This window comes from Chiloscyllium punctatum, chromosome 37 (assembly GCF_047496795.1).
Source record: "Chiloscyllium punctatum isolate Juve2018m chromosome 37, sChiPun1.3, whole genome shotgun sequence".
Taxonomy (NCBI): Eukaryota; Metazoa; Chordata; class Chondrichthyes; order Orectolobiformes; family Hemiscylliidae; genus Chiloscyllium; species Chiloscyllium punctatum.
The window spans coordinates 9,541,456-9,685,634 of record NC_092775.1 but is presented as its reverse complement, the minus strand read 5'-3'; the positions used below and the strand labels follow the sequence as shown (position 1 = coordinate 9,685,634).

Genomic DNA, 144,179 nt, shown 5'->3' with positions numbered 1-144,179 from the left:
GGAATGAACTACCAGAGGAATTAATAGATGCAGGTACAGATACAATATTTAAAAGACATTTAGATAAGTTCATGAATAGGAATATTTGGAAGGCTATGGTCCAAATGCAGGCAAGTGACACTAGTTAAGTTTGGGAACATGGTCAGAGTGGACTAGTTAGACTGAAGTCAAGAGTGTGATGCTGGTCAGGCAGCATCCGAGGAGCAGGAGAATCGATATTTCAGGAAAAGTTCTTTATCAGGAACTGATTTTCCAGCACTACACTCTCGACTCTGAGCTCCAGCCTCTGCAGTGCTCATTTTCCCCTAGTTAGACTGAAGTGTCTGTCTCCATACTGTAGGACTCTGTTTAAATTCAATCCATTTGCCTGTACAGGTTCCAATTCCCCCTGAACAAATCCCAGTGTCCCAGCAATGTAAAGTCCTCCCTCTTGCATCAACTTTCTGGCCATGCATTCATGTGGTTTATCCTCCTACTTCTGTGTTCACTTGCCTTTCGTGATTGGAGTAATCCAGATATTACTACATTTGTGGTCTTGCTTGCTAACTTCCACCTCCTCCCCTCCTTGCTTAACTCCCACAACTCTCCAATTGCCATACACTCTGTTCAAGCCACACATTCAGTTCTGCATTTCAAGGACAAGATTTCAAGTGAGACTTAAAAATGCTTGAAGGAAACTTCCACAAAAAGGCCTGACTCCCTGAGCTTGAGTGCAGGGATTTCAAACTGCTGTGGAAACAATCTACAGACCTGTGAGAAAGTGCTGCATTATTAGACTAATAGTTCTTAACTGTCTTTGCAAAACTACAATACAGTATTCGAAGGCAATGTAAGTGAAGTTGAAATCATTGCCACAATTACAATTCAAGTTAAAATTCAGCTCCTGTACAGTGATTTAGAAAAAAAGCACAATTTTTCATCAAGGGAAGTACTGCAGTACCTTTTGAAGACTTTTGGACGTGGTACAAGATTCTGAATATGTTGAATTCCCAAGCGCAATAATTACAAAGCTTCTTCTCATACCCCATTTTAAAAATAACTGATACGGCCAGAAGTTGTGCAGCTAACACTGTGGGCCTGTTGACAAAAATAATTCAGAGCATTGTGAGATACTGAATGCTGAGGTACAAGAAACTCTTATTACAGGACAACAAACCAAGTTATTTCAAGTTGCTCTTGTTACCTATAATGTCAAACACTAACTACAATTTGGCTCTTGTGCCTGACATAAATGTGGTCTTCACTCCTTTCTTTGAGAGTGCTTTCTGTAAACTATATTGGCCTTTGCTTTCATCTTAACTCAGCCAAACTGTGATGTTCTGGCACAGTCACTAATCCCACTTAAGAAGCTAACTGCAGTACCTGATTAGTGACTGCCTCTCTAATGCCAAAAAAAAGTGTTTGAACCTGAGCTTGTTCAATTTCTCAGTGGCATGCAGTGATTCCACATTTTCAAGTGCGCAAATGCAAATGTGCCTCTAAATTTAAAAACACACAATGCTTAGTGTCAGGTACTTAATCATACAACACCCCATATCATTTTTGTGGGTTAAAGAATTGATACAAGTGTTTGTTATTTTTCCCGACACATCTATGTATGGCTATTGTATAAAATAGGATATTGTATTGCTGTAGACATTCAGTATGTTTTGAAATATATGGATGTATTAGAGTGCCTTTAGCTGTTATGTCAATATCACCTTTGCACAAAATTCTTTGGCAATGCCAGCCAGGAAGTTTCATTTTGAAAAGTCATTTTTCTAATCAAACCTGAACAATTTTTTTTCAATTAACTTCATAAATTCAAAATGTATTAAACATCAGTTAGACTATTTACGATCCTTTCCTAAAGAAAACAAGACCAGCTCCTTAAACCCTTGCCCCCTGCATTAGCTTGAGATACTCTGAAACATTTTAGTTGCTACACTCTTCAAAGCCAATAATATTCCATCCTGGGTCTAGATAATTAGAACAGAAACGCCACTAATAGTACAATATCATTTTATTTGAACTTAATGAAGATAATTACCTTTCCTTCAACTGTTTTGTTTTATTTGCAAAAACATAGTCTCAAGAACTGATAGCTTGACGCCTGAGATTCTGCCAAATGACAATGATACTCCTCAATGAAAATTTATTACAAGCTCACTCACTGGGGTCAATGAACCTCTTGATCAGTTTTTGGCAATCTGATGAGCTATGTAATTCTACAGATTTTAAGTGAATAAACATCTGTGCTCATGGAGTGATTAATAACTTAAATAAGACGTGCTCTGGGATCCCTTGAAAGAGTACCATGTGATTCTCTGAGGGGTAATTTCACAATGAAGTGCACACATACAATGAGGAAGAGATATATCCAAGCAAAGATAAAATTAAAATGCTTCTGTGTTTTTCAACTGGCTACATAGGACAGATGAACAGGAGTAGGTCATTCAGCCCCTCAAGCCAGTTCTGCAGTTCAATGAGATCATGGCTGATCTGTGGCCTAACTCCACATACCTACTTTTTGTCCATATCCCTTAATATCTTTTCTTCACAAAAATTGATCTATCTCAAATTTAAAATGAGTATTTCACATTTTACAGCTAACTTTATTTGTACTTGAAGAAAATACTTACATTTATATAGTGACTTTCAGAACCTCAGGACACCACAAAACACTTTACAGCCAAAAGCTATGAAGTGTTGTAATGTGTTATGCATTCAGTATACTACATATCTTAGATATTTGATTTATCTCAGAGCAATGACAACATTAGTCTAGTTCTAAATCTATAAAAGATTCCAAAACTTCAAACTTATTTTGTACAGACACATGCCAGCTCTCAAGCTTTCTCTGAAAATTAATAAAAGAAAGGTGATGCTGGAGATACTCAGCAGGCTTGGCAGGATATTTGGAGGGAAAAATAGAATTAACATTTTGAGTCTAATATGACTCTTTTTCAGAACTGAAGAATAATGTTTCTCTCTCCACAAATATTGCCAGATTTACAAAATTTCACCAGTACTCTGATTTTACTTCTCTTGAAGTTGTTGGGTTTAATTAGCTCTCCAGCACCATTCACAAGCTTAAGCAATCAAACACAGTTACATAGACATGAGAACCAACTGACGTAATCAAATACAGATCAATCAAGCCATTTCACAATTCTTCTCTTCTTCCTTTTTTCTAATATTCATACACAGGATGTGGACATTGTTGGCTAGATCAGCATTTATTGCCCATCTCTAATTACCCAGAGAGCAGTTAAAAGTCAACCACATTGCTGTGGGTCTGGAGTCACATGTAGCCAGACCAGTAAGGATAGCAGTTTCCTTCCCTAAAGAAGACGAGTGAACCATAAGGACTTTTCCAATAACGACAAAGGTTTCATAATTATCATTAGACTCTTAATTCCAGATTTTTATTGAATTCAAATTCCAGCATCTGCTGGAAATCTGCATCAAATTTGATGGGATTTGAACCCAGTTCCCAGAACATTGCCTGGGTCTCTGGGTTAATAGCCTAGCAATAATATCACTAGGCCATTGCTTCTCCTTTGAACTAAACAAATACCTTGAACTAAACCATTTCTTAGTGTTTTACCTGTCTGTTTTCTCTAAATACAGGAATAGTCTTTGAGGTGCCAAGGTCTTTTTGGTTTTACGATGAGATCTATGAATCAGATGTTGTGGCTCTGTAAGATCAACTTGATGAGTCAAATGACCAATATCACTCTTGGGAATAGGAAATGTATCCTCATGAACACTATCCCCATATATGTATCTAGGTTCCTCTTTAGACTAAAGCATTCTTCTCCTGTCTGTATTTTCATGCATCTTAATTCACATTCTTGCTGAAAGCTTTGTAACGGTAGGAAGGTAGGTATGTTCACCGGCAGGTCTTCAAATGCACACATGTAATGTTTCATTGCTGGAAAACTTATGCCCTCCAGTGTGTGTCATTTTTATAACACTTATGAACAGGAATCTCCACATAAACCACATTGAACAGTTTGTTCTCTGTTCTGTTTCACTGGATGTCTCGATAGAAAGAATGGATTCTAAAGCAAGGCCTGTCACTCTCACATTGGAATGGCCTCTGATGTGTTTCTCTTTCTGTGGTTCTTGTACACATTTTGCTCATGAAGGATTGCAGCCACCAAACCTTACTTAATTCATGCAAACCATGTCCATCTCCTCCAAGAGTATCATTTTGTGGTGGCTTGTACATCTCAATCTCAGGAAAGACTCTTCCTCATGTTGAACTGAAGAAATCTTCATCTTCAAAAATCTACAAATCCTTGCAAATTGATTTCACTTAAAGCACGAGTGGCGCTTATTCTCTCAATTGGGAATGGTATTGTGACTTGATGAACATTTCTATAAATTGAGCACTATTTTGAAGACAACTGGCCATAATGAGACATGTGGTGATGTGCTTGCTTCGATCTCCTTGTTCATAACGCCTGTATTTGAGCTGCTTGAACAAGCTAAGTCTGTAAGCCTGAGTTTAAGGGTGAATTGCTGTATAACCTCTTTGAAATTGACATGGCAGATTCAAGGATTGACAAGGTCAACGATTTTTCCAAGATTAGATCATCATCTTCTATTAGGAGATATTCCTTAATCTGTGGAATTTAAGTCTTTTCAGTTAAATGGTTAGTTAATTGATTAATATATCAACTTCACATGCAAAAATCAACTGCCACAAATTATTTAATGGACTCACCATTTCTTTGTGATGTCTGACAGAATATCATTCAGTCACTATACTTTTCTTCAGTCTGAACTACTTTCTCAGAACACCTAGTGCCATACCAAATGTAGCTTCAATGAGCTGCTGGAATATTTGTTTACCTTCTGCTTCCCCCAAGAAATGTATAAATATTGCTTTCTTACATAATTCTTCTACAGCAAGCAAGTAGGTCTTAAATCGTGAAATTTATCACTCCCATGACATGGGCAAATATTCCAGTGGTGAAAGAAATGGTTCTAGTGTGGGTAAAGTTATATTTTTCTCAGCTATCCTTCTGATCATTCATATGTAGTCATTGACTTGTTCTTAGAATAATATAGATTATCCTCATTCTAAATCTACAATAGGGTTATATACAATTTTATAAACCATCTCAGAACTGACAAGATTTTGTATACTCACAGATATAAATATATGAATTACAAGCAGTTGGACTGCAGAAATTCACCAATGTTCCTTAGCCATCATCTTCCAAACCATTAATCCTACATACCAAACAATCTCTTAGCAACTTAGTAAGGGTGTAAACCAAAGTTATATTCTTCTGCCAGTCATCTTAACCTCATCCAAAATCCTGATACAGATTCCCCTGGTTCTTGAATTGCCAAGTTAAAATGATAGTGTCTCAGAATTAGAGGAGGTTTGGCATCATAATATTCCTTAACAATGTCCTTCAATTATTGAAAGGTTTTAATGGCTGGTGCTTCAGAGAAAGTTAGGCTCCCAATAACTGAAAACGTTGCTGCTCCACAGGCTGTCAGAAGAATTAGTTGTTGCTTTTCATCTGCCACAATGTTGTTTGCTGGAAAAAATAATGCATTCTTTCTACATACTGGGCCCAATCCTCAATAACAGGGTGGAATGAGTCAAACAAAGGCATGATGTAAGAAATACTTATCCTAACTCAAGGATAACTGTTGTGAACAAGTTTCTTCAGGAACATGCCTTACTCTCATCACCACTGAAACAACTCCACAGAGGTATCCTGTCACCAAATCATTCTTTATTTACACATGAAGAGTTGTTGACTCTAATACAGCATCTTCAGTGTCAGCTGTCAGAATGCCAGTATCTCTGACACTCGTTTTGTTATCTGTCAGCCAGGGCTCCCCAATTGGACCAGATTAATAGCCCCAATCAGGGAACTCATATTCTATGATGCCCACCTGGCTAACCACATCACAATCACTACATACCTCCCCCGCTGAGTGTGAAGACATAGACCATTCATTTTTCTTGGAGAGCTCCCTGGGGCATTTTAGTACCAGGTCAGGTTCCTCCAATATGGCGTCCAATATGGACAGTGTGTAATACTTTGGAGACCACCACTTGCGCCAGGAGTGCCGCAGTAGGATCTCATTCTCTTTTTCCCGTGGCAAAGGCATTGAGGTAGCTACATCTGTTAAATCTATCTCTGATTCAATGCTTGACCGAGACAATGAATCCATAGGTTCCAACAGCCTTTCCAACTGTTCCAAGGAGCCGGACATGTTTGTTCCTGCACCGTTTGCAAATTTATGGCTTTCATATGGTCCACATGCTTGTTCAGGACTGTTGCACCTACCTGAACTTTATATGTCACCCGAACATGCCTCATGGCCATGTGGGGCCATTTTCATGGTTTTGACCAAACTTCATCCCTTATATTATACTGACTCTCTTATTTAGTGGAGTCTTATGTATGGCATTGGCTTTCTGAGGTTGTTCACCCTCTCCCCCAGATCCGGGAATATCAGATTTAACCTAATATGGGGTCTTCTCCCCATTAGCATCGCTGCCTGTGCTGTCTCTCTGGTTGCATTAGGGGTGGTCCTACAATCAAAGAAGAACCTTGACAGTTTGGTATTTAGCAAGGCTATATGCAGTTTCTGCAATCCAGACTACAAAGTTTGGACTGCTCTTTCTGCAAGATCATTGGATGATGGGTAGTATGGAGATGTCTTTATATGTTGAACCCCATTTAACTTTAGGATATATCCAAATTCCCTGCTTGTAGATGATGGTGCATTGTCTGTGACCAACACTTCCTGTACTCTATGCGTTGAAAAACATGTGTGTAGTTTTTCTATCTCTGTCTTAGGTGAATGGACTCTATGCACATCCAGCCACTTTGAATGGGTGTCTACAATGATTTAGAAATTGACCTTGAACCTGCACAGTTGACATGAAAACAAAGTCTAAGGTTTACCTGGCTATTTCCATGCGTGGGGGAGCTGCTGGCAGTAATTTGTTTCCTTGTTGGCAAATCTGGGCACTGCCTCACCAATGCAGCAATGTCTGCATCCAATCCCCAACACCAGCCATAGCTTCTCTCCAACATCTTCATTTTGGAAATCCCTGGATGGCCTCAGTAGATTTCAGCCAGTATCTGGCAGCCACCTTTGCTTGGGACGATCACTTTTGTTCCCCATAATAATATGCCATTCTCTACTGTGAATTGGTCTTTCTAGATCCAAAAAGATTTCAATTCTGGTTGTGATAGCCCTTTGCTATCCCCATCATCAACAGTTTTTAATTCAGTTTTGATAGGACTGAACCTTTCTGCATCCAAATTCAGATATTGTCAATTGTGACTGGGGGTGCATCTGGAAAATTTAATATCATCACAGACTCTTTCATTAAAGGTACCACCATTGGTGTATCTGTTAATGGAAGGTGGCTCAATGCATTTGTATTCACTACTCAGTCCCCCCGATGGTGTTCTAACTTGCACTTATGCACTTAGAGCCCACCGATGAATGTGGCTCTAAGCTATGGGTGTCACAACCTTGTCCTTTTAAAATAGACCTAACAGGGCTTTGTGACCCATGATGATCACAAATTTTGTCCATAAAGGTATTGCTGGAACCTGCTGAATCCAAAAAAGATCACCAATCCTTCTTTCTCTATCTGGGCGTATTTATGCTCTGCATTAGTCACAGTCCTGGATGCGTACAATATTGGGTGTGCCTCTCAATTGGGCCACATACGAGCTAATACCACCACAATGCCGTACGGGAAGCATCACATGTCAATACCAGATCTTTCTTGGGATCATAATGTGCCAAAACCTCAGAGGAGGATAGCTGGTCTTCATTTCCCTGAAAGCTATGGCTTTGCTACGTGACCATTTCCAAGGCTGACCCTTTATTAGGAATTGATGCAAAGGTGCCATGAAGGAGATTAGATTATGTATGAACTTTCTCCCATAATTTGCCATCCCAAGAAATGACCAAAGCACCTGGACAGACATGGAAGCCAGGGCACTTTTGATCGCCCTCACTTTATCATCCAATGTGTGTAACCCAGTCTTGTAGCCCAAATAGGTCACCTGGGGGGGCCTGCAACTTACATTTTCCTCTTCATAGATGTATGCCTGCCTTGGAAAAACACCTTAGGGCTATGTCCAAGTTCTCTAAGTTTTCTTATTTGTTCTCCCTGTTATTAGAATGTCATCTAAATAAATAGTGACATGAAGTAGACCATGCAAAATGTTCTCCATCATCTGCTGAAAATTTAAACAGGCTGACAATACCTCACGTGGTAGTCTCCTATATTGGTACAGGTCCTTATAGGTATTAATTGTAGCATATTTCTGGGAATCCTCACCTAACCACAATTGCAAGTATGCATGGCTCATATTCAGCTTTGTGAAAGTCAGCACCCCAGCCAGCTTTGTATATAAATCCTCTATACAAGGGATTGGATATTTATCCAACTGTGAAAAGCGGTTTATCATTTGTTTAAAATCCTCACAAAGCTGAACTGACCTATCGGGCTTCAAAATCGGTGTGACTGATATCTGCCTATTCCGCAAATTGGACTGGTTTCATAATTCCTCCATTTTCCAGCCTCCTGATTTCTGCCTCTACTTTTGCCGGTAAGGCAAATGGCACTGGACAGGCCTTGCTGAATCATAGAATAGTTTCCTAGTCAACACACAAAGTGGTCTTGGCTCATCTAATAGTCTCTAAACCTTCCCAGAAGACTTCTGGGTATTTATTTAAGACTTCGCTCAAGTAGCCATTTTTATATTGAAACATGTTGAGGCAACAAGGTGAATCTCTCACAGCCAATTTCACCCCATCAAGCTTGGGCCCAAGCCTTTTATTACAATCACTGGTGACTGAACCAGCTGCTTTTCACTGGAACTGAAGTAGTACCTTAATCTATAAAAGTTTCCCAGTATAGATTCTCAGCCTAGCTGAGGTCTTGCGCAAATATAACGGCTAAAGTCCAGAGTGAGTTTTGTTTAAACTGGTTCTGCGACACAGCTACACCAGTATCAACCTCCATTAGAACTGCATGCCCAATTAACCAGATATTTATCTTGATTGGTTCTAATTTGGATGTTGCTAAGCAATGTAACTTAACTGTTCCAAACCAGATATAGGTAGACTTTCCAGGGTGTGAACTTCCCTGGATCTGGCCAATGAGTTATTTTACTCAGTTTAAGTCTAATAAGACTCTGCAGCCATCTCGAGTCTCCATACCAATCACAATCACTTGCTGGCCTGAATCCTGAAGAAAGTTTTAACCATTTGGCTGAGGGTTGGCTTTTTTTTGTGGGCTGACATAGAGTCCCTCTGTTCAGGGTATATCCTGAGTGAGGCTATGTAATTGCTTGCACTCAAGTGGTGTTCTCCAAGCTCAGTCAGACTGGCAAGGGTACCTGGTTTCATTGGAATACTCTGCAACTCATATGCTTTACTTGCCACATTTTCCAATGATAAAGCCAATTGTCAAACCTGTTTGAAGTCCATTGAGCTTCAGCTAGTAGGCACTTTTGCATAGTTGTATCATTAATCCCATAATTCAAATTGTCTCTTAGCAGCTCATTTAGGGTTAAACCAGTCATACGTTTCTGCCAGTAACCTTGACCTCATCAAAAATCCTGATACAGATTTCCGTGTTCCTCGAATTGCCAAGTGAAAATGTTAACGTGTCAGAATTAGAGGAGACTTGGGGTCATAATATTCCTTTATGATGTGCATCAATTATTGAAAGGTATTAGTATCTGGTGCTTCAGGGAAAGTTAGGCTCCTAATAACTGAGAAAACTGCTGTTCCACAGGCTGTCAGGAGAACTACTCATTATTTTTCATCTGCCACAATATCATTTGCGCGAAAAAACATGTTCTTTCCACATTCTGGGCCCAGTCCTCAACTGGGCCCAGAATAAGTCGGGCTTCCCAAACAAAGACATGATGTAAGAAATACTTATCCCAACTCAAAGATGACCGTTACAAATGGGTTTCTTCAGAAACATGCTTTACTCTATCACCACTGAAATAACTCCACAGACTCCAGTATCCTGTCACTAAGTCACCCTTTATTTACACATGAAGAGTTCTTGACTCTAGTACTACTTCTTCAAGGTCAGCTGTTAGAGTGCCAGGATGTCTGACACTCTTCTTCTTATCTGTCAGCCAGGACTCTTGGATTAACAGCCTCAATCAGGGAACTCATATCCTGTGAGTCTAGCTGGCTGACCTCATTATAATCACTACATCCAATATCCTTAAATTCATGTATACTCTCCTCCCTTCTCATACTTTTATCCAAGATGAAGTTGCTTTAAACATCTTCCCCTATTCTAATCTCACCTTATATGTCTTTGCCTCAGCGGCTTAGATTTTGTTTGAAATGAAATCATTAAAAAATCTCCAAATTAGAATCTACATTTTTTTCTGGCATGCAACTAAACACAATGACATGTTATGGCAGCTTTCATTAGCTGTCATGTCTGCAGGTGCTTCACAAGATAGTAATTACACTGTCTCCACACTGTGGCTGATTCAGGAGATGCCAATTCTCTGGAATTCTGCAAAAGGAAACTGAACATGTAACTTATCATGTTGTGGAGCAGTACATGTCTATGTAAATAACGCATTTGCAATAGGATCTTGGTGGGCTGGTTCCAATTACTTTTGGGGTCTTCGCGGTGGAATTATCTGGAGTATTACTTTTCATCTGTTGCTTTATTTCCCACATAAAGACATGACTGTGGGAGGGAGGAAAGATTCTGAGGGGGTCCATTCAGTCTTGGTGCTCCAGATAGTGTAAGGGAAGATCTCATGACTCATTATAGTATGAACCTTCTGAAAATATTTTTCAAAACTATGCAATTGGCTTTTAAATACCTGCTGCAAATCATGTGATCTTTGACATCTGACCTAAATCCAAGTTAGCTGTGGTGAATTTCAAAGGGGTTAAATCATAGCATAGGATATTGCAATCAACATAAACATCTGCTCTATTTTGGAAAAAGAAATTGCACTTGTAAAAATTATATAGCGGGACAACCATGCTTTCTGTTTGACTTTGAAAAATCACCAAATGCTGTTTTGTGCTGGTTCAACCAGAAAGCTATTGAATCAACAGTTCAGTTATTTGGAATGATACCAGAATCACCTTGATAGCATATCAGCACTAGGTGACCAGGCGACTAGAATAGTTGCAGTCCACACTGTAGGAGAAGGGAGAGGACAGAAAACTCCAGGATCAGGCCCACTGCGAATGATATACTGCGGCTGAAAGCCTGCAGCTGGCTAATAAAGTACTAATGTAAGTTTATTAACTCTGAGAAGTTGTAAAATCGAAAAAAAAAATTCCTGCTTTCCCAAATATAAAGCATTCCAAATGGAATAATCCTCATTACAGACAAATGCTTTTTCCTATTTAGTGCGGGATCAGTGCCAAGAAGGGGGGCATAGGATCCAAACTTATGATTAATGGGTGAGAGTGAGACATTGCTGCAGTATAACTCATGATGGATAAAGATGGATAGAGCAATGTAAATTCTCATAGCTAGAGATAACAATATTACTTATGACCAGCCAATAGACCTAATTGCCTTTTGCAATCCTTGTTTCACAGTTGTGGTCAAGCCATGATAAATGACAGATGTAAGAGCATGCTCTGATTTTTCTTTTAGAAATCAAATGAAAGACACTCTTCAAATAAATCATTTAGTGTGTGATACAAAATGAAAGCCTTTTTCTTCTCCCTCTCTCTCAATGACCTCTGAATGGGAAATAACTTTGAAAAATACATTTGGAAAGCCAGCTGTTTGCCAAACCTCACTTTTCATTTGCATGGAGAGCTTGGAAGGTCTCCAAATTCATTCCTGCAGTAGATTTAATTATTCATTAGAAATAGCATGCTAGAGGACTTGTGTATAACTTGAATAATACTTTTACTTATGAAGGGAATAGGATATTACTCGGGAACTATAGACCAGTCAACTTAATATTTGTGGTATGATAAATAATAGAGTCCCTACTTTAGGCAGATATATCCAGAAACCAAACTAAATTAATGAATACTCAGCCTATATTTCAAATGAGAATGTTATGATTGACAAACCTTATTGAATTTTTTGAAGAGGTAACAAATAGTGTAGCCTGGATAATGCAGCAGATGTATTTTATACAGATTTCCAAAATGCCAATAATAAAGTGTCATAGAATCAATTACTAAGTTGTCAGGGGACAAGTATAGATTTTATAGCGATTTGGTTTTAAGACAGAAAGCTTGGAATAGAATAAGGCTTAGCTATTCAGAGTAACAGAGGGTGGGAAATAGGATCACAAAAGGATTAGTGGTTGGACATCACCTTAAGTATAGGATTAGTGATGCTTTGCTTCAATAATATAAGAGCTTGATTAGATTGCACTTGGAGTATCCGTAGCTCTAGTATCCTTATCTCAGGAGAGATATTATTGCCATAACGGGACAGCAATGAATGTTCACTAGACTTACTCTTGGAATGATGGGACCGTCCTATGAAGAGAGATTAGGAAAACAGGCCATGTATTGTCTAGAGTTGCGAAGGAAGTGAAGTGATCTTATTGAAACATACAAAAAGATTAAAGGAAGAGTCAGGGTAGATGCAGATCAAATGTGTCCTTGGGTTGGTCGAGTCTAAAATCAAAGAGCACAATTTTAAACTAATGGGGATGTCATTTAGATCCAAGATGGGGAGAAATGATTTTACTCAGATGGTTGTGAACGTTTGAAATTATCTAGATTAGATTACTTACAGTGTGGAAGCAGGCCCTTCAGCCCAACATGTCCACACCGACCCGCCAAAGCGCAACCCACCCAGACCCATTCCCCTACATTTACCCCTTCACCTAACACTATGGGCAATTTAGCATGGCCAATTCACCTAACCTGCACATTTTTTGGACTGTGGGATGAAACCAGAACACCCAGAGGAAACCCACGTAGACACGAGGAGAATGTGCAAACTCCACACAGACCGTCGCCTGAGGCGGGAATTGAACCCGGGTCTCTGGGGCAGCAGTGCTAACCACTGTGCCACCTATCTATCACAGAGGGCTGTGGAGATTCAGTCTTGGAGTATGTTTAAGGTAGAGATTGATAGCCTTCTGAATACTAATGGCATACATGATTATTGGGTTAGGGTGGATAAAAGACATTGAAGTGTTCAATCAGCTATGATCATACTGAAAAGTGGGCTGGCTTCATGGGCTGAATAGTCAACTTCAGTTTGTATGGGCCACTGCTTTGCACCATTTACATTAACTATGGAGACTTTGCAGATGGTATCAAGTTAAGGGGAGGGGTGTAAGGTGTGGCTATTTAATCAATACTGAGGAAAACAACAGCAGATTATAAGAAAACATTTTTTAAAAACTTTCAGTCTGGGAATATACTTAGCATTAAATTTTGCTAAGATAAACTGGAATGTCTAATAGAGAATAAAGAATCTAATGGAGAGAAGAACAAAGGATCTCAGAGTACGAATATATGGATTACTGAAAGTAGTAATGCAAGTCAATGTGGCCACAAGAAAGAAAACCAAACTACTTATATCGAGATAGAGGAATTACACCAAGCTTGTATTGTATCTTGGTGTCACCATACTTGAGAGGATACTATGTAAGCAAGGTTGCTATATTTTGAAAATTGAATCATTACCCATGATGCAAGAAGCTCCCACTTATTCTGAGGTGGTCCATGAGGTCAGCAGACCAGAATAGGACAGGCTGCAGGTAGTGTCTACACATGTGCAGTGATATCAACTTTGGCACATGCATTGATGCTGAGGGGGCCACGGATGGTGGGGGATAGGATGAGTCGAGGGATGAGGGACAGGTGAAGGTTGGAACTGAAGAAACTGAGATTCCTCTGGACTGGGAATGGGAGCAGGAGCAGTAGGCAGTCCTGCACTGGATATTAGTGAAGTGCAGGAGAGGAGGCAAGCATTGGGAGCCAGGTTATGTTTTGTCCAGTAGTAAGGGGATGCCTTGGATTGGATTGCATTTTTTTATTTATGAAAAAATTATAAGATCTGAAGAGCTTTTCAGAACACTTTTGAGTCTGCCTGTTGCTTTCCTTCACTTACTAGTGATATTGGCTTTTTCTTTATGCATGCACACTCTGTGCCACCTACAGGTGGGACTTATACAAATGACAGTCTTTTCAAAAAGATACAAGAGGCGATGGAAAGAATGGTAAAGACTTTACCAGAAAATCAAGGGTACACATCAGGAAAAGCCAAACAGGTTGTGCCTCTTTTCACTTGAAAGGTGAAGGCTTGAGGAGTGGCCCGACATTGATTATTAAAATTATGGAAAGTTTTGACAGAGAAGATACAGAGTTATTGTTCCCAGTTGTGCAGAACAGCAAGTCTGGGCATCATCAAAATGACATAGTCACCAAGAAATCAAATAGGGAATAGCGAAGAAATGTCCTTACCCAGAGCTTGACAACAATATAGAATTCACAACGACAATGAATGATTGAGGCACATCGTATTGCAGCTAAGAGAAGGCTGTGTATGCTCATAACAGAAGAGGGATTATAGGGTTATTCTGATGGAGGTAGATAATAGAAGGTGAGTGGAGGCTTGAGTTGAACATTAATGTTGGCCTGGATTTTTAAAAAAATAATCTGCTGTTTTCTATTTAATTTAGTTTGATTCATTCTGACTTCTGCTATGTTAAGGTTTGGTAAAAACAAATTACTGAAGGTTTCTAAGAGATTAAACTGTGCTTCATACATTTCATAAATGCATATTATTGCTTTTTAGTTATTTGAACAGTGCCTCCTTTCTATATGTAGTAAGGCATTGGCCCCAGGGGCTGCATAGTTACAAGCCTCCAAATTACACTGGTGATTATTGTATGAATGCCTCATATGTTTGAATTAAATTGCTTTGTTTGCTATTTTAAAGAAAGCAAATGTTACAACTGCTAATTTAAACAGACAAATGACTCTTGTCAAAATAGTCGACTCTGATATTTGACTTGAATGCATTAAACATTTACTGGAAATAATTGCATAGCACAATTCATGTTTCAGACAATTGTTACATTAGTTTGGAGCCTGAGGAAATGAAGCTGTTTCATATGACTTCCTGTCAATGTATTCAATATAAACAAGTTTTACAGTACATTGAAGACTGTGCCTGAGGATGAATTGGTTACTGATTTACTCATGTCTTCAATGAAACATGGAGAAGTATATGGGAAGTTTGACTCTGATCCTTTCTACTTGATAAATTAATTGCCACATTTGATTTGTGCCTTTGATGACCTCAAAATCTTTCTAAATTGTTTCTTACACAATTCAGTGGATTAGAACTGTCATAGATTTAACATGGCTATAAAGCAGGAGCCAGCTTATTCACAACAAAATCTTCATGAACACCAATGGCCATATAATCTTCTCCTCTCTCAGAATGTTTACTGGAGGGACATAGATTGATGTACAGGGAAAACGTCTTTGCTCTTTGTAAACAGTGCTGTGTGAACTATTACATACACCCAAGAAGGTAATCAGGACATGGTTCAATATAGCATCAATTGAACCAATCTAAAACACACTCAAAACAGAATCAAAGTAGATTACCACACTGAACGCAAAAGGATATTAGTAATAGTGACCCAGAGAGTGACGTTATAGGTAGTGAGCTAATGAGTCCAGAGGTGTGTAATAACATCTCAGAACAAAAAAACTAGGTACTGATATTTTCTAATTGATCTGTTCAGAAGTGTTATTACACACTTCTGGAGCAGATGAGAGTTAAACCCAGGCTCAGATGTAGGGACATGACCACTGGGCCATAAGAGCCCCACCAATATCAATATAGTAAGTTATTAAGCAGGTGATCAGAGTTAATTGAGTAATTAACTGACTGGTTATATATATATAGAGCAAGTTCCCTCCCTCTTTCTCACATTTATAATCTGCATTGCCCATAATAGGCTTTGCATGTGAATTAATCAATTGGGAAACAGCTGATTTACTGGTGAAAGATAAAATAAGTAATATGGGTGATTTAGTGGTGGGAAAAGAAAACATTTGCTATGGTGTAAAAGCATCTATGAATATATAGATTATATATTGAAAGTGACTGATGAGGCAGGATTCTTGTGTTGCAATGATAATGTCCTGATCTCTGGGTCAGGAGACCCAAATTCAAATCCAATCAGTTCTGGAGGTGTATAATAACATCTTTGAACAGAAAACAAAAATAAGACTCGGTACTGAAGGCTGTTACAGCACAGTGGTAGTATCCCTATCTCTGATCCAGAAGATCCCTGGGTTAAAGTCCCACCAGCCCCAGATTGATTTAAAAAACAAGACCGAGTAGATGGTACCTGGGGGGGGGAGGTGCCTTTAACATTATTTTAATTTAATTTACTCCCTTCTCATTCATTTTTGTCATTGTTACACAGCCCTAATTTCTTCATTGTTGCCCGGATTTTGACCCAGTGACACTCAAAGAACAGCAGTATATTTCCAAGTCAGGATGATGAGTGACTTGGCGGGGAACTTGCAGGGCTTGTGCTCCCATGTATCTGCTGCCCTCGTCCTTCTAGATGGTAACAATGACAGGTTTGGAAGGAGTTGTCTAAGGAGCCTTGGTGAATTTCTGCAGTGCATCTTGTAGATCATATGCACTGCTGCTACTGAGCGTCAGTGATGGAGGGAATGAATGCTTGCGATATGATGCTCCCCACCAGGCTATTTTATTTTGATTGGTATTAACCTTCTTCGGCATTGAGGGTGTAATGGACCAGACCATCACCACATCTCTCAACCAAAGAATGGGAAAGAGATAGCCTAGATCCAAACCTTTATGTATATTTAAAGGCAAGTGTTAAGATGCTGTGTTCCAGATGTGATTCCATGGTCCACCACTAGTCTTTAATCAAAACAAACTTTTTTTCTTACAACACAGGTAAAATACAAATAAAAGAAATGCCTGTATTGAAATACTTGTCAAGATGATGTATTTTTTAAACACTAACCATCAACTGTTCTAATATATTATGATTTGGAGATGCCGGTGTTCGACTGAGATGTACAAAGTTAAAAATCATACAACACCAGGTTATAGTCCAACAGGTTTAAGTGGAAGCACTAGCTATCTGAGTGCTGCTCCTTCATCAGGTGTTTGTGGAACTTAAGATTATAAGACACAGAATTTGTCGCAAAAGTTTACAGTGTGATGTAACTTAAATTATATATTGAAAAAGACCTGGAGTGATTATGTCTCGCATTTGTTAGAATGACCACGTTCAGTTCTTTCATATGTAAATCGCAAAACCTTTTTTAATAAGTTACATTCTCAAGTGAACTTTAACAATTGGTGTCTGTCAGCCCAGATAATGTACTGAAGGTGTGAGTTCCCCTGCGTAATACTGTCTGCACCACAATGGTTAGACTGATGCTAATGTAAAAAAATCACACACATGCACCCACTCCCCACTCTCTCACAGACGCTTACAATCCCCCACCGCCGCCCCCCCCCCCCCCCCCACCCACACACACACACATAAGTTTATGAGGTAAATTTGTACTTGCAGTTACATTTTACTTCACTCAAAACTGCATGAATCCATGTAAGATTCTGTAAATTCATTTTTCTGGATGAGAATCAGTCTAAACATTGTGGCACAGACAGTATCACACAGGGGAACTCACACCTTCAATACATTATCCTCGGCTGACAGACACCAATTGTTAAAGTTCACGAGAATGTAACTTATGAAAAAAGGTTTTGCGATTTACATATGAAAGAACTGAAACCAACGTGGTCATTCTAACAAATGTGAGACTTAACAAACAATCCAGGCTTTTTTCAATATATAATTTCAGTTCCATCACACTGTAAACTTTTGATATAAATTCTGTGTCTTACAATCTTATGCTCCACAATCACCTGATGAAGGAGCAGCGCTCTGAAAGCTAGTGCTTCCAATTAAACCTGTTGGACTATAATCTGGTGTTATGTGACTTTTAACTTTGTTCTAATATAGGCAGGAGCCCACAACACACTTTTTGGCAAAGACCCAATTCAGCAAAACAGTTAAGGTTCTTACACGCTGTCTCTCTTCAGTCCAGAAGAAAGAAACAATCTGCCCTTTTTGAATTTTAAGAGTAAACCCCACTGTCTAAGACTTCACTCTAGCAGCTTGGAAAGAAAGCTTTGAGCTTGGCAGCCAGCAGAAACCTTCTCACGAACCAAAAGCAAGACTAAAGACCTTGCTGGTTTAGGTGAGACCTGGCCCTGTCCACTCATGATTCTTTTCATTCAAAAAAATTACCCAGGGATAACTCCAAACTATTTACTAACTATCTATCTGAAGCAGTAATTCTAACACCACTGTGACAACACCCCTCTACAGGAGAAAGAAGTTAGATTTAGGGTTGGGCTGCATTCATATAGACAAGTGGGAAGTATCTCACAGCACTCGTAACTTGTACCTTGTTGATAGTTACTGGGAGACAGGAGGGGAGTTACTTGCTGCAGGGTTTTTAGCCTTTGATCTGCTCTTGCAGCCACAGTATTTATATAGCAAGTCCAGTTCAGTTTCAGGGAAATGAGAGAGGAAATGGCTGGGGCCTTAACAGATATCTTTGCAGCATTATTGAATATGGGTGAGGTCTCAGAGGACTGGAGAATTGCTAATGTTGTCCCCTTGTTTCAGAAGGGGAGCAAGGATAATCCAGATAATTATAGACCAGTGAGCCTGATGTCAGTGGTAGGGAAGCTGCTGGAGAAGATACTAAGGGATAGGATCTATTTATATTTTAGAAGAAAATGGGCTTATCAGTGATAGACAGCATGGTTTTGTGCAGGGAAACCAACTTAACAGAATTCTTTGAGGAAGTGACAATGTTGATTGATCGGGGAAAGGCTGGACTTCAGTAAGGTGTTTGATAAGGTTCCTCATGGTAGGCTGATAGAGAAACTGAAGTCGCATGGGTCTAGGGTGTACTAGCTAGATGGATAGAGAACTGGCTGGGCAACAGGAGACAGAGAGGAGTAGTGGAATGGAGTTTTTCAAAATGGAGAATTGTAACCAGTGGTGCTTCACAGGGATCTGTGCTGGGACCACTGTTGTTTGTGTTAATCATAAATGATCTGGAGGAAGAAATTGGTGGTCTGATTAGCATGTTTGCAGACGACACTAAGATTGGTGGAACAAGCAGATAATGAAGGGGACTGTCAGAGAATGCAACAGAATGTAGATAAATTGGAGAGTTGGGTGGAGAAATAGCAGATGGAGTTCAATCGAGCAAATGCGAGGTGATGCATTTTGGAAGATACAATTCCAAAGCAAACTATACAGTAAATGGAAAAGTCCTGGGGAAAATTGATGTACAGAGAGATCTGGGTGTTCAGGTCAATTGTATATTGAAGGTGGCAACGAAGGTCGATAGAGTGGTCAAGAGGGCATATGACATGTTTTCCTTCACTGGACAGGGTATTGAGTACAAAAGTTGGCAGGTCATGTTAAATTGTATAGGACTTTAGCTCGGCCACATTTGGAAAACTGCATACATTTCTGGGCACCACATTACTAGAAGGATGGAGATGCTTTGGAGAGGGTGCAGAGGAGGTTCACCAGGATGTTGCCAAGTATGGAAGGTGTTAACTATGAAGAGAGGTTGAGCAGATCAGGGTTATTTTCATTAGAAAGACAGAGGTTGAGAGGGGACCTGATTGAGGCCTACAAATCATGAGAAGTATAGACAGGCTGGATAGCAAGAAGCTTTCCCAGAGTGGGCGACTCAATTACTTGGGGTCACAAATTCAAGGTAAGAGGGGAAAGGTTTAAGGGAAACATGCATGGAAAGTTCTTTACACAGAGGGTGCTGGGTGCCTGGAATGCATTGCCAGTGGAGGTGATAGAGGCGGCATGATAGCGTCATTTAAGATGTATCTAGACAGATACATGAATGGGCAGGAAGCAGAGGGATACAGATCTTTAGAAAATAGGTGACAGGTTTAGATAGAGGATCTGGATTGGAGCAGACTTGGAGGGTCAAAGGGCCTGTTACTGTGCTTTTTTTTTGTTCTGGACAATGTTAATACTATAGTAGAGAACTCAGTAATGATAATGCCAGTGAAAAGGACGATGGCTAGATTCTTTTATGTTGGAGATGACTGTTGCATGGCACAAATATTACTTGTCAATTGTCAGTTAACTCCTGAGTGTTGTCCAGGCCTTGCTGCATTTGGGCATGGACTGCTTCAGTATCTTAGGAGTCGCAGAAGATACAGAACATGGTACAAATATCGGTGAATAACACCCCTTCATCTGATCTTGCAGTGGAGTGTAGATAGTTTCTGAAACTGCTAAAATAGTCGGGCCTAGGATTTGTATTGCAATAACTCCTGTAGAGATGTCCTAGAGATAGATGACTGACCTACAACAATCCTCAACCATCTTCCTATGTGCCCAGTATGACTCCAGCCAGCAGGCAGTTATGCCCCGATTCACATTGATTCAAATTTTGCTCAGTCTCCTTGATGGCACATTTAATCAGATAAGACTTGATATCAAGGGCAGTCACTCCAACCTTGCCTCCAGAATTCACTTCTTTTGTCCATGTTGAACTAAGCTTGTAATGAGGTCAGAGGTTGATTGAACCTGGTGGACACCAAATTGAGCATCAGTGAGGTTATTCATGAGCAAGACTTGATAGGACTGCAAATTACACTTTCCTTCACTTTACTGATGACTCTACTTGTGAAGATTTGTCATGCTTTTTTGTGTACAGGGCATAACTGAGCAATTTTCCACATCTTTGGATAAATCTCAGTATCTTAGCTGTACTAGAATAGTTTAGTTAGGGAAGCAACAAGTTATGGAACACATGTGTCCAGTACTATTGACTGAATGTTGTCAAGGACTATAGCCTTTGTAGTATTTGGTGCCTCCAATGTTCCTTGATATCATGTATATTGAATAGAATTAGCTGAATACTAAAGCTGGGCATGTTCAGAGGCCATGATGGATCATGCACTTGGGGGCACCTCTGGCTGAAGATTATTACAAGTATTTCAGCATTTTCTTTTGCACTGATGTGATGGGTTCTTCCTTCATTGAAGATAATGATCTTTGTGGTGCCACCTCCTCCAGTGAGTTATTTCATTAACCACCATTATTTACAATTGGTTGTGGCAGGAGGGCAAAGCTTAGATCTTATCTGCTAGTTGTGAAGTCACAAAGATTTTGTATTGACTATCATAGAGTCAATGTGATAACAAAAGTAGACTCGTATCTTAATCTAAGATTGGAGGACTACATTGAAAGGATTATGATGTGGAGGTGCTGGTATTCGATGGGGTGGAAAAAGTCAAAGGTCACACGACACCAAATTATAGCCCAACAAGTTTATTTGAAATCACAAGCTTTTGGAGCGATGTACCAGGGAAGGCCATTTACACTAAGTGACCAAACCGTTTGATTGGTTAAAAAAAAACTAATTTGGCTAAGAGTGAATTTGCCAAAGCAAAAGTGAGTTTTTTTGGGCATACTCTGGGACAGAGTCAAGTAACACCTAGAGAAATGAAAGTGATGATTATTTTGGAACTTTGCCTGCATAGAACAACCCAGAACATTTTGCAATATATTGGCATCAGAGTTCGTTTGACAACTTGAAAACTGTGCTGACAACCTCACCAGTTTTAGCACCACTAAATTATGGGAACAATGCAAACTGAATGTTGATAACAGCAACATTGGCATGGATGTTGTTTTACTACAAGATGATGAAACTGGGATCGAACTGCCTGTCAGTTATTTCTCAAAGGATATATTTGACAGTTGAAAAAAAGACAGTGTCCTGTGTTGGTTCTACATCACTTTAAAATCTACATTTTTTACAATGCTGAATAAACGTTTTAATGCACACGACATCGCTTTGATTTTAGTTTGGAGAAACTGCAAGATAAGAACTTACAATTCTTTCAATGGAACTTAATCGTCCAGCCTTATAATTTAAAAATTATTCATGTGCTTGGAAGAGAAAATATTGTTGTGGGCACTTTTTCAGGAGCATAAATGAGAAGGACCAAATGCTGTGTTCCAAATGTCACATACCTCCTGGTGTAGTTTGGTGTCAAATGTTGCTTATGTAATTCTTTAAAATTCCTGTGGAAATTTTGCTAAGTTTAAGTTGCTATATGAATACAAGTTATTGTGGTTGCTCTCAGCACAAAGATTATAATGTTGAGAATCACTAATGTATGGATGTACCTTTCACACAAACATTGTGTGGATTACAGGGTTTTGAGAAAGAAGATCACCACCATCTTCTCAAAGGCAATTAGAAATGGACAACAAATGTTAACCTTGATGCTACAATCCCATGAAGAAAATCTATAAACCCTCATCATATATATGATCATAACCACCTGACAGTTCAAACAATAACATATGAAATATAAACAGGTGTAAAGGACCCTTTTTCCGTCATTCTATGCCCAAAAGAAACATTGCAATGCCTCGTGAATCTCAATGAAAAAGGAAATGAGACACTGGAAATATCTTTATGAAGAAAATCCATCAGTGGAGACTGATCACAAATCATCAGTGACCATTTAAAATGACTTTTTGAAAAATACAGCTGAGGATTATCTTGGTTTGGCGGGAATAACTCTTGTAAGAAATGTAAGAGTTGGCGAGATTGGAGTGAAGAACTCATGCAGATTCTGAAGTCTTTATCTGGATGAACAGCAGCTGTTGTAAAATAAAATACTGGGTGCTCAACAGTCAAAAACCTTTTCGGATACTCATAAGTATGAACTCTTTCTCATTTACATAATTATATTTGCACAGCAAAACATGTTAAACAACCACTGTAAGATATTTCCTGACAAACAGGGGAATCATAGAATCCCCATAGGGTGGAAACAGGCCCAACAAGTCCATACTGACCCTCCAAAGAGTAACCAACCTAGACAAATTCCCTTACCCTATTACTCTACATTTCCCTGACTAATGCATCATATCCCTGAAGACTGTAGGCAATATGGCCAATTCACCTAACCTGCACATCTTTGGACTGTGGGAGGAAACTGGAGCACCCGGAGAAAATCTACACACACACTGGGTAATGTGCAAACTCCACACAGACAGTTGCCTGAGGCTGGAATTGAACCTGGGTCCCTGGTGCTGTGAGGCAGTAGTGCTAACCACTGATCCACCATGCAATCCATAAGCCAGCCACTTAACCAGAAATGAGTCTTACCAAGTCAAGGCTCTTGTAGTTTATTGTATACCAGCAATCAGATACAAGTTACATTATTTTAGACAACAGTGATGAACCGCTTTCTTTAAACACTGAGAACTACATGATGTAGGTATGCCCACTGTGCTATTAGAAACCACATCCCCAGAATTTGGCCCAGTAACAGTAAAGGAAAAGCAATATAGATTCAAAACAATTTGAAACTTTCCATGCATCTGCTGCCTTGCCCTGTTAAGTGGTAGGGATCACAGATTTAGAAAGTCACTGAGCTATCTGGTTGTCATGGACGAGTTGGACCGAAGGGTCTGTTTTCATGCTGTACATCTCTATGACTGTCTTGGTGATTTACTGCAGTACATCTTGTAGATGGTACACAAAGCTGCCATTGTGTGCCAGCAGTGGTGGGAGTGAATTTTGGGGTAGAGAATGGGGTGCCCATCAAGCTGGCTACTTGGTTCTAGATAATGTCAAGTTTCTTGACTGGTGCTGGATTTGCAGTCATTCATGCAACTGGACAGTATTTCAGTATACTCCCAAATTGTGCTTTGAAGATGGAGGGCAGACTTATGAGTTTGCAAATGAGTTAGCTGCTACAGGGTTCTGAGTCTTTGAGCTGCTCTTGTTTACAGCGTTTACAGAGGAATCTCGATTATCCGAATTTCGGATTATCCGAAGAAAATCTCAAGGTCCCGATAGAAATATTACATCAAAGAGGTGTTTCAACACAGATCGCGTCTTTTGTTTGCAATGATTAAAAATTAATTTGGCTTACTAAAATACTGCTGAGAACAGTGCTGAACATCGATGGGACCCCAGACACAGTCTCCAAATGGCTAACCACCCGCTCTCTCTCTCACTCTCTCTCTTCCCACACTTTCCCTGGAGTTCTACATAGAGGCATACCCTAAATCCCCCTTCCACAGATAATCTCTTCAATATTGTCCTGTACAGGGCAAAGGTGGAACCTGTCAAAAAGCTGCAGTAAAAAGTGGTGTGTGTGTTTGTTTGTGTGCGCGCGCGTGCGTCCTATTTTGAGACTCACCCCCCCACCAAAGGAAGCAGCAGTCTTACTGTTGGTGTCCGGTCTGGCTGCCCCGGAGAAGTGGGGACAGGGCGGACGGGGGCCCTCACAGGTGCTGACGGGGGTTGGGGGCGGGGACTCGCGCCCGGTGTGCTGCTGCCTAGTTTCCTGAACTGGGAGCAGACTGAGCAAGTGCTCACTGTGTCAATTCCATTGAACTGATGGTGGAGGGAAGGGGGAGGCTTAGCAATGCTGCAGGTCCCTTACACACAAGTGTGCGTCAGCTCAGAAACAAATCCTGAGACAAGAGAGGGAGCAAGGTAGGCAGAGCGAGGAAAAAGGAAACTTCAGAAAAATTTGAGCCACAGAGGAGAGGCATTGAATCAATTAACCGGATAATCAATTATCTGAACGAAATAGTGCCCGCCCATCTCGTTCCGATAATCGAGGTTCCTCCGCATATAGCTAGACCGGTTTAGCTTCTAGTTATTAGTAGCTCCCAGGATTCTGATAGTGAACTTCAGTAATGGTAATGTCATAGTGGTCTACAGCACAGAAAAAAATCCTTCAGCCTATTGTGTACATACCAATCAAAAACAAACAATGGGAGAGATGGCTGGATTATCTCTCTCATTGGTGATGGTTACTGCCTGAGTGTTATTTGCCTGTGGTGAAGGTTGATCATAAAATTATTGTTTGGAGAATTAGGCTCCAAAGTGGAAAAAAAAATTGATTTAACTGTCAGTTCTGTTAACGACCAAAGGACAATTTTTAAAAAGGTCAGAAACTCATTTTGAACGATGAGTTGAAAATAGCATTTTTAAGGAGTCATATGATTTGACATAAATGATTTGTAAGCCACCCATTGAGATAATTGTTAAGATGTTTGCTGTCTTGAATTTTATAACACAAGTTTTTCAACAAGCAAGGTAGATAAAAGGGAACCTGTGGATATATAGTATTTAGATTTCAAAAGATATTCCATAAGATTTAATAGGTAGCTTTTCGGATGGCAAAATGTAGCTAGTGTAATGCAACAGAGATTAATATTGTTGTCTCAATGGTTAACAATCTATGCTAATGAATTAGAGGAAGGGACTTAGTTTTTTGCATCAAAATTTGCTGGTGATAGACATAGATGGAAAAACAAATTGTGGGGCGGACACAAGTGTCTGCAAAGAGATATAGATAAGTTAACTGAGTGAGCAAAAGTTTGGCAATAAAGTATAATGCGCGAAAATTATTCATTTGGTAGAAAGAATAGAAAGGTAGAATATTATTTAAATGGAGAGCGACTACAGAATTCTATGATACATAAGGGCCTTTATATCTTCATACAGGAATCACAAAACACACATTAGTGTGCAGCTATAGCAAGAAATCAGGAACACAAATGGCACATTGACCTTTTTCACAAGCGGTGGCAGTGATAGTTCAGCAGAAAAGTGCAAAAGTGTTGTTGCAACTCTGTAGGTCATTAGTGAAACCAAACCTAATGTATTATGTACAGCTTTTATCACTTAATTTAAGGATGAATAAATCAACTTTGGAATCAGTTCAGTGAAGATTCACAAGAAGATTCCTGGGATGAACGGGGTTTAGTTTATGAGGAAAGCTTGAGCAAGTTAAGCCGATACTCGTTGGATCTTATAAGGATGTAAAGCAACCTTATTGAAACATAAGATTGTCATAGCCCGACAGGATAGACACTGAGAGGATGTTTCCCTTCATTTGGAAATCTAGGTCTTCGAGGCCTAAACTTCAGAGTAGATGACCTTTAATTAAAGGTAAAGATTAGGGACAATTTCTTCTCTCGAATAGTCATTAAACTTTTGGAAGTTGACATGCCAGAATCTGATCAACAATGTGGTCTTACAGAAGAGGGGAACAAACTTGAGAGGCCAAACAACCAGTTCCTGTTCTTATTTTATATGCTCTTGTGCCATTGATGCTGCTTTTTCAGAATCATTTTCCAGCAGTTGCAGAATTTTCCCTTTGCATACTTCACCAACGACGATGCATAGAAAAGCATGAAGAAATGGAAAGAATTACAAAGGGAAGAATTAGGTTTGGAATGGAAAAGTGACTGAACAATTGGCATGGTAAAATGTTATGATATTCAATCTTTTTTGAATTGCTTTTGAGTCAACATTTTGTTAGGTTTCAACATATTTATCGTAGCTGGGTAGAGTACAGTCATGAAGTGAACTCAGAAAGGAATTTGGAAAACTAACTTTATTCTTTCTGGCCTTTGATTTGGAAAGGCTGGCTACAGGTTTGGCAGCTGCTTAACTGTCTCCAACCTCAAACCACTTCATCTTTCAAGAAGTGTAAATGTAAGTTCAGTAGATCAATATCTCTATCATGGCCTGGTAAGATTTGCATTTTCTTTTGCCGATATGAATGGTCTTTTGCACAAAAGGACCTCAAGCAATACTGAACTTCTTCAGCAAAGAAACTGGGTAATAAAACAGTGAGTTCTTTTATCCTCAAAGGCAGTTTTCTCATTGATAGAAAGTCAGATTGATATCTTTATCTATTATCCTGATTTCACGATGAGCCCAACTAGTAGAATTGGAATTAATTAGACAGTTACCATCTAATAATCTGCCATTCATGGCAGGTAAAATTCATCAGTTTTGTTTCAGGGCATATGCTCAACACCTAATGGACTGGGGTGGAGGTTGGGGGTGAGGGTCACAGTTAAAGGGAGCAGAGATTTACAATGTTATATGTGTACCTTGCCTTTAACAGAGTTAATCTCGAAGGACTCCATATACTATGTGTACACAATGTTGTGACTCTGCCTGCCAGTTCTATGAGTTTGCAAGCTGCATGAATAAAAATAATTGCTGGAGTGTCTGCTTCATAATTTATAATGTGTTTTATGTGTTAAATAAATGAATCTTTTGTAATCCCTAACAAACAATTATTGGTCTATTATCATCATGACAAGATGAACAGCAGTGGATAACATTATGTTAATGTGGAGAATCATGCTCGATCAGTTAGAAAACATATTAATCTACACATTTAAAAAAAAACAAGTTATAAATCATGCTTAAGTGCAAAAAACAACCATTGAACACTCTGTTCATTGTAGTGTCTGAAAGAATTGACAATATAGCTTGCTGTTTCCTTGCTCTCTCGTTTAGAGACGCCAGTTTAACTTACTTGAAAAAGGCAAGTGATTAGGTTGTACACCAGATGAATAGTACATAGGAAAGGTCAAACGAATATTGTTAGAATATCCAAAATATTTCCAAGTTTAAACTGGGATAGAGCAGATGTCTTAATAGAATTAAAATGTTTAAACATCATTCAAATCATTCAAAGCAATTAATACTAGATTCCAGTGCATATGGTGCAGAAAAGTGAGCCATTAAAATTTGCTTTGCAATCAGCAGCAAAGATCCACATAAAATTAAACTAAAATACACAAAATAAACAAGTTAAAAACGTCAGGATTATCAACCAAAGGGTTAAAAGATCCCCAAAAGTTTTGGTATCATTAAAAGACCAATTCAGATTCAGATTAGAATTCTGTATTCATCAACTAAAATTCATGTCATTTAGCCAGAAGCCTACAAAATCCATTGACCACATTTTGAGCTGTTACTTTAAAGACCAAAAATAAAAGTTGAAAAGCTGGTCAACTATTAAGAACACAACTATTAAGAACTTAGGGTGGCATAGTGGCTCAGTGGTTAGCCCTACTACCCCACAGTGCTAAGGGGCCCAGGTTTGATTCCAGCCTTGGGTGACTGTCTGTGTGGCATTGACACATTGTCCCCATGTCTGCATGTGTATTCTCCCACAGTCCAAAGATGTGTAGGTAAGGTGGATTAGCCATGGTAAATACAGGGATTAAGGGATCGGGGTGAGATGTTCTTTGGTGGGTCAGTGTGGACTATGATTTCCTAAGAACAGGTTATGAAGAAGAAAAATATATCAGAACAATGAAAGGCTAAAAAATTTGAAGAGTCCAAGCTGTAAAACAAGAAGTTTCAAAATGAGCTGGAAACTCCTAAGGAATAAAACAGTAAACGTTAGTAAGATTTCAACCATCCAAAATAGTTTGAGCAACAAGGTCAGTCAGTAGCTAATCTGAAACAAAACGTTTGTCAGAGTAAGCAAATTCTAAAATAGCAACAGCACTCCATGAATGGATAAACCTGATAACACCAACACTGATAACTAGAAATCAATGGCATCTTCAAACAAAGTTAAAAGTCACACAACACCAGGTTTTTGTCCAATAGGTATATTTGGAAATACTAGCTTTCAGAGCGCTGCTCCTTCATCAGGTGAATGATGAACGAGCAGCGCTCTGAAAGCTAGTGCTTCCAAATAAATCTGTTGGACTATAACGTGGTATCGTCTGATTTTTAACTTTGCGCATCCTAGTCCAACATCAGCACCTCCAAATCACGATCCTCAAACAATTTCACCATCGTGTGCTCTGGATGCATCTGCAAATTATTTACACATTATAAAGACCTGGATGGGACCATTCGCCACAGCTAATTTGCCGCTGACGATTAGCAACTGCCCTTTGACCGCCGAGGAGGCTTAGCCACCGTCCATTGGCCACTGAAGACGATTCCGCAAATAAGCAGATTCGCTGCCGACGATTAGCTACTGCCCTTTGACCACCAAGAATATCTAAACAATGTAAAATTGTCGTTATATTGGTTAAAGTAGGGTTTGCGTTGTTTCATTAACAACTTATTTTCGTCACAGGAGAGTTTTTTTCTAAGCTTGTATTTTTTTTCCATTTACCCTCAACTCTTCAAAATGGAAACAAAATTATTACTAAACATGGAAATAAGAAATTTTACCACAATGGTTTTATATATGTTTTTGATAAACTATCAAGAGTGATTCAAGTATTAAGTTTTGGCAATGTGAACAAAGGGGCTGATGTAATGGATGGATCCACACCAAAAGTGGCACTGTGATAAAAACAATAAATGAACATATACATTCCCCTTCCGCAGCAACTGTCCAAGTTGCGAAAGTGAAAACAAGTTTAAAACGTCACGCAGAAGAATCGCAGGAAGTACCTAGTGATCTTATTAATGAATGTGTAGCTGATGTCCCTCAGTCAGTCCTAGCATCTTTACCGACGACAAGCAGCATGATGAAAATAATTCGACGATAAAGGAATGATATTAGTTTAGCGCCACCAAACCCTACTGAACGTTAATGAAAGTGCAAAAGGGGCAAGATTTATACATGGAACAGCTGATAGTGGGTTACCCACCACAAATAAGGCTAAAAGAAAATCGAGACGCAGACGATAGAATTTAAAAAATTGTTCTTAATACGGTGAAAGAGATTGTTTGGAATATCTTAGAGGAATAGCGCATAACTATCAAATGAACTAAAAAATTTCATTATTTAATATTAATATGAGATTTTACTGCCATTATAAAGATTTTAAAAATATATTTTCTTTTTCTGGTTAAAGTTTGTATATATAAACCAATAAAATGATATTTATTTTACCTCTTTTTTAAATCAATATGTAGTATGTAGTTGTATAAATAAAGGGGACTGAGAAGTATGAAAGAACAGGTGGGAGGGAAAACAATCAGTACATATATATATTTCCGGTGGCGAATAGTCTCCAGAGATAAAATGACCCCGGTGGAGAAATGTTGGTGGAGAACTGGCGGTGGGTAATCATCGGTGGCGAATCTGCCGTGGCGAATCATCACCAACCCATAGAGACTCATTGGCTCATTTGGTGTTGTAAGTAGCTAAACTTTCTTTCAGAAAGTGGGGGGTGGGAGTTGGGGGGAATGCTGTAAGTATATCTTGCCTTTAAGAGAGTTCACCATGTGTTGTATGTATACAATATTGTGACACTACCTTCCAGATAGTCTGCTATCAGTTTGAAAGATGCATTCATTGAAATCAGATTACCATATATTGTACACCCTCCCAACGCTTGGCTGATGGATCAGTTCTCCTCAATGTTGAACACAACTTGGAGGAAGCACTGAGGGTGACAAGGGTACAGAATATACTGTGAATGGGAAACTTCAATGTCTATCACTAAACGTGGCTTGACAGTACCTTTAGGGACCAAGATGGTCAAATCTTAAAATGACATAGCTGCTAGGAACCATCAAGAGGGAGAAACATACTTGGCCTCACCCTCACCAATCTCTCTGCTGCAAATGTATCTATCTGTCCATGACATTATCAGTGAGAGAGACCAACATATAGGCTTTGTGGAGACAAGTGCTCTCTTCATGCTGACGATACATTACGTCATGTTTCCTGGCAGTGTAACCATGCTAACTGGAATAGACTTCAAATAGACCTAACAATTCAATACTGGGCATCCATGAGATGCTGTGGGCCTTCAGCAACAATTGAATTGTACTCCAACTCGATCCGCAACCTCACTGCTTGATTATCCCCGATTCTATCATTGCCAGCAAGATGGGGATGAACTTGGTTCATTGAAGACAGTGAGAGGACATGCCAGGCATAGCTCCAGCGATACCTAAAAATAAGGTATTAGCCTAGTGAAGCTAGAATTCAGAACTACTTGCATGCCAAACAGCAAATGAGAATGGTTTAAGTGATTCTGCAACAATAGATCAGATTTAATCTCTGCAATCTCATCACATTAAGTCATGAATGGTGGTGTACAATTAAAAATTAAATCACTGGAGGTGCAGGGTCCATAAATATGCCCATCCTCAATGGGAATCCATGTTTAACCAGAAGATAAGGCTAAAGCATTTGCATCAATCTTCAACCAGAAGTGCTGAGTGGATGATCCACATCAGCTTCCTCTAAATGGCCTCAGCATCATTGAAGCATGGAAGGTTGAGGAGTGACCTTATGGAGGTTTTTAAAATCATAAGGTGAATGCCAAGTGTCTTTTCCCTATGGTGGGGTTTTCAAGACAAGGGTGCATATTTTTAAAGTGAGAGGAGAAAGATTTAAAAGGGACATGAGGGGCAACCTTTTTTACATAGACAGTGGTTCATGGGTGGAATGAACTTCTGGGGAAGCAATGAATGTAGGTACAGTTACAACATTTAAAAGATATTTGGATAAGTACATGAATAAGAAAGGTTTGGAGGGATAATGGCCAAGTGCAAGCAGGTGGGACTAGTTTCGTTTGGGATTGTGGTCTGCATGGACAAGTTGGACTGAAGGCTCTGTTTCTGTGCTATATGACTCTATGGATCTATTTAATGATGAAACTGGCTCAAGGGGCTGAATGGCCTAATCCTGTACACTGACAATGAGCTTGGGTTCTGCCAGGGACACCCAGCTCCTGACCTCATAATAGCCTTGGTTCAAATACAGACAAAATAACTGAATTCTGGAGGTGAGGTGAGAGTCACTGTCCTTAAAGTCAAAGCCACATTTGACTTTATTTGGCATGGAGGAGACAACTAGAGTTAATTGGAATCAGGGGAAAACTCTCTACTGTTTGGACTCCAACCTGGTACAAAGAAAACTGGTCAGTCATTTGAGCTCTGCTTCAGGCCATCTGGACAGGAGTTCCTCAGGGTGATGACCATGGCCGAACTATCTTCAGCTGCTTCATCGATGATTTTCCCTCCATCATTAGGTCAGAAGTGGGATATTCACACATGATTGCATAATGCTCAGCACCAAGCGTGACTCCTCAGATGCTGAAGCAGTCCATGCCCAAATGCAACAATATCTGGACAATACCCAGGCTCGGGTTGACAAGCCGTATATATAATTTGTGCCAAGCAATGATCATCTCCAACAATGGAGAATCAAACCATTGCCCCTTTACATTCACTGGCATTAGCATTCTGAATGCCTCACTATGAATTATCTGGGTAACAGGTCCTCTAATTTATGGAACTTTGCAGGAACCTCAGAGTAGCTGCAGAGTTGTGCAGCTTAAACAAATGTTGATTCAGCAGTTACCACTGATTCAAGACTGAACTTGACCAGCCATATAAATAGTGACTACAAAAACAGGTCAAAGTATAAGAATCCTCCAGTGAGTAATTATGGCTGATCATCCATCTCCACGTTTACAAGGTTACCTGAACCTGTCCGATAGTTGAAACAGAGGGAGTGATCTGTTCTCTCTTTCCAGTCATCAAGTTGTTTATCAGAGTACTTTGTCCTAAGCTAATCAGCTATTATAGTGGGGCATAGCTCTTCGTACCCTGCTGAGTACTTGCTACTGGAATGATTGGTTCTGGATAGACAGAACCTGCCTTCTCAGGGTTAAACGATTGATTATTTATCTCTTGGCAACATCATCAACTATTTTGATCATAACTAGTTCTCTGATCTCCAGCCCTTAAATGATTAATGAGACAATAATCTCATTTTTGCCAGCTTCTTGGTTTATAAGCAACTAACACTCATGGCTCATTCATTTCAAAGTTAATAACTCTAACCTACAGCACAATCCTGTAGTTTTTCACTCAGTTCCTTTAACAATACCAACATTACACCATATGAATCACATCATAGCTTGGAATCAAGATGGCTAGACATTAGAAATTAAAGATCACCTAAAATTTATTTACTCGGGACAAGCATGATTTCAATCCTTAACTGCTGACAGGGTCATTTGACCTTCACATTGTGTTCCACCCTTTACCTCTTCTTCTCCAGACACCTTTTTCTTTGTCTCATGTATCTGTTATTCATACATGTCATTTCCCTCTTTACTAGGTGCCATACCATTCATGCAAGGAATGGGGTAAAAGGATCAATGGCTTACAAACAGAAAGGAGAGAAAGCCATGGGATTGCTAAAATCCCTTCCCTATTTCATTTTAATTCAGTGGGATGGTCAAGGGAGTGGATGGACAAGTTACTGGGGGAGGAAAGTGGCAAGGAAACTTTTCAACAATGTTGGCAGGGACAGGAGTCCAGCTTTCCCTGCCCCATTACTCTTTATTTCCCCTTTGCTGTACTGACTGATTATAGGAGCCACTGTAGAGGGAAATCTCGCCCATAACTGATGCGTGAACATTTTGAAATGAAGCAAGGGATGATTCATTTCAGTGAAGCTGATTGGTTTTTCATTTATTCGTTAAGCCTGAGAGAAAAGAAATTAAGTAAATGACCTGGAGTGATTGAGGAATTTTGTGTATAGTAAAACATGATTGTGTTTACACACACATATAGAAATAAACCATCTGCTAAACTGAATGTTATCACTTCAGTGTATGTTATCACTTCACTGAATGTTAACGCTGAGTACAAACTGGACTGACAAAATGGATGGAATGGTTGTGTAGAATTTCCTTCACTTAATCCACATATGAACTTTATTTCCTCTGATATCAAGCAATGCTCGTGTTTCCTGCAGCCTCATTATAATATATGTAAATGTAGCAGGGAAATGAATCAGATCGGGCGTGAGAAAACTACCAAACACATACCAATAATTTATTCTTTAGACATTAAAACTAAAAGCGATGGCCTAGTGGTGTTGTGTACGGCTCAGTGTTTAGCACTGCTGCCTCACAGCACCAGGGACCCAGGTTTGATTCCCTCCTTGTGCAACTGCCTGAGTGGAGTTTGCATGTTCTCCCCGTGTCTGTGTGGGTTTCCTCTGGGTTGTCTGGTTTCCTCCCACATGTCAGGTGAATTGGCCATACTAAGTTGCCTATAGTGTTAGATGCATTAGTCAGGGGTAAATATAGGGTAGGGAATGAGTCTGGGTGCTGGATTAGTGGTGTTGGAAGAGCACAGCAGTTCAGGCAGCATCCGAGGAGCAGCGAAATCGACGTTTTGGGCAAAAGCCCTTCATCAGGAATAAAGGGTGTGTTGCTCTTTGGAGGGTCGGTATGGACTTGTTGGGCTGAATGGCCTGTTTCCATACTGCAGGGAGTCTCATAAGTTTTGCCTAATTCATTTAAAAGAAAGCTAAACATGTAACTAGAGGAAATGAATAAGTAAATGCCAATAGAATGATATGTAGATTGTTGGGAAGAGTTCATGCACAATTTAAACATTAGCATGGAACAGTTGGGATGAATGGTTTGATTCCACATAGTCCATTTTATGCATTTTGTTCAACTATTACTCATGTACATCAGATGCTGCATGTTTAACAATCTGCAATCGTGAATCTTATCAATTTTTAACAGCTGCCAAAAATGCATTAAAAATAATGAATAATACAGAGCTAGCTTTACTAAGGGTAAATTAAAAATGAAATGTCAAACAAAATACTCAGAAAATAACTGTCTCCTGCCACAGGTCCTCCTGAAAATCTGCTGCCATGAAGGAAAAAATAGGAAAATTTGATCATTTGTAGAGTCTCAAAGCAAAGGGCATCTGAAGGACACTTAAGTGTCATGAAGCTCTTTCCATTGCAGTGAGAACCAGTACGATTGGAAATGCATTTGGATAGAATGATCAAAGCAGTTTGGGTATACTGTACTTTGACTCATCTACATCCCCAAAAATATCACACAAAATTGTAGGTACCCCACTAACTTACAAGTTGCAAAGTTTGTCAGGTATTTCCTGTTCACAAAAAAAATGGACATATCAATGCAAACTATTCATTTGCCCATTCTCAATCATTAGCAAGTGATATAAAGTGGCATTGACAGTGCTATCAAATGGCACTTACACAGCAAAAACTTACTTATTAATAAACAGTAGAAGGGCTTTATCAAATCAACTCAACAGCAGAGCTCATTATTGTTCCAAATACAGACAAAAGAGGTGAGCTGGGAGTGACTATCTTCAGCATCTGACATTGACACATCAGGTGCCTAACAAAATTGAGGTCAAAGGGAATCTGGAAGAAAACTTTACTGGGTGGGTCACACCAATGCAAAAGAACATTGCTGTAGGAGGTTGTAGAAGGTCAGTTATCTCAGCCCAACGGCATCACCTTGTGAGTCCCTTAGGACAGTGTCCAAACCTCTACCATCTTCAACTTTTTCACCAAGATCTTGCTTCGTTACAAGTCAGAATTGAGGTCATTCACAGATTATTGTGCAATGTTCAGAACCATATGGAAGCAATCTGTGGCCACTTGCAGCAAGACTTGGACAAAATTCAGGGTTGGGCCAAAAAGTGACAAATCATATTCATGCCACATGAGTTCCAGACAATGACTATCTCAACAAGACAAAATCTAACAGTCTTTCCCTAAAGTTCAATTATCTAACCATTTCTAAATCCCCCACAGTTGAAATCCTGGGATCATCATTGGCAGAAATTGGATCAGTCACTGACTACAACAGCAAGTCAGAAGCTGGGAATTTGACATAAAGTAATTCAACCTCCTGACTTCCCAAAGGGTGTCCACCATTTACATGATACAATTAAAAAGTGTGATGGAATCTTCTACACTTGCCTGGATGACTGCAACTCTAACAATACTCAAGAAGCTCAACACCATCTGAGCCCACTTATTTGGCATTCTATTCATTACCTTACACCTTAACTCTTGCTAGCAACAGTTTACTTGACAGCAGTGTCTACTTGCCAAGCCCTTGACTGCACTTTGCAAAGTTACAACTACTGCCACTGGAAGAAAAAAAAACAGGTAACCTATGGGAACACTATCATTTGTGATTTCTCCTCTAAGACACATACCATCCTGACTAGGAAGTACATCATTGTACTTCTTGGATCAAAATCCTGGAACTCCTTAACAGTCCTATGGGTCTACTTCTGCCACAGGAACTGCAGTGGTTTAAGACATTTGCTCACTACCACCTCCTCAAGCGCAATTAAAGATGAGCAAGAAATGCTGACCTTGCTAGCAACATTCACAACTCATGAACAAGTAAAAGTAACCTTACACAAACTGACAGGAGAAACAAGATCTTTGCCACTAGGTTCATTGAATACTTCCTTCTACTGTCTACTTAATAGAGCTGTAGAAATAAACTTGAGAATTAAACAAGAGCAGGGTCGGATGGTTTGGGATTTATTTGGAAGTCAGGTTTCAATAGTGGGAAGTTCAAAGCAAGACTGGCTTACACAAAGGCTTTATTTGACATTTAAATAAAATGTATTTGGGGTTCTGTCCCTGTTTCCACACTAGCTGAGATACTATAAAGGTTTCTTTTAAGAGTTTAAAGAGTAGGCTAAAATTTCACTGAAATACTGAAAGTGTTGAAAGGGACAAAGTTGTGACAGAAGATGTATTAATACTCATATAATATTATACACCATATCTCTGAATAACTTTGCATTCTCACTAGTTCTGCTCCATCAATTTTTCAATCATTACAAATTTTTGGCACCTTCTTACTAAAGCACTCTGACTTGTTGCCTTTTGTGCTTCCTTCAAGTAGGTCCTGGAAGCTTGCGCAGTTGAGTTCTCACTTTCAGTTGTGCCCCGGAGAAAGGAAGGAAATGGGACTTTACACATTCCTTTGTGGCCTAACCTTACAAAGTACCTCCAACTCCTCCTGTGCATCTTGTGCTTTAATCATTGGAACGTAATACATAGGAATCAAGATTTGAACTAGGCCATTCAGCCCTTTGAGTCTGCTCTGTCATTCGTTAAGATCATGGTTAGGCCAAGGGCCTGCTGAGAGAAAGATTTCCTGACGTTTGTCTTTTAAGAACAGTGCTTAAACTGTACCTCTTGTTCTAGTCTCTCCCACACAGTAAACACAGTATTTTCAATTCCATCTCAGTATCTTATAAGCTTCAATATGATTACCTCTAATTCTTTTAAACTTCAGTGGGTAAAGCTCCAGCTTGTTCAACCTGTCTTTTTATGTCATTCATCTCAAGAGTGAATCAGGTGTAGCTTCATGGATCTGTTTCTGACACAATTATAAAATTATTTCAAATACGGAGATCAAAACTACACACAATATTCCCAATATAGGCAGCATGATCAAGAGATTGCAGATGATAGAGGGGAGGATGGCTGTTCACTGCAGAAAGATATGAATGGTGCATTAGGGAAATAAAACAAGGTAAAGGAATGCACAATTAAAGGGAAAACACTGGGATTTGTAGAAGAGGTGATGGTTCTTGTAATAAATGTCCACAGAACTTTAAAACGGTGAGTTGACAGAGTAGCTAAGAAGGCATATGGAATGCTTTTCTTTATAATTGAGGTATAGAATATCAGAGCAAGGACTGTAAAAATCATTCCTTTCTAGCAGTTAATATAAATGGCTTGCTAGGCCATTTCACAGGGCAGTTAACCACCAACCACAGACTCAGAATAATAGGGAAGTTAAAGGGGACAGACAGAAATATGTTGATAAGGCCATAATCAGACCAGCCAAAATCTTATCGAAAGGGTGAAGGCCTGCTCCTGTTCTTATTATTTATGATCTAATGAGATCCCACAGGTTGAAGAGATGCACTGACAGAAGCATCAGAAAATTCTGCCCTTCTCGTCTGCCCTGGATGTCAGAATCACTGAAGAGCTGAAAGAAAGTAAACGACCCATCTAAGGGTTATTTTTAAAGCTTAAAAAAGTTAAATTCACTCCATTTCTGAAAACTACATTCTAATGTTCCTGTCCACCACGTAAAAGGTACAATTAAGGCATATTCAGCTGCAACCTTTCTTCTTAGCCACATACCACCCTAATTGGAAACAATATAATTCCTTCACTATCAATCGGTCAAAATCCTAAACTCCCTTCATAACAATTAGTTTGGATGACCTACACCCAAAGACTTGCAGGGGTTCAAAAAGGCAACCCATCACCACCGTCCCAAGAGCAATTAGGGACAGGCATTAAATGTTGATCTAGTCAATGATACCCTCATCCTATGAATTAATTTTTTAAAAATTAGAACTGTGCAATGAAACAACTATTTTGTTTGTTTCCTATTCATTATGCAGTAACAAGGTTAGTCTATGAGGAGGTTTTACTGGAATTCTCCCAGGGTTGCATAAATCTAAATTTAGGTGTTAAACACTGACTTCATTTACTGCAGCATTTATGGAAGTAATGAGGTTTACCAGCTGGTTAATACTCTTAGGAGTCAGTGAAAATGAATCTTACAGTTCAAATTATACTTTACTAAAGAAAACATTCTAAATTTTGAAAGCAAAATTAGTAACTTTTTATTCTAAATATAAAGTACTTATCTTATAGCTTAAGGGAAAACAAAAATTCCAAAGGATTTACTCTTTGTTTGAAGTAGTGATAAAAATTACAAGTCAGGATGTCTGGCTTGGTTGGGAACTTGCTGGTAGCGATGTGCCATGCATTTTGTTACAACACAGGGTAAACATCTCTGATAATTTAAACCAAACACACAGAAAAGTTCACCTCATGCTGTAATCTGTTAAAAGTTGAGAGGCAAAGAACTATCTAGAGGTCACTACCTAAAGTAAAAATTAACAATTTTATTCTTTAAGTCCAACAGAGAATATTAAAACCAACAACTATTTACAACTTTCTCTTAAACGTATCTTTTACCTCCCACCCTACCATATTGGTCTGATAAAAAAAATCCCAATTAAGATTTTTTTTTAAAATCACGTTTCAAAAAAAAAGTCAGTTTTGTTGATTCTCCTTTCTAGTTTCTCCTCAGTAGATTTTCTCTAGGTTGGTTTCAATGTTCTGCTGCGCAAACTTCACATGGACAGGTACCTTCAGAGAGCTGTTCAACTAGCAGTCTATATTTGTGGATCTTCTAAGTTCTTCTTCTAACTGTTCAAAATGTCTGGTTTTATACCCCAAAACATTGGATCGTGTCATTGGTTTTAATATTATCAAAATACTAAATTCCAATTTGATTGGACTTTGGCATCTTGGGGCATAGTTTAAACTGATTGGCTGAATTTGAATGTTTTTGTTTCATGGCAACTCAGCTTGCAGCTATTTGTTCAAGACTCTCTGTGCTTTGTCAGTCGTTGCTAGCTTTTCAACTCTCTTAAAGGTACAGTACACCTCTACACCTTCATAACAATTTGCTTCCCTTGCCTTTTTAGATGGTGGAGACCACATGCTTGGAAGGTACTATCGAAGGAGCCTTGGTGAGTTGCTGTTATTTATTTATATGTGCTATACAATGCTGTCTCTGTACATTGGTGGGGGTTAGAATGAATGTTTTAATTGGTGGATGGAGTGTCAATCAAACAGACTCATTTGTTCTGGATGGTATCAATCACAGAGTCATACAGCACAGAAACAGATCCTTTGGTCCAACTCATCCATGTTGACCAAATTTCCCAAACTAAACTAGTCCCTCTTGCTTGTATTTGGCCTAGATCCCTCTAAACCTTCCCTATTCATGTACCTTGCCAAAGGTCTTTTAAATGTTGTAACTGTACCAGCATCTACCACATCCCGTAGCAGTTCATTCCACATACAAACTACCCTCTGTTTGAAAAGGTTGCCCCTCAGGTCCTTTTTAAATCTTCCTCCTCTCACCCTTAAAGATATGCCTAGGTTTGAACACCCCCACCTTAGGGACAAAAACCTTTGCTATTCACCTTATCTATGTCCCTCATGATTTTATAAAATTCTAAAAGGTCACCCCTCAAACCCTTATGCTCCAGTGAAAAATGTACCAGCCCATCCTGCCTCTCCCTATACCTTAAACCCTCCAGTCCCGGCAACATCCTGGACAATCTTTTCTGAACCCTCTCCAATTTAATAATAATATTCTTATAGTAGGACGACTATAACTGTTTTTCAAATGTTATTAGAACTACACTCACCTCACAAATGGAAGGCATATTCCATCACATTCCAACTTCTGCCTTGTAAATTATGGGCATGATTTTTGGAATCAGGAGTAAGTTACCTCACTCTCAGTTAAAGATGAAAATTGATTTACTTTAGAGCTTGTTCAGAGCAGCAAATGTTTGTTATACGAATTGGGAATATTGTCCTTTCTCATGGACTTTAGAATTACAAGATACTCAGATATATACTGCCATTTTATGCTTGAGAATGCTAAAGCCTTCTGGAATCAATATCAAGTTCAACAATTTTAGAGGTTGAGGCATCTTTGCCCATGTCCTAAACCCAACCCTCCACATCAGGCCTAATCACATTATCTACTATTACACTCAACCCAATGTTAGCCTCTAATTGTCCCCATTAGTAGCTATTCATTCTCTAAGGCTGATTGTTATCCACTCTTTTGTTTATCCAACTGTCCTCTCTCTTTGGGTTCTATCTCATCTATCATTTACTCCTTACCGCACCCCACCACCGCCTCCTATCTTCTGCAATAAAGCAAACATTTTCCTAGATGCCATCAGTTCTTCAGAAGGGTCACTGGACCCAAAATGTCACTCTGATCTCTCTCTACAGATGCTGCCATACCTGCTAAGCTCTTCCAGCAATTTCTGATTTTCACCATCTGCTCTTCTTTTGATTTTTGTATATTGCCAAGGAATTGAAATGAATACAACCCCATCTACAATCAATCAAGCTTCTTTATTAATGTAAAATAATAAAACTTTAACAGGACACGATAGGATGGATGCAGGAACGATGTTCCTGATTGGTGGTGGCAAAGGGGGTGAGGCATTGAATCAAAGTCTAAGGGTACAGGATAAACCATTTAGGACTGAGATGAGGAAAGCTTTTTCTCACCCAGAGAGTGGTGAATCTGTTGAGGCCAAAACATTGAATAATTTCAAGATGGAGTTGGATATAGCACTTGGGGTGAAAGGGATCTAAGAAAGTGGCGGGAAAACAAGGATAAAACTGTTGAGATGGATGATCAGCCATAATAATAACAGAGCAGGCTCGAGGGTCAAATGGCCTATTTCTGCTCCTATTTTCTGTTTCTCAGTCATGTAAACTTATTTTGAATTCTTAGGGGAGATTACCTAAATTTTAGAGCACAACAATTGTTGATGATAAAAAGGTAAAGGTGGCTATAAATCTTACAATGCCGAAAATGCTTTGGTGTTTCATAGAATCTACAGAACAACAGACCATCCAGATCAACTGGATGATGCTGGCATGTATGTTATCCGTGAACTTCTTCCTACATATCAATCTGCATAATCTTCTATTCCTTTCTACCATATGTGCTTAGTTATAGCTTCCCCTTAAATGCAAGCTCAACTATCCCTTGTAGGTATAAATTCTACATTCTTAATGTTCTGTGCATAAAGAAGTTTTTTCTGAGCCTCTTATTGAATTGTAGAGTATTTTATGTACGTGACCCCTAACTTTGGTGTCCATCACAAATGAAAACACCTGCTTTATTTGAGCCCTATCCAATCACTCCATCATTTAAAATTCTTTAATCAGGCCATCTCCAGTTTGTCTTTTTTTCTGGAATAAACAGTCCCAGGCTGTACACCTTCTCTTGTTAAGTGTATTGTCTCAGTTCTGGTAGCATTCTTGAGAATTTTTTTGTACCTTCTCCACTGCCTTTATAAAGTTTTTAACACTTTAGGAAATGGAACAATGTACAATTCTCTATCTGTGGTTAAATAGTAACATTGTATGTTTATAAAAGCTTCCTCAAGTTTTGTTTGGTTTCTGGCACCTCTAACTCAGAAGCTGTTGGTTCATCCAAGTTTAAAACTTAACACATTAGAGTTGAATCCCCAGTGCAATATGAGGTGAGTGCAGTTCTTATATAAGCATAATAAAACATGAAACTGAGGCCTCATTTCTAAGGCTTCCAGTAGTTGAGGCAAATGTTAAATTGTATGGTACGTTTTAAAAGACAGGACGGAGTTTACTGTCTATTGTTCCCCCAATTAGCACTTATAGAGTCATAGAGATGTACAGCATGGAAACAGACCATTCAGTCCAACCTGTCCATGCCGACCAGATATCCCAACCCAATCTAGTCCCACCTGCCAGCACCCGGCCCATATTCCTCCAAACTCTTCCTATTCATATACCCATCCAAATGCCTTTTAAATGCTGTAATTGTACCAGCCTCCACCACATCCTCTGACAGCTCATTCCATACACAACCACCCTCTCCATGAAAATGTTGCCCCTTAGGTCTTTTTTATATCTTTCCCCTCTCACCCTGAACCTATGCTCTCTAGTTCTGGACTCCCCAACCCCAGGGAAAAGACTTTGTCTATTTATCCTATCCATGCCCCTCATAATTTTGTAAATCTCTATAAGGTCAACCCTCAGCCTCCAAAGCTCCAGGGAAAACAGCCCCAGCCTGTTCAGCCTCTCCCTGTAGCTCAGATCCTTCAACCCTGGCAACATCCTTGTAAATCTTTTCTGAACCCTTTCAAGTTTCACAACATCTTTCTGATAGGAAGGAGACCACAATTGCACGCAATATTCCAACAGTGGCCTAACCAATGTCCTGTACAGCTGCAACATGACCTCCCAACTCCTGTACTCAACACTCTGACAAATAAAGGAAAGCATACCAAATGCCTTCTTCACTATCCTATTTAGCTGCGACTCCACTTTCAAGGAGCTGTGAACCTGACCTCCAAGGTCTCTTTGTTCAGCAACATTCCTTAGGACCTTACCAGTAAGTGTAGAAGTCCTGCTAAGATTGGCTTTCCCAAAATGCAGCACCTCGCATTTATCTGAATTAAACTCCATCTGCCACTTCTCAGCCCATTGGCCCATCTGGTCCAGATCCTGTTGTATTCTGAGGTAACCCTCTTCGCTGTCCACTACACCTCCAATTTTGGTGTCATCTGCAAACTTACTAACTGTACCTCTTATACTCACATCCAAATCATTTATGTAAATGACAAAAAGTAGAGGGCCCAGCACTGATTCTTGTGGCACTCCACTGGTCACAGGCCTCCAGTCTGAAAAACAACCCTCCACCACCACCCTCTGTCTACTACCTTTGAGCCAGTTCTGTATCCAAATGGCTAGTTTACCCTGTATTCCTGAGATCTAACCTTGCTAATCAGTCTCCCATGGGGAACCTTGTCGAACGCCTTACTGAAGTCCATATAGATCACATCTACTGCTTTGCCCTCATCAATCTTCTTTGTTACTTCTTCAAAAAACTCAATCAAGTTTGTGAGACATGATTTTCTGAGTAGTGGTTTTCTGCAATTAAGTGATAAACGCTGATAAACACTGATTATCTGCATGGGATAATTTTCTAAAAATCTTAGTAAATTAATTGGTCAAATGTAACATTATCTCTTAAAGGTGGATGGTAAACATAAAAATAGAGGCTCAGTGTTTGAGCGGCTTCAAGTCGACATCAAAGATCTCAGCACTTATGCAAAAAAGTGAATTATTCATTCATACTAAATCCATTTTCTTTCTCTGCTGAATTCACCTATTTGGGAAATGCAATGAATGTCTCTGAGATATTAGATGACACTTTAGATTGGCAGTGGATGACATATCTTACCCCATACCTAACAGTATCTTATAACACTTGTGGAGTTCTTAGCTGGTATCATTATGGAATTTATAAATCTAGACCAGTTGCACCACATAATTCAGTGATATTACCAGAGTATCTAATCCATCCTTGCAATGGACGAATAAATAATTCCTCTAAATTTATCTTCTTTGTTCTTTAGAATGTACATTATTGTGGTACTGACCAAGCTGAATGGATATCTGTTACATGAGTCTGGTAGAACTCAAATATCAAAACTGGATATACCTTAAGACTATTCCATTTTTATTAATTGAAGAGAACTGATCTTCAGCATCTGTAGGTTATGCATAGTGGAGGTATGGTAGTTGGTGGGAGGATGATGAAAGTTGCAGGAGAGTAAGATTTCCTGATTATTATCCAGTGACAACATGTCCCCTTGTTTTAATAAATGCTGAAGATGCTGAGATGTGGACAAGATCAGCATTTATTGCCCATTCATGGCTGCCTTGAGAAAGTGAAAGTTGTGAGCCTCTTTCCTGGGAACTGAATGCTACTTGGCAAGCTAAGTAACTTGGTTGATAGACTTTGGTTGAAAGTCAACCATTTTTACTTGTGATTGGAGTGACATTTACACCCAAAATAATTGATTTATGATGAACTTTGATAAAATAGCCATAAATTAAAGCATGCTGGGAAATGAATTGACTGTGTCAATTCCTATGCTGCAGAATCCAGATAGGCTACAGCTGCCCACAAACGGTTTGCGAACAAACTTGATGGCTGCAGACCCTGCAATTCACACCTGAATTTGGACTTGAATGGGACAATAGAATGTCACCCTCAGGACAATCGGGAAAATTGAGTCATTTGCCAGACACGGAGGTGCCTAGGACCCTTATTTGGAGGAGGCTATGTGCAACCAGCGTGTACCATAATGGACACCTAAGGGCCAACCTACTATCAACGAGCCAACCCCTGGTTGGGTCTGATCAATCAGGGTAATCGACCCTGATCAATCTACTGGCAGATCTTCAAGACCCTCCCAAAATGACGGGAAGACTTTGAAGGATAAGAATTGCTGCAAAACCCCGATCAGCACGGTAACTTGACAATAACCAACAAAAGAGAAGACACCCCTGAGGCCCTTGGGAGAAGACCAGACAACATCTTGAGCCCGGCCAAGTTCTAGCGTGGTGGTATACTATCATACAAAGTTAAGTTAGAGCATAAGATAGTTTGTAGTGTTTATCGTTAGTTTATAGTATTCTTTATTGTTCTAATATTAATTTTGTTAAGTAAATGAGCATTATTATATATCATTATTAACAGTCAACTCATAATTCTTTTGCTGAATATAAGAATTTAAACACAGTGTGATAGGCGCAACACCACAAAATATCATACTTGATAGGTTCCCTTTTCCCCACCTCCCCCCCGCCAAAAAGAAATAACAAATTGAATTTTCAAGACAATGCTTGGCTAATTTTACTGAGTTTTATACCTAACATGTTACTCCAGTCATTTGGTTTGTCCCCAGCACCATTTTATTTTTAATTTTTTGTAATTATCTGCCTCAATTAATTGGATTATAGTCATCCATTCACTTGCTGTTCAGCTGTTGATACTTTACTCATACCGTCTGATATTCTTGATCACCTGCAGAGACCTATTATTCCAACTCTCGACATTCCACTCACACCATTTTATGATCTTTTGATCTGTCTGATTATAAAGTCTGCGCTTGCATTCTCTCTTCACTTCACCTGAAGGAGGAGCAGCGCTCAGAAAACTTGTGATTTGAAATAAACCAGTTAGTCTATAACCTGGTGTCAAATGACTTTTGACATTGTCCACCCAGTCCATCACCAGCGCCTCCACATTTAAGCAACAAAAGGGGGACAAAGCAACATGGATTATACGAGAATATAAAAAGATCCTCTCTCCTCCCCCATCGCCATCTCAACAACCATACCTGTGAAAACAAAACTTGAAGCCTTCATTAACTGAGAAATCAAGAGTAATGCAAGTTTTACTACTCCTGAGGAAATAGGGCAACACCTAAACAGTTGGGACTCTTGCAGTTCAATGACTCTAAAAGACTGTGAAGTGCAACTCTCCTGTTGGGACTACATGCCAACATCCCCCTTCCCATTTCTTGTAAGATCATTACTTGTGTTTTCTGTGTGTTTGTTGTCATCTATTATTATTCGGGTAAGAAAACACCACTGTTTCTCACTCAAGAAAACATTGGAATCAGCTCTCCATAAGACATAGGAACAGAAGTATGCCATTAGACCGTTAAGTCTGCTTCACCACGAAGGCAATCCTCCAGTTAACTAAGTTTAATTAAGGTGTGATAGCTGCATGCTTGAGAAAGTTTAAAAAAATATTATGACTGACTAAAATTGGGTGAAACAGAAGGGAGCTGCAGTGACTGTAACAAGGGTCAGTCATGAGGTCTCACTGACTGGGGCTGTTAATATGGTCCAATCAGGGAGCTCTGGCTGATAGGTATAAACAGGAACGTATCCCTGCCCTCCCTTTCACTGTTTGATCACACAGCATTGCCCTTTAATGTGAAGGGCACTGCTTGTCACAGGCCACTCGGGTGTTTCCTTTCTTCCTGGTGGTGGAAACTGAATAAAGATTCATGCACCTTGTGTCTTTCACTGTGTCTCACACCTGCAGACACACAACATGGGTGCTGGGGAAAAAAATAAGCACTACCGCAGTTAGGCGGTAGTGTGGAGGTTAAAAAGTAAAAAGAAACAAACAGGAACATATCCCTGCCCTCCCTTTCACTGTTTGATCACACAGCACTGCCCTTTAATGTGAAGGGCACTGCATGTCACAGGCAACTCGGGTGTTTCTTTCCTTCCTGGTGCTGGAAACTGAATAAAGATTCGTGCACCTTGTGTCTTTCACTGTGTCTCACACCTGCACACAACATGGGTGCTGAGGGAATAAAAAAGGAAAAAAGAAGAAAGAGAAAAAAAATAAAAAAGAACAGGAGTGTCAGACATTCTGTTCACTCTGAGAGAAAAAACAAAAAAAAAAGAAATGTATCCCTGCCCTCCCTTTCACTGTTTGATCACGCAGCACTGCCCTTTGATGTGAAGGGCACTGCTTGTTACAGGCCACTCGGGTGTTTCTTTTCTTCCTGGTGGTGGAAACTGAATAAAGATTTGTGCACCTTGTATCTTTCACTGTGTCTCACACCTGCACACACACACACACCATGGGTGCTGGGGGGAAAGAATAAGCACTACCGCAGTTAGGCGGTAGTGTGGGGAAAAAAGAAAAAAAAAGGAAGGTCAGCCATCTTGTTCTGTCTGAAAGCTGACTCTGAGGGAGCTGAATCAGGGTCATGAACTCGCCACATATAAATAAAGGGCTACTTTGATGAGATACTGGCCTCTGTGGAGTTACTTAAGGAGCTATGATCCTTCTTCACCTGGTTTCATAAATTATGAAATTATTTACATAAAATAATCATTGTGGAACTAAATAGTGTTGCATTTTTCCATGTAAGAAACAAAAGTTTTATTTTCCTTTATAAAATGTTGGGTAATACTGCCCTCTCTTGGTTCTACTCACAATTCTCTGATTATAACCAGAACTCTTTAGCAATGGAGAGATTGTGAGATCTTCAAAGTATTTTCTAGAATCCAACTGGTATAAATGTTTGGTGGATAGGACCACTGTATCCACAACCACTAGACCAACAAGAGTTTACCTGCTGAATGGAGGAACATTTGTGGTACACATGTAAGCTTACAGAACTGTCCCCTAAGTAGAAGAATCCAAGATGGAATCTGACAGTGAACTATCTATCTTGTGTATGCATTCAGATCAAACTGAGATCCAAAAACTGTTATATAGTCTCAGTCCAATATAACAGCACTCTATCTCTGTTGGAATTATTGATTTGTTGTTTCATCAAAGTACTCCTCTTCTCCAAATCACATACTATCCCTCGGGGCACTGGGAGTGAGTCTGAGGGGTAGGGATTGCAGGGTGATATTGTATTAAACTGCTGAGTTGAAAATCCCCTATCATAAAGGTGGGCCTTTCACACCTGCTTCCGCACCCAGCAGCTGCTGAAGGTGTCTCTGCACCGGTTCCGGAACAGTAGGTCTGTCTTCTGTTAACACACACCCCCAAGAACCAAAATTAGAATAGACAGGGCACTTTCACCTGAGTCAGTTTTGGACAATTTGGTATTTTCTTGATTCTGATCTGCTGAGTCAGGAGAAAATAAGTACAGGCTCTATTCTCCATGACTGGTGATAGCTTTTAAAATTCCATATACACATATTAAAATTCTCCAGGTGCTATGATAGATTTTGAACCAACACTTCAGGATCATAGTTCAAAGCTCTGGATTACAGGTCTAGAAATGTAAGTTATATGCTACCATTCACAAACACTGGCTAATGATGTAAGGTGGCATGCTAACCTTTCAACTCAAAGTATTAGAGTTTGAAATCTATTAGTGACCAGGGTATTTATAGAAAAACTGGACACTGCTCTTTGCAAAACTAATGACCTCCTTGCCAGAGTACTAATTCCTGCAGCAGTCATCTGATACAGTCAGTTTAAATTAAATGAGTTGCATTCATCTCATGTCTTTCGCCTTCTCAGAGCATCCCAAAGTGCTTTACAGCTAATGCATTGCTACTGGAGTTCAGTCACTATTGTTATGTAGCCAAACATAGCACCTAAGTTGCATACAAGGTTCTGCAATAACTAAGTAAACTGACTTTTTGCTCTATGTTGGTGGTGCTAGTTGCGAGACTGATGTCAAGGCAAAGTTCTGATGCTCTTGTTCAAGCAGGAATCCTTTACAATTAACTGAACAGGAAGGCAGGGCTTTACTTGAAGATGACTAATTGAACAGTGCAGCAGTCCCTCCCTTAGACACTCAATTGCAATCGTTCCTTTGAGCAAAACGAGCTCATGCTCCACTGCAGAACCAAGATGTTCCCTTGTTCATTTAGCAGAAGAAACAGATGACTGGAAAAGTAGATTTCAAGAAATTGTAACAACGAAGTACAAACAGGAAACACTGAAAATATTCCGGTCTGGCATATCTGCAGAGATGCAAGTGCCATTTGTCTTGTAGGGATGCATGCCTTAAATCCAGTTACATCTGTAACATGTCCCAGTTTTAACAGAAAACCTTAGGTCCACTTCCCTCAACTGATACCTGACAATTTTTTTTTTAAATTTCAGATTTTCAGCACCTGCACTGTCTACTTCAGCACAAGAGTACAAATTGTGGGAGAGAAATGGACTTTAAAAAAAATCATTTATTTGCTAGATGTAGACATAACTGGCTGGCCAGCATTTATTGCTCGTCCCCAGTTGCCCTTGAGAAGGTGGTGGTGAGCTGCCTTCTTGAACCACTGCAATCCACCTGCTATGGTGGATCAGCAATGCCATTAGAAAGGAAATTCCAAGATTTTGACATAGCAGCAGTGAAGGAATGACAATTTATTTCCAAGTCAGGATGGTAAGTAGCTTAAAAGGTTTGCATAAACATTTATAGCTTGGAAGCAGGTTGCTGTGGTTGTGGGTATGTTCACCAAGCTGGAAAGTTGATTTGCAGACGTTTTGTCCCGTCTAGGTGACATCTTCTGTGTTTCAGAGCCCCCTGTGAAGCGCTGCTGTACTGTGTCTTCTAGAATTTATTTGGTTCCGTTCCTGCTGCTTCTGGTTGCTTGTTGTAATGACAACAAACTTGAGTTTATTGATGGTCTGTAGATGAGTACAATGCTTCTAGAAATTCTCTGGCTGCTCTCTGTTTAGCTTGTCCTATAATTGCTGTATTGTCCCAGTCAAATTTGTAGTCCTTGTCATCTGTGTGTGTGGCTACTAGTGATAGCTGGTTGTGGCATTTAGTGGGTGAATGGTGCTTGTAGATGTGGATTGCTAGTTGTCCGCCTTGAACATCTCAGAACCAGTGGCCGGACTTCTCTGACCATTCGGATTCACGACAGCTCATAAACCAACAGCCACACTCAGACAACAATTCACCAAAACAAAAGAACCTGTACCCATTATGTGCAGGACAAATGTAATTTATAAGATTCCATGCAAAGTCTGCACAAAACACTATATAGGACAAATAGGCAAACAACTAGCAATCCACATCCATGAACACCAACTAGCCACTAAACACCACAACCAGCTATTCCTAGCAGCCACACACACAGATGACAGGGGCCACAAAGTTGATTGGGACAACACACCAACCGTAGGACAAGCTAAACAGAAGACAGCCAGAGAATTTCAAGAAGACTCTATTAACAAACACAGACCTAGATCCAATATACCAGCCAGTACAATCAAAAACCGGAGAAGACACAGTACAGCAGTTCTTCATAGGAGGTTCCAAAGCACTGAAGATGTCACCTAGACAGGGAGAAACACGTCTGCAAATCAACTTCCCAGCTCGGCAAACATACCCATAACTACAATGAGTGACGTGGAGGGGAACTTGAAGGTGGTAGGACTCCTATATATCTGCTGCGCTTTTTCTTCTAGATGGAAGTGGTTGTGTGTTTGGAAGGTGCTGTCTGAGGATTTCTGAAGTGCATCTTGTAGATAGTAGCAGCAGTGTGTACTGAGTATCAATGATGGAGGAAGTGAATGCTTGCTGATGTGGTGCCAATCAAATGGGCTGCTTTGTCATACATGGTGTCATGTTGGGCTACATTCATCCAGGCAAGTGGGGTGCATTCCATGTGCCTTGTAGATGGTGAACAGACTTTGGGGAGTCAGTGGGTGAGTTACTCGCTGCAGTGTTTCAAATCTCTTACCTGCTCATGGAACCATTGTATTTCTGTGATAAATTCTGTTGAGAGTTTGGCCAATGATAACCCCCAGGATGATGATAGTGAGGGAATGTGATGGTAGCCCCATTGAATATCAAGGGACAGTGGTTAGAATACCACTTATTGGTGATGCTCATAACCTGGCATTTGTGTGGTGTGAATATTACTTGCCACTTGTTAGCCTGAGCCTGGATATTATTCAGATCTTGTTGCATTAGAATATGGGCTGCATCAGTATCTGATTTGCCGCAAATGGTGCTGAACATTGTGAAACCATCGGTGAACATCACTTACTTCTGACCTTATATGGAGGGAAGGTTGTTGAAGAAGCAGATAAAGATGGTTGGGCACAAGACACTACCCTGAGGAACTCGTGCAGTGGTGTTCTAGAACTGAGATAACTGCCTTCCAACAACCACAACCATCTTCCTACATGCCAGGTATGGCTCCAACCAGCAGGGAGTTTGCCTCCAATACTCATCGATTCAAGTTTTGCTAGGGCTCCTTGATGCCATACTCAGTTAAATGCAGCATTGATATCAACAGCTGTCACTCTCACCTGACCTCTGGAAATCAGCTCTTTTGTCTATGCTTGAACCAAGGTTGTAATGAGATCAGGAGCTGAGTTGCCATGGCAAAACCCAAACTGGGCATCATTAAGCAGATTATTACTGAGTAGGTGCTGCTTGATAGCACTGCAGATGACACTTCTACCACTTTACTTATGATTGAAAATAGATTGATGGAATGGTAGTTGGCCAAGTTGGATTTGTCCTGCTTTTTATGTACAGGACATACCTAGGCAATTTTCTGCATTATTCAGATGTTGTAACCGTACTGGAAGAGCTTGGCTAAAGGAGCAGCAAGTTCTAGAGTACAAGTCTTCAGGACTATTGCAGGAATGTTGTCAGAGCCTGTAGCCTTTGCAGTATCCAGTGTCTCCAACCATTTCTTGATATCATGTGGAGTGAATCAAGTTGGCTGAAGTCATGTATCTATATGCTGGGGACAATTGGAGGAGGCTGAGATGGATTATCCATTCAGCACTTCTGGCTGAAGATTGCTGTGAAAGCTTCAGCCTTAATTTTTGCACTGATGTGCTGGGCTTTTCCATCATTGAGGATGGGGATATTTGTGCAGCCTTCTCCTCCACTGAATTGTTTAATTGCCCACCCCTATTCAGAACTGGATGTGACAGGGCTGCTGAGCTTAGATCTGATTCATTGATTGTGGGATCGCTTAGCTCTGTCTATCACTTGTTGCTTATGCTGTTTGGCCTGTGAGTGGCCCTGTTTGGTGGCTTCACCAGATTGATACCGCATCTTCAAGTCTGTCTGGTGCTGCTCCTGGTATGTCTTCCTATACTTTCCATTGGTCCCCTGGCTTGATGTTAATGGTTAAGTGGGGTATATGCCAAGCTATGAGGTTACAGATTATGCTGGAGTACATTTCTGCTGCTGTTGATGGTCTACAGCACCTCATGGATGCCTAGCCTTGAGTTGCTGGATGTGTTTGAAGTCTGTCCCATTTAGCACATTGATAGTTCCATGCAATGCGATGGAGGTTATTCTCAATGTGAAGGCAGGACTTCATCTCTACAAGGACTGTGCAGTGGTCACTCTTACTGATACTATCACGGACAGATGCATCTGCAGCTGGCAGATTGGTAATGATGAGGTCAAGTATGTTTTTCCCTCTTGTTGGTTCCATCACCACCTGCTGCAAACCAAGTCTAGCTGTTATGTCCTTTAGGACCCAACCAGCTCAATCAGTAGTACAGCTACCAAGCCACTCTTGGTGGTGGACATTGAAATCTCCCATTCAGAATATTTTTTGTGCCCTTGCTATCCTCAGTAATTCCTCCAAGTTTTGTTCAACATGGAGAGGAGTACTAATTCATCAGCTGAGGGAGGACGGTACATGGTAATTAGCAGGAGGTTTCATTGTCAACGTGTAACTTGAAGTCCTGAGACTTCATAGGGTCCGGAGTCAATGTTGACTACTCCCAGGACAAACCCCTCCTGACTGTATACCATTATGCCACCATCTCTGTACTGTCGGTGGGACAAGATATATGGTGGTGTCTGTGGCATTGTCTGTAAAGTATGATTCTATATGACTGTTGCTTGAGTGGTTTGTGAAGCAGCTCTGCCAATTTTGGCACTAACACAAGATGTTAGGTAGGACTTTGCAGGGTCAACAGTGCTGTTTCTGTAGTTGTATTTCCAGGTCATCCATCGGGTTTCATTTCTTTCAGACTTTGTAGTGGTTGGTGCAAATGAATGGCTTGCTAAGTCATTTCAGAGGGTACTTGGGAGTGAAGCACATTGCTGTGGGTCTAGAATCACTGTAGGCCAGACTGAGTTAGGATAGCTGATTTCCTTCCTCGAAGGACATTAATGAACTAGATACGTTTTTCTGACAATTGACAATGGTTGCATGGTCAACCGTAGATTCTTAATTTCAGATTGTTATTTTTTGCCATGGCAGGATTTGAACCTAATCCCCAGAATATTAGCTGAGTTTCTGGATTAATAATCTAGCAATAATGCCACTAGGCCATCGCTTTCCTGTCAGTACCACCACTTTCAGAATCTCTACCTGTCCCAAAGGGCTTTATAATCAATGATATACTTTTGAAGTGCAATCACTTCTGTTTTGTGGGAAGTGCTGCAGGCATTTGAGCAGAGCAAGATCCGACAAAGAGCAATATGATATTGAACAGATAATCTATTTTTGTGATGTCAGTTGAGGGCTAGATGTTGACCAGAGCACTAGAGAAAATCTTGAAAGGTGATTGAGAAAATGAATTAGTGATTCTAAACACCATAGAACAAGTCAATCCTAAATATGTTAGTTTCCAGCTTATTTTCAGTAAATGTGCCTCATTAACATTATTATGATTACTAATAGTTTCCCTGAAAAGGTGGAGGTGGACGTTCTTCTTGATCTATCAGTAATAATTTTAATACAGCTGAGTGTCTTGTTCAGCCACTTCAAAGAGTGGTGAAGGGTCAAACATGTTGGTGGGGAATTGAAGTCAAATTTAGGCCCAAATGGGGATGGATGGGCAGTTTTCTTTTCCTAAAGGAACCTTTAGAGAACCACATTTTTATGCCATTCCACTGGTTATTACACCCCTCAAAGTGTGCTTGCCAGACAAGAGGCAATGATTGTGTCTGAAAGATTAACAATGATTAACAATAAGAATAGTATTTAGTAGAGGTAAAACTTTAAATTTGTTTCAGAGCTTGAAACAACAATTTGATATAAACCATTAGGATTCCACGGTGGGCGGCACGGTGGCACAGTGGTTAGCACTGCTGCCTCACAGCGCCAGAGACCCGGGTTCAATTCCTGCCTCAGGTGACTCTCTGTGTGGAGTTTGCACATTCTCCCCATGTCTGCGTGGGTTTCCTCCGGGTGCTCCGGTTTCCTCCCACACTCCAAAGATGTGCAGGTCAGGTGAATTGGCCATGCTAAATTGCCCGTAGTGTTAGGTAAGGGGTAGATGTAAATGTAGGGGTATGGGTGGGTTGCGCTTCGGCGGGGCGGTGTGGACTTGTTGGGCCGAAGGGCCTGTTTCCACACTGTAAGTAATCTAATCTAATCTAATCTAAAAAAAAGAATGAAGAGCTAGTTGAATTGAATGGTTTGCTCTTTCCATGCTAAAGTTGGTGACGACAGGAAGTGACACGTTTTGCAATTGGCATAAAATTGCTATGAGAAAGTGACGACTGCAGATGCCGGAGATCAGAGCTGAAAAATGTGTTGCTGGAAAAGCGCAGCAGGTCAGGCAGCATCCAAGGAACAGGAGAATCAATGTTTTGGGCATAAGTCCTTCTTCAGGGATGAGGAAGGTGTGCCAAGCAGGCTAAGATAAAAGGTAGGGAGGAGGGACTTGGGGGAGGGCATTGGGAATGCGATAGGTGGAAGGAGATTAAGGTGAGGGTGATAGGCCGGAGAGGGGGTGGGGGCAGAGAGGTTGGGAAGAAGATTGCAGGTCAAGAAGGCGGTGCTGAGTCCGAGGGTTGGGACTGAATAAGGTGGGGGGAGGGGAAATGAGGAAGCTGGAGAAATCTGCATTCATCCCTCGTGGTTGGAGGGTTCCTAGGCGGAAGATGAGGCGAAAGTTGCTCTGCCAAAGATTCTAATAGACCTTGTGGTATTGGAGCACCCTCTCCTGGTAGAATGTAATATCTACCTCCTTTTGGATATCACCATGATGACAGAAACGAGCAGCAATAAACTTGTACTTATATGACACATTTAGTAAAAAGCATCCACTGCTTCCAGAAGCTTTGTGATACTAAACCACATAAGGAAAGATTAGGATATGTAACCAAAAGCTTGATTAACAAATTAACTTTAAAAGACTGTCTTAAAGGAGGAAAGCAAGGGAGAAAGCAATGTGCACAGACAAACTGCGCAAGTCAGTCCTCTTAAATACATGAAACACAGACGAATTAAACAAGCCCAAGCACGATTCCTAGAATGATAAAAAAAGATTAGATTTTTGAGAAGATTTGTAGCTCAGGTTGAGGTTCAGTTTGCTCGCTGAGCTGGTAGGTTTGTTATCAGACGTTTCGTCACCATGCTAGGTAACATCATCAGTGAGCCTCCAATGAAGCACTGGTGTCCTGTCCTGCTTTCTGTTTATGTGTCTTAGTCTGTTAAGGACCGCAACAAACACTATATCGGACAGACAGGTAGGAAACTAGTCACCAGGATACATGAACACCAACTAGCCACCAAAAGACATGACCAGTTATCACTATTATCCTTACACACAGACGAAAAATACCACTTTGACTGGGACAACACATCCATCTTAGGACAGTCAAAACAGAGACATGCACAGGAATTCCTAGAGTACCTGGCATTCAAATCTGAACTCCATTAGCAAACACATTGATTTGGACCCCATTTACTAACCTCTGAGAAAAAGAACCGGAAATGATAGCGCCCACTTTAACAGACCAAAACACAAATAGAAAGCAGGACAGAACACCAGTACTTCACCAGAGGCTCACAGATGATGTTACCTAGTATGGTGACAAAACGTTTAAGAACAAACTTACCAGCTCAGTGAGTAAACTTACATCCTAAAAATAGTTACACCACAGAAGAGAGGCCATTTGGCTTCTCAAATCCATTTTGATTCTTCCTGTAATTCCACTCTCCTCCCCTTCCTCCAGTCCTGTACATGTTCTCTTTAGATGCTATCCAATCTCTGTTGAAAATCTTGCATTTCAAATCCTGACTACTTGCTGTATAGAAATTTAAGATGCAGGACTTTTGCTGTTCTTTTGTCAAGCACCCCAAATTAGTGGCTTCAAGACTTTGATTGACCCTTCTGCCAATGCTTTCTATCTATTGATCTTAGCAGGAGTAGGTCATTCAGCCCCTTGAGTCGACACCACCATGCAATAAGATTGTAGCTAATCTGATTGTGGTCTAAACTTCAAATTTCCAAATTTCACCAAAATCATTTGACTCTCATTTTAATCAATCATTTTTCTACCACTGTTTTAAATATACTCAATGACCCTGCATCCATCACTCTCTGAAGAAGAAAATTCTAAAGACTCAAGAACCTTGAAGGAAAGAAAGGCAACACTTGCTGACATGAAGCAGCATGCATATTAACAGTGGTATCCTGAATAAATGTAGTTACAAATAATAAACACCATATCAGGTCACAGAAATAAACTGTAAAATAAAGTATAACTTTTATTTCAAATTTCAAAAATTGGCATAGTATTGTTAGCAATAATAGATGGTGCATTAAATGTTCAACAATCATAATATTGTGTGCATGCATGCATGCAGGATATTGTTGTCAGTGGCGTGTTAGTTTCAGCAAACAGATCCAGAATTTTTTTTTCTTGAATGACAGACTCCTTACATTTAAATTATCTTTCCTAGTTTCCTCTGCCTGGATCCTCATACTTTTCAGTGAGACCTGATTAGTTTTTTTTAAGATTAGATTACTTACAGTGTGGAAACAGGCCCTTCAACCCAACAAGTCCACACCGACCCACCGAAACGCAACCCACCCACCTAACACTACGGGCAATTTAGCATGGCCAATTCACCTAAGCTGCACATTTTTGGACTGTGGAAGGAAACTGAAGCACCCGGAGGAAACCCATGCAGACATGGGGATAATGTCCAAACTCCACACAGTCAGTCAGTCGCCTGAGGCGGGAATTGAACTCGGGTCTCTGGCGTTGTGAGGCAGCAGTGCTAACTACTATGCCACCGTGCCGCCCTTTTCATATTACAAATTCAAAGAATGTTGATCCCAGTCATGAGCACGAAAAGTGAAGAAGCTAACAACAATGAAGAGGAGGTCCCGTCGCTTTTCATCAGTGGACTTCCTTTGGACATTAAACCATGTGAGCTTCACCTTCTCTTTCAATCATTTAAGGGATATGAAGATTCACTGATCAAGTGATTTGTAATCCTTAATTCAGAAATCGAAAAACTATCAAGATTAAAAGATTGACAAGTTTCAGTTTCTACAATCTAACCACATAACTGATCTTTTTTCATCTCTTGAACCACTCAATTTTATTTTGCCCTTCTCTAAAGTCCTCAAATCACCCCTAAAGGCAGTGACCAGAATTGGACAGAATAGTCCAGTTAAGGTCAAACCAGACATTTACAAAGGTTCATCATAGTTTCCTTGCATTTAGGAACATAGAAACCTAAAGCTGCTTCTGCTCCCACTCTGCTGTCAAATGTAACAAGCCAACTGCCTGTTTTGATCTTAGCTTGATCAGTGAATCTTCATATCCCTTAAATGATTGAAAGAGAAGGTAAAGCTCACATGGTTTAATGTCCAAAGGAAGTCCACTGACGAAAAGCGCGGGACCTCCTCTTCACTGTTGTTAGCTTCTTCACTTTTCGTGCTCATGACTGGGGATCAACATTCTTTGAATTTGCAATATGAAGGGGGCCAATGAAGTCTTAATAATTAACAGACCTGAAACAATTCATCCTAGAGTTCTAATATTCTCTAAAATATTAACAAAACATCAAACTCAAAATGCACTCTTCTTTTTGTGAACATTCTGCATTAAAAACACAGCAGCAAAGATATTTTAATATAATTCTCTCATCTGGCTAAAGCATGACCACTGACCCAACTGTCCCTTTTTAAACAGGCATTGTAGAATTTCAAACAAATCAGGAGCTCAAGGCACTCAATTTGTTTTAAGGTTACAATTTTGATAATTTTAAAAAAGACATAATGTTATACAATTTCAATGTAAAAACAAAAATCTGCCCTATTACACAGCCCACAAAACAGTGAATTGAGATCCTGATTAAAATAAGGCAAAACAGTTACTTAAAAGGATTTTCAGAACCAGGATTTTAATAAACCAAAATATTTAAATATGAAACACTCACAACATGGCACAATTTACATTGAAACTTCCTTTTAGAACATAGAACATAGAAAGTACAGCACAGAACAGGTCCTTTGGCCCACTATGTTGTGTTGAGATTTAATCCTTATGTAAAATATAATAACTTAACCTACGTATCCCTCAACTCACTGCTATCCATGTGCATGTCCAGCAGTCGCTTACATGTCCCTAATGACTCTGCTTCCATCACCACAGCTGGCAACGCATTCCATGTACTCACAACTCTGCGTAAAGAACCTACCTCTGACGTCTCCTTTATCCCTTCCTCCTAATATCTTCAAACTATGACCCCTCATACCAGGCAATCCTGCCCTGGGGAAAAGTCCCTGGCTATTGACTCTATCTATTCCACTCATTATCTTGCATACCTCGATCAGGTCTCCTCTCTTCCTCTTTCTCTCCAGAGAGAAAAGTCCGAGCTTATTCAAAGCCCTCCAGTCCAGGCAGCATCCTGGTAAACCCTCTCCAAAGCCTCTGTATCTTTCCTATAGTAGGGCGACCAGAACTGGACACAATATTCCAAGTGTGGTTTCACCAGGGATTATAGAGCTGTAGCAAAACCTCGCAGCTCTTAAACTCGATCCCCCTGTTAATGAAAGCCAAAACACCAAATGCTTTCTTAACAACTCTATCCACTTGGGTGGCAACTTTGAGGGATCTATGTACTTGCACATCCAGATCCCTCTGTTCCTCCACACTGCCAAGAATCCTGTCTTTAATCCTATATTCAGCATTTGAGTTCGACCTTCCAAAATGCATCACTTCACATTTATCCAGGTTAAACACCATCTGCCATTTCTCAGCCCAGCTCTGCATCCTGTCTATGCCACGCTGCAGCCTGCAGTAGCCCTCGATACTATCAACAACACTTCCAAACTTTGTGTCATCTGCAAATTTACTAACCCACCCCTCAACCTCCTCATCAAAATCATTTATAAAAACTACAAGAGTAGAGGCCCAATAATAGAGCCCTGCAGGATCCCATTCAACACTGACCTCCAGGCAGAATACTTTCCATCTACAACCACTCTCAGCCTTCTGTCAGCCAGCCAATTCTGAATCCAGATAGCCAAATCTCCTTGTATCGCATACTTCCTGATTTTATGAATGAGCCGACCATGGGGAACCTTATCAAATGCCTTGCTGAAGTCCATATACACCACATCCACTGCTCGACCTGTCTTGTCACCTCCTCAAAGAACTCAATAAGATTTGTGAGGCATGACCTGCTCCTCGCAAAGCCACGCTAACTGCCCTTAATCACACTATGTTTTGCTAAATAGTCAGAAATCCTACCCCTCAGAATTCTTTCCGAAACTTTGCTGACCACAGACATAAGACTGACTGGTCTGTAATTGACAGGGATTTCCCTATTATCTTCTTGAAAAGAGGAACAACATTCACCTCCTTCGAATCCTCCAGTACGACTCCCGTGGAGAGTGAGGAGGCAAATATCCTCGCCAGCGGCTTAGCAACCTCCTTTCTTGCTTCCCGGAGGAGCCTAGGATAAATCTGGTCTGGTCCTGGGGACTTATCAATCTTAATGTTTTCCAAAATTTCCAGTACATCAACTTCATCAATCTTGATCTGGTCAAGACTGTATCCCAGCTCCTCAAAGTTTTCATTCACAATAAGGTCCCTTTCCTTGGTGAAAACTGAAGCAAAAAACTCATTTAGGGCTTCTGCTATCTGCTTAGACTCCACGCACAATTTCCCTCTGCTACCCCTGATCGACCCTACCTTCTCCCTGATCATTCTCTTATTCCCCACGTATGAGTAAAATGCCATTGGGTTCTCCCTAATCCTTCTTGCCAAGGCTTTTTCCTGCCCCCTCAATCTGCAATTTGAAAGGGAGAGGGTACAATTGGAAGTGACAATATTTCTGTTGAATAAAGGGAACTATGGAGCTATGAGGGAGGAGCTGGCCAAAGTACAATGGTGCAATACCTTAGCAGGGATGACAGTGGAGGAACAACGGCAGATATTTCTGTGTATAATGCAGAAGATGCAGGATCAGTTCATTCCAAAAAGGAAGAAAGATCCTAGGAGGAGGCATGGCTGACGAGGGTAGTTAAGAAACGTATAAAGTTAAAAGAGAAAAAGTGTAACATAGCAAAGATAAGTGGGAAAACGGAGGACTGGGAAGCTTTTAAAGAACAACAGAGGATTACTAAGAAGGAAATACGCAGAGAAAAAATGAGGTACGAAGGTAAACTGGCCAAAAATATAAAGGAGGATTGTAAAAGCTTTTTTAGGTATGTGAAAGGCAAAAAAATGGTTAAGACTAAAATTGGGCCCTTGAAGACAGAAACGGGGGAATATATTACAGGGAACAAAGAAATGGCAGAAGAATTGAATTGGTACTTCAGATCTGTGTTCACTGGGGAAGACACAAGCAATCTCCCTGAGGTAATAGTGGCTGAAGGACCTGAACTTAAGGGAATTTGTATTTGCCAGGAATTGGTGTTGGAGAGACTGTTAGGTCTGAAGGTTGATAAGTCCCCAGGGCCTGATGGTCTACATCCCAGGGTACTAAAGGAGGTGGCTCAAGAAATCGTGCATGCGTTTGTGATTATTTTCTAGAGTTCGATAGATTCGGGATCAGTTCCTGTGGATTGGAGGGTGGCTAATGTTGTACCACTTTTTAAGAAAGGTGGGAGAGAGAAAGCAGGAAATCCTAGACCAGTTAGTCTGACCTCAGTGGTGGCAAAGATGCTGGAGTCTATTATAAAGGATGAAATTACGACACATCTGGATAATAGTAACAGGATAGGTCAGAGTCAGCATGGATTTATGAAGGGGAAATCATGCTTGACTAATCTTCTGGAATTTTTTGAGGATGTAACTCTGAAGATGGACGAGGGAGATCCAGTAGGTGTAGTGTACCTGGACTTTCAGAAAGCTTTTGATAAAGTCCCACCTAGGAGGTCGGTGAGCAAACTTAGGGTGCATGGTAATGGGGGCAAAGTACTAACTTGGATTGAAAGTTGGTTGGCTGACAGGAAACAAAGTAGTGATAAACGGCTCCATTTCGGAATGGCAGGCAGTGACCAGTGGGGTACCGCAGGGAACAGTGCTGGGATCGCAGCTTTTTACAATATATATTAATGATATAGAAGATGGTATTAGTAATAACATTAGCAAATTTGCTGATGATACTAAGCTGGGTGGCAGGGTGAAATGTGAGGAGGATGTTAGGAGATTACAGGGTGACCTGGACAGGTTAGGTGATTGGTCAGATTCATGGCAGATGCAGTTTAATGTGGACTTTGGTGGCAAGAACAGGAAGGCAGATTACTACCTAAATGGAATCAATTCAGGTAAAGGGACAGTACAAAGAGATCTGGGTGTTCTTGTACACCAGTCAATGAAGGTAAGCATGCAGGTACAGGAGGTAGTGAAGAAGGTTAACAGCACGCTGGCCTTCATAACAAGAAGGATTGAGTATAGAAGCAAAGAGGTTCTTCTGCAGCTGTACAGGGCCCTGGTGAAACCACACCTGGAGTATTGTGTGCAGTTCTGGTCTTCAAATTTGAGGAAAGACATTCTGGCTATTGAGGGAGTGCAGCGTAGGTTCACGAGATCAATTTCTGGAATGGCAGGACTACCTTACGCTGAAAGAATGGAGCGACTGCGCTTGTATACCCTTGAGTTTAGAAGACTGAAGGGGATCTGATTGAGACATATAAGATTATTAAAGGATTGGACACTCTGGAGGCAGGAAACATGTTTCCGCTGATGGGTGAGTGCCGAACCAGAGGACACTGCTTAAAAATATGGGGTAGACCATTTAGGACAGACATGAGGAGAAACTTCTTCACCCAGAGTCGTGGCTGTGTGGAATGCTCTGCCTCAGAGGGCAATGGAGGCCCAGTCTCTGGATTCATTTTAAGAAAGAGTTGGATAGAGCTCTCAAGGATAGTGGAATCAAGGGTTATGGAGATAAGGCAGGAACAGGATACTGATTAAGGATGATCAGCCATGATCATATTGAATGGTGGTGCAGGCTCGAAGGGCAGAATGGCCAACTCCTGCACCTACTGTCTATTGTCTTCCTGGCTCTCTTCAATCCATTTAGAGTTATAAAGATGTACAGCATGGAAATAGACCCCTCGGTCCAACCCTTCCATGCCGACTAGATCCCAACCCAATCTCGTCCCACCTGCCAGCAACCGGCCCATATCCCTCCAAACCCTTCCTGTTCATATACCCATTCAAATGCCTCTTAAATATTGCAATTGTACCAGCCTCCACCACTTCCTCTGGCAGCTCATTCCATACATGTACCACCCTCTGTGTAAAAACGTTGCCCCTCAGGTCTCTTTTATATCTTTCTCCTCTCACCCTAAGCCTATGCCCTCTAGTTCTGGACTCCCGGACCCCAGGGAAAAGACTTTGCCTATTTACCCTATCCATGCCCCTCATAATTTTGTAAACCTCGATAAGGTCACCCCTCAGCCTCCAAAGCTCCAGGGAAAACAGCCCCAGCCTGTCAGCCTCTCCCTATAGGTCAAATCCTCAAACCCTGGCAACATCCTTGGAAATCTTTTCTGAACCCTTTCAAGCTTGACAACATCTTTCCCATAGGAAGGAGACCAGAATTGCACGTAATATTCCAACAGTGGACTAACCAATGTCCTGTACAACCACAACATGACCTCCCAACTCCTGTACTCAATACTCTGACCAATAAAGGAAAGCATACCAAACGCCTCCTTCATTATCCTACCTGCGACTCCACTTTCAAGGAGCTATGAACCTGCATTCCAAGGTCTCTTTGTTCAGCAACACTCCCTAGGACCTTACCATTAAGTGTAGAAGTCCTGCTAAGATTGGCTTTCCCAAAATGCAGCACCTCACATTTATCTGAATTAAACTCCATCTGCCACCCCTCAGCCTATTGGCCCATCTGGTCCAGATCCTGTTGTATTCTGAGGTAACCCACTGCGCTGTCCACTACACCTCTAATTTTGGTGTCGTCTGCAAACTTACTAACTATACCTCTTATACTCACATCCAAATCATTTACATAAATGATGAAAAGCAGTAGACCCAGGACCAATCCTTGTGGCACTCCACTGGTTACAGGCCTCCAGTCTGAAAACCAACCCTCCACCACCACCCTCTGTCTTCTACCTTTGAGCCAGTTCTGTATCCAAATGGCTAGTTCTTCCTGTATTCCATGAGATTTAACCTTGCTAATCAGTGTCCCATGAGGAACCTTGTTGAAAGCCTTACTGAAGTCCATATAGATCATGTCTACTGCTCTGCCCTCATCAATCCTACTTGTTACTTCTTCAAAGGCTTAGGCTTAGGGTGAGAGGGGAAAGATATAAAAGAGAACTATGGGGCAACATTTTCACTCAGATGCTGGTACGTGTATGTAATGAGCTGCCAGAGGAAGTGGTGGAGGCGGGTACAATTTCAACATTTGAAAGGCATTTGGATGGGTTTATGAATAGGAAGGGTTTGGAGGGATATGAGCCGGGTGCTGGCAGGTAGGACTAGATTGGGTTGGGATATCTAGTCGGCATGGACGGGTTGGACTGAAGGGTCTGTTTGCATGCTATACATCTCTATGACTCTATGCTTTCTTTCCATGATGCTGCCAAATCTGGGTAGGGGGCAGTTTCTCCAGCTCTTTCTGCTTTTTGTTTCAGATACCCAGCATTGTTTTGTGTAATAAACAGACATAGGAACAATCCCTGACAAAATCGACTTGCCAAGGAACTCGATTAGAATGGTGCTGGAAAAGCATAACAGTTCAGGCCGCATCCGAGGAGCAGTAAAATCGGCGTTTCGGGGAAAAGCCCTTCATCAGGAATACAGGCAGAGAGCCTGAAGGATGGAGAGATAAATAAGAGGAGGGTGGGGGTTGGGAGAAAATAACAGAGTACAATAGATGAGTGGGGGAGGGGATGAAGATGATAGGTCAGGGGGGTGGAGTGGATAGGTGGAAAAGAAGATAGGCAGGTAGCACAAATCATGGGGACAGTGCTGAGCTGGAAGTTTGGAACTAGGGTGAGGTGGGGGAAGGGGAAATGAGGAAACTGTTGAAGTCCACATTGATGCCCTGGGGTTGAAGTATTTCGAGGTGGAAGATGAGGCATTCTTCCTCCAGGCATCTGGTGGTGAGGGAGCAGCGGTGAAGGAGGCCCAGGACCTCCATGTCCTCGGCTGAGTGGGAGGGGGAGTTGAAATGTTGGGCCACAGGGCGGTGTGGTTGATTGGTGCGGGTGTCCCAGAGATGTTCCCTAAAGCGCTCTGCTAGGAGCCATCCAGTCTCCCCAGTGTAGAGGAGACCGCATCGGGAGCAACGGATACAATAAATGATATTGGTGGATGTGCAGGTAAAACTTTGATGGATGTGGAAGGCTCCTTTAGGACCTTGGATGGAGGTGAGGGAGGAGGTGTGGGCGTAGGTTTTGCAATTCCTGCGGTGGCAGGGGAAGGTGCCAGGATGTGAGGGTGGGTTGTAGGGGGGCACAGACCTGACCAGGTAGTCACGGAGGGAACGGTCTTCGCGAAGGCGGAAAGGGGTGGGAAGGGAAATAAATCCCTGGTGGTGGGGTCTGTTTGGAGGTGGCGGAAATGTCAGCGGATGATTTGGTTTATGCGAATATTGGTAGGGTGGAGGGTGAGCACCGGGGGGCGTTCTGTCCTTGTTACGGTTGGAGGGGTGGGGTCTGAGGGTGGAGGTGCGGGATGTGGTGAGATGCATTGGAGGGCATCTTTAACCACGTGGGAAGGGAAATTGCGGTCTCTGAAGAAGGAAGCCATCTGGTGTGTTCTGTGATGGAACTTGGTCCTCCTGGGAGCAGATACGGCAGAGGCGGAGGAACTGGGAATACGGGATGGCATTTTTGCAAGAGGTAGGGTGGGAAGAGGTGTAATCCAGGTAGCTATGGGAGTCGGTGGGTTTGTAAAAAAATGTCGGTGTCAAGTCGGTCATCACTAATGGAGATGGAGAGGTCCAAAAAGTGGAGGGAGGTGTCAGAGATGGTCCAGGTAAATTTAAGGTCAGGGTGGAATGTGTTGGTGAAGTTGATGAATTGCTCAACCTCCTCGCGGGAGCACGGGGTGGCGCCAAGGCAGTCATCAATGTAGCGGAGGAAGAGGTGGGGAGTGGTGCCGGTGTAATTACGGAAGATCAACTGTTCTACGTAGCCAACAAAGAGACAGGCATAGCTGGGGCCCATACGTGTGCCCATGGCTACCCCTTTGGTCTGAAGGAAGTGGGAGGATTCGAAGGAGAAATTGTTAAGGGTGAGGACCAGTTCGGCCGAACAAATGAGAGTGTCGGTGGAAGGGTACTGTTGGGGATTTCGGGAGAGGAACAAACGGAGGGCTTGGAGGCCCTGGTCATGGCGGATGGTGGTGTAGAGGGATTGGATATCCATGGTGAAGATGAGCTGCTGGGGGCTTTGGAAACGGAAGTCTTGGAGGAGGTGGAGGGCACCGGTGGTGTCTCAAATGCATGTGGAGAGTTCCTGGACTAGGGGGGATAGGACAGTGTCGAGATATGTAGAGATGAGTTCAGTGGGGCAGGAGCATGCTGAGACAATGGGTCGGCCAGGGTGGTCAGGCTTGTGGATCTTGGGAAGGAGGTAGAACCGGGCAGTGCAGGGTTCCCGGACTATGAGGTTGGAAGCTGTGGGTGGGAGATCTCCTGAGGTGATAAGGTTCTGTATGGTCTGGGAGATGATGGTTTGGTGATGGGGGGTGGAGTCATGGTCGAGGTGGCAGTAGAAGGAGGTGTGTTCAAGTTGGCGTTTGGCTTCAGCTTTGTAGAGGTCAGTGTGCCAGACTACCACTACACCCCCTTTATCCGCTGGTTTGATGGTGAGGGTCAGGAACTCCACAAGGGAAACGCTTCAGAGCCCGGGGACTGCCTGTATGGTATGGATGTTTTGGGCAAACAGACTACACGGGCCTACTCACGCACTAGACGATTCTAAGGTTCCACACAAGTTTTATGCAACACGCCTGAATAACCTCCAACTCGCCGTTTTCTTTACCGAAGGACGACAGCAGTGGTTTGGGCGGGAATTTCAAACCGACTCGAGGCGGTTGAGTGGGCGGGGTCAGGGGAATGCGTCAATGCGACTGTCGTCAGAGGGCCGGTGTCACGCGCTTTCATTGCGCACCGCGAGAGGGTGAGTGGGCAGTCGCGGCTGCGCCTGCGCGCGCGGGCTCGCGGCTGGAGGCGTGGGCGCGCCCGTCCGTGCGCGCTTGCGCTCGCTGGCCGTTTAAATGTAAACAAGAGGCGTTGGGCGAAGCGCACGCGAGAAAGGGTGGGAGGGAGAAGGGAAGAAAGAAAAGCCCTCCCGACCATTAACTCCTTGAATCCGGGGCGGTAGCTGTCATTTCTTTCATCTCTTCCGATTCGTCGTCCGGCCTTTCGGAAGCAACAGCGGTGCGTGTTTTCCTGTTTGTGCGCGGGGTGGGGAAGGAACGGCGCGGGGCCTAGGCCGCAGGCTCCGGCCTGTTCTTCACTCTGTTCCCGCCCTTAGCGACAGAGTGAGGAGGGGGGGGAGGGAGGAAAAACAAACGAGCCCGCCGTCATCCCGCGGCCCAGCCCTCTGGATCCCCGCTGCTGATTCAGGCCAGCCCCTCTCACCATCTACACTCACCCCCCACCACCACCACCTGCTTGATCACAACAGACCAAAGGTAAAATACTACAAGGGGGGGAAAAAAAAGCCTCGCGTTTGGTTTGTTTTCATTAATCAAAAGCGTCTTTGCATGCTCATTTAGATCGGAATGAATAATTATTTATTTTATATTCCCCTCTTGACCTGACTCATCGCTGGTCATAGAGTCAGGCTCGTTGTTGTTGTCGGTGTCTGAAAGTGCAGTGTCATCGCCAGGACTTAGTTTTGTCTCGGTTGTCCATCCTAACCCTTATTTTGTTGTTACTTTCGTTGTCAGTCACAATCGTAATTGTGTAGTGTCTTATAGTCCTTTTGCAGCATAGATCCGCACCGTTGCTTTTTTTGAAAAATAAATGTTTGTCATGTTGTCTGATTGTCGGGGGGCATCACATCCGCGTTGGTCTCAAAGTCTCTTCCTTGATGCTGAAGAGGAAAGAGGGTAGACGTTGTGTTCTATTTTAATTCATTCACGTGGATGCCACAGGGTAGCATTTGTATGAGAGATAGTGAGCTTCTTTCTGTTATAGCAACTGAGTTAACCATATTGCTGTGGGTTTGGAAGCGTGTAGGTTAGGCTAGGCACCAGGACAGCAGATTTCCAACATTGATCAATCCAACTTTCTTGCTCTATAAGAAAACCTCAGGTTTCACACTTGGTGTTGCTGTGAGCTTTTTAAAAATTCCTGATTTATTTATATCACTGAATTCTCTAACTACTGTTTTGGCATTTGAACTCTTGACTGGAGTTTTAGTCCAGAGTTCTGGTCTACTCGTACAGTAATATAGTCAGTATGTTACTTGCATTTTATTACAGGAGTACCAGATAGCAATTAAGGGTAGGATATAAGTTTTTTTTTTGTTTCTCAGTATCCTGAGGATGTCACAGCAGGCTGAATGCTTACTAATTTATTAAAATATAGGGTGATTGAACCTTGTCCTTTTAGGCGTGTGTATCTTAGTAGCACACTACCTTCAAAAAGATCCATTTGCCTACTGTACTTTCAAATGGTGTTAACAATCAATTTTTGTTAATGGTTAACATCAATAACTGGGCATGTTGTGTACTATTGATTTAAATCCAAAGTGTTCCCAATTAGGACAAGTGACTAGTTTATGGAAATATTTTTGGCCCGGTGTATTTTCCTGCTTCAACATAATTGACAGCATTCTTGCCTCCGGTAGATGATTGTGGGGCCAGACTCAATCCAATAAGCTGTTTCTTGACAGTTTTTCCATTGATTATACATACTTTTTAAAATAAATCTAGTTGCAGGTTATGTAATCCACATGCATCTTCTGCTTAATCAACTTTGATATTTTAGAAGTCTGATGTAGGTGTTAGGACAATCGGTTTAACTAATTGTTTATGAATAAATGACCAAATGAATGTTAATTTTTTGGGGGGGGGGTATAAATCTTTGTCAAGGTACTTTTGCTTGTGAAGTAGCAGTGGTGTGCAGCCTGTGAATTTCATTTTGGGACATTCTAAGAATATAAAAAGTGCATTGCACAAAATTAACCTCGTGTCAGCAGGATGGCAGCTTAGTGGTTAGTACTGATGCCTCTCAGCACCAGGTCCCAGGTTCACTTCCACCCTCTGGAACCTGTCTGTATGGAGTTTATACACCCTCCACTTGTCTGCTTGGGTTTCTTCCGGGTGTTCCGGTTTCCTGCAACAGTCCAAAGATGTGCAGGTTAGCTGGATTGGCCATGTTGAATTTGCCCATAGTGTCCATGGATGTGGATATCCAGGCTAGGTAGGTTAGCCATGGGAAACGCAGGGTTACAGATATATGGTAATGGTTTGGGTCTGGGTGGGATGCTCTTTGGAGAGCTGGTTTGAACTTGATGGGCCAAACTGGCTTGCTTCCACACTGTAGAGATTCTATGATCTGGTGACACCAGAAAACCATTTTCTCTACAAGACAAAGTTTGGTTTAAAGTCTCACCTGAAAAATGGTACCTTAAACAGTGCAGCACACTTTTAAAACTGCAAAAAGGTAAACCCAAGTTATGTGCTTGCTCTCTGGATGGACATGAGAAAGCAGTAGCTGAGAATTTGAAATCTGGTCAATATGTAAACTTGTTGTAAAACAAAGGTGCAGTAAAGATAACATTAGATTTGTAAGACTTTTTGTCTATGTACAGACACTCTAGGTTATGAACTCCATTCCTGAGTACTCTTTTTAACTTGATTTGTGGCAAGTCAAAACACCATACAGAAGATTCTTATTTCGGATTCTTAAAATTTCTATGGGATTTCATTTGTGAGTGAGGGGTCCCCCTGTATAAATCCTTCTGTTCTACTGCTCCTAAGACTTTACAAAGATATGACAGATAAAAGAGACATTTGTCGCTGAGCTGAAGATTGGTCAGTTGAGTTTCAAGGAGGGTCGCAAAAGGAGGAAAGGGAAGTGGAGTAATTTAGGAAAAGCATTTAAACATAGAGCAGAAGTAACGGAAGGTATGGTTCGGATTGGTTGGGAACTGTTGGAACTGGAAGCCAGAATTGAGAAAATGGACAATTAAGAGTGAATGGAGTTGCAGACTTTAATGAGGCCAGACATTGGAAGGGTAACGGCCTTGGAGGGTTGAAAATTTAGAATGAGGATTGAAAATTAAGAATCTTTCGCAATTGGAATGAAATGGGGTGACACCAGTTGCAGACAGAATAGGATATAGATGGATGAGGTGAAATTTACTGTACAATGGTAGACTGGCTGAATACTGAAGTAATAAAGTTTGGAGATGACATAATGTGGATAAAGGTTTCCGTAGACAGACTAAAGGGTAGAAGTGTGCATTGTTAGACCAGTGGAAGTAGTTGACTTTCTGATTGTAGACCAGGTAAGGATGACTGATTCCCTTTCCCCAAAAGGCATTAGTGAACCAGATGGGGTTTTATGACAATGACCACCTTTAATGGTCACTCACTGACATGATGTTAATTGAATTTAAATTGCTCAGTGGGATTTGAGCACGTGTCAGAGCATTAGTCTGACTTCTGGATTGCTAACTAATCCAGTGATGATATTACTATGTCACTGTCTCCCCACTTTACACTAAACTGTAGCTTTGAGTTCTATTCCTCAAAGTGAATGTGCTTTAAACTCCATACACTCCAAAATATTCCCCATCACTGTTCCCTGTCTCTTCCAGTCACTTCTTAAATACCAGGCACCCCTCTTCTAGAGGCCTCACCAGCTGCATCATTTCCAAGATTTGTACGGAATTGGTCTCCAGAGCTCCACAGTGCATATCCTATCGCACGGTAAGTTTCACTTGTAGGTACGCCCAATTTCATCAACTTAACACGGCCCAAGATCGACAGGACTGGCAGCTTAATGTTTCAGAATATAAATAATATAGGAAGAATAGAAAAGGGAGATTAGAGAGTTAGGCAGGAATTTTAAAAGGAGGTCCGTGAGAGTAGTAATATCTGGATTACTGTCAGTGCTATGGGCTAGTGAGGGCAGGAATAGGAGGATAGAGCAGATGGCTGAGGAGCTGGTGTATTGGAGAAGGATTCACATTTTTGGACTATTGGAATCTGTCTTGGGGTAGAAGTGATCTGTACAAGAAGGACGGTTTGCACCTAAATTGAAAGGGGGCTAATATACTGGCAGGGAGATTTGCTAGAGCTGCTCGGGAGGATTTAAACTTGTAGGGTAGGCATTGGGACCCAGGGAGATAGTGAAGAAAGAGATCAAAATGAGATGGGTACAGTTGAGAACAGAAGTGAGTCAAACAGGGCAGGCAGGGACTAATAAATTAAACTGCATTTACTTCAATGCAAGGGGTTTAATAGGTAAGGCAGCTGAACTCAGGGCATGGTTAGAAATGTGGGACTGGAATATCATAGCAATTACAGAAACATGGCTCAGGGGTGGGCAGGACGAGCAGCTTAATATTCCAGGATAGAAAGGGAGACAAGAGAGGAGAGGGAGTGATGTTTTTGATAAGGGATAGCATTACAGCTGTGCTGAGGGAGGATTTTCCTGGAAATACGTCCAGGGAAGCTATTTGGTTGAAACTGAGAAATAAGAAAGGGATGATAACCTTATTGGGATTGTATTAGTCCGAGGGAAATTGAGAAACACATTTGTAAGGAGATCTTGGCTATCCGTAAGAATAATACGGTGGTTATGGTAGGGGATTTTAACTTCCCCAACATAGACTAAGACTGCCATAGTGTTAAAGGCTTAGATGGAGAGGAATTTGTGTGTACAAGACAATCTTCTGATTCAGTATGTGGATGTACCTACTAAAGAAGGTGCAAAACTTGACCTACTCTTGGGAGAGCACTTTGGGGCCAGTGGCCATAATTCTGAGATTTTAAAATAGTGATGTAAAAGGATAGACCAGATCTAAAAGTTGAAGTTCTAAATTGGAGAAGGGCTAATTTTGACAGTATTAGGCAAGAACTTTCAAAACCTGATTGGGGACAGATGTTTGCAGGTAAAGGGTAAAATGGGAAGCCTTCAGAAATGTGAGAACAAGAATCCAGAGAAAGTATATTCCTGTTAGGGTGAAAGGAAAGGCTGCTAGTTATAGGGAATGCTGGATGACTAAGGAAATTGAGGGTTTGGTTAAGAAAAAGAAGCAAGTAATATGTAAGGATAGATAAAGTGAATCCTTAAGTATACTCCTACTTCCTTTATACTCTTAAGAGGGAAATCAGGAGCGCAAAAAGGGAACATGATATAGTTTTGGCAAATAGAATTAAGGAGAATCCAAAGGGTTTTTACAAATATGCTAAGGACAACTAGGGAGAGAATAGGGCCCCTCACAGATCAGCAAGGCGGCCTTTGTGTGGAGCTGCAGAAAATTGGGAAGATACTAAACAAGTATTTTGTATTAGTATTTACTGTGGAAAAGGATATGGAAGATATCAAATGTAGGGAAATAGATGGTGACATCTTGCAAGATGTCCATGTTACAGAGGAGGAAGTGCTGGATGTTTAAACTGGATAAAGGTGGAAGACTCCCCAGGACCTGATCAGGTGTACCCTAGAACTCTGTGGGAATTGTTGTGGTTCTGTTTGCCGAGCTGGAAATTTGTGTTGCAAATGTTTCGTCCCCTGTCTAGGTGACATCCTCCGTGCTTGGGAGCCTCCTGTGAAGCGCTTCTGTGATGTTCCTCCGGCATTTATAGTGGCTTGACTCTGCCACTTCCAATTGTCAGTTCCAGCTGTCCGCTGCAGTGGTCGGTATATTGGGTCCAGGCCGAAACGTTTGCAACACAAATTCCCAGCTCGGCGAACAGAACCACAACAACAAGCACCCGAGCTACAAAACTTCTCCCAAACTTTGAACTCTGTGCGAAGCTAGGGAAGTGATTGCTGGTCCCCTTGCTGAGATATTTGTATCATTGATAGTCACAGTTGAGGTGCTGGAAGACTGGAGGTTGGCTACATGTGGTGCCACTCTTAAAGGACGTAAGGACAAGCCAGGGAACTATAGACCAGTGAGCCTGACGTCAGTGGTGGGCAAGTTATTGCAGGAAATCCTGAGGGACAGGATGTACGTGTATTTGGAAAGGTAGGGACTGATTAGGGATAGTCAGCATAGCTTTGTGCCTGTGAAATCATGTCTGTCAAACTTGATTGAGTTTTTTTAAGAAGTAACAAAGAGGATTGATGAGGGCAGAGTGGTAGATGTGATCTATATGGGCTTCAGTAAGGCTTTCAACAAGGTTCCCCATGGGAGACTGATTAGCAAGGTTAGATCTCACGGGATAAAGGGGGAACTAGCCATTTGGATACAGAACTGGCTCAAAGGTGGTGGTGGAGGGTTGCTTTTCAGACTGGAGGCCTGTGACCAGTGGAGTGCCACAAGGATCGGTGCTAGGTCCTCCTTTTTTTGTCATTTTCATAAATCATTTGGATGTGAGCATAAGAGGTACAGTTAGTAAGTTTGTAGATGACACCAAAATTGGAGATGTAGTGGACAGTGAAGAGGGTTAACTCCGATTACAACGGGATCTTGATGAGATGGGCTAATGGGCTGGGAAGTGGCAGATGGACTTTAATTCAGATAAATGCGAGGTGCTGCATTTTGGAAAAGCAAATCTTAGCAGGACTTATACACTTAATGGTAAGGTCCTAGGGAATGTTGCTGAACAAAGAGACCTTGGAGTGCAGGTTCATAGCTCTTTGAAAGTGGAGTCACAGGTAGGTAGGATAGTGAAGAAGACACTTGGTATGCTTTCCTTTATTGATCAGAGTATTGAGCACAGGAGTTGGGAGGTCATGTTGCGGCTGTACAGGACAATGGTTAGGCCACTTTTGGAATATTATGTGCAAATCTTGTCTCCTTCCTATCAGAAGGATGTTGTGAAACCTGAAAGGGTTCAGAAAAGATTTACAAGGATGTTGCCAGGGTTTGAGGATTTGAGCTATAGGGAGAGGCTGACCAGGCTGGGGCTATTTTCCCTGGAGCGTTGGAGGCTGAGGGGTGATCTTATAGAAGTTTACAAAATTATGAGGGGCATGGATAGGGTAATTAGACAAGTCTTTTTCCTGGGGTGGGGGGAGTCCAGAAGTAGAGGGCATAGGTTTAGGGTGAGGGGGGAAAAGAGATTAAAAAGAGACCTACGGGGCAACTCTTCCTCCGGCAGCTCATTCCATACACGTACCACCCTGAGAAAGTGGTGGAGGCTGGTACAATTTCAACATTTAAGAGGCATTTGGATGTGTATATGAATAGGAAGGGTTTGGAGGGGTATGGGCCGGGTGCTGGCAGGTGGGACTAGATTGGGTTGAGATATCTGGCCGGCATGGATGGGTTGGACCGAAGGGTCGGTTTCCATGCTGTACATCTCTGTGACTCTTTGACTGAGGGGTCAGTGAGGAAAGATTTTGGGGTCAGTGATCGTAATTCAATTAGTTCTAAAATAGTGATGGAAAAGGATAGACCAAAACTAAAAGTTTAAGTTTTAAATTGGAGGAAGGCCAATTTTGACAGTATTTGGCAAGAACTTTTTAAAATTAATTGGGGGAGGCTATTTGCAGGTCAAGAGATGGCTAGAAAAGTGGGATGGCGGATGGCTTTTAAAAATGAAGTAGAGTCCAGAGACAGAATGTCCCTGTTACTGTCAAGGGTAAAGTTGGTAGGTGTAGGGAATACTTAGAGATTCTACAAATACGTTAAAGACAAAAGACTAACAAGGGAGAGAATATGGCCCCTGAAAGATCAACAAGGCTGTCTGTGTGGAACGGCAGGAGATGAGTGAGATACTAAACATGTTTTTCGCATCAATTTTTGTTGTGAAGGACATGGAAGCTTGGTAATATGGGGAAATAAATAGTGATGTCACAGAAGTTTCCACATTACAGAGGAGGATGTGCTTGATGTTATAAAACAATAAGGTGGATAAAACCCTGGGTACTGGATAGGGCAATTAGACAAAGTCTAATCAGATGTTATTCTGAACTTTGTGAGAAGCTAGGGAAGTGAATACTGGGCCCCTTGCTGAGATATTTATATCAATAGCCATGGGTGAGATGCCAGAAGATTGGAGGCTGGCTACTATGGTGCCAATATTTAAGAAAAATGGTAAGGAAAAGCCAGGGAACTATAGACCGTTGAGTCTGATGTTAGTGATGACTAAGTTGGGGGGGGGATTTTGAGCAACAGGATTTGCATGGATTTGGAAAGGCAAGGCCTGATGAGGGATAGTCAACAAGGCTTAATGCATGGGAAATTGTTTCTCACTAACTTGTTTTTGAAAAGTGGCCAAGATGATTAATGAAGGTAGACCAATGCATGTTAGCAACAAATATGGACGTCAGCAAGGTGTTTGACAAGGTTCTGCAAGGTAGACTGGTTAGCAAGGTTAGATCACATGGAATCCAGGAAGAATAGCCATTTGGAAACAAAATTGGCTCGAAGGTAGGAGACAATGGGTGGTGGAGGGATGCTTTATAGGCTGGAGGCCTGTGACAGGGGTATGCAGCGTAGATTGGTGCTGGGTCCATTGCTTTTTGTGATTTTATATAAATGATTTGGATAGGAATATAGGAGGTGTGGTTAGTCAGTTTGCTGATGACACCAGCATTGGTGATGTAGTGGACGGCAAAGAATGTTATCTAGATGTACAACAGGACTTTGATCAGATGGGCCAATGGACTGAGGAGTGGTAGGTGGTGTTTAATTTTAAATAAATGTGAGGTGCTGCATTTTGGAAGGCAAATCAGGGCAGGACTTGTACACTTAATGAAAAGGTCCTGAGGAGTGTTGTCAAACAAAGTGACGTTTGGGGCAGGTTCATAATTCCTTGAAGTTGGAGTTGCAAGAAGAAGGCATTTGATATGCTGTCCTCTATTGGTCGGTGCTTTGAGTATAGGAATTGGAATGTCAAGTTGCAGGAGCACAGGACATTGGTGAACCCACTTTTAGAATACTGCATTCAGTTCTGGTCTTCCTACTTTAGGAAAGATGTTGTGGAAAACTTGAAAGGGTTCAGAAAAGATTTACAAGGCTGAGGTTGGAGGGTTTGATTTTGTTAGGAGAGGCTGAACAGGCTGGAACTGTTTTCTCTGGAGCATCCGAGTTACGGGGTGACGTTAGAGGTTTATAAAATCATGGAGGGGTATAGAGGGGGTGAATAGCCAAGGCCCTTTTTCCCTAGGGTATGGGAGTCCAAAACTAAAGGGTGCAGGTTTAAGATGAGAGGTGAAAGATATGAAACAAACCTAAGGGGAACTTTTTATGCAAAGGGTAGTGTATGCATGGAATGAGTTGCAGAAGTAGTTGTGGAGGTGGGTACAAATGCAACATTTCAAGTGCATGTGGATGGGTACATGAATAGGAAGGGTTTCATAGAACATAGAACATTACAGCGCAGTACAGGCCCTTCGGCCCTCGATGTTGCGCCGATCAAAGCACCCCTAACCTACACTAAGCCACTATCCTGCATATACCTATCCAATGCCCGCTTAAATACCCATAAAGAGGGAGAGTCCATTACTGCTACTGGCAGGGCATTCCATGAACTTACAACTCGCTGAGTGAAGAACCTACCCCTAACATCAGTCCTATATCTACCCCCCCCTTAATTTAAAGCTATGCCCCCTTGTAATAGCTGACTCCATACGTGGAAAAAGGTTCTCACTGTCAACCCGATCTAACCCCCTAATCATCTTGTACACCTCTATCAAATCACCCCTAAACCTTCTTTTCTCCAATGAAAACAACCCCAAGTGCCTCAGCCTTTCCTCATAGGATTTTCCTACCATACCAGGCAACATCCTGGTAAACTTCCTCTGCACCCGTTTCAGTGCCTCCACATCCTTCCTATAGTATGGCGACCAAAACTGCACACAATATTCCAGATGCGGCCGCACCAGAGTCTTATACAACTGCAGCATGACCTCAGGACTCCGGAACTCAATTCCTCTACCAATAAAAGCCAGTACGCCATATGCCGCCTTCACTGCACTATTTACCTGGGTGGCAACTTTCAGAGATCTGTGTACATGGACACCAAGATCCCTCTGCTCTTCCACACTACCAAGTAGTCTACCATTAGCCCAGTAATCCATCTTTTTATTACTCTTACCAAAGTGAATCACTTCACACTTAGCTACATTGAACTCCATTTGCCACCTTTCTGCCCAGCTCTGCAGCTTCTCTATATCCCGCTGTAACCTGCCATATCCTTCCTCACTGTCTACAACTCCTCCGACTTTCGTATCATCCGCAAACTTGCTCACCCAACCTTCTAACCCTTCCTCCAGGTCATTTATAAAAATGACAAACAGCAATGGTCCCAAAACAGATCCTTGCGGAACACCGCTAGTGACGGCACTCCAAGATGAACCTTTGCCATCAACTACTACCCTCTGTCTTCTTCCAGAGAGCCAATTCCTAATCCAAACCTCCAACTCACCTTCAATGCCATATCTCTGTATTTTCTGCAGTAGCCTACCATGGGGGACCTTATCAAACGCCTTACTAAAATCCATATATACCACATCTACCGCTTTCCCCTCATCTACCTCCTTAGTCACCTTCGAGAGATATTGGCCAAATGCTGGCAAATGGGACTGGATTAATTTAGGATATCTGGTTGGGGTAGATGAGTTGGATTGAAGGGTCTATTTACATGCTGTACATCTTGATGACTCTGATTGTTGCCAGTTTCTTTATGTTCTTATTTACCTGTATCATTTCTATCAGTTATTTCCTCAGCGTGCACCCATTCTGCTGAGCTACCATTGTAATTTGTAAATTTCATTGAATAATCATTCAAGGAACAGCTTAAAAACTATCTTTTGAAGGTTGATGGCTGTGCTGTACCTGTTCAACTTGAAGATTTATTGAAGGTTCTTAATTTGTTATTGTTACTGTTGGGGAATTTTTGGTTCTAACATGGATAAAGCCATGTATAGCTTTAGATTGGATTTGTATTTCTATAGTGATGTGTGTTAATGTTTGAGAGAAGTAATTTTTGTTTACTTTTGGATTAGTCTGTGGGGTGTGGATTCCTGGAAACGTGAAGGGTTTCAAAAAAAATCCTGGCATTAAATAGTTCAGAAAATAAGGGTAGAAGAGAAGGAAAAGCTAGTCACTTGCATACTAACAATGTATCCTATTGCACACAGCGATAGAGAGACATTAAGCAGTGAGCTTTTGCTCCCTTTTCATTCTCACCATTTTCCCAATTTTGGTTCCATCATTACCCTAAAGTGGAAGGGCATGTGCATAGGAAATGCCTTTTATTTACATTAGTCACACTTGGACTTCTTGTGACTTGAGTAAACCTGAGCAGAAGATTGAGAAGTTGGTTTTGAATATGTCGAGTGGTGGGAGAGAAGGGTAGAGAGAAGGATGGAGGCAATAATATAGCTGGTCTAGGCCGAGCAGGGAGCTAGAGCTAGAGCATTTGCTGGTAGTTTAAAAGATGTTCATTGAGCAATAGTTTTTTGCCAGTAATCCTTGGAAGCCTTTTAGTATTGGGGAGGTGATGGCCTAATGGTATAATTATTGAACTGTTAATCCAGAGTGGATAAAGAGTGGAGGTGAAAAAAGCACAGCAGGTCAAGCAGCATCAGAGGAGGAAGGGAGTCGACGTTTCAGGTCAGAACTTTTCATCAGAACTGACAACGTTACTTTCTCACAGGATGGAAAGTGGTCTTTCAGTAACCTAGTCAATTATCGAGCATCTAGCTATTCCAATTGCATTTAGCTTATTAGCACTTAAACTGCAATGACTACCTAAATAGTTCTAGTATGTCTTGAGGGTTTCTTCCTCTCTCACTTCTTTAGGCAGGTTCCAGGTGCTCGCTACCATCAGTGAAATTACTCTTTCCTTCAAATCCCCTCTAAACCTTTTGCTATATATCTTTAAACTGTGCTCCTGGTTATTGACTTTGAGGGGAAGGTTTTTCCGTATCTACTAATTTTGGCAACTGTAATACATGTAGAAGGAATGAAGAGCTGTGATTGGTGTGTTCAAATTTTGAAGTATGTTAAATGATTCATTTAATGATTTTAGTGTTACAATGCTTTAGCAGTGTTCAACACAGCAAGCTTGTTTCATTTAATTACACTTATTTTGGGAATAAGATTTATGTTGGGGTGAGTTTGTTGCTGTTGAATAGGTCGACAAGGTCTTCACTGCAGGTGCTGTCAGATACTGGCAGTTAAGTTTAGTCTCCTAAATTGTGACAATTGACCACTGACTGGAGTCTTTAATTGAAAAATGGATGGGGAGCAGATTGAAAGAAAACTTAAAAACTAAAAGAACTACAGGTGCTGTAAATCAGAAACAAAACCAGAAATTGCTGGAAAAGCTCAACAGTGGCAGAATCTGAAGAGAAAGTATTGCATGGTCTTGAGTCATGAACAGACCAGACAGTGTCAAGTTTATTAATAAAGATTTCAACAGCAGTTGAACTTAGATAGCTGATGTTCAGGATGCTGTAGAGGTGGGAGGTTAGAAAAATTTAGATGGTTAGCATATGACATTGAATGTTCATCTTGGGATCAAATTTGACACCAAGATTGTGAAAGTCGAAGTTGTTCCAGAGAGGGGTGGAATAAGCAGTTATAGACCCAATCTAAATTGTTTTGAAAACATTGTTTTCCAGTGATTAATTGGAGAAAATTTCTGCTCAGATTTTGGATAAGTAGTCTGATAATTTAGCAGTAACGGGGCGAGAGGAATGTTGGTGAGGTAGATTGGGTGTCAGAATAAAAGAAAATGATTGCTGTGCCTTCAGGTGATCTTGGCAAGGATACTATGCAGGCGAGAAATACAACAAGAACCAGCAATTGGTCCTTGAGGGGCAGTCACATCTAGTTGGACTACAGCACAAGTGTTGAAACAGAATGTGTGACCAACTGTGAAAGGCTGCAGTCGTGAGAAGGTTTTACCTTTATCACAATCCTGTTGCAATTCATTGACTGCTTTGATCAGAACCGTTTTTCCAATATTGTGGCAGAGCTGATCTGACATTATTACTAAACCCCTTATGTTGTGATAGTTTCTTTTTAGTATCTTCTCTCTCATGAGCACTGTATTCCACATCCATTTTTCATCTAAATCTTCTGCAGGACTGCATCACACTTGACCTCTCATTTGTCCAAGCTATTAGCGTTTCCCCTAAGCTTTAAAAATCAAATGCAGAAGTTTCTAACTGAATGCACAATTGTTTACTTCTAATACAAATTGAAGTCCATTTGTTCTGGAGGCTACTTCTCTTTCTGGTTGTTTTTAAGAAAATCGCCCCGCCTACAGAAATACTTAAGATCATCAAAACACTCTTCAGAAATCCAAGAAAACCGATGTTAATTCAAAAATGCAATTTTAAGCACCTATATAAACAACTCTCATCTTTCATCACAAGATGGGATGTTGAATTAAATAGGGCAGCAGTTTAAAGGTTTTATCTTTTAAAGATACAGAAATGTTTAGTGTTGTTGAGTATGATGGTCAGGAGGAGAATTTAGGCAATCAATTTAGTCAGAATAGAATATAAAGGAACTGGAGGTGAATCTCAGGAACTGATTGAGTTCAGAGTGAGGGGAACTAGTCAAGAAAAGAGGGTAAGAAAGGTACAAGTTCAGGGCAAAGAGGATCATTAAAGAACTTTTAGCTAAGTGGACTAGAAGTAGGAGAGTGGCAGAGGCAGCTTATATAATGTCTCAATTAGTTATCTTGGATTTCATCACTTATTCATGTAACTGTCTTTTATGACAAAAGCTGCTGTTAGTAACTTTGTGGTCTATTCAAGAATGCTTCAGAATGTTTCACTGCAAAATGTATTGGCATGTGCGTACTGTTTTTACTATGCCACTATATATCGATATTAAGTGGAAGCTAGACAATTTCCCAAAGGAAATTTTGAAATCTATTTTGAATTTTTTTTAATGTCCCTTTCACTAATTATTTGTATAACCATGTTCTTCACTTAGTTATACCCCACCTCACGAGAATTGGAATAGGGAACAGAACCTCCTCCTCTTTCCAGAACTGAAGCCCAACAAACAGAAACAATCTTTTGGTTTTAGCTGAAGCATCATTTGATGTAGATTGAAAATAGCTAAAGTATCTTGCTTAAAGTAAAATTGTATCCAGCTTTCTGCTGTCCTTGGTTCAGGATTACTTGCCTTGAAATTTTCGGCTTCAAACCATCTACTGAATTGTTAGGTGCGATTTATTCACACATTGATGGGAAAGCAATTAAAATAAGAAATATTTAATATAGAGTACTATATTAAGTTAAATGTAATGCTATGGTCACTTGCAAATTTCTGTTCACATTACAGGAACTCTGCAATTAGTCAAACTTGTGATCAGTGTTCATGATGTATTATTTGTCAATTTTTTTTGTATTGTGTGTAAAGCAGAGAGTTTTCACTTCACATTTGTTCTAAATGTTATTGTGGTGTCCAAAGTTTGTGAATATATGTACTTCTAAAATGGTGTACAAACTATGGAGTAGAACTTAGAGGTGAACAGGTCAGTGCATTAGAAATAATTATGGAAGTGGGGAAAAATACTGTTGCTAAATGACTGCACCCCTGTATGTTACATGCCAGCATATACCTGCATCTATATAGAATTCAAATCCACAAATTGAGATTTCCTTTCTCTTAACATACTACTGAGTACTCACTCCCCATATTCCTATATCCAATTCAACCCTAATTAACTTAATATATCCAGCACCTGTTCCCTCATTCCACTACATCACAGATTTTTTTCTTTAGACAAAAAGAGCTAGAGCTGTGATTATTTTTTAAATTGCTAGTTTATATTCCCATCTTCTTTTGTACATTAAAGTTCCATGTGACTCATTTTTGTATGTCCCAACAGTTTTAAAACTTGCTGATTTCTTGGTTTAACAGAGTTGACTGCTGCTGTTCACTCTTCTATTTGAAGATCTTTCCATTCTCCTCCATCTATTTTAAAATTGCAATATCTGTCCCATCTTTGTCATTCACATACCTCCATTGAGTGTATATTATCCCATCATGACTATCAATGCAACACTCGTTCTAATAAAAACGAACCGTTTCCACTATTTTCAGAAAAAGTCCCTCAAGTGAAAACTTTCACGGAGGTATTTTTACTACTCTTTTTAGCTTCCCAGGCTAAAAGTCATTATTTACCCCTCTTTTTTTTCCCACAAGAAGTAGTTGTAAACCACTCTGTACTCAAGAACCCAACATATTTGTACAAGAAGTTAGTGCTAGAAAAGCAAGCAGGTTAGGCAGCAGCCAAGGAGCAGGATGGTTGATGTTTTGGGCATAAGCTCTTCATCAGGAATCACTTTTCCTAGATTTGTACAAGAAGCATTACTAAAAACATTTAATGTTCCTGGCATCTCCCAGTGACAGCAATTTCAAAGCACAATGCTCCATGTTTAACTTTTTTTTCAATTTTGTTTTCATAAATGATATCTTACACCTTGGGAGTTTTCATATTTATACTTAATGCTGATGCTTAAAAATTCGAATCTTGTCTTGTTTGACGTCTGCCCAATACAACTGCCCGATCAGATATCCCATTTCCTCCATTTCAGTTTTGGATGCTGCTGCATCTTTGTGAAGCCCTGTTTCGACTATTAGCAGTCATTTTTGCAGTAAGATTACTGATGCAAAACATCACTCAGTTTGTTCTGCCTGATTACCAGTCCAAAGTACTTAAAATCCTCACCCTGACTTACAATTTTGAATTCTGGTTAAAACTATTCATGAGATTGAATTCACTGCTTCAAAGTTACAAACAATCATCTACATACATTGTAAAGGTGCCTGAAAGTGCACCTTTAAGATATCCATAAAACATCGTAGAGTCTGTTTTTTAACTCCATTTATAGGTCAAATAAGACTGACCTTACTGAGAACTACCAAACTCTACAGGCATCATTTAAGTTTGAGTTTCCTCCACTGCATTTGGTGCCTCTTTGGAAGCTGAAGAAACTTAAATTGATCTCCCTGCAGCAAAGCAGGGATAGGGTGGGGGTTGTGGTAGTAATGCTTAGCAGTCCAGAATCCCTGGTTTATGCTCTGGGAACATGAGTTTGAATTCCACAAAGGCAAATGGTGAAATTTGAATTCAATAAAAATCTGAAATGAAAAGCTAGTCTAATGGTGATCATATAATTTATCAATTGTAAACACTCATCTGGTTCACAAATCCTCTTCAGAGGAAATCTGCCGTGTTGCTGATCTGACCTAATGTGAAGGTTCATTCTCACACCAATGTGTTTAATGTGTAATAAATGCTAACCTAGATAGTGACATCCACATCCCATGAGCATTTTTATTTATGAAATCAATTGATCGACGCTTGCAAACATTTGTTAGCAAAGCTATAAAGTTAAAATGTTACTTCCTTCTGTCCGTCAATCTACTCTTGGATAGTTCCTCAAAACTTCATGCTACTAGCCTTGCTTTAGCCTCAAGACGCAGAGGTCACCTTTCTTGGTGCATATTCACTTAGGATTAGATGTCCCCTATTTGGCATCTCTGTAACCCAACTTCTCTCCACCATTATAGTTGTCTGTACTTTGGATACTTTGACCGGTTTATATATTAAAAACACTTGTCTACTCAAGCAAAGGGGACACAGAATTCAGTTTATGGTACAAGTCTATTTTATTAACGAGATGTTTCCTATTAAAAACGTGAGCACTTTCCAAATTACTTTGTCTAGCTCACACCATCTGAGAAATGACATTGCCTGCAGTGATCCACATGTTTGAGCTTGTTTATTTTGTGTGGAATCTCCTTCACTCGGAGTCGGTGTGGCTGTCTTCCATAAAAGTGAGTCTGTCAGGTCAGTGCAAATCTTGCCATAGGTCACCTTGGATTGCCACTTTGTCTTTTGCCAAAAGTCTTGCTGGGAGTCTTTGCTGAGGAATGGCTTCCAGATGTGTTTTGTAATCTCCAACCTGGATCTTACTAATGTTCTGTGTCCTTTTGGCTGTTGGGGTCGTGAGTGGGATTCAGAATATCCAATGGGGTAAAGCCAACACCCTCTGCTGTTGCCACGGAGGTGAAAAGTTGATGTACTCAGACAGTGGCTGGAAGTCAAAATGCCCAAAAGTCTAATTGATGCCTCCCCGGTGCTCAACACTTGGGCTAGTTGTAATGATTCCCATAAATCTTTGATCTGGTATTCCATTGTTTTCTGTAGTGGATAGATGCTGGCTGTTTAATTTAATCTGGTTAACTTTTGTGTCAGACCCAATTTCTCTGGTCGAGAGTCCATTTTGAATGTCCAATTTTGGGCCCATAGTCACTTGACTGCATAGATTGTTGTTTGCCATTTTAAAAAAGTAAATTTTATTCTACTATGTCATGCCTGCTAATGCTACTTGATAGCTTGGTATTTGTTCCTGGTGATATTCCTGTTTTGTCTTATACAGTATTTCTTGACTTTCTTAAATGATCCTCTGTCTCTCTCAAGAATCTGCAAATTTATCATCTATACTTGAAAAGTGAACCTGAACAGTCTGATTACCATGCTAAAACCTTTTGGCAGATCAGCCAAATAGCAAATTAATACTCATATTATTCTGTCTTTTAACAAGAGCCTTTCTAGGCCTCTCCATTCTTTAAGTTCTCATAATAAACAATCTCCCAGGTTGAAGCTATTTTCCAATGGTCATATCTTTTATCTTAAGTCTCCAAATTTTTTTGATACTTTTTGGATTTTAGTGGGAGGCTTTCTGCCTGTATGCAGTACATACAAATGCTCTGGAAAATGTAGAATTAATTGTAACTCTTTCCCACACTGGGAGTTAACCATTTATTACTGAACTTCTGTATTCCTACCAAAAACTAATGGACTGTGTTCACCCACTATCTGCAATAAATTCTTAGCAGTATAACCCATGCTACTGCAGATATTAATTTGTTGTTTGGCTGATCTGCCAAAAAGTTATGACCCATTTTTGTCTTTTACCATGATTTTTCAAAAACCCCATTGCTGAAAAGGTCTTTCTACTGCCTGTTGGTAACTATTATGTTTGTGCACGCATCTGAATTAATCATTAGGAGCCCTCGCTTGCACTGACTTTTGTGTACTCTCCATTGTCAGTGTGAAATTTGGTTACTGGTCCTGGTGTATTATTGTTGACACAATCTGGTTGCCAAATCTACAAAATTTAAAATTCTGCTTTTCTTTATCCCATACTTTTAAATCCACGTCCTCTACCTTATGGACTCTTTCTTTTTTTTGCACAGTATGTACGCTGTTGGGCATGATTGTGTCCTTTTGATATTTATTACAAGTCTCCCATCTATCTCTCCTCTCTCCTTGGACCTTTTATCGTAACTCCCCATTCCTTATTCCTGCATTTATTACTAAAATTTTTTATCCTTTTTTAGTGGAATGTTTGGTAACTTGCCTACATAATTAACACAATTTAACTGTCTTAGTTTTCAGAAGGTAAAAATAATCCACTTTAATGGAACATAACTTCTTCACTAAAGAAATCTGTGTTCTTATGTAAATTCAAAATCCAGATTTTTGGAATACAATATCTTTTGTCATTTTTATATCCAGTTTTGTTTTGCTTTCTTCGATGTCCTACTTAAGCATACAGGGTATTTCGCTAGACCCTACATCCATGCTAACATAATGATTGATTCTGGCTATTTTTGTTGAAGGAATAACTGCCCTTTTCGAAGACTTCTAGGCTATTATTGACCACAAATCTGAAACTGGTGTGACTCTCATTTCTTAAATGCATCCTGATATTTTGACATTTTGTTGTCGTCTTTACGCTGGCAATGAATGTTTTCCTCAGTATATTTTTTAGTTTGCTTGATGTTCTAGTAGCATATGTTTCTCCTCAAATTTGATTCTTCTCAAAATTAGAGATCTGTACATACTTAAATTGGTGGACCATGCCAAAAAGTATTAAATGCCAGCATAAATTGGGGCATTTCCAAATGAAATTTCTGCAGTCTTACATACGACTTACTGAATTTCATTGTGTACTTTTCCATAGTACTCTGTTTAAATTTGTGAAAATCTGACCATGAGAGCTTAGGAGCAATACAGCCCGTCACCCCCTCAGGCCTGTTCTGCCATTTGATACGATTATGACTGATCACATTTTGGCCTCTACTCCACTTTCCTGCCTGATCCCCATAACCCCTCAAACCGTTATTAATTTAAAAATCTGCCTATTTATCTTCTCCTTAAAATGTATTCCATGTTCCAGTATCCACCACACTCCCGGGTAGTGAGTTCCACAAATTTGTTACTCTTTGAGAGGGTCCTCATCTATTCTGTATATACTACCCCTTATTTTCAAAATGATAACCTCCCCTTCAAGGTTGACCCACAAGGAATCATTTGTTCTAATATCTACAATCGGTTCTGATATAACGTGATAGTTCCGTTCTCATGTTAGAAAATTGTGTAATCGTGGCACCATTTAAACTAATGGGACAGGAATCTCCTTAGTCAGTACAGGTAAGGAAAGTTCATTTTCTACAAATATCTGTCTAAATTCTTCAATCGCGTTAAAGCCAATTCACATTGAAGAAACATGTGTTTGTAGCAGAACTGAGTGTACTTTGTCAGTCCTCTTTAGCATCTTATTTATTACATCTTGATTAGATGACCTCAGTTTTTTAAACCATGCCCCTCATTAGCAGTTAGTCAATAGATAACCACCTGGATAAATCACATCCATGAAAGTTAACAATCTATCCAAAGTCATTAACCTCTAATTTCTGGGGGGGGGAAAAAAGAAATTGCTGCTTAACTTTTCTTTTTGGTAATGGAGTAACCCATATCCAAATTGTAACTTCCTAAGGCTCCTTTTCAGAAAACACTTAATGATTAATCATAGCCCGAATCATTACATTTTGACTCACTATCTTCTGCCACTAAAGTTATACTTCAAAAGACACCTTTTTAAAGATAGCCAAACACCACAAAACACTCCTCACTGATTTACCACCCATCTATCCCCAATTCCATTAGGTCTGAGATATTCCTTCAGACTTTTTTAGATGAGAACACAACACAGGTTAACCTAGAAACTCAGACTGTGTCCACAGGTGCTGCTAGTTTATTACCTGCTAATAGTTGGGACTTTAGGTGGTGCATTGTCGTGTCCTTACTTTCAAACTAGGAGGCTTGGGTTTAGAAACCACCTGTTGTAGAGGTGTATAATGACATCTCTGAACAGATTGATCAGAAAATATCTAATAGTCAGGAGTGGGGAAAGTTTCCTGAGTTGCTTAATGGAACACCAGAACCAGGAAAATGCTGCAAGCTGAATGTGTGCATTTGCCCTGAAATTACTTCAACCTTCAATAGGACAAAGCTCTAGCTTGATGCCATGCCAACTACACGAGGAACCTAAAAGTGAAAGCAGGGTGACCCCCTAACTGAGTTTTTATGTCTGTAAAATTGGTAAGATAGGAGACAGTTGTGATAAGGATGGCAACCCGTACCTTTTGCAGAGCTAGAGGCACCACAATATCTACTCACTAATAGATGTTGTGAGCAACAATAATGATGTCTCTGATAGAAGTGAATGTGCTATCGCCAAGTTTGTAGATGACAAAAGTAGGTAAGAGGACAAGTGGTGAGGATGATACAAGGATGTACAGGTAAATTATAGTCAGGTTCAAAAAGATCAGTTGTGATAGTGGACTCTACTCAGAGGCATACACGGATGCTTCTGCTGCGAATAGTGAGGCGTCGGAATGGGGTGTTGCTTCCCCTGGAGCGAGGATCAAAGATATTTCTGAGAGGTTGCAAAATATTCTCAAAGAGGAGAGGGACCAACAGGCAGTCATTGTGTACAATGAAACTAATGACTTAGGAAGACAAAAGGAGTAGATTCTGAGGAGACAATATAGGAAGTTAGGCAGGAATTTAAAAAGTAGGCCTTCGAGGCTAGTAATATTTAGATTACTCCTGGGGAAGGATTCACATTTTTGGATCATTAGAATGTCTTCTGCGGTAGAGGTGACCTGTATAAGACGGACTGATTGCACCTGAATTGGAAGGGGCTAATATACTGGCAGGGACAAATGCTCAGAAGGATTTAAACTAGTGGGGTGGGTGGAATCCCGGGAAATCGGTATAGTTGGGAAAAGGAATGAGTCAAACAAACAGGGTGGGCAGGAACTAAGTGTACCTTTGGATTGTACAATAGACCCCCAAATAGTCAGCACTAAATTGAAAAACAAATTTGTAAGGAGATCTATTATCTGTTACCATCCTACTATTCTTATGGTAGGGAATTTTAACTTTCCAAACTGAGACTGGAACTGCCATAGTGTTAAAAGGTTTGAATAGCAAAAAATTTGTGAAATGGGTACAAGAAAATTTTCTGATTCTAGTGGATGTAACTACTAGAAAAAGTGCAAAACACTTGGGAAATAAGGCAGGGCAAGTGACTGAGATGTCATTGCGGGAGCACTTTGGAGCCTGGGAGCATAAATCTACTATTTTAAAATAGTGTTGGAAAAGGCTAGAGCAGAACTAAAAATTGAAGTTCTAAATTGGAAGAAGACCAATTTTTTTTGACAGTTAAGCAAAAGTTGATTCTGAGCAGATGTTCGCAGGTAAAGATCGGCTGGTAAACATGAAGCCTTCAAAAATGAGATAACTAGTCCGGAAACACTGTGTTCCTGTTATCTTGAGGGGTAAGGTTGGTTTGTGTAGAGAATGCTGGATGACCAGAGATGTTGAGGTTTTGGTCAAGAATAAGGAGGAAGCATGTGTCAGGTATTTACAGCAGTAATTCCCTAGAGTATAAAGGCAGTAGGAGTATACTCGAGGGCAAAAAGGGAACATGAGATAGATAGCTTCGGAAGCTAGAGTTAATCCAGAGCGATTCTACAAATACATCGAGAACAAATGGGTAACTAGAGAGAATAAGGCCCCTCAAAGATCAGCAAGGCTGCCTATGTAAGAACCGCAGGAAGTGGAGGGGATCCTACACGAGTATTTTGCATCCGTGTTCACTGTGGGGAAATAAAGTGACATCGTGAAATATGTCCATATTACAGAGGAGGTGGTGCTGGACATCTTAAAATGCATAAAGGTGAATAAATCCCCACGACCTGATCAGTTGTATCTTAGAACTCTAGGAGGTTAAGGAAATGATGCTGGGTCCCTTGCTGAGATATTTGTAGTATCATCGATAGCCACAGACAACATGCCAGAAGACCTGGAGGTTGGTTAATGTGGTGCTGATACTTAAGAAAGGTGTCAAAGAAAAGTCAGGGAACGATCAATTGGTGTGCCTGACATTGGTAGTGGGCAAGTTGAAGGACAGGATTTACATGTATTTGGAAAGACAAGGACTGATTAGGGATAGTCAACATGAATTTGTGCATGGGAAATCATGTCTCACTTGATTAAGTTTTTTGAAGTGACAAAGAGCACTGAGGGGCAGAGTGGTGGATGTGATCTGTGTGGACTTCAATAAGGCAGTTGACAAGGTTTCTTGTCGACTAGCTAGCAAGGTTTGATTGCATAGAATATAGGGAGAACTAGCTATTTGGTACTGAATTGTTTCTCAGGTGGAAGACAGAAGGTGATGGTGATGGAGGTTTGCTTTTCAGACTGGAGGCATGTGACTAGCTGTGAGCCACAAGAGCCAGTGCTGGGTCCACTGCTTTTCATCATTTATATAAATGATTTGGACGTGAATGTAGGAAGTATGGTTAGTATGTTTGCAGTTGACACCATACTGGAGGTGTAGTGGACAGCAAAGAAGGTTACTCCAGAGTACAATGGGATCTTGATCAGATGGATGAAAGTGAGGACTGCAGATGCTGGAGTATGTACTGGAAAAGCTCAGCAGGTCAGGCAGCATCTGAGGAGCATGAAAATTGACATTTTGAGCAAAAGCCCTTAGTTGGAATTAGGCTGGGAGCCTCTGGGGTGGAGAGATAAATGGAAGGGGTGGGCTTGAGGGGAAAGGTACCTGAGAGCGCAATAGGTGGATGGAGGTAGGGGTGAAGGTGATAAGTCGGAGAGGAAGATGGAGCGGCTAGGTGGGAAGGAAGATTAGCAGGTGGGACGGGTCATGAGGACAGTGCTGAGCTGGAAGGTAGGAACTGGGGTAAAGTGGGGGAGGGGAAATTAAGAAACTGGTGAAATCGGCATGAATGCCATGGGGTTGGAGGATCCCTATCTGCTTTCCATAAAAGAATGTTCCCTCAACGACTACCTTGTTAGGTCCACACCTGCTAACAATGCACCCTCCCCACTTGGCAACTTTCCCTGCCTTTGCAGGAATTATTAAACCTGTGCCCACACCTCCCCCCACCCCACTCCACCTCCGTCCAAGACCCCAAAGGAGCCTTCCACATCCAACAGAGTTTCACCCGCAGTTCATTTACTGTCTCTGGTGTCGGGAGAGATAGGATGCCTACTTGCAGAGCGCTTCAGAGAACATCTCCAGGATACCTACACCAACTAATCCCACCGCCCTGAGGCTGAACACTTCAACCCCCACTACTGTGCTGAAAACCTGCAGGTGCTGGGTTGCCTCCATTGCCACTCCCTTGCCACCTGAGGCATGGAGGAAGAATGCCTCCTCTTCTGCCTCAGGACCCTCCAACCCTATGGCATCAATATGCAGTCCATGGTGGTGAAACTACACCCACCATGTCAGTTGAGAAGGAAGTTCCAGGATTTAAACCTGGCATTGCAAAGTGTAGTGGTAAGCATGCGCGTTTGAAGTGTTCTATAAATCAGCAAAACTCCACTAAAGTGTTGATTACAATTGGAACAAACTAAATGAGTGTAAATTACCCAGGAAAGTAAAGACTCAGCTTTTACAAATACAAATGTAACTATATAAACACCTTTTTTTAAATCCTGAAACTCTTCTCCTCCCCACCCCCCCCCCCCCCCCCACCCCCCCCCCCCCCCCCCCGCCCGCCAAATCTCCAACTCTCACTATACCTTCTTTAAGATGGTCTTTAAAACTTATCTTTTTGAACAAGGCTTTTGATTATTTGCCACATGTCCCGTACCAAACTTCTCTCTTTTTTGAAGAGTATATTTGGTCAACGCATGTATAGCATTGAGTTGTTTTTTCTTAACAAATTCTTGTTATGAGGCTCCTAACATTACACTGAGTTGAAATACTGCAAATTTGATATCAAGGTCTGTCTGGAAATGATTTCCAGCTGACTTATGCGGATGATGTAGGTGTGATGATCAGTACATGTTAAACCTATTAAATGAAAGTACCAACAAAGGGACATGTTGTACTTCAAGCATGTAGCTGCTTGAGAGATTATGTCACGTTCCATCTGGTGGAGGGGAATGCTGACCAGTGTTTTGTTAGTTGAACTCTCTCTCTTCTTTTCCTCACTTTTTTTTTCTTTTGACTTTCTTGTTGGGAAGTTGCAAAAAAACATCCAAGACCTGCACCAATAATTATTAGCATGCCGTTTAAAGTGTAGAGCATTACTTGGAGACTGAGACCTTAAGAATCTTCCTCCGCCCTCCCAATGTCATGTTTGCAGGCATGCATTTCCAAATAGCAGTGATCAAGATGTTGGATTCTGTACTTATCCCTGTCCTTTTTCTTTTCATTGTCTAGATTCCAATTGCAATATCTAACCTGAATCTATCCAATTCAGCTCCTCAGCCTAAACATTTGTCAGTTTCTAGTGTCTGTAAGATGCAAATTCTGTACTGATTTAGTTTGTAATATGCTCCCATTGTTGCTCAACCAATTAAACTTGTTTGAGTGTAACACTGCTGCAACAGCATGGTATATGCTTGGTTATTTATGATTTTGATTCTATACTTGCAACTGTCTGGTACCTCTTTAAGACAGTCAAACATAAACCAGTGCTTCCCAAACATTTTCAGGTGTGACCCAATTTTAATGTTTCTAACATGATGTGGCTCCGAGCTAATGTCGTGGTGCAGCAAGCATATTTGTGTGGGATGACAGGTGGGGAAGGCTTTAGCTTTTGAGAGGGTGTGAGACTTTGGTTCTTGATTTAAGATTGGGCTAGAGGCATTTGGGTGATGGGAAATAGATGATAAAACAAACTTCCTACAAACAAATGTGATACCAACAGTTCACAGATTCTTGAAATAAAAACAAAGTGCTGGAGAAACTCAGCTGGTCTCATACTATCTACAGAGAGAGAAAAAGAGAATTAATGTTTTGAGTCCAGTGACCATCATCAGAACTGTTCTACTTTCACAAGTCCAATTCTGATTATGGGTCACTATGACTGGTTGAAATATTAACCGCTTTTCTCTATATAGATGCTGCCATACGACTGTTTCTCCAGCACTTGTTATTGTTTCAGATTTCCAGTGCCGACAGTGCAGTGGTTTTGATTTTTGTTTCACAGCCTTTTGTTTTGCTGCAGCAACAATCAGAACTCTCAGCACTCTATTAGGCCATGCTGTCCCAAGTCAGTGATATGATGGGCAAGTCAGATGCCAGACTGAATTTGTATTTTTGATAATCTGTCGATCAATTACTGAAATGTAACTGCGGCTAGAAAGTTTCATTAACAACAGGATAAAAGTTTATTAAAAGACAAAATCTAAATATACAAGACAGTCTAGAAAAAAATCACAAAACAAAGTTTCAAACTTATTTCTGTGTATCAAATCTTTAAGTTCAACTTACTTTTGTTCTTCCGAGTTTCTTTCTGTGAACTGTAGAATCTTGTGTGAATGCTTGTAAGCTGAGAGCTTTGATTTTTCTCTGCTTCTAATAACTCAATGGCTTCTAGCCCAGGATTGTTTGGTTAGAAATCCTGAATTAAACTTGTTAACTGAGTTAATTTATTCCCTTAACTGTTCTGGAAAAACTCCTTTCCAGAAGAGAAACTATACTTCTGACCCAGATCAGATCTCTTCTGAAACTACCATAAAAACTTTCAGTCTCCAGGTTACAATCAATCCTTGATTTATTCTGAACAGAAAACCAGTTTATGGCCTTTGATGTTTGCTCATCGTAAACCCAACAGTATAAACAGCTTATTCCATTATCACTCCAGTGGTTTGCAGTCACTTGCACTCTAACACATACTGACTTAGGTCTGTGTAATTGAAGGGTTGTCATTAGTTTTTAAAACCCTTAACAAAAATAACAACACCTATATGCTGCTGTTTTGAATTCCATATTCTCAATGATATGCGATACATTTCTTCATAATGCCTACCAGCAAAAAAAAACAAGCATTTGCAGGACCTCCTAGCTATCAGAACTTTGTTTGAGTTCCACAGCAGCCTTTGAACTTGCAGCCACAAAGTCTGTCTTTGTGCCTCACATACACTGTAAAAGCTTGCCTTGCTGAATAAGAGTATGCCATTTACAAGTATACAAATTTACAAATAATCTGGTTGGCACACTGTGTGCCCTCTGCATAAACTGGGCATCTCTACTTGAATGTCAGCAGACCACAAAAGCACTGTTTGCTAACTGCACACTGGAAATGAAGATACTTGCTCTGTTTTTTTATTTTTACATTCTTTGTATTGTGCTATAAGCTACAAATTTGCAGTGTCATGGTATTTGTCCCCTTATTTTCAAGCCTGTATGCTGAGTTAAAGGATACAATCTATTTCATTTTACTGCATAGATATTGCAGAAACTGTGTACAACCTTGCTATCAATTGCATTTCCATTTATATTATTTGAGATTACAAAATGCACAGTTAAGGTTCTTTAACGTCTGACTGACATCGTAAATGCGTAGCTTTACCTCATGACTAAGAACTGTTCTGTTAATGAGTTCTTGAGCTTGTTTGACTTCTAGTACTAAAGAAGCAGAAATAGTCTATTAAATATCAGGAACTGTTTTGTAGTCTTAACTCGGCTATTATATAGGCACTGATTGCATTGTGAGATCAAATCAGCCTTTTTGACCTGAGATGAGCTTCCTATTCCATATCCTCTGCATTACCAAGACTGGCTTACACTCTCTCATGATTAATCTTTGGTCTTGTATCCTCCCAATCGTTGGATCTGTCATGGTGTTTCAGCATTCGCAGCTTTTATTTTTATGACTTCACTACAGGATTTCAGGGGAAAATACTTCCCCCAAAAATAAATGGACAAAGTGAAAATCTCCCGACACCAGTTTAAAGTCCAGGTGAAAGGGGCTACGGTCCAAAAGCTTGTGATTTCAAATAAATCTGTTGGACTCTAACCTGGTGTCATCTGTTTTTCTGACTTTGTCCACTCCAGTTCAACACTGGCACCTCAACATCAAAAGAGGATTTTCATGTGTTTTAATCGTAAATGCACCTAGTCAAGATGGTTTTTCTGCTCACACTATTCAGTTATTTGTAATGGAAATTTAATGATCCCTTTTTCTTGGGTGCATCCAATCTGTGCTCCGAGTCGTATAACTTGCTTCAGGCGCTCTAATTTTCTTGGGCTTATGCATATTTCCCTGGTCTCGTGCCTTTTTAAATTATTCACTCTTTTTTTTAATGCCGCGCCCCCCCCCCCCCCCAAATAACTAACATCAATTAAGGCAATATTTCCGATTTGGTATCTTTTGACATTTTGATCCTAGTTTCACTAGACATTGTAATTGTGGAAACCTTTCACTTCAAACTGGATTCACAGCGTAGAAAAATGGTAAATCAAGTTGTACATTTAATGCAGAATTTCAAAGAGGAATGAATAGTAGAAATGTAACTAATGTCATACTATAGATGGTAATCTTATTTTGTAATGTAGAACTTCTAGGTGAACATCTGAGATGAAAATTTGATTTTCATGTTCGCATGTATTTTTTAAAAAAATGTTAAATTCATGAATTTTTCTCTCTTTCACATGCAAGGAAAACTAGTCAGTGTTTCACCAAACTGCATAGAAAATGGAAGTAGGAGAGATTGAGATCAGGGACTTCGAGAAACTAAAATTTCCCGTTGCTTGTTCGACTGCTTAAAGGTAGGACTTAAAATCAGGAAGGTAAAGAAAGAGAAATGAGTGTTTACTTGAGGTCATTGTGATACTACGAAGAAAAATTCCTGAACTAAAAAAAACCAAAAGAACTAGAGCTGCTTGGCATAAGAAACCAAAACACAAATTGCTGGGAAAACTCTGGCAGTATTTGTGGTGATAAAACAGTTAACCTTTTGGGTCCAATGACCCTCCAGTGTTCTGAAAAAATCTCCTCTGATCTGTTTAAAATAAATTATTGGTCAAGGGAAGAAGTCTAAGTTTCCGCTACTTAAAAGGATTAATTTGATACTTCATTGAGATTTAGTGAATGTAGGGGTGGCATATTGCCTTGGTGGTTAACACTGCTGCCTCTCAGAGCCAGGGTCCTGGGTTCAATTCTAGCCTCAAGTGACTGTGTGCCCATGTCATACAGACATTGTGTTTGTGTGGGTTTCCTTCAGGTGCTCAGATTTCCTCCCCCACAATCTAAAGATGTGTATGTTGATCATGCTATATAGCCATTAGTGTCAGTTTAGGTTAGGTGGATTACCCATGGGAAATGCAGGGTTACAGGGATAGGGTAAGGGCGAGTCTGGGTGGGATGCTGATTGGGCAGTCAGTGTGAACTTTTTGTGCTAAATGGCCTGCTTTCATACTTTAGGGATTCTATAAGAAAAACTTAACCTTCTCTTGACTGTGAAGAAATTCAGTTTCTTCACTTAACTGTTCATAAATTTCATAAGGTATAGGAACACAATTAGGCTTTTCAGCCCATTGAGTTGGCTCAGCCATTTAATCATGTCTGATATGGTTTCCACACCCCCCCCCAAATTTTCTTGTCTTCTCCCCATAGCCCTTCAATCCTACTAATTTAAAATCTGTCTAACTCCAATTTATTCATATCCCAGTCTCCACCTGACTTTGGGGTAGAAAATTCAACAGATTGCCTTTCTAGTAACCAATTCTCGTACACTGGCTCAGTGCACCTTGAATTCATTGGAGGAACGTTCTTGCATTCGCAGCTTGGGGCACTAAGCTTGCAGAGTATGCAGATCAAGCATTCATTATAGAACATAACTGCTTTTCGTTAAATGGATATGGAATTAAACTACATCCTAGACTGTTGGAATAAGTTACTGAAATGGCCATTTTTGACCCAACTGATCTAAAACTTTGTGCCAAAACTAGGTTTGATTCCTCCTTATTCCTTTTGTTATTTGATACTTGTATTGGTACTTTTAGATTTTGATGTATCGTTTGTGAGTCGTACATTGCTTCCAGCTAACTGTGTCCCTCCTTCCCCATCCGATGGGAATAAGCTGAGCATCAGGCAATGATCTTTTATTATTTGGTTTGCAACAGTTTGTGAGCTGAAGTTTGAAACTATATCAAATGTTTATTGTAGTTGCAATTGGAAGTCTTTGAAATGATTCATAAACTGTGTTTGGAAGGCTGTTCCAGTGACTGTTCTTGCAATTTGGACTTTCCCCTGACACTTTTTTTTTCCCTCCTTGTTCATGGGAGTTCCTATGTTCTTTTGGTCATGAGACCAGAACTTGTACAAATGGATATATGTGCTCTTGTACACTCCCTTAGGCTGTCTTGATCGTAATTATTGTTAAACTACTTGGGGAATTTGTCGCTCCTCCTCACTGTGCTGCTGCTAGTCCCCTGACCGGGAAGTGGATTTTAAAAACTCCAAGCCCCAGAGGAAAGGCATTTAATCGATTTTTAACCAAATCATCAGAGGGATAAGTTTAACAGCTGTGAGGTTTTGCTGCAGCTCTAAGTCCCTGGTGAGGCCACACTTGGAATATTTTGTCCAGTTCTGGTCGCCCTACTATACGAAAGATACAGAGCCTTTGGAGAGAGTGCAAAGAAGGTTTACCAGGATGCTGCCTGGATGGAGGGCTTGCCTTATGAAGACAAGTTGAATAGGCTCGGACTTTTCTGTCTGGAGAGGAGGAGGAACAGAGGAGACCTGATCGAGGTGTACAAAATAATGAGAAGAATAGATAGTCAATAGCCAGAGACATTTTCCCCAGAGCAGAATTTACTTGTATGAGAAGTCATAGTTCGAAGATATGAGCAGGAAGGTACAAAGGAAACATCAGAAGTAGGTGGTTTTTTAACGCAGTTGTGAATGCATTACCAGCGGTGGTGGTGGAAGCAGTCATTGGGGACATTTAAGCGACTGCTGGACATGCACATGGACAGCAGTGAGTTGAGGGGTGCATACATTGTTACTATATTTTACATTAGGACTAAAACTCGGCACAACACCGTGGGCCAAAGGGCCTGTTCTGTGCTGTACGTTTGTGTTCTATGCTCTAATCGATTATCCGAATGAAACAGTGCCCGCCCATCTCGTTTGGATGATCGAGGTTCCCCTGTATACCAAAACTTGGCAGGAGCTGGGGAATGTAGATTAGGAGCAGCTGTTTGAAGGTAAATCCACACTGGATGTGTGGGAGGCTTTTGAAGAGGTTGATTAGTGTGCAGGAGAGACATTTTTCCTGTGACAGTGAGGGATAGAAATTAGCAAGTTTTGAGAAGATTTGTAGCTCAGGTTGAGGTTCTACATGCAGGTTTGCTCGCTGAGCTGGAAGGTTCATTTCCAGACCTTTTGTCACCCTACTGGATAACATCTTCAGTGGTTTCTGGGCAAAGCACTGCTGATAATTCCTGCTTTCTATTTGTGTTTTGGGGTGGTGATGATTTTCTTGATCCTTTTTCTCCAGGCTCGGTAGATGGGGTCAAACTCTGTGTTTGTTGATAGTTCCGATTGGAATGCCATGCTTCTAGGAATTCTAGTGTGTCTCTCTGTTTGGCTTGTCCTAGGATGGATGTGTTGCCCCAGTCGAAGTGGCGTCCTTCCTCATCTGTAGATAAGGATACTAGTGAGAGAGGGTCATGTTGTTTTGTAGCTAGTTTTCTGCCTGTTTGTCTAGTGTAACAAACACTACAATGCTTGCATTAGTTTTGCTTGTTGTCTGTATAGCGTCTTTCAAGTTCATTAGCTGCTGTTTTAGTGGCTTGGTGGGTTTGTAGGCTACCGTGATGCCAAGGGGTCTGAGTAGTCTGGCAGTTATTTCCGAGATGTCTTTGACGTAGGGGAGAGTGGATAGGGTTTCTAGATGTTTTGTCTGCTTATTTGGGTTTGTTGCTGAGAAATCAGCAGACTGTTAGTTTGTGGATGTTGGGATGATTGCTTTTGTAATTCAATATTTGGTCCATATGTTTGAAGCTGCATCAGAACATTATTTCAACAAGCAAATAGAGTTCCTGTGCTGCACTATGCAGAGCAGAGGAAAATCGCCTATACGATATATTCAAAAAGAATCTGTACCCAATGAACACAGTCTGCCGATTTTTCTCAAACAAGCAGACTACATTGGACAAACAGGCAGAAAACTAGCCACCAGGATACATTTAAGCATCAACCAGCCACAAAATGACATGACCCTCTCTCACTCTTATCCTTGCATATAGATAAGGAAGGACACTACTTTGACTGGGACAACGCATCCATCCTTGGACAAGTCAAACAGAGACCCCCACGAGAATTCTTAGAAACCTGGCATTCCAACTGGAACTCAACAAGCACATAGAGTTCAACCCCATCTACCACCCCTTGAGAAAAAGAACAGGAAATGATGTCACTGACCCAAAGAAACCCATACATAGAAAGCAGGAATTATCAACAGTGCTTTGCCTGGAGGCCTACTGAAGATGTTACCTAGTAGAGTGACAAAACCTCTGGAAATGAACTTCCCAGCTCAGCGATCAAGCCTACATCCAGGGATAGAAATAGCAAGATTAGGGAGCCATGGATGACAGGTGAAATTGAGATTAGCTAAGAAGAAAAAGGAAGCATGCATAAAGTCTAGGTGACTGAAGACTGACAAAGCTTTAGAAGACTATCTATCTGAATGTAGGCCAATCTGAAACGACGAATTAAGAGGGCTAAAAGGGGTTATGAAATATCTTTAGCAAACAGGGTAAGGAAAATCCCAAAGCCTTTATTAATATCTAAAGAGCAAGAGTATACCTAGAGAAAGGGTTGACCCACTCAAGGTCAAAGCAGGAAAGTTATGCATGGAGTCAGAAAATGAGTACTTTGCATCGGTATTCACTGAGGAGAGGGACATGATGGATGTTGCGGTTAGTGATAGATGTTTGATTACTCTAGGTCAAGTTGGCATAAGAGGGAGGAACAGTTATATCTATCTAATACTTTTTAGAATATATGTCCCCAGGTCCGGATGGGATCTATCCCAGGTAAACGAGGGAAGCCAGAGAGGAAATAGTTGGGGGTCTTAACAGATATCTTTGCAGCATCCTTGGTCCTGCAGGACTGGAGAATTGCTAATGTTGTCTCCTTGTTTAAGAAGGGTAGCAGGGATAATCCAGGTAACTGTAGATCAGTGAGCATGCTGCTAGAGAAGATACTGAGGAAAGGATCTATTCCCACTTGGAAGAAAATGGGTTTATCGGTGATAGGCAGCATGTTTTTATGCAGAGAAGGTCATATTTTACCAACTTAATAGAATTCTTTGAGGAAGTGACAAAGTTGATTTTTGAGGGAAGGGCTGTAGATGTCATATACATGGACTTCAGTAAGGGGTTTCCTAAAGTTCCCCGTGGTATGCTGGTGGAGAAAGTGAAGTCACATGGGGTCTAGGGTGTATTAGCTAGATGGATAAAGAACTGGGCAACGGGAGACAGTAGTAGTGGAAGGGGTTTTCTCAAAATGGAGAACTGACTAGTGGTCTTCCACAAGGATCCATGCTGGGACCACTGTTTGTGATGTGCATAAATTATCTGGAGGAAGGTTTAGATGGTCTGGTTAGCAAGTTTGCAAATGACACTAAGATTGGTGGAGTAGCAGATAGTGAAGGGAACTGGTCAGAATGCTGCAGAATATTGATTGGAGTGTTAGGTAAAGAAGTAGCTGATGAAATTCAATGCAGGCAAATGCAAGATGATGCATTTTGGAAGATCCAGTTCAAGAGTGAACTATACAGTGTGTGCAAGTTCCTGGGGAAAATTTGATTGCACAGAGATCTGGGATTTCAGGTCCATTGTACCCTGAAGGTGGCAACACAGATCAAGAAGGCATATGGCATGCTTTCCTTTATCGGACAGGGTATTGAGTACGAGAGTTGGCAGGTCATCTTACAGTTGTGTAAGACTTTGGTTCGGCCCCACTTGCAATACTGCATGTAGTTCTGGTCGCCACATTACCAGAAGGGTGTGGATGCTTTTGGAGGGGGTTCAGAGGAGGTTCACCAGAATGTTGTCTGGTATGAAGGGGGCTAACCATGAAGAGAGGTTGAGTAGATTAGGATTATTTTCATTAGAAAGAGGTTGAGGTGGGACCTGATTGAGGTCTACAAAATAATAAGTATAGACAGGTCGGATAGCAAGAAGCTTTTTCCCAGAGTGGGGGACTCAGTTACTAAGGGTCATGAATTCAGATTGAGAGGGGAAAAGTTTAAGGGAGATATAAGTAGAAAGCTCTTTCCAGGCATCCATCATTTTGTGTAATGTGTTGCCAGCAAGGGTGGTAGAGGTTGGCACGATAGTTTCATTTAAGATGTATCTAGACAGAGTGGGCAGGGAGCAGAGGGATACAGATCCGAAGAAAATAGGCGACAAGTTTAGATAGAGGATCTGGATCGGTGCAGTTTTTGAGGGCCAAAAGGTCTGTTCCTGTGCTGTAACTTTCTTTGTTCTAATCAGCATCTTTAACAGTTTTTTTTTCCTGCCTGCATAATTTATCACTGGCTTGACTTGAGGTTGGAGTTTGGAACATTCCTGTCTTTTACCTATTAATAAACAATTCAGGGGACAATTTAAGTGAGTGTGTGAAAGATACCCATCCTTTCCTTCACCAGCTATTGCCTGAATTTCTTATCCTGTCCATCTGGCTGTCACTATCCTGGATGAGCAAGAATACTTTTTGGATTAACATTGATACCATTGTATTGAACTATGACTTGGTCTTGTCCATTGTCTAACCTGCTTCCTAAAACTGAAGCAGTGTGTGCACAACCTGAGACATTGCTCATTTTGAGCTTCAGATTCAGGTACATTGGTTTGTTGTCCAGAACTACCAGTGTACCTGAATATCCTAGCTACCTTTGACTAAATGTCCTTGTCTAAACAATCTTTTCTGTGTCAAATATTACATGGAACATGGTTGCACATAATGTAAGTGTCATTTGTCCAGTATCCCATTGACCAGCTTTCTAATCACCTCTATCCTCATTGATCTGCACTGCTTCCTGTTGTTTTAAAAGCTCATTTGAAAATCTGTATTCACTCCACTTCAAAACTTCCTCTTGCCTCTATTTGCATATTTCAGTTTGCTGATCGATCTTTTTTCTCTGTTCCACCATCAATGGAGAAACCTTTACCCTACTTGCTCATTTTATGTATATTTTCCTCAATACCTGATTTGAAAATTTGTATTGCTCACTTCCTTTTAACATGCCAGGGCTTATTAATTCCTGATGAAGTGCTTATGCCCGAAACGTCTATTCTCCTACTCCTCCGATGCTGCACTTTTTCAGCACCACACTCCGCTCTGATCTCCAGCATCTGCACTCCTCACTTTCTCTTAGCTCAAGAGATTATTCAGTTCATTGTACTTGCAGAGAGAAGGTACAATCTCATTAGTCTCTCTCCTCTTTGTCCAAAGATCTACAAAGTTTTTACATTTTAAATTGTATATTGTAATTCCCTTACTGTGGTCATGGCTACTTGCATTTGATGAAAGAAGTTAAAAGCATTTCGCGTCATAAAATGATACTTTTATGATGGAAATTGGAGCTGGCTAGCCAGCCACGTGACTTGGAATATTGAAGTCCTGCTATTCAGTTTGTTAGCCACATGATGGCACCAAACCTTCAAAGATTCAGATCAAAGATGCTTCAATGAAATAATTAGTGAATCATAGAGTACAAAAAACACAGAACAGTCAAAATACTGGAAGGCTCTATTTTAACAATGTTATGGATTTACCTTCATCACAACAATTACAGAAGAGGCCTTGCCAATGACCTGTCACATCCCATGAATGAATAGAAATAAAGGTGTTTTGACACATCAAATCTAGGTTGGTGCTTTGGAAAGGATTCCAGTTAGTTCACTTTTTTGTGCTGTAGCCCCATATATTTAAACCACGGTGGCACAGTGGTTAGCACTGCTGCCTCACAGCACCAGAGACCTGGGTTCAATTCCCACTTCAGGCGACTGACTGTGTGGAGTTTGCACATTCTCCCCGTGTCTGCATGGGTTTCCTCCGGGTGCTCCGGTTTCCTCCCACAGTCCAAAGATGTGCAGGTTAGGTGAATTGGCCATGCTGAAATTGCCTGTAGTGTAGGGGTATGGGTGGGTTGCGCTTCGGCGGGGTGGTGTGGACTTGTTGGGCCGAAGGGCCTGTTTCCACACTGTAAGTAATCTAATCTAATTTACAAATGTTTTTGCTTCAATTATCTATTCAGTGCCCTTTTGAAGGACGGTAGGTGGGCTATGATTGAATTCCTATGGAAAATTTGCTATGCTTAAAGCAAATACTTTTTTTTTTCTTGTCACTTCTGCTTTTTTCCAGTCACCTTTGAATTAACTACCTCCAAAAGGATCAATAATCTGAGGTTATGGTAAGATTTCAATGAACATATGTGAGGCAAATCCACAGAGGTTTGAAACTATGGGTGTCTAATCATTAATTAGAGTAACTGATTAGAGATGTTTTTAAAATTGAAGGACCAGTCATAGATTGAAAAGAGACTGTTTCCTGATGTTGAATTGTATGTAATAAGGTCATAGATACATGATTGCATGTAAAAGGTTTAGGATGGCGAACAGGGGAAAAGTTGTATGCACAGAGGATTGAGAGATGGTGGAACAGAATGAATTTTGAACATCTCAAACATATTTCCGGGAACTTCATGGAATTTTTGTTCTGATAATCAAACAAAAAAATCTAAAATAAGAAACCTTTAATAATTAAGGAGAAGATTTATCCAGGGATTCCAGAAATTAAGATCTAAAATTTTGAAATTACGTTCATCAATAATGCCAAAATTGTAAAGTGGTGCTATTGGAACTGGAAACCAGGTAAGCACTTACAGGAACGATGACTTCACAGGAGTTTGTGCTGAAAGCTTTGCGCTCCTAATTTTGTAAAACTTTTGGAACAAGTTTTAGAATATAAACAAAACAGTTATATGAGAAGGATCTGAGCAGCTGGAAAGGAGACTCTGCTCTGTATTTGAATGGCAGTCATACAGATCAGGTTTGAAAATCGGTAATTCATCTTAAATCCCAGGAAAAGCTTGTGAATCAGTTTCTCCATCTGTACTTGCCTTGTGCTTGACAGAAAGGAGAATTACTTTGCCAAGTTCAAATTTGGCTAGTTTCAATTTATTTGGGTGGGGAATTAATACATTGGCAGTTGTAATATATAGCATTTTTTCCTAGTGATTTTTTTTTTTAAAGAAATGTTTCAGAAATACAAAAGACTTTTAAAGCGTACTTTGAATTGGTCCAAAATTGAAAGTGTGCTTGTATTCTTTGTTTCCAATAGCATCCACCCTAGGCGTTTATTCCAGTCATGGAATTGGAGAGCAAAGGTGGTGAGGATGAGGAGAGCCTGCAGATGGCGTTCAAAAAACTTAAAGTGGACTCTGAGCAGTAAGTTTAAACAACAGTGATGTATAAATATTCACTCATTTAATTGTAAGTTCAGGCAATAATATTAATGTTGGGGATAGTCAGCATGACTTTGAGGGGCAAGTCATATCTCACAAACCTTACAAATTTCTTTGAGGCTGTGACAAAACACACTGAAGGTAGAGTAGTGGATAAGGTGTATGTGGGTTTTAGCAAGGCGTTTGATTAGGTTTCCCTCAGACTCATTCAGAAAGTTAAGGAAGCATGGGAAACAGGGAAATCTGGCTGTCAGGATACAAAATTTACTTCCCTGTAGAAGACAGAAGGTGATATTAGATGGAATGTATTTGGCCTAGAGCTCGGTGACCAGTGGTGTTCTGCAGGGATTGATTCTGGGACCTCTGCTCTTTGTGGTTTTTATAAATGACTTGGATGAGGAAATGGAAGGGTGGGTTAGTAAGTTTATCAATGACAAAGGTTGGTGTAGTTGTAGGTTGCAACGGGACATTGACAGGATGCAGAACTGAGCTGATAAGTGGTAAATTGAGTTCAACCTGGAAAAATATGAAGCGATTCATTTTGGAAGGTTGATTTTTGAATGCAGAATAGAGTTAAAGGCAGGATTCTTGGCAGTGTGAAGGAAAAGAGGAATGTTGGATCTATGTTCATAGATCCCTCAAAATTGCCACCAAGTTGATAGGGTTGTTAAGGTGTGTGATTTTGTTAGCTTTCATTAGCAGTGGGATTGAGTTTTTAAGGGCCACAAGGTTATGCTGCAGCTGTATAAAGTCAGAGTGGTGCTAGAAAAGCACGGCTGGTCAGACAGCATCTGAGGAGCAGGAGATTCGAAGTTTCGGGCATCAGCCCTTCAGGAATCCTCCATCAACTCTCCTGCTCCTCAGGTGCTGCCTGACCGGCTGTGCTTCTTCAGCACCACACTCTTAGACTCTGATCTTCAGCAGTCCTCACCTTTTTTTTTCCCTAGCTCTGTAGAGCCCTGGTTAGACAACACTTGGAATATTGTGTTCAGTTCTGGTCACCTCATTATAGGGCAGATGCGGAGGGGAATTACCGTGACGCTGCCTGGACTGGAGGGCATGCGTTATGAAGAAAGGTTGAGGGAGCTATAGCTTTTCTCATTGGAGCAGATTAAGAGAGTTGACCTGATGGAGCTGTACAAGATGATAAGAGGCATATGAATAGCCAGAGACTTTGTCCCATGTGGAAATGGCTATCACAAAGTGGCATAATTTTAAGGTGATTGGAGGAAGCTTTAGTGGAAATGTCAGAGGTAGATCCATTACATAGAGTAGTGGGTGCGTGGAATGCACTGTCAGTGGTGGTGGTAGAGTCAGATACATGGGGACATTTTAAGCGACTCTTGGGTAAGCACATGGAAGATAGTAAAATGTACGCTGGTCTGATCTTAGAGTAGGATAAAAGGCCCTGTACTGCACTGTACTGTTCTGACTCTGCACCAGATGACGACCACCTGGTGATACAGTACAGAAGTGACTAACTATTTGGGTAGAGAATCAGAAGTCCTGTGTAGAATGTGGCTGTAGCAGCAAATGTCATTTCCATACTGCCAGGATTCCTTTGTTGCCTGCTGCTCATGAGAACCTAAGTGGCATGCAGCATGTCATATTTTGCTAGAAAAGACTGGACACCACTTTAGTCCTGAAAATGTCAGACCGTCAGTTCACGTGACTGATGTAGTAGTGCAAGGTAAGACCTACAGTTTAAGTGACTGGATTGGAAGTAGTAGTCAAATTAAGTCTTAACAAAAGAGTCATGTTGGTTTTAAAAATACATCCTTTATTTCTGAATCTGTGGACTTAGTCTGAAGTCATCCTTCAGATAGGAGGTTGGATGATCATACTTGCATAGAGATACAGAAATAAATATCATAGTCTGTGGGAATACATATTAGCTAGACTACATCACTGGTTTCAGATCAATGGAAGTGAACCTGAACAGAGATGCTTCCAGTGAGCATGGTATAAAATAGTTGATAAATATTCCTAATTAATGGCGATGACAATTAATGGATATTTATGCACACATTGTGACCAGTGCCGGATTCCAAGAGTTTAACACCATCAGGTGTTACTTACTCCAAGTGGTGGTATCTGTAAACAGTTGGAAAAGCCTCAAGGTGAATCAGTGCATCTAAATGCAAGCTTTATCTATTTATCTTCATGTTTTGGGTGTCAGTTTGGTGAGAGTAATGAGCTACTCTGAGGGTTGTAGTGCTTTTCTTTTGAGAATTGAGTTGCAGCAATTCACCAGATATCACAAAGGGGAATTTAAAGATTATCTGAATTTTTTTTAAATTTAGAAGATGGTAAGTGCCTTGGGAAGTCATTGAAATAGACTCTGTAGCAGTGTTTAAGTGACTTTTAGACCGACATGTGAGCATGCAGGAAATAGAGAGTTATATGGACTATGTGCTGGCAAATGGGATCAGTTTAGGAAGGTATCGTGGTGGGCTGTAGGTCCTGTTCCTGTGCTATACTGTTCTATGATCTACCAAAGTGCACACATCCTTAGCCCAGCACGTAATGTAACTAATTTGTTTTAATTATTTCCTTGTCAATTTGTGGCAATTCGAGATCTGTGATTTTAAACCCTGAAATCAAGTCCACTACAATCATAAGAACAGGCTGGCGTATTCCCCTCTCTACCCCTCTTTTCTTTCTGCTCCTTTTTTATTTAAACTCGCTGTTTGATATCCTCCTCTCTACCTTCTGTTCTTGATCCGTATTAGCTGTCACACTGTCAGCTAATCTTGCGAGCTGTCCTGCCTTTCTGAATTTCCTGTTCCTTGGTGCACTTGACATGTAGCCTTTTTCATCATATAAAGTTGTGGAAAATTCTCAACTGCAACTATTAGCTACAACTTAAATGCTACTTTCGAGGTCTACACTACTTTGTACTGAAAGAATTGCAGATTAATTGTTACAGTAATCAATACTTTGTTCAATGCTTGTGTTTTTAACATGCTTTTTTACAAAATTGCTAGATCTGGCCTCAAAATGTAAGGGTACATTTTATGACTTACCCCTCCCCAAGTTAGTATATGTTGATGTGCGCTTTCTGTACCCCTCACTGTTTATCTTGTCAGGCCTGACCATCTTGTTTCACTTCATCCATCTGATCAGTAGATTGCATGAAACATTGTTTCCCACGTAGATTTGGCAGAATAAGGTTAATTGTTCAGAATCTGACGTTACCTTCATTATTGGCTGACAAGTGGTACATAATAAATGCCAGGCAATGACCATCTCCAATAAAAGACAATCTGACCATTTGACATTCAATGCTAGTATCATCTGAATCCCCTGCTATCAATGTCCTCGCGGTTAAGGTTAACCTTAACCTGAACTGGACTTGCTCTTGTAGGTACTGTATTTATAATGGCAAGTTAGAAGCTAGGAATACTGTGGAGTAACTCCTAACCTGATGCGCCAAGCCTGTCCACCATCTACCTGTCACAAGTCAGGAGTGTGATGGAATGCTCCACTTGCCTGGATGGGCACAACTCCCAACTACACTAAAAAAGCTTGATACTATCCAGGATAAAGCAGCCTACTGTGTACCATTTACAAGATGCACTGCAGAAATTCACCATAGATCCTTAGATAACACCTTCCAAATCCTCTTGCTCTTCTGGATGAAGGTGCAAAGCTAGCAGATACATGGGACACCACCACCTGCACGTTTCTCTCCTCTCCAAGCTACTCACTATCCTAACATGGGAATATATCGCCATTTCTTCATTGTGGCTGGGTCAATATCTTGGAACTTTCTCCTTTTTGGGTAGTGTGGAATAATTAATGACCTCCTAGTTAGTGATCCACTTGGAAGGAGTGGTTACAGTATGGTTGAATTTAGAATACAGATGGAGAGTGTGCAAATAAAATCCAATACCAGGGTCCTGTGCTTAAACAAGTGAGTTTACAATAGGATGAGGAAGGACTTCTCTAAAGTAGACTGAAAACAGATTTTATGGTGGCACAGTTAATGAGCAATGGAGGACTTTCAAAGCAATTTTTCAAAGTGCTCAGCAATAGTATATTGTAGGAAAAAGAATCCCTGTAAGAAAAGAGATAATCTACTATGGGTGTCTAAGTAAATAAGGGAGGCTATCAAACTGAAAAAGGCATACAAAATGGTAAAAATCAGTAGGAAACTAGAAAATTGGAAGAGCTTTAAAGGTCAACCGAGCCACTAAAGGAGCTATAAAGAAAAGTAAGATAGAACATGAGGAAAAAACTAGCACAGAACATAAAGACAGATAGAAAAATTTCTATAAATATTTAAAACTTAAAAAGGGTGGCTAAAGTAAACTTTCATCCTTTTTTAGGATGAAAAGGGGCATTTAGGTATGGGATATGATGAAATGGCCGAGGCATTGAATAGGTATTTTGTCTGTCTTCACAGTGGAGGCACTAATAATGGGCCAATAATTGATAAAGAGATGAAGGTAGGTGAGGACCTGGAAACAATCATTATCATGGAAGAGGTAGTGTTGGGCAAGATAATGAAGTTAATAGAGTCCTAGAGATGTACAGCATGGAAACAGACCCTTCGGTCCAACCTGTCCCCGCCGACCAGATATCCCAACCCAATCTAGTCCCACCTGCCAGCACCCAGCCCATATCCCTCCAAACCCTTCCTATTCATATACCCATCCAGATGCCTCTTAAATGTTGCAATTGTACCAGCCTCCTCCACATCCTCTGGCAGCTCATTCAATACACGTACCACCCTCTGTGTGAAAAAGGTTGCACCTTAAGTCTCTTTTATATCTTTTACCCCCTCACCCTAAACCTAATCCCTCTAGTTCTGGACTCCCCGACCCCAGGGAAAAGACTTTGTCTATTTGTCCTATCCATGCTGCTCATAATTTTGTAAACCTCTATAAGGTCACCCCTCGGCCTCTGACGCTCCAGGGGAAACAGCCCCAGCCTGTTCAGCCCCTCCTTATACCTCAAATCCTCCTAACCCTGGCAACATCCTTGTAGATCTTTTCTGAGCCCTTTCATGTTTCGCAACATCTTTCCAATAGGAAGGAGACCAGAATTGCACGCAATATTCCAACAGTGGCCTAACCAAAGTCCTGTACAGCTGCAGCATGACCTCCCAACTCCTGTACTCCATACTCTGACCAATAAAGGAAAGCATACCAAACACCACCTTCACTATCCTATCTACCTGCGACTGCACTTTCAAGGAGCTATGAACCTGCACTCCAAGGTCTCTTTGTTCAGCAACACTCCCTAGGACCTTACCATTAAATGTATACGTCCTGCTAAGATTTGCTTTCCCAAAATGCAGCACCTCTCCTTTATCTGAATTTAATTCCATCTACCACTTCTCAGCCCATTGGCCCATCAGGTCCAGATCCTGTTGTAATCTGAGGTAACCCTCTTTGCTGTCCACTACACTACACCTGCAAACTTACTAACTGTACCTCTTATGCTTGCATCCAAATCATTTATGTAAATGATGAAAAGTAGAGGGCTCAGCATTGATCCTTGTGGCACCCCACTGGTCACAGGCCTCCAGTCTGAAAAGCAACCCTCCACCACCACCACCACCCTCTGTCTTCTACCTTTTGAGCCAGGGTAGACCAGTCTCCTGGTTCTGATGGAATGCGTCACAGGGTACTAAAAGAGATGGCAGGAGAAATAGCAAGTGCGTTTGTGATTTTCCAAAACACTCTGGACTCTGAGGCAGTTCCAGCAGATTGGAAAACAGCAAATGTGACACCACTGTTTTAAAAAGGGAGGTACACAAAAGCTGAGGAATTATAGACCAATTAGTTTAACTTCTGTAGTGGGGAAGTTGACTCTATTATCAAGAAAGAGATAGTAAGGCATCTAGATAGAAATTGTCCTGTTGGGCAGATGCAGCATGGGTTCATGAGGGGTCAGATATGCTTAACTAATCTTTTGGAATACTAAGAAGATATTCTGAACAAGGTGGGCATTGGGGACCCAGTGGATGTGGCGTACCTAGATTTTCAAAAGGCTTTTGACAAAAGTCTGCTGCATAAAATAGAGATGCGTGGTATTATGGGTAAAGTATTAGCCTGAATAGAGGATTGGTTGACTAACAGGAAGCAAGAGGATAATGAGGGGATAAATGTGTGCAATTCTGGTTGGCAGTCAGTAAATGGTGGTGTGCCATAGGGATCAGTGTTGGGACTGCAATTATTCACAATTTATATAGATGACTTGGAGTTGGGAAGCACTTAGTATCATCTGCAAACTTTGACACACTAAGATGAGTGGCAGAGCAAAGTGTGCTGAGGACTGTGAAACTTTGCAGAGGAGCATAGATACTTTTGAGTGTACTCTATCTGCCAGACCTTTGCCCAATGTTAATAAATGTGAAGCCATTTTGGTCTGAGTAATTGTAAAAAGGGCTGTTACTTGAATGGTAAAAAGTTGCAGCATGCCACTATGCAGAGGGACCTGGTCTACAGGTACAACAACTAATTAGGAAGGCAAATGGAATTTTGTCCTTTGTTGCTAAAGAGATTGAGTTTAAAAGCAGGGAGATTATGCTGCAGGTGTACAAGGTGCTGGGGTGGCTACGCCTGGAGTACAGGGTGCAGTTTTGGTCTCCATCCAGTGCCAGTACATCCTTGGTCAGGTAAGGAGTGCAGAGGAGGCTCACTTGCTTTGATCCTGGAGTTGAGGGGCTTGGTTTATGAGGATAGACTGAGTAGACTGGGATTAGATTCATTCAAATTTAGAATTAGAATCTTATGGAAACATTATAAAATTTTGACGGGAATAGATAAGATAGAAGTAGAGAGGATGTTTCCACTGGCAGGTGAAACTAGGACAAGAGAACATCATTTCAAAACTGGGGGAGGCAGACTTAGGAATGAATTAAGAAGGAACTTCTTCGCCCAGTGAAGTAGTTGACGCTGCTTCAGTAAATGTTTTTAATGCTGGATAGATTTCTTTTGAACAATAAAAGAATTAAGGGATATGGTGAGAGTGCAGGCAGGTGGAGCTGAGTCCATGAGAAGATCAACTATGATCTTTTTGAGTGGTAGAGCAGGCTTGAAGAGCCAGACAGCCTACTCCTGCTCCTAGTTATGTCCCTACAGTTCATGGACTGCAGTGGTTCAAGAAAGGCACTACCTTCTCAAGGGCAACGAGGGACAGCAAAGTAAACGCTGGCTGGCCAATGATGCCCACATTCCATGAATGAATTTTTTTCAAAAATGCAATTAATAAGACTTGCATTTGAAGTTTACGTGTTGGGAGCTAGTAAAATAAAGTATTGGTAACATGGTAGAATCTTAACATTGCTTTCGTATGTTTCCCTTCACAGTGCCGGACCTGCATCAGTCCGTATAAATCCTGAAACAACAACTTCAAGGACATCTGTACGAGGCAGTCCTGATGGAGCTAAACCTAGGACAACGTGTACTTCCAAAGAAAGCTGGCATGGGTAACTATCTAATACTTAGCATTGATTTAAATTTGCCTACAGCCTTTTCAAAACCCACTCATATAAGCCAGTTCCAGTCTGTGGTTGTATAATATTTCAAATCATTCTCGGCTTAGCTGAAATGTTCATTAATGACAGAAAGGTTGTTTTAGGGAGAAGTCTGCCTTACCAATTATATTAAAAATAGCTGCTTTAGAGCATTAGAGTTCAGTATGCTAAACAAATTCCTGCTTTGCCAGCATCCTAATGTTCTAATTCTAAGAACAGAAAAGGAAGACCAGCTAAAAAGGGAGGGGGTGAATCATGCTGTGCAAAGCACAATTTTCTGGGGGAATAAAAAAACTGGACAAGATAGGTGGAATCTCTTAAGCTTCATTCAGATCATATAGGAGAGATAAAGTTCAAAATCTTTGTGTCCACTTTCATTTAAATTCCTAACATTTAACAGCTAAACAATCAACAAAATTAAAGCCATTTTAACCAAATTTGTTGCTTGGTTTTGTGAATGTGACAGTTCTTGGCTTTGATTAAGAATATATAGGTATGCTAAACATTGTCCGTATTAAATAATCAGAGTTCAATGTGCAGAGTTATGGGAAGAAGGCAGGGGAATATCAAAGTTATAATGCTCATTTGGAAAACCACTTTAGATAGGATGGGCTGATAATCTAACATTTGTGATTTGGTAACCCATTCCACTATTTTATAGTGCAACTGCCTCAGCCTTCCCAAAGTCCCACCCATTGCTTGAGAAACCAGTTCACTTGGTGGAATCAAGTATATTGTTATCTGAACTGGAAACTTTGTCCCATTTGAGAGGAACTTTGCATTTTTTTTGACTCTTCTGGCATCTATGTTAAGTTCTTCTAAATGAAATTCAAAACTTAAATTGAATGAGTAAATTTTTTTTTATAATTTTGGACCTGGTTTAAAAAGATAACATCTAACTGATGACATCACCAGTTGTAATGTGCATCCTTGTTTGTTTGGATTGTGCCCAGGACATGAAACATATATTATTTAAGAATGCATTTTTCCGTCTGTCTTTTCTTCTTTCCCCCTCTTTATGAAAAATTCGAATGTCGGCCACATTTCTGTTCTATGGATTTCGGTAGTCTATCTTGCATCATTTGATCTAAGCCAATAAAATGGAGTTGAGACTTTCCTTGAAATGAACTATCCAATCAAGCTGGTGCTTGCTTGCAGAGGCAGGAAATCAGAAAATGAGTCACGTTCAGAAATGTATACTTGCCTTGTTTGTCAGAACTTTTGTGAGTTAGGATTTAGGTTCAATCCCCAGCTCAAGTATAACGTACACTGGTATTCGAGTACATTATTAGAGATGTCACTCCTAAGATGAGACAACTCGCTGACATTCCTCCGTCTATTCAAAAGTTAAAAATGGCAGCAGTAATAGTATCGTGTAGGTAAACATTAGTCTTTATTTAAAAAGCTGTCTTGTGTATCTTATGACACTGTTTTCAATGTCAATTTATCCAATAAGTGCAGACTGTAATAGAGTTTTGGACTTTGTAGTTTTTTTTTACCCAGTAAGAAAGTTAAACCAAATGTTCTAATTTTTTTCTCTCCCTGCCTCTCCCCCCATTTCTGGAAAACTCAAATTTCTAGTTCGACTAGAAAGCCAGCTCGAGGAGCCATCAGAACACAGCGACGACGACGTTCCAAATCACCAATTCTTCATCCTCCTAAATTTACCTATTGCAGTTCTGCAACTCCTGCAGCCAGCTGTCCGGTGAAACACAGCAGCCAAGCAGAGGCCTACCAGACCCTTACTGTCAAACTTCCAAAAGAGTGCTGCAAAGCCGGACAGCCTGAAGATGTGTTTGGTGCTAAAGTTCCAACGGTCTTCTCCTTAGAATCATCAGAAGACTCTGCTGGCAATGGTGCTGAAACTGGCAGCAGCTCCCCACTTGATTCTCCAAAACTGGCATCGGCAGCAGCCCTGGAGTTGAGCCACCCGACCTCTGATTTCCAGTCCCTGTCAAAGCTTCACCAGACTGACCCGTGCTGCTGCTCACAAAAGGAAAAATGCTGCTGCAAACGATGGCAAGATGTTGAGGTATACTCCTTCACTGGACTTCGCAACGTCATATCGGAGTGCGAGAGAGGCGTGGCTGAGGTCCGCCAGCGCACATCACCTTGCAGAAGAACTCGGACGGGCTCTGGGGTCTCGGGCTCCCCGCGTTCCTGCTCTGAGGAGGCCAGGACATTTGTTGAAGACATCACAATTGAAGATCTTTCGGGGTATATGGAATATTACCTGTACATTCCGAAGAAAATGTCTCACATGGCAGAAATGATGTACACCTAAGAGAAGGATCCTCAATGGTCAATTTATTTACGAACTAATGTGACTGGAATGAAAACAGACTGCAAGGAATACTGGCTTAAAGGAATTATGCACGACGTAATTTTTGATTTGTTTTAACTTTTTTTTTCATCACAAACACCCCACCTCTCTCTCTCTCTCTCTCTCTCTCTCTCTCTCTCTCTCTCTCTCTCTCTCTCTCTCTCACACTCCATTTTTGTTGGCCCTTGCTTTACTTTGGAGGCTTTCTGTTAGACTAATTTTTTTTTGAGGACACAGGCTCAAGATGTCTGAAATTAATTGTTTACATAATAAAGTCAGCAAGCAACCTGATCAGCAAAATTGATCGCATTCATACATGACATTCAGGGCAGAGAGATGACTTGTTCTAGCAAAAGAAGGAATGTGTTGTAGGGATAGAGGTTACTGACTGCTTGCAGCCAGTCAACTAGATGTATATTGTCCTACAATAGAAAAATGCAGTAACTCCCATCAGTTTAGAATTTTAAAGCTGCATTGCTGTATGAATTTTGTCTATTGATTTTAAATGAACTCTGTGACAGCCATTTCTAATGACTCACTTTCCTGTGGGTATTAAACTGAGTAGAGCTCAAACCCTGTTTCCTTTACTCCTCTGAGCAGAATAAAATTTTATTTTCGTTGAGAGGAGAGGTATGGGGATGAGTATTGCCTTGTTTTAATTTATTTGTAGAAGTTGGGTGAATCCAGTAGATTAGACCCTAAACTTTCTAAACATAGCACCATGCAAAATGTTTGCACATATCTCAGCAGCTTCAGAAGTATTTCTGCTACGTTTTTGAGGCACGCAGATCCAACATTGCAGTTTCAAAAAAATTACTCTTGACTAGAGGGTGCCAAAATGATGAACTGTTTTGAACCCAAGGTCACCTCTTGTGTTTTTCTTCCTTCGGGAATATGACAGAGGGTCACCAGTACCATATTGACTAGGTGGCTTAAAGAAAAGTTTGCGTCGGCTCTTTGAATTTTAACACTGTAAAATTCACTTGAACCACTTGAAAGAGAGCTTGTAATCTGATCTATGTTTGTGATAAATCAAATTAAACTAAGCTATTACAGTAGCTAAATTAAAGTCATTGGTAAGTATTTAAGTGCTGCCTTTTACCATTTGAGAAATGGCTTGAAGTCCGACCCTATAGAGGGATAAAGATGCTTTGTCTCATTCGTCCACTTTTGGGAGTGTAACGTCGGATGAAGCCAATTGACTTCTTTCTCCAGTTTCTGTTCAATGTTTAAATTGCCTCCAGCAGTACCAGAGAAGTGGCTATTGTCAAAAGATTAAAAAAAAGTTCAGTGGGTAGCCCTTCTAAGGTGTGTCGAAGAGTAATCTTAGAAAAGGATTTTTTTTTCCCCTCTTTCTTCCCCATTTCCCCACTACCATCATAATGTATTGAACTGGTCAGGCTCTTGCTCAGCTGCATGCCAATTCCCATTATAATTATTAACTATTAGGAGAATGATTTACCTAAATAAACTTTTATGACGACTGAATGACAGTATTGCTATCTGACTAATAGATTATATATTCATGATCCACATTAATTACACTGCACCTATATTTTGTGCTCTTGTTTTATAAGTCCATTTATAGGGGTGCTAATCCATTTTGAGAGAGACCTTTGCTAGTGTCAGCTCTTCATGATATCAGCAGCTATGTTGTTGCATGGCAGCCATTAGTGCTTTGTTTTGGGAGTTATTTACCAGATGTTCAATACTGGATTAAGATTAAAATTGCAATTACAGTCGGTTCTGCTATACTGCGCATTTCTTCAAGGTGAATTGGCTATAACGTTGAACAATTTAGACCATTACTTGCAGAATGTGAACTTTCCTTATCTGTATGGCTATGATGTGATTCTGATCCCATTGGTTTAAATGGCGTGGCACTAGAGCGATTTTTCTTATAAAGTGGGAACGGAACTATTGTGTGATACCAGAGCAGACTGTACCTGATGCCACCTCTGACCTGATCGAAGCCAAACAGTACCCTCCAGTTTTTGAAGAGCCTCATTTTGAAGTTTTCTGCTCTGGTTAGGTTGTTTTGAGTGAGTGGCAGAGTAAAGGAAGCAAAGGAATGCTCCTGAGTAGTTTCATCTGTTGAGTTAGGTGTTCTCTGCTGTACAGCAGTGAAATGCTGTGGTTGACTCTGTTACTCTTAGGTTATGTTTGTGTGTGCATGTAATTCCATTGCAGTTGCTTACACTCCTGGATTACAGAGATTAGGGGAGAAATTTGAAATAGTAAAAATTTGAAGAAAGTGCAATGCTGAAAACTGATCTAATTTGGAAAAATTAGTTTGAGCATTTTGTCCACTCTGTCTATTTGCATTGTGACTCATCACAGTTTGAGCTGAGTCTGTTTTAAACTTAATTGTTTCCAATTTCCTGTTTTAAAACTCGCTTGAAGAGAAGATAATCTGCACTAATATGTTCTATTGAGTATTAAAACTATCTCCTCTGTGGTAGTTCTCGAAAAATAGTTAATTGTAGTAACAATTTTGAAGTCTGAGTACTCTGGATCTACAAATGCCATTTGTCTGTCTTACACTAAAAGAATTTGCATTTGCATCATTTTGAATTGACAAGTTGAACTTAGCTCTGTGGAAAGATGGAAGTCTTTGTGCCTCTGAAGCTCTGTTAATTTCATGTTTTGGAATAAATTTGATTTCTTTTATTCAACTGCCTCTTTTTTTTTGCTTTTTAATTGGAATGGTGGCTTGATAGAGATCCTTGACCTATGTCTTCTCAGGCTGAGGTTCCTCTTGCTGTAGTGATTATGGCTTGACCACTTATTGGGTGAAGCCTCTTTACAGTACAGGAAAGTTGTAAAGTAATGCAGCTTTAATTTTGTAAACACCCTGGGTGTGGGAATCAGCCACAAGTTTGGCGTGTAATTTCCAGCCCTTTATTTTCCGGAAAAGGCTGCAGGGTGGTTTGATGCAAACCAGTGAGGGTCATTTCACGGAGCAGTTCATAGTCAACTAGAATGTAGCCAGTTTTGAGTTCTAAATTGAAAACTTTATCTCTAATAGTATTTGTAACTTATACAAGTTCACCATTTGTTAATGGTTAGTGTCTATTTTTTTTCCCCAGCTCGATCCTCTTCCCTCTGGACACCACTGTTTTTCAAAAATAAAGCATCAATATGATTTGCTATATGCTTAAACAATGTGCCAAAATAGCTGTAAGGTTGAAAGTTAAATTCAGAAAAACACATTGACAAGGTTGATGACAGAGATACAGAATGCATTTGGGTTTTAAATACAACACTGTAAAATTAAAGTCTTATTTTTGAAAATGTATTTCAACTTTGTGTAATAGTTTAATGATTTGTGCTGCCTAAACCTGCAATCCATTGAAATTTGAGAACCGCTTCCCTGTTCTTGCAATGTATTTCAAAGGTTTCAGTACTGTGGTGCAGTTCTAATAACTTCCATCCCTAGGTGGTGCTGTTTGCTATGTGTTTCCATGATGCTTAACTTGCTATATTCATAGCTCAAATTAGGTGGCGAACTCTCCAAGCAGATTACAGAAACTACTTTCTCTGAAGTGCAGTAAAATTCCAAGTTCCCACTTGGGAAACCTACAGCAATTCTCTTAATAGAATTATTATGGATTGATGTGTAAAAGTGTTCATGGTGTAGACTGCGGCATGATATCCTCTGAACTGTACAAAAGTGTGATGTTACCTGAATTATAAAATTTGCTGCTTATTGTTCGGTGTTTGATTTTTGAGTTTTATTTTTAATTCGTCCACTCAGATGTTTTAATCTTGTACTTGGGCCTACAGATTTCAATAATTATGGGCTCTCCTTGACAGAAATATCATAGATAGTTAGCAAATAAAAATGCTTAGCATGTATAGGCATGTCATGACTGTCATCGGCCTGTTAATTGCCTTTTCAGATAGGGACTAGATCTTGAATATCTATGTGCTTTAACTGCCATTGGAACCTTCTGGATCCTGCATCTTCACTAAGAAATGAGCACATAGCCACACAACAGTGCTGCCCTTCATTTTCAAAATGGTTATAATGGAAAGGTAATTGCAGAAGATGGCATTGAAGTGGGTGGAAGAATTTTAATTCATTTATTAACATGAGGGAGGCAGTGACTGGGATGTTGAGGCAGGAGATTTGTTTATGCATATTAAGTATTTCACAATCAAATTTGCATAATTGTTCTATCTTTCCTAAAAAAAAAGAAACTCCAAATAGTTTTCATCCAGTATCTAACTTGGATTGCCATGTTGTCTAGATTCTTAGTTTGGCACAGTTAATTGAACAGTGTCACAGTTCTACAAAGGCTGTCAAAGCCCTGTTTACATTTTTCCAGAATCCTGGTCTGGTACTGTCTTTCCCATTTTATAGGGAGTGTTATACGCATTAAAAATAAAATGAACTGAATGTTTGATTAATGAAGTCACCATGTCTTTGTATTGGTGGGCAGACCACTCAGTGAAATAGGGTTTGTGTCCGAAACGTCAATTCTCATGCTACTCGGATGCTGCCCGACCTGCTGAGCTTGTCCAGCGCCCCACTTTTCGACTTGGTGAAACATTGTACGAGAGAGTCTATGTTGTATGAAACTGAATATTTGAGTTAAATTGGTAGGGCACCATTTTTTAAAAAGTGCTGTTTCACTTAATTCATTCTGACAACTTTCTGTATAAAATGGTTTTGGCTCCTGTTAGCATAATACTTTTTTTTTAAACTCAAGTTATTTCTCTAACTTATCAGCAGGTGTAGGATCTCTCTGCAGGAAATTCCCTTCTTTCACATCACCCAAGTGTGCAATCATTGAGATTTCCTAGTATCAAATTTTGTTTAAGTCCTTATAAGGTGCCTGTGAATGCTTTGCTGTGACAAAGATGGGATGTAAATGCAAGTTGTTTGATTTTCTTTAGATCATAAGACTTGTACGAATCTATTATCTGGCTTGGTTTCATAGGATAGGTTTATGAGAAATCTAACAATCTCCTTTTGAAATTGTCTCTTGATGCCCAACCTTAACAGCTTTTTAAAAGTGATTTGGATTTTCAGTACCTGTTATGTGAAGATATGCTTCTTGACATAAGCACATTCCAAATTTTCCCATACCTTTGTCTCTGATCTTGTTGATTAATTGCATTGATATTCTGACTGAATCTGAAACTTGACTTGATGAATGGTGACAACTCTTTATTGAATCCTCCTTTCATCTCTATGCTTCCTAAACTAACAGTACTGTATCCATATTGTGCTTGCACCTTCATTGCTTCAAATGTCTAACTTTCCCAGCCTCATTGACTACTTCACACTCCAGTTATCCAGTTCTCTTTAAGCTCTGCAGCGAGTGATTCGTCCTCAAATCAATCATCTACCTTTACTCCTTCATCTCAGAATTCAGTGACCTCCAGTCAACCCTAAAAACTCTGCCTCTGTCCACTTTTTTGTTTGCCCATTTACTTATGCTATGTCACCATTTGGCTTTTTGACATGCTTGTTTACACCACTGCTGATCACCTTGTAGTGTTCACCTTTTCTGGGTTCTCATCTAAAACGTGAACCTTGATTATTTAAGATGCAAAATGAGGAATTGTTGCGAGCCTTTAGAATTCTCCAGAGAGCTGTAGACAATTGATTATTCTCAAATCAAAAAATCAAGGGATAAGGCAGGCAAGTGGAGATCAGCTATTTTCTTTTAAAATGTCAGAATGTTCAGCCTATTCCTGTTCAATGGTGTTAATAGTGTGGCTTAACTATTTATTAAATGGAAAGCTATAATCTGATAAGGGGAGTGACTGCGTTCATTGATAATCATTGTTTTCCCTTAAGACATTCAACGTATAACTGCACAGAAGGGTTATTCAACTCATTATGTCTGTGCTGGCCTTTTGAAAGAGCTATCTAATTAGTTCCACTCCCCATAGCCTATCAAATATTGTGCACAAGCATAATAAAAATGTTGATGTACACCTAGTGGTTTCAGTAGAGGTGCTATTTCATTGGGGTGTACCAGATGGAAATACTACAGAACTAGTGTTTACAAAATTTCAATAAGGCTTTTGTAATAAAGAAAAGGAAGACTGTATTTGTAATCCTGATTTCTATCTAGTATAGTAAAATACCGCCTCTGTGAATACACGATTGATAATTTTAAAAATATGGCACTAGGTCCAGGTGATATCTGGACTTGTTTGTGATGACTTTCTTACGGGAGATTACATGGCTGAGAGTGTTTAGTAGTCATGTTCTGACCCCTGTGCTGTGAGGAAGGGTTAATAAATCGACTTGTGTTTTCATGCTGCTTGATTTTGTACATTTATTGTTTTCCTGAGATGGGAATGTGAGCTGGTAATCTGTATAACTTTAGTATAAGTTTGTACAAAATTAATAGAGTACACATTATTGCATTCGTAACTTGCTGTACTGTTGATCTAAAATTTAATAGCATTATTGTGAATGTGATTTTGCGCAGTTAATTAATCTTGTAGTCTTATTATAGTGGATTGCACCAATCTGTAACGCTAACTTCATTTTTTTAAATGAAACATCTTTCATTTAACATGTCCTGTTTTAAAACTAGGTTTTTTAAATCTTATGTCAATCAAATGTACATTTTAATTTTAAAAAATCAATCTGCAGAAATGGATACCACATCAAGACTTGAAAGGAGGAGGTCATGCTTTCCCAATTCTGATCTAGACTGTTCCTTCCTGCTGTTGCCAAAGAAATGTCACTCACTGTCACCTGGCACATAGTCTTGTATAGATAAACATTTTGTTGTTTTTCTATCATTCTGTCATGATGGTTAAATTATTTTAGTGCTCCATGACTAAGTATTACCTAATCTTTGTTAGGGTGAATACACACTTTTTTTTTGAAGTCCTTTGAAAACCATTCTTTATATGTTGTATTCAGTACCACATCAAACATAAGGCACACAGTGTTACATTGCATTCTTTTCACCACATCTTCATTCCATGTATGTATGCCTCCACCCTAATGGTGCCTAGTGTCCCTCAAACTAGGTAAACACATGGGCTCATTGCTGAGCTCCCTTTGATCAGCATCTCCTACCCCTGCACACTACATCAACCTGCCGTTGTGTTCAACTTTGGCTTGGTGAGTAGAAAGTTGTGGGTTCAAGCCCAACTCCAAAGACTTGTACAAAATCTAACCTGACACTCCCAATGTAGTATGAGGGAACATTGTTGCTGGAGCAGTTGTTTCAGATTTTAAAATGTGGACTTGACTGTTCCTTTGGGGTTAATTTATTTTGTTAAACAATTTTTTTTGATAACAGCAAGGTTGTTCTTTTCTAATATCCTGGTCGTAGAGTCATCCAGCACAGAAACAGACCTTTTTGCTCCAATTTGTCCGTGCCCACCAGATAATCATATCTGACCTAGTCCCATTTGCCAGCATTTGGCTTCTATCCCCCTCAAACCTTGATATTCATAAACCCATTCAGATGCCTTTTTAAATGTTCTCATTGTACCAGACATTTGTACCACTTCCTGCACCACCCTCTGTGAAAATGTCCCTCAGGTCCTTTCTAACTCTCTCTCTCCCCTCTTACCTTTAAAAACTATGCCCCTTAGTTTTCAATTTCTCTTCCCCCCCACCACCACCACTACCACCCTAGGAAAAAGATCTTTTGCTATTCATGCCCCTCATGATTTGTAAACCTCAGCATGTGAAACCTCAGTCTCCAAAGCTGCAGAGAAAAAGACTCCAGCCTATATTCAGCCTCACTCTGTGTAATTCAAACCCTCTGGCAATGTGCTAGTAAATCTGTTCTGCACCCTTTTGAAGTTTAACAACATCCTGCCGATAGAATGGCATCCAGAATTGTATACAGTATTCTAAAAGTGGCCCCACTCATGTTCTGTGCAGCTCCACCATGACTTCCCAATTCCTATACTCGAATGTACTGACCAATGAAGGCAAGTGTGCCAAATGTCAGTTTCACCATACAGTTTACTTATGACTCCACCTTAAGGACCAATGCATCTGCGCACCTAGATCTCTTGGTTTGGCAACGCTCCATGGATCTATTATTAACTGCCCTGGTTTGCCTTAATGTAACACTGCACATTTATCTAAATTAAACTTAATCTGCCACTCCTTGGTCCATTTGATCAAAGTCTTGTTGTACTTTGAGATAATCTTCTTCACTGTCCACTACAGCACCTAGTTGGTGTCTTAGAGTCCTAGAGATGTACAACCTGTCCATGTCGACCAGATATCCCAACCCAATCTAGTCCCGCCTGCCAGCACCCAGCCCATATCCCTCGAAACCCTTCCGATTCATATACCCATCCAAATGCCTCTTAAATGTTGCAATTGTACCAGCCTCCTCCACATCCTCTGGCAGCTCATTCCATACATGGACCACCCACTGTGTGAAAAAGTTGCACCTTAGGTCTCTTTTATATCTTTTCCCCCCTCACCCTAAACCTATGCCCTCTACTTCTGGACTCCCCGACCCCAGGGAAAAGACTTTGCCTAATAATCCTATCCATGCCCCTCATAATTTTGTAAACCTCTAAGGTCACCCCTCAGCCTCCAATGCTCCAGGGAAAACAGCCTCAGCCTGTTTAGCCTCTCCCTATACCTCAAATCCTCCAACCCTGGCAACATCCTTGTAAATCTTTTCTGAACCCTTTCAAGTTTCACAACATCTTTCCCATAGGAAGGAGACCAGAATTGCATGCAGTATTCCAACAGTGGCCTAACCAATGTCCTGTATAGCCGCAATATGACCCCCTAACTCCTGTACTCAATACACTGACCAATAAAGGAAAGCATACCAAACGCCACCTTCACTATCCTATCTACCTGCGACTACACTTTCAAGAAGCTATGAACCTGCACTCCAAGGTATTTTGTTCAGCAACACTCCCTAGGACCTTTACCATTAAGTGTACATGTCCTGCAAAGATTTGCTATCCAAAAATGCAGCACCTCATTTATCTGAATTAAACTCCATCTGCCACTTCTCAGCCCATTGACCCATTTGGTCCCGTCCTGTTGTAATCTGAGGTAACCCTCTTTGCTTGGCTAGTTCTCCCTGTATTCCATGAGATCTAACCTTGCTAATCAGTCTCCCATGGGAAATCTTGTCAAATGCCTTACTGAAGTCCATGTAGATCACACCTACTGCTCTGCCCTCATCAATCTTCTTTGTTACTTCTTCAAAAAACTCAGTCAAGTTTATGGGACATGATTTCCCATGCACAAAGCCACGTTGACTATCTTGAATCAGTCCTTGCCTTTCCAAATACATGTACATCCTGTCCCTCAGGATTCCCTCCAACAACTTGCCCACCACTGAGGTCAGGCTCACCGGTCTATAGTTCCCTGGCTTGTCTTTACCGCCCTTCTTAAACAGTGGCACCACATTAACCAACCTCCCAGTCTTCCAGCACCTCCCGTGACTATCGATGATACAAGTATCTCAGCAAGAGGACGAGCAATCACTCCTCCAGCTTCCCACAGAGTTCTCGGGGACACCTGATCGGGTCCTGGGGATTTATCCACCTTTTATGCGTTTTAAGGCCTCCAGCACTTCCTCCTCTATAATCTGGACTTGGTATGGTAGTTCGAACAGCAACCTTTTACCATAACTCTTCTGTGAATTAGTAAACTAACCTCATTTACTAGATTACATTACATACAGTGTGGAAACAGGCCCTTCGGCCCAACAAGTCTACACCAACCCGCCAAAGCGCAACCCACCCATACCCCTTACCTAACACTACAGGCAATTTAGCATGGCTAATTCACCTGACCTGCACATTTTTGGGACTGTGGGAGGAAACCGGAGCACCCAGAGGAAACCCACACACACTGGGAGAATGTGCAAACTCCACATAGACAGTCACCTGAGGCGAGAATTGAACCTGGGTCTCTGGCCCTGTGAGGCAGCAGTGCTAACCACTATGCCACCATGCCGACCACGTAAATGACAAAAAAAAACAGCTGACCCCAGTGCTGTTCCTTGTGTCACACTGCTAGTCACAGTTTGAAAAGCAACCTTCTACCATAACTCTGTCTCCTACCGTCAAACCAATTTTGTGTCCAGTTGTCTAGCTCCCCCGGATCTCGTGATTTAACCTTTACTAACCAGTCTACTATCTAAAACTTTGTCGAGTGCTTTTGCTGAAGGCCATACAGACTGTCTACCCCTCTGCCTCCTTCAATCTTTCTTGTCACCACTTCAAAAAATTAAGTTATTGAGACATAGCTATCCTTCAACCAGCACTCAAAAAAAGCCCTACCATGTGTACATGTTTCCTACACTAAAGCAGTGATATGTCACTGTTATTTCAGTGGGTGTCTCTTCTAATTTATAGTGCCTTTGAGCAACAATATGACCACCACAAATACAGATATCGGGATGGTCACGAAGGCCATTTTTTTTTTTTCTCCTCCTGGAGGAAATGGGGAGAAACTGTCTCGGATCTTAAATCGAGAATAAGAGGACCCGTTCTTAGTGTGTGGAAAAGTTTTGTTTTGACCAATGTTTTGGGACTGGAATGTGCGGCCTGGAGGTGAACAGGAGACTGTTCAGTTGAGGCATTCGTGAAGGTGATGTTTTCTAGTCAAATAAGAGGTTAAGAACTTCCAGTAAGATGGCAGAGGAGTAGGGATTTGAAACCTGGGCCAATCTGCTCTAAACATCCTTTTTTGTTTATTTTCTTTTTCACCTACCTCTTGGTGAAGAGCACAGTCACGGCAATAGCATCGGCAGCAGCAAGTCGGTCCAGCAGCTCAGCCTTACGGTGGTGAGTTTGGGTTCCCGGCCACGTCTGCATCCAACACTGATTCATGGAGGCAGCGGAAACTAGTTTTGGCCCAATAAAAGTCCCCGCAGATGAATCGGTGAGGTGCACCCAAAGCAGGCGGCGAAAGTGAGTTTGGGCTGGTGTGGTACCTGGCAGAATCAGCAGCATCTGCATTGGTGAGGTCTGCCAAGGGAGTTGGTGAAGGCAAGATGGTGCCTGAGAGCGATGACATTTGTTTTGGCAGCGCAGTGAAGGGGGCACACACCTGGTCACCAGGCCTATGGCCTGTGATGACGCACTTAACAACAAGACTAAAGTTGGAAACTTTATTTAATTTTTTCTGCCTTTTTTATGTTCTATGTTTTGCTTTATTTTTCAGCATTGTAAGATGTCGCCATTCTCAGCACCACTACACAACACTATCTTGTTACTAGGTAAGTGTGACAATAAATCATGTAAAGATAGGGAGAATGGCATTTTGCATAAGGCTCATTTGGAGAGCTGATGTGCAAAATGATTAAACAAATGTCTGCCTGCATCTCAACACTTGAAATTCAGAGAATTCGAGTTTGCTTCCAAGTCCCGTTCCAGACTATCAAAGAAATCCAAACTGACAGAATTATTTAAGTCTGAGTGCAACTTTGGGCTGAATTCTGAGAAATGTCAAAAGAGGGTTTTTAATCTGTAAGCTCCAATGTGTTGTTCTGTGTGCAATTCGCTGCTGCCTTTGTCATGGGTGATGACTGATTCAGATCTTAGTAGAAAATAAAATGCAGCAGATGTTGGAAATCTGAAATAAAAACAAAAGACACCGGAATATGCTTGCTGCTTCTGGTCGTAACTGTGCAGAAAGAAAGTGAACATTACATGAGTTTTGATTTCAGGCCATAGGCAAAACTTACACTTCTGCTTTCCTCAATACAACTGCAATGTTAGTATTCGAAAGTTATAAGATTGAATGTTCTGGATGAGTAGCAGGAATGCTTTGTACTGAGTTTGGAAGCTGCCAACTTCTTGCATTAACTGTCTTCAGCTTTGAAGTTTTCTCGTGTGCTTGGATCCACGCTGTGAACAGGCAGAAGTGGTCTTCACTTTTTTCTTTTTTCCTTTTAGCACTCGTCATGTGTGTATGTGCAGGTGTTGGATGGTGAAGAACAAGTGTGTAAATCTTTATTCAATTTCCTCCACCAGGAAAAAAGGGTAATGCTGCATGATCAAACAGTGAAGGGGAAGGCAGGGATTAAATCAAGAGTTGGAGGGGGAAATAATACACTGCACTCCCTGCAGTGCCCAACTTTCCCTGAAAATCTTGAACGGTGGTAGATGCCATGTGTTCCTTCTCCAGAAACACCAGGGCTTTAACTTTGAAAGAGGGGCAGGCAATGTCATCGGCCCTAACAACCCTCTCCACGGCCCGCTGCCTGGACCTGTTTATGGCCACTTTGGCCAGGCCCAGGAGCAGACTCTCAAGGAGGTCCTCTGACCTACCCTTCCCCCTCCACACCAGTGCCCAAAGATCAGGAGCGTGGGACTGAAGTACAACCAAAAACAGGATAAGGCTTTTGAGGAAATCAAAACAGGAGTGCAAGCACCCACACCCAATATATAGCTGGTCCATGGACTCAATAGCACCACAGAAGCAGTTGGGCTGGGAGTCCATGAACCACCACAATCTGCGGTTGCAGGGGACTGCTGCGTGCAGCACCGTCTTTCCCAGATCCCCGAGAGAAAGGGGGAGGACTCCCGCATAGGGAGCCCTCCTTTGGAGATCCCCACTGCCCAGTGTCCGGGCGGTGGATGACATGCAGCAACGGTCAAAATACAGGCCTGCTATTTTATGTCCCTAAAAGGGGCAAAACTAAAACTCTGCAGGCAGCTCAGACTGTGGGACACAGGTTCCTGCTGGAAGTACAGGTCCTTGTGGCCAATGTGAAATAGAAGTTGCCTTATCAGTTGCATTCAGTCAGCTTGCAGCACACGATTCCAATTATCAATGTTATAGGATTGCTATTTCTTCCCTCACTACTTGCGCTTCAGTAGAATATCATTAAACTTGATGGTATGCAGGTTAGAAACTTTGGCCTGAACTTTATTGTTTAGTAGCAAAGCAGTCATGCAGGGCATGGATACAATGAATAGCAAAAGTCTTTTTTCCTTAGCGTGGCAAGTTCAGAACTAAGGTGAGGGGAGAAAGATTTGAAAGGGATCTGAGGGTCAACTCTTTCTCGTAGGACGTTTCATCTGTGAAATGAACTGCCAGAGGAAGTGGGTGCAGGTACAGTTACAACATTTTAAAATACAATTTAAATGAATAGAAGAGGTTTCCTGATATATGGGCAAAACACAGGTATGGACAAATTGGACTGCACTGTCTGTTTCTGTGCTGTGTGACTCTAAATCACACCACTATGGTGCCACCCTTCCACTCACCAACATCAGCAATAGTTAAATTGCCAGGGCCGCCTTTTCAATTTCCAATGCTAGCACCATATTTGAATCCCAGCTATGCACCTATCCACCACTGTCAGCCTTTAATAGTCTCTACCCTACATGCAGAGGGAGAGAATCTGAAAAGCAATAGTTTGGGGTCTCCTGAAGTCACTGGAGGCAATATATAAATTAAAGTTCCTTCAGTTTGACAAGCTACTGCACTTGCTTCCAAAGTGGAAATAACAGGAATTGAATTGCATGCCTGTACTTGCTAGCTGAGTGTGTTTTATCTGTTTGTGGTTTTGGAGAGTCGCTTTTCTTTATTTAAAAAAAAACACCGTCTAAAACATAAGAGGGAAAAAAAAAATTGATGCTGATGACTCAAGTTTTGGACCAGGCCCAACTCTAGAAGGTTTGCATTAGCTGCTTGTGGTTCGTGTTTTTGATTTAATAACTATCCTTGGAATTTTTCTCAATACTCAGGCTACAAATCTACTATCGTGCTGTTTTGGTTGCTCTATCTGAATAGCTGTATTGAATTTCAGTATGGATTTAGGAATGTGCAAGAAATTCTGGATTGTGCATATAAAAGTGATATTATGTGAATAACTACCTTGCTTGTGTTTTGTTCTTTTATTAATTGAGGATCATGGCTTTTTAGCCTTCTCAATTGCATCCTGCCACCTTCAAAGATTTATATACATATTCCTGCAAGTATCTCTGCTACTAGACCCTTTTTTTTTAAATTGAATCATTTGGTTCATATTGTCTTTCCTCACTCTGGATAGGAAAAATGTGATCCAGGAAAGTCAGTATGGTTTTGTGAAGGGCAAGTCGTGCCTCACAAACCTTATTAAGTTCTTTTGAGAAGGTGACCAAGGAAGTGGACGAGGGTAAAGCAGTAGATGTGGTGTATAAGGAATTTAGCAAGGCGTTCGATAAGGTACTCCATGGCAGGCTAATGCAAAAACCACGGAGGTATGGCATTGAGGGTGCATTAGAGGTTTGGATTAGGAATTGGCTGGCTGGAAGGAGACAGAGGGTAGTAGTTGATGGTATAGGTTCATCTTGGAGTGCAGTTACTAGCGGTGTTCCACAAGGATCTGTTTTGGGACCATTGCTGTTTGTCATTTTTATAAATGACCTGGAGGAGGGGCTTGAAGGCTGGGTGAGCAAGTTTTGCGGATGACACGAAAGTCGGTGGAGTAGTGGACAGCGAAGAAGGATGTGGCAGGTTACAGCGGGATATAGATAAGTTGCAGAGCTGGGCAGTAAGGTGGCAAATGGAATTCAATGTAGCTAAGTGTGAAGTCATTCACTTTGGTAGGAGTAACAAGAAGATGGGTTACTGGGCTAATGGTAGACTACTTGGTAGTGTGAATGAGCAGAGGGATCTTGGTGTCCATGTACACAGATCTCTGAAAGTTGCCACCCAGGTAAATAGTGCTGTGAAGAAGGCATATGGTGTACTGGGCTTTATTGGTAGAGGAATTGAGTTCCGGAGTCCTGAGGTCATGTTGCAGTTGTATTAGACTCTCGTGCGGCCTCATCTGGAGTAATGTGTGCAGTTTTGGTTGCCATACTATAGGAAGGATGTGGAGGCATTGGAACGAGTGCAGAAGAGGTTTACCAGGATGTTGCCTGGCATGGTAGGAAGATCTTATGAGGAAAGGCTGAGGCACTTGGGGCTGTTCTCATTGGAGAAAAGAAGGTTTAGGGGAGATTTGATAGAGGTGTACAAGATGATTAGGGGTTTAGATAGGGTTGACAGTGAGAACCTTTTTCTGCTAATGAAGTCAGCTGTTACTAGGGGACACAGCTTTAAATTAAGGGGCAGTAGGTATAGGACAGATGTTAGAGGTAGATTCTTTACTCAGCGGGTTGTGAGTTCATGGAATGCCCTGCCAGTAGCAGTGGTGGACTCTCCCTCTTTATGGTCATTTAAGCGGGCATTGGACAAGCATATGGAGGTTATTGGGCTAGTGTAGGTTAGGTAGGCTTCGGTCGGCGCAACATCGAGGGCCGAAGGCCCTGTACTGCGCTGTATTTTTCTATGTTCTATGTTGATTGAAGGATAAATGCTGACAATTTTGTTTTTTGTTTGAAGAAAACAGGAAATCATAATGTCATCTAATGGTTTGCACAATCCTATCCTTAGCAGGTTTTTTTTTTGAGTTTCATTCCCAGATGAGATCTGCCTTGATAAATCATATCTCCTTTAGACAGCAGCCTTTCACTGAAACATTAGCCATATATATGGCTGCAGTTTCTGTTTCAGCATAAAACAAAAGTTTTTATTACAGAATAGAAACCAAGATGTCTAAATCTAAAAGCGAAATACTGTGGATGCTGGAGATAACCAACAGTATTTGTGGAGCATGAAATAGCTTCGAGGAAAAAGGTTAGTTTCAAGTCTGGTATGATGCTGCTTTAGACAGAACATATTTCTGTTTTTCTCTCTCCACAGATGCTGTTAGACCTGTTCAGTTTCTCCAGCATTCAAGCTGTTATATCTAGTTTGAAACACAGTAAAATGCAACCCACTTGAACCCCTCAACACCATCACATTACCAGGAACCCAAACTCATCTGTCACAGCAGCCATGAGTCGGTGTTAGGACCGTCTCATCGATGCAGAAGCACAATGGTCTTGAGTTCGAAAGCCTTTTCCGTTACTATTTTTTATTAGAGTTTATACTGCTTGAGATTTTTTTGTAATCCATACTGTTCTAACCAAACACTCCTATTCTGGAATTTTCGCAAACTATTCTATTTCATTGAGGTATTTTTTCTTTAACTGTGCTGAAAAATTTCCCTTTCTAGGCAAGACTATAATTGAATCTGACTTCAGTCAGGTTTCTTTTCAACAGCCCAGATGTCATTAAATTATTTTTTAAAATAAAAATCTCCTCATCCTAGACTTTAGTAAAGCTAATCGGCTGATTAGCTTCCCAATTGTATAAAGAAACTTTCATAAATATACCAGGAGTCACCGGTTTAAAATCATGGTTCTGGTTCATGGTTCTGATTTTTTTTTTTAAATCCTTCACCAAAACAGGCCAACATCTATATGCCACTTGTCTAAAATCCAAACTAATTTTTTAAAAAAATTTGTTTTAAACTGCCAGAGGAAGTGGTGGAGGCTGGTACAATTGCAACATTTAAGAGACATTTGGATGGGTATATGAATAGGAAGGGTTTGGAGGGATATGGGCCGGGTGTTTGCAGGTGGGACTAGGTTTGGTTGGAATATCTGATCGGCATGGACAAGTTGGACCGAAGGGTCTGTTTCCATGCTGTACATCTCTAGGACTCTAAATCCCTCACTATTCATCAAAATTCCTGTGTCCAATCCCAGCCTGACTGTAGAATTGGAGGGTAAAGAAAGGAGGGCATGCACAATTGTTTTCAGGATACCTTAAAACAAAAAAATTGCTTTTGTGATAAACTAGCAAAGCTGCTTCTGTCTAAGTGGTGGTGGTGGTGGTGGTGGTGGTGGTGGTGGTGGTGATGATGGTATGCCTACAACGTTTACCCCGATGCCAGTGAGTATGTATTTTACTTTTAAAGTTTGTGTTAATCAGCCTATCTTGTAGCTTTCGCATTAGCATGCATCATTGATATTCCACCAAAGAATTATGATGGAAAATTCATATTTTTTTTCACTTATCTGCAGGTGGTCTTCCAGTTAAAATATGTTGCCATGTATGGTTGGAGGTCGATTTGAAATACTATTTGATCCAAACGATGTCCAACATAGTGGATATGACAACAATCTTTTAATCTTTTCTGGAGGAGCAATGATAACCTCAACTGGAACGTTGAGGACGACCAACTTCTCTCATATTGCAGAACGTAGTTGTGAAGTTTGGACGGCACTAATTCAATCTTATAAGCAAGTGCAAGATAACCTTTTTATGACACAGTTTCACTACACTTGAGCGCAGAATTTGAAATTTTGAGACTGTCAGCATTTAAAATTAGGTTAGAGACGATATGTTGTTCACCATGGTTGCGACATTATTTCCACGGTCTTAGCTGTGCATTGTATTGGTTAAGTATCCATGATTCATTATGCTGAATGGTGAATATTTCCAGATTAAGATTAAAGGACTGTGTAGTCAGTGTTTCCATGAATTTCAAGGAAAGGCTTTCAAATTAAGCAGACATTTCTGTGTAACAATGGTGGCCTAACCTGTCTCAGTTATAATTTGTATTGAAATGAAAATATTAAGTGACATAAAATTTATATTCTTCATATTGAATCTGAACTTTATATACTACATGTACTGCATGCCTAATGGGAATCTTTCTACATGGTTTGCTAATCATGCACAGGCTAAATGTACTGTACAGTGCAGTGCAGTGTTTTCCATTGAAGTTGGACAATAGTGGGTAGCACTAATAGGCCAGTATTAGTATTACTTTATTACTAGAGAACATACACTAATTTTTAGGCCCTGCAATCATTCAGGAGCAGAGGTAGATAGTACCCAGTGATCATAAGGCATCTGGCATGTTGCCTTCCCAATTTCAGCTGTTCTGGCCAACATCCATTCAAGCTTGGGGAATTGAAGCAATAGGACTCGTTAGAAATCTTTGAATAGAGATTAATCAGGTTGACTGGGCTTTTCCATTCAACCTCCATTATATGGATTATGATGGATCAGATCAATTAGAGTCACAGATGTACAGCACAGAAGCCCTTCGGTCCAACTTATCCATGCTAACCAGATATCCCTACCCAATTTAGTCCCACCTGCCAGCACCTGACCCACATCCCTCCCAAACCTTCCTGGTCATATACCCATCCAGACACAATTGCAACATTTAAAAGGCATGAGCCTGCACCACTTCTTCCTCCGGCAGCCCACTCCACATGTGCACCACCCTCTGTGTGAAAATGTTGCCCCTTAAGTCTCTCCTATCTTTCCCTCTCTCACCCTAAACCTATGCCCTCTAGTTCTGGATTCCCCCATCCTAGGGAAAACACCTTGTCTATTTACCCTATTCATGCCCCTTATGATTTTATAAACCTCTATAAAGTCACCTCAGCCTCCGAAGCTCCAGGGAAAATAGCCCCAGCCTGTTCAGCCTCTCCCTGTAGCTCAAATCCTCCAACCCTGGCAACATCTTTGTAAACCTTTTCTGAACCCTTTCAAGTTTCACAACATCCTTCCGAAAGGAAGGAGACCAGATTTGCACGCAATATTCCAACAGTGGCTTAACTAATGTCCTGTACAGCCGCAACATGACCTCCCAACTCCTGTACTCAATACTCTGACCAATAAAGGAGAGCATACCAAACGCCTTATTCATTATCCTATCTACCTGCGACTCCACTTTCAAGGAGCTATGAACCTGCACTCCAAGGTCTGTTTGTTCAGCAACACTCCCTAGGACCTTACCATTAAGTATATAAGTCCTGCTAAGATTTGCTTTCCCAAAATGCAGCACCTCGCATTTATCTAAATTAAACTCCATCTGCCACTCCTCATCCCATTAGCCCATCTGGTCAAGATCCTGTTGTAATCTGACGTAACCTCCTTTGCTGTCCACTACACCTCCAATTTTGGTGTCATCTGCAAACTTACTAACTGTACCTCTTATGCTCCCATCCAAATCATCTGTATAAATGACGAAAAGCAGTAGACCCAGGACCAATCCTTGTGACACTCCACTGGTTACGGGCCTCCAGTCTGAAAACCAACCTTCCACCACCACTCTGTCTTCTACCCTTTTGAGTCTGTTCTGTATCCAAATGGCTACTTCTCCCTGTACTCCATGAGATCTAACCTTGCCTACCAGACTCCCGTGGGGAACCTTATTGAATGCCTTACTACAGTCCATGTAGAGCATGTCTGCTGCTCTGCCCTCATCAATCCTCTTTATTACTACTTCAAAAAACTCAATCAAGCTTGACATGATTTCCCATGCACAAAGCCATGCTAACTATCTCTGATCAGAAGTTGTCCTTCCAAATACATGTAAATCCTGTCCCTCCGGATTCCCTCCAACAACTTGTCCACCACTGGCATCAGACTCACTGGTCTATAATTCCCTGACTTATCCTTACCACTTTCTTAAATAGTGGCACCACATTAGTCAACCGCCAGTCTTCTGGCACTTAACCTGTGACTATCGATGATACAAATATCTCCAAGAGGCCCTAGAAATCGCTTTCCTAGCTTCTGATCAGGTCCTGGGGATTTATTCACTTTTTGACAGTATGTGGGCACTCATGGGAGGTCGGTGTGCTCTTTCGACATCTACAAGCCCTCCCTGCCTGCTTTGAGAGAGGTATACAACAAAGGACCACATCATAGATGGGCTCCATATTGCAAAAGCAGTGGAGAGGGCACTTCCTTGTTGAAGTACTCTCCCAGTTTCCTTTGTAGTTGGATGCTATTCTGGAAGGCCTCCGAATGGACTTCTAATTTCAAGAGCTTGCACTCCAGCCTTAATGATTAGCATTCACAATGCATAAATGCCAAATACTGCTAGCTCCAAATTTTGCTACTCGACATTGTGGCATTGCTGTTACTGAACACCCTCCCCCATTATGAAAACCCTGGGGGTTACCATTGACCAGCAAATGAACATCGCTGGCTATACAACTGAGCTAGCTGCAGGAGCAGATCTGAGGTGGGAATTCTGTGGCAAGTAACTGACCTCTGGCCTCACTAAGGTAATTATGAAATTATGCCTGATGTAGTGCAACAAGTTATGGTCTTACCTAATAAGGGATATACTTGCATTGGGATATTTCAGAGGATGTTCAATGGACTGCTTTCTGGGATGGGATTGCCTTGTGAGGTCAAGATGAGTAGGTTGGACCAATATTCATGGGAGTGTAAGATAATAAGCAGTGATGCTATTTGAAACCGATTGGGTTCTGAGGAGGGCTTAAAAGGGAGCATACTGAGACATTTCCCCTTGTGGGGGAATCCAGAACACTGGTCACATTTTTAAAATAGATTCTCCAATTAAAGATAAAGAGTAATTGCTTCTCTTTTCTACGAAAAGCAATGTTCAATCATTGAAGACATTCAAGGAAGGTTGGACAGATTTTTGACCAAAACTCTTAAGGGTAACAGGCAGTAAAGGGAAGTTAAGGCCACAATAAAGCCACCCATGACTTTATTAAATGGTATGTCTGCTTAGTTGTCCAAATGGTCTGTTCCTGTTCAATTTCTTTGATCTTATTAAAAGGGAATGGGACATTTTATTACACTCTGGCAGACAAAAGGTTGATTTTATGTACCAAAAATACCATGAATAGTTGGAGTTTAGTTTTCCAGAACTGCATAGTTTTTCTTCCTCTTTTATGGTTTGAGACTCTGATGACTTTGTCAAGGGATTTTTTAATGTTGATCATAATGTTTCCAAATAGTTCCACTCCTGACCTCTGCCCTGGATCATAATCCAAGCTTCAAATGAGTTGAATCAGAGTCAGCTGCTTTGTATGTTGTCATCATTCATTGTGCTAAACCAGAGATCTTGAAAAAGCTAACATAAGTGCCAACAGCTGCTGCCTCACCAACAAGTAAGGAGGAACTGACACTATCGTCACGATGATTACATTTCTATTGTATTTCACTGTTGTAATGCAGGAAACTTGGTAGTCACATTTTGCACAGTAATCTCCACCAACTGTAACACTTTTTTTAAGTCATGCTGCTTGAAGGATAAATGCTGGCCAGAGTACCAAGAAAAAAGCTCAATCACACTTTTAACCATAAAAGTGCTAATTTGACGCTCACTTGATAGGAGTATTTATTAACATTTCATCTGGAATGTTATTAACATTTCATCAGCCTGCATCTTTGAAACTATAGCGGCTCAGTGGTTAACACTGCTGCCTCAGTACTCGGGACCCAGGTCTGTGTGGAGTTTGCATGCTCTCTGTGTTGGTGTGGGTTTCCTCCCACAGTCCAAAGATGGGCTAAATTGCCCATAGTGTTAGGTGCATTAATCAGAGGAAAATGGGTCTGGGTGGGTTACTCTTCAGAGGGTCTGTGTGGACCAGTTGGGCCGGAGGGCCTGTTTCCACACTAAAGAATGTAACCGTCTGATGGGCAATCATTTATGATTTTTTTTGCAAAGAAATCTCCAGATACTTCCCCCACCCTAAAGTTGGGAGGAATTTGTACCTCTTAGACAAGATCTAGTAAGTTCATCATCTAGCTCCAAGTTAAATATTGATTTGAATTGTCTTGATTCTTGTGAAATTGGACAATGAATATTCATTGTCTGAAAGGCTTTTTATTTCCCCAACCTCACTACCAAGCTTAAGGGCCGATAGAGTTTGTGTCACTAAATCTGACAATGATATTGATGTGAGGACAGCGTGAAACAGACTGATCTGCTTGAACAGGTTGTTGTTAAGAAGGATGTGCTGAAAATTTAGAAAATCAAAAGGATAGATAAAGCCTCTGGGCCAGATGTGATGTACCCCAGGATAGTACAGGAAGTGAGGGAAGAGATTGTTGCACCTTTGCTGATGATCTTCGCATCCTCACTGTCCACTGGAGTGCCAGATGATTGGAGGGTGGCAAATGTTATTCCCTCTTACAAGAAAGGAAAGAGGGATAATCCTTGGAATTACAGACCAGTCCGTCTCATGTCTGTGATGGGTAAAGTATTGTAGAGGATTCTGAGCGACCAGATTTATGATTAGTCAAATTATAGTTTTCCAAGTAAAGATAATCAGCATGGCTTTGTGAGGGGCAGATCATGTCTCACAAATCTTATTGAATTCTTTGAGGATATGACAAAACACATTGAAAGTAGAGCAGTGGGTGTGGTGTACATGGATTTTAGCCTACCATGGGGAACGAAGGTTTATGGGAGATGTTGGAGGTAGGTTCTTTACTACCACCGCTGGCAGTGCATTCCATGCAGCCATCGCTCTCTGTATAGAGTCAGATACATTAGCAACATTTAAGCGACTCTTAAATAGGCACATAGAAGATAGTCCAATGAAGAGTATATAGGTTAGTCTGATCTTAGTAGGGTAAAAGGACACAACATCGAGGGCTGAAGGGCCTGGACTGTGCTGCACTCTGTTATATAGGACAATGCATTTAACAGAAGAGCTGCTTGACCTCAAACAGCTGGTCTACTTCTGTGCTGCACCATTCTATGATTGCCCTGTTCAAGCAATCTGACCCCTTAGATTCCTACAGTTTAACGGTCTCGTTTTAGTATAGTCAGGACATCTCACTATAGCAGCAGGAAATATAGCGATCCCTTCTAAAACTGTCCTACACACCTCCCAGTCAACATGCTATGAATGAAGAACACAGTAATTCAGCATAATGCATGTCCAGAATCCGTTTTGGGTCAAATGTAAGTTGCAAAGGAGCAGACAGAGGTATGAGAGATCTGTTATCTTCAATTATTGTATGCAGTAAGCACATCCTCAAACAAATACTGATGAATATAATAATTTTGCAACTTTTAGTCCCCTCTCAGCTAAACCGCTATCATTCATAATATTTTTGCAAGGTGGCAATTTTTGTTTTGCTGAATAATTGCAGAATATGTTCTTTTAGTTAGGTCACAAGGCATTTTGACAGATCAATATCTTCCCCAGTCAGTGCATGTTTCTCTGTTTATGTTCCTGTTTAATTTTTTGGAATTTGCTGTCAGTATAATGAAGACAATGTAACATTCGCCATTATGCATAAAGTGGTACAACCCCTTCAGGCAAGGGGCAATGAGTAATGAGATTAATACACTTTGTCTAGATGGCTGCAGTTGTGTGACACTGTGACACACAATCTCTTGCTTTTCCTCATTATTGAACAGCAGGTAGTTACTGTTATAAAGCAGAGGTTAACCCCTCTCTTAAAAACTAAATTCAAAACATCACTTAGGGTGGCACGGTGCCTCAGTGGTTAGCACTGCTGCCTCACAGCGCCAGGACCCGGGTTCAATTCCCACCTCGGACAACTGTCTGTGTGGAGTTTGCACGTTCTCCCCGTTTCTCCGTGAGTTTCCACCGGGTGCTCCAGTTTCCTCCCACAGTCCAAAGATGTGTAGGTTAGGTGAATTGGCCATGCTAAATTGCCCATAATGTTAGGTGTATTAGTCAGGCGTGAATGTAGGGGAATGGGTTTGGGTGGGTTCCTCTTCGGAGGGTCGGTGTGGACTTGGGCCGAAGGGCCTGTTTCCACACTAGGGAATCTAATCTAATCTATAATTGTGAAAAGTGGTGTAATCTGCTCTTCAGCAACTTCCAGTGGTTAAATAAAATAAATCCCTGACACTTTAAAATCAACAAGCAAAAATTTATTTATCTAACTCTAACAGTGAACCCAATTAACTAAACTATTAACAAACCAACTAAATCCCTTCTCCCTACTAACTATGCCTGAATAAATCCAGATTTTCCCACACTCCTGATCTTTGTCCTGCCCCCACCTCCTTGTGGGTCTGCTCCTGGGCCTGGCCAGGCTGGCCATTAACTGGTCCAGGCAGCGGCCGTGGAGGGGGTTGTTATGGCCGATTGTCTGCCCTCCTTCTGTGGTTACATTCGGGCCCAGGTGTCCCTGGAGAAGGAGCACCCATTGCCCACCAACACCCTTGAAGTTTTCAGGGAAAGGTGGGCACTGCCGTGTGTGGAGTGTTTTATTTCTCCCTCTGATTCTATTTTGATTTAACTCCTATCCTCCCCTTCACTTTTTTGATCACTTAGGCATTGTCCTTAAGGAACACGGCACTGCTTGCCATTGGCCATTCGGGTGTTTTTTGTTCCTGGTGGTGGAATACAAATAAAATTTTCTGTACTCATTCTTTCTTCACTGTGTCCTACACATACATGCACATAAAATAAGCACTACAGCTGTTTGGAGGTAGTGTCTGTTTAGAAATTTTTAAAAAAGCAAGATTCTAATGGAATGTTGTTCCAATAAGTACAAGTACATCATATACTGAACAAAACCAGAACTTAGTCTCGAAATAACAGCCACATGACTTCCACACGGACACAGGTATACACACAGACGCGCACACAGACACCCACACTTTCCTTATAGACACACACACTCCCACACATGCACCCCCTCACAGACCTAAGACACTCCACTCACTATACACACACACACTTTCTCACACTCACAACCCCCACCCCAGACAGACACACAGCCAGACAAAGGCCTACATGCACACATATATTTTGTGTGGTGAATTTTTTTGTACTTGCAGAGTTACATTGCACTTTGCTCAAAAACTGCATACATTCATGTAGAACTCTGAGCTCAAAAACTGCATGAATTTATGTAAAACTCTGTTATCTCACTTTTTAGATTGGAATCAATCTAAACATCAGGTCATAGACAGAGAACACAGGGGCCTAACACCTTCAACATATTGTCCAGCTATCACCATTGTTAACAGCTAACCCGAGAATGCAACTTTTTAATAAAAAAAGGGTTTTGTGATTTACACATGAAAGAAGTGAAACTATCACTGTATTCTAACAGATGAAAGGCTTAACAGACAATCAATTCTTTAATGTATAATTTCAGTTACATCACAGTGCAAATTTTTGCTATAAATTCTGTGTTATGATCGAGCCCTCTATAATCACCTGATGAAGGAGAGTCGCTCCGAATGCTAGTGTGCTTCCAATTAAACCTGTTGGACTATAACCTGGTGTTGTGATTTTTAACTTTGTACACCCCAGTCCAATACCGGCATCTCCGAATCATGTAAAAAATGAGTCAAGTTGGTGTGGAGTTGGGTCACCTTGTCGCATGCTATCCTTGTTCTACAGGAAAAAAAACTTCGCGAAAATCTTCGGATTTTGGAGCATTTCGGATAAAGGATTGTGTACCCTTTTCTGTGGTTTGTTTAGATGATGCTTTCTCTAATACCTAGATGACGAAGAGCTCTAACTTCTCTTTAAAGAGCTGAGGGCTGTTAGCACTGGTGAATGACAGTTAACTCTGGGGTTTTTGTTCAACTACCTCCTTATTTTATACCCTTGATGACATAACAATATTTCTTAAAGGATTAGTTCTCTGTTGTCAAGTCCATCAGACTTAAATTTAAAAGGTTTTTGGTATGAAAGTGCCTGGTTTAAATAGATTGGCTACTTCTTGCCTGCGGAATATACCTATCTCTTTCCATCGCTAAAGTAAACAACTGAATTGTGGTCACTATCATCGAAGTGCTTACCTACCTCCAAGTCTAACACCTGGCCAGGTTCATTACCCAGTACCAAATCTAAGGTGGCCTCGCCCCTTGTTGGCCTGTCTATATGTTGTATCAGGAAACCCTCCTGCACACAATTGAACAAAAACTGTCCCATCTAAAGTACTTGAACTATAGTATTCCCAAGGTAAAAACAATGACTGCAGATGCTGGAAACCAGATTCTGGATTAGTGGTGCTGGAAGAGCACAGCAGTTCAGGCAGCATCTGAGGAGCTTCGAAATCGACGTTTCGGTCAAAAGCCCTTCATCAGGAATAAAAGCTTTTATTCCTGATGAAGGGCTTTTGCCCGAAACGTCGATTTCAAAGCTACTTGGATGCTGCCTGAACTGCTGTGCTCTTCCAGCACCACTAATCCAGAATATAGTATTCCCAGTCAATATTTGGAAAGTTAAAGACCCCATAATAACTTTAGTTTTATTTCTGTATATGATTTTGCTGACTCTAATCTACAGAATGGTTAAAGCACAGAAGGGAGACCATTTGGTCCATAGAGGTACTCTAGTCCAGCTAGTCCCACTTCCCAGCTTTCCCCCGATGTTCCAGTAAATTTCCTTTTCCCTTTAGGTGTTTATCCAATTCCTCTTCAATACCTTGCCTTTGGCACACACCCAGGCAGAGTCTTCCAGATCCTCGTTGAAAAGTGTGGCACTGGAAAATCACAGCCAGTCAGGCAGTATCTAAGGATCAGGAGAATCGCTGTTTCAAGCATAATCCCAAAACCTTGATTCTCCTGCTCCTCAGATGCTGCCTGACCTGCTGTGCTTTCGCAGTGCCACACTTTTCAACTCTGACTCTCCAGTGTCTGCAGTCTTCCAGCTCCTAGCCATGATGCATTAATAGATTTTTCCTTAAAAACATATTTGCCAATCATCTTAATTTGCTGCCCTCTGATTCTTGATCTTTCTGTCGATCGGAACAATTTCTCCCCAATGGCTTGTCTCGACGCCTCATGAGTTTGAAATCCTCTGTCAAGTCTCTCCTCAACTTCCTCCATTCTCAGGGCAACAGCCTCAGCTTCTCCAATCAATTCATGCAATAGAATTCTCTCACCCATGGATTCACTCCAGTAAACTACCTGTACCATCTCCAATACCTTCACCTCCTTCCTGAATTGTGGTGTCCAAAGTTAGAGTTGAGATGTCAGGTGTTGTTGGTCCAATGATTTGTTCCAACTTTCATGTTTTGGTATTCTATTCCATTATTTATGAATGCTAGTATCCTGCATGCTTTTTAAACCACTTTCTCAAATTAATCTGCTGTTTCCAAAGATTTGTGCCCATATATTCCCAGACCTTTTTCTTGCTGCAGCCTTTTTGAATTGTACTGTTACCCAATGGGGTCCAACAAAGAGGGATCTTGCTGCTCACCATCAGTCCATATGGGGAAATGTGCCAGGCTGACCACGTGTTATGGACATCTCCAGCTGCTGGTTAAAACCCAGTGGTCATGAGACAAGAATCTTCAGTGGAATTAATGGAAACTTTAAGTGGAGTTAGGGGATGTGTGAGTAGGTAGTCAAGAGTGTAGTGCTAGAAAAGCACAGCAGGTCAGACAGCATCCAGGGAGAAGGAGCACTGACGTTTCGAGCATAAGCCCTTCATCAGGAATGGGAGTGTGAGTAGGGAGCCCACAGAATTTACCATGCCTGTTCCCACACTTGTCTTTAAAACTGTCAGCAGGATAGAAACCAATCAGAGAAAACTGCATAGTTGTAGCCCCCAGTGAATTGACAGAAATGGTTTTTAGAAATGACAAAACCAATCTTGCAGTTTCAGAAGTGAGCCTGAGGTTGTTTAAAGGTTATCACCAAAAAGCCATCTGTGATGATAGCTCACAAAGTTGTACCTGATGTTACCAGGAAGAAATCCTGCAGGTGGTTTGATTTCCCATTCAATTAAAGACACCTGATTAAGATCAGCACATTAGTCTGGACATGTAACTGTCAATTCCTGATAAACAGAACCACAAGCTAAACAGAAAAGGAAGTCAAGCAGAGCATTCATTTGGAAACTTGCCTGGGCAATGATCACAAGCTACCTTGACAAATTTTCCTGAATTAAATAAGTGCGGTCACATTCCTTGCACACTGAATGATTTGGGAGGTAAGAGTTTAGAATTCTCTTCCTCAAAGGCAATTTCAACAAAAGCAATTGATCAATTTAATTAAAATTTCATTTTTAATCTGAAATTAATAGATGTTAATACCTTTGGTTATTAAATAACAAAGATGTTGGGCAAAGGTTTGATCACATCAGCACAATCTCCTTGCATGACAGAATAGCTTCAAGGGACTGGGTTGGAGCTTGTTCTTGTATTTGGTAGGTATCATTCTCACATTTCCTTTCTTCCTCACCCTAATCTTCCTGTCCTTCCCTGTTTTGTTAATGTTGTTGTGATCAATAATCCCCTGAAAATCTCTCTCTTGGTCCTGTCAAGTTCCAAATACATCCGCCTACATGTTCCTTCCAAATTCTATGACTGCCTCAATTTTGTGGCTCTCTATCCACCCAGCTTCTATGCATCGACCACAACTCTGGGCACAGAGCTCCTTCCTCGACTCAGTGCTGTGGCTGCAACATGTGATCTTTAGGCTGCTAGCCCAGTGCAGTACTGAGGGAATAAGGTTGGGTGGCACTCCTATTCCATGCCTCCTTTCCAGAACGCTCCAATAGCACTGAAATCTTTCCTGTTTCTGTTTTTTTGAATTTGCAAGTTGTTAGTTGCATGTGTTGAGTTTGCTGGAGTATCTACTCCACATATTTACTTTGATTAAGGCTGTCCCTTCCCAAGTCCCCTTAGGTATGTACAGTGATCAGTAAATACGTGAAGGACATTTATATTCTGCAGCAACATCAATCACATAACCTTCAATGATCTATCAGCTCTTTTAAAGTTTTACTTCTTTCTAAAGTGCTTATATAATTTTTATCGTTGTAAAATATTCTTTTTCCTGAGGTTCCCTTCTTGTACTTTGCAATTTGTTAATCTGTTTCTTTCTCCATAAAACCAGGGGAAATAGGAACAGGAGAAGGATGATCGGCTCCTGGAAATTCCTCTGCTATTCTGGAGGATCATGGCTGATCTGATATTCCTTGTGTCCTGACTGTCTCACTGTAACAACCCTTGTCACCACCCCTATCTCAGTTTATCAACTGCTGAAACCTTCATGTTTATTTCCCACCAACCAATTCTAACATTGTGCAAAACCCCAGCTTCCTTCGGCCCATATTTGGCAGGCAGCTTCAACTGCCAAGGTCACCAGATTTTCAATTCACTCCACAAACCTCTTGCAATCATCATCACTGTCTCCACCATGCTCATCCCTATAACCAAACTGCTGTGCCAAAATCTCTAACCATCCCATGGTCAATTTTTGATTGATCATGTTCTCATGAAATGCTATGGGATATTTTGCTAAACTGAAGTTGACATATAAATGCATGATAACGTAATTGTATTGATGTGTTTAACTTACTTTCTTTTCTCATGAATGATATTACATCTTATTTTATTTGGGAGTCTTAGTGAGTTCTGTGTTAATTTCGGTTCAAATTATTTGGGACTGCAGCTCAGATCAGTGGGTCAACTAATAAATATAGCCTTTACAAATTTTAAAACTGCCCACATCCTATTTTAATCCACCAAAATCCCTTCAGTATTATTAGATCTTGGACAAGACCAATCCACACATTCCTTACTCCCTGTCATTTAGGATGAATGTCTGACTAGTGGCCTATTGAGCAGTACAGACCAGTGAGGTACTGAGCAGGTATCTGTATGGACCAGTGAAATATTTAGTGAACATCTGCAAAGTCTAGTGAGATACTGAATAGGGATCTGCACTGCCCAGTGAAATGCAGAGTGGCTTCCTGCATTATCCAGTGAGTCAGAGACACAAGGGAGATTACGTGCTGAATTGTCTAAAGTTGAACAATTTCCATACAATCAGAAGCAGACAGTTCAGCCCATTGTTTCATGTCAGCTGGTAAGGAGCCATTTTCCAGTTATTTTCAGTGGCATTGTAGATTATGCCACCTCAATTACCTATCCAAGTAGTTTTAAAAATTACTTATGTGGGTTTCTTCCTCTAGCACCTGTTCAAGCAATGAGTTCCAGACCTCTACCACCCCCTCATGCCAGAAAGCAATTCCACTCAAACCTCCCAACTTTGGTTTTGTTGGGCTCAATCAGCTCCTGACCTCATTACAGGCCTCATGTAAACATGTACAAAGAGCTGAATTCAAAGGGAAGGTGTGAGTGTTATCAAGTCAGTATTTGGCATCAAGGAGCCCTAGTAAAACTGGATTCAATGGATATCTGGGGCAAACTCTCTACCAGTTTGGAATCCTATCTGGCATAAAGGCAATTGGTTGTTGTTATTGGACATCAATTACCTCAACTCCACGAGTTCTCCAGAGTAGATACAATATTTTTAAATCAACCTATTCAGCAATGTCATTACAAACCACAGGAGCAGGTAGGATTGGAATGTGGGTCTTCTGGCTCAGAAGTAGGGACATTACCATTGCATTACAAGAGCCTGTTAGCTCTTTAGGGCAGTGTCCTAACCCCCAACCAGTTTCATCAATGTCCTTTCCAGCATCATAAGGTGGAGAATATTTGCACAATGTACAGTACCATTCATGACCCCTTATATACCCCCAGCAAGACTTGGGCAACATTTAGACTTGGATTGGAAAGTGACAAGTAATGTACGCACTCGATAAGTGCCAGGCAATGAGAATCTCCAACACAAAAGCATCTAACCATTGCCTCTTGACATTCAAAGGCATGGAACTTAAAGCAGCATGTGTTAGGAAAGTGATAATATTATGGAAAGAAGAAGTGAAATAGTTAATCAATTAGCCAAGTGTGTTTTTTTTTAATTGAAAGTAGATCATAACCTGCAATTGAATCAACTAACCGAACCCCTTCCAATTATCGTTCTGATAATATTTGTTATAAATGAGAAGAAGCTTAACCTCCACTTGCAAAAATAATTGCTAATGAGAATAATTTGTTTTGCTAAACTGGGAATGAACTGCGATTATCTTCTGAAATAATCTTTGAGTCATAACAGCAAACATTGGCGCCAGCACTTCAAAACCTAGTAATACTATATAGACTGTGATTTACAAGCTGATATTCCAGTGAACGCATGGATTTTTACACAGTGTTGACTGTGGGTGAAAGAGACGTAAACTGCAGCTAAACCCCTCGACAGAAAGCAATGCGCACACATGGACTCAGAATAGAGGCACAGACATGTATAAAGATGCAAAGACACATAGTCAAACATATACACATAGACTGGGGTTATAGATACACACACACAAGCAGGTTTAGTTGAAGCATTCAAAAAGACGTTAGATAAATGAATAAAAAATACATGCAAGGATACAGACAAAAGTCAGGAGAACGGCACTAAATTTGTAATGCTCTTTGAATAAATGATGCAGATAGAATGGGCTGAATGGCTTCCTGCACCATAGTGCATCTGTGACACTAAGATACATAAATCCATATGAATACACAAAAGCCACATACGTTCAACACAAATGCACACAGATATATATATTCACACATTAAATATTACATCTAAAGATATATACAAGATTAGACTGCATGGAATACAGGGAGAACTAGCCATTTGGATACAGAACTGATTCGAAGGTAGAAGACAGAGGGTGATGGTGGAGGGTTGTTTTTCAGACTGGAGGCCTGTGACCAGTGGAGTGCCACAAGGATCGGTGCTGGGTCCACTGCGTTTTGTTATTTATATAAATGATTAGGATGTGAACATAAGAAGAATGGTTAGTAAATTTGCAAACGATACAAAAATTGGAGGTGTAGTGAACAGCGAAGAAGGTTACCTCAGATTACAACAGGATCTGGACCAGATGGGCCAATGGGCTGAGGAGTAGTAGATGGAGTTTAATTTTGATAAATGTGAGGTGCTGCATTTTGGAAAGTGTAAATCAGGGCAGAACTTATCCACTTAATGGTAAGGCTTTAGACAGTGTTGCTGAACAAAGAGACTTTGGAGTGCAAGTTCATAGTTCCTTGAAAGTGGAGTTGCAGGTAGACAGGATAGTGAAGACAGCATTTGGTTTGCTTGCTTTTGTTGGTCAGTGCATTGAGTATAGGAGTTGGGAGGTCATGTTGCAGCTATACAGGACATCGGTTAGACCACTTTTGGAACACTGCTGTTTAATTCTGGTCTCCCTTCTATAGGAATGATGCTGTCAAATTTGAAAAGGGTTCAGAAAAGATTTACAAGAATGTTACCAGGATTGGAGGGTTTGAGCTATAGGGAGAGGCTGAATAGGCTGGGGCTGTTTTCCCTAGAGCATTGGAGGCTGAAAGGTGACCTTCTAGAGGTTTAT

At 40.8% G+C, this 144,179-nt stretch overlaps 1 protein-coding gene across 7 annotated transcripts; it reads left to right on the top strand.

Moving 5' to 3' along the window:
* The first annotated feature begins 66,014 nt into the window (after positions 1-66,014).
* oser1 (oxidative stress responsive serine-rich 1) lies at positions 66,015-116,085 on the top strand. Of its 7 annotated transcripts, none has more exons than XM_072556212.1 (6): positions 66,015-66,208; positions 69,606-69,717; positions 93,735-93,844; positions 102,435-102,541; positions 109,880-109,999; positions 111,629-116,085. In XM_072556212.1, exons 4-6 carry the CDS (start codon positions 102,462-102,464, stop codon positions 112,329-112,331), a joined length of 903 nt encoding a protein of 300 aa, XP_072412313.1. In that variant the 5' UTR covers positions 66,015-66,208; positions 69,606-69,717; positions 93,735-93,844; positions 102,435-102,461; the 3' UTR covers positions 112,332-116,085. The 7 variants fall into 7 exon arrangements, with proteins under 7 accessions (XP_072412313.1, XP_072412310.1, XP_072412312.1 ...); XM_072556210.1 differs by lacking the exon at positions 66,015-66,208 and adding an exon at positions 66,221-66,465; XM_072556209.1 differs by lacking the exon at positions 69,606-69,717.
* Positions 116,086-144,179: the final 28,094 nt, after the last annotated feature.

What these genes read in the sequence shown, in the direction of transcription:
- oser1 (XM_072556211.1), top strand. Translation starts at nt 102,462, where the DNA reads ATGGAATTGGAGAGCAAAGGTGGTGAGGATGAGGAGAGCCTGCAGATG. An exon ending in CTTAAAGTGGACTCTGAGCA is followed by an intron (nt 102,542 to 109,879) that starts GTAAGTTTAAAC and finishes TTCCCTTCACAG; the next exon opens with TGCCGGACCTGCATCAGTCC. An exon ending in TCCAAAGAAAGCTGGCATGG is followed by an intron (nt 110,000 to 111,628) that starts GTAACTATCTAA and finishes TCAAATTTCTAG; the next exon opens with TTCGACTAGAAAGCCAGCTC.